Source organism: Berghia stephanieae, chromosome 5 (genome assembly GCF_034508935.2).
Source record: "Berghia stephanieae isolate SIO BIC M18660-M18661 chromosome 5, UCSD_Bste_1.3, whole genome shotgun sequence".
In the NCBI taxonomy this organism is placed as follows: domain Eukaryota; kingdom Metazoa; phylum Mollusca; class Gastropoda; order Nudibranchia; family Aeolidiidae; genus Berghia; species Berghia stephanieae.
This window is the reverse complement of record NC_088364.1, coordinates 48,050,290-48,194,468: the sequence shown is the minus strand read 5'-3', so window position 1 is coordinate 48,194,468 and position 144,179 is coordinate 48,050,290. Positions and strand designations below refer to the sequence as shown.

The window sequence follows — 144,179 nt, the reverse complement described above, 5'->3', positions numbered from 1 at the left end:
TTCAAATTAACAACACAACAAAGACATTCCATGCAAACATGCTAAAAAATATTTCGATAGAGACAGATTATCACAACCAATATTTAACCATGTTGAAGCTGCAAATGTAGGATTAATCATCGAAACTCACAGCGATGATGTCGAACTACAACACACCCCACAACACGGTAACTCTAAAAATAGTACAATTAATGACGTCACAATCAATCCTCAACTAAACGAATGTCAGAAACGAGAAATCAGGTCATTATTAGAAAAGTACCAGTCAGTCTTTACAGACGCACCCGGACATACAACATTAGTGGAACACGACATAAAGTTAACCACATCTACCCCTATCAACGTGAAAAACTATCCTATTCCATTTCACGCACGAGAACAAGTTGAAAAGGAAGTTAAGGATATGCTAGATACAGGAATAGTTAGATATTCTTCAAGCCCATACTCATCACCAATAGTAGTAGTGAAAAAGAAAGACGGATCGATAAGGCTATGTATCGACTTTTGCAAATTAAATGAAGCAACAGTGTTTGATGCAGAACCAATACCAAATCAAGAGAATTTATTTGCTGCCTTATCTCAAGCAAAATACATGACTAAATGTGATCTTTCTAGAGGATGCTGGCAGATTCCACTGAAAGAATCATGTAAGAAATACACAGCATTTCAATCACCATTAGGATTGTTAGAATTTAACTATATGCCATTTGGATTATCGACAGCCGCATCGACATTCCAAAGAATGATGCGTATGTTATTAAAAGACATCCCGTCTACACTCTCATACTTCGACGACGCATGTATTTTCTCAACCTCATGGACTGATCACATGACAACCTTAGAATTAGTGCATGAAGCATTAAAACGTAATTCTTTAACAACAAAACCGTCAAAAACAAGCATTGCATTTTACGAAATTGATTTTCTCGGTCATACCGTTGGTCTTGGGACACAGACACCCGAGACAGAAAAACAAACAAAAATCGCACAATTGCAACCACCTAAGACAAAAAAAGAAGTACGCAAAGTACTTGGGCTCCTAAATTTTTACAGTAAATACATTTACAACTTCGCGCACATCGCGACACCGCTAACAAATCTGACAAAGAATGGGTCACCGAACAAAATTGTTTGGACAGAAGCGTGTCAGAATAGCTTTAACCAATTAAAGGCATTACTCTGTTCAGAACCAATTCTTAAATTACCCGACATGTCTAAAGAATTTGTTGTAAGAACTGACGCGTCTGATAAGGGCATCGCAGGTGTACTATTACAGGAGCATGAGGGAACTCTAATGCCTTGCTTATATGCAAGCAGAAAACTATTGGACAGAGAATCATGATACTCTGTAATAGAGCGTGAAGGACTGGCCATCGTCTTTGCTTTAAAGACATTCAGCAGATATCTACTGCTAAAAGAGTTTGTGGTCGAAACGGACCATAAACCACTCACGTACATAAGAAATAACAAACTGAATAATAGTAGAGTACTAAGGTGGAGTCTATTTTTGCAAAATTACACTTTCAGTATCTCTCACATACCAGGCTGTGAAAATATTCACGCCGACCTACTTTCTCGATTAGTGAAATGACGTGAGAAGGGTATAACTTAACCTCTCATGCATACTGTTAGTTACCTCGAAAATTATGCCAAATCAGAACGCACAATTTCGATAATTTTATTTGTAAACATGATGACCCAACTTAATGTAACATTGAGTATTGTTTGGATATATACCATACCCATTCATGATTTGGGAAATCTTCTCTTTATCTATTATTGTTATGAATTTTCACTCATTTATGATTGATAATTGAAATGTCAATATTCCATTTACATTTTCATTCATTTCATTCAGTAAATTACCTTCATATCATCGACTTAAATCATGCTTCATTGCCATCACTATTGTTTATCAGAATGATTTGTAATCACATTGCCATCATGTTGTTCATCACAATGATTTGTAATCACAATCTTTCATTGTTATTGTCACCCATTCATATACCTACGTTAATATAAACATTTCCATGTCTAGTTAATAAATAATTTAATTGTAGCACAAATCATAACAATGGATTAATGCTAGAGTATCATGATAGTAAATTTACTTCCGTTTGTAAAATCTATCTTTCCCATAATGGTTAAAGAGTATATTTCAAACGTGGGTGGGGGTGTCACAGTAAAGGTTGTTCACAATTATCTTATTAAATTTTATTTTATTAAGAACTGAATTCATCTCACTCCAGTTATATTTCGGTAGGCTTAGATAAACTTTACCTTCTAATATTAGATCGTCTTTCCTTTTATAGCCTTCCCTCGAATTAATTCCTAATTAGTGAATACTTTTCGTTCTACATTCTGTCACGTAGCCACATATTATAAAAGCTGATAGGTCTAACATTCGACACTCACTTCTCTCCACAATCTATGCCGGACGGCCAGTCGCTCTATTCCTTATATATACTGGAAGATTTTTATCTTTTGGGACTTTGTAGATATTATATCTACACCATTAAGACGCCGGAGCTTTTAACTTTGATTGTATAATCTTCAAGGATCAAACCCGAGCCCGCTGTCAAGGAATTACACAATAACCCCTTACCAATTGCCTGGATGTGGAATTTTACGAGCCCGAGCCTATTATCAGACGAATATATCATCCAAGCCTGTCAACTGCCTGGAAACGTAAACTTACGAACCTGACATATTATCATAAGTTACGTAATATATTCACATCTCTATTAGTAACTGCCACGATCACTGTTTATCTCTTTTAATTAAATTTCATCATTATTTTTATTTCATTGTAAACAAATCGTTGTTTTTCATTTATAGTAACTAGTAAATTCTGGGGCCTCATTCTACATATATCTTTATGCATAGTCGAGTAGCTCTTTACTCACTTGAGACCATGACAGTGTGTGTGCTTGTATCTAACCCCCCTTCATTTACTCTTCCATACATAGAGACGCTCTAAGAAACACACACACAAACACACACAAACACTCACACACACACACACACACACACACACACATATATATATATATATATATATTTATATATATATATATATATATATATATATATATATATATATATATATATATATATATATATATATAGACACACACGCACACATTTACTTCCCCTCTTTCCATCTCTCTTCTTCTTCTCCTTATCTTATGCCTTTATATCTGGAGTCCCGTTTCGAAGTTGAAGGTACTTGTCTTTTTGGAATTCTTTTAGTGGCTGAAAAGTTTTTTATGTAGAAAAGTTGCAGAGGACCATATGCCATATCTCTTCTCTGTGGGTTGATTATTTTCTGCATCGCTTCAATAATATATGCCGAAAAGTGAGTGGAACAGGCACTTATGCTGATAACAACAAAAGATGAAGTTAGTAGGAAAGTGGCAGAAGACATAGAGAATAAAAATCTCGCGGCGGCGATGGGGGTTCGAACCCTTGACCTTACTGATACGACAACTCCGTCTGGCCGGGGAGAGCGTGACTCTACCGTATGAGCTATCCACGATCCCAAAAAGATCGTCTAGAGGCCTCTCTTCCCGACTACTTGAGGTCACGGGTCCAACACACATAACCGCCGCGAAGTTAATTGGATTCACTAGTCAGCAACGGCGAGCAGCCTGTTTTTAAACAAAGAAAATGTGTACTTTTTTTTTATTCAAGTCATCCTTAATGGTCGGCTCTCAGAGGATTTTGATATTACCTCTGGCAAGGCTGTTTGCTGTCCCCACTTCTATTTCTTGTGGTATTGGACTGGGTGACAAAGACCGCATATGGCAATTCCAACAATGGCATTCAACATTTTCAAAAAGACTTGAAGACCTTGAATTTGCAGACGACCTAGCCCTCCTCTCACACCGCTTTCAATACATGCAAAATAAAGTCACGACCCTGGAAGAAACAACTCAGCGAGTTGGTCTCAAGATTAGTGAAGAGAAGATAAAACTACTGCGCTTAACTGCCAAACAAATCACCATCTCTGGTACAGCAATAGAAGATGTCGGGGAAGTTACATACCTTCGCAGCAACACCAGTCAGTAGGGTGGAACTGATGAAGACGTATCGCTGGAATCAAGAGAGCACGCCAGGCCTTTGCAATGTTGAGACCAATATGGAAAGCGTCTAGCATATCCACATACACCAAGCTTAAAATATTTAACACTTATGTTACAGCCGTCCTGCTCTATGGGTCAGAGACTTAGCGAACAACCTTAACCACATCAGGAAGAAACAAACTTTGTCAATCGCTGTCTTCGACAAATCCTCAGGTTGAAATGGTTTGACAAAGTTCCAACTGCTGACCTTGGGACAAGAATAAACCAAGAGCAAATGGATGTCCAGGTCAGACGCAGAAACTGGCGATAGGTTGGCCATACCCTGCGGAAAGAGCCCTGTACTATAACCAAGCAGGCTCTAGAATGGAACCCACAGAGAAAAAGGGGTCGTCTAAAATTGCCTTGGAGGAGAAGCCTTCACCAAGATTTGTGCGTCTCCAATCTTACCTGGAGTGAGGCAAAGGTCTGTACCAAGGACAGAAGAAGCTGGAAGAGCGCTGTTGAGGCCCTATGCTTCGCCAAGGTCTTGCTCCGAGAGGCGCAGAGTTAATAGACGAGTCAGTGGAAAAGGCTCTTTACTCACATTCTCCCACCGTACTCAGGTTTAAAATGAGTACCTGGCTGTTAACAGCGTTGTCGGTGTCTGAAAAAAAGTGCATTATCGCCTAACAGGCGTAATGTGTCGTCCTAATTTTGAGAGTGTTGTTAACTTGGGACCCCTTGCAATGCACTTTGAGCACATTTAGTGGAAACTGATCCATATAAACGCTCAAGTTATTTTGGATTTGTTTGTTGTTGTTCACACATCCAGAATTTTTTCATTCTCCTATGTAAACCCAGATCAATTAGCCTAAGTCTCATATTTTTGGCAATAAGTTCAATATTCAGAATTCAAACCTCTCCAACACAATACCGGTTTGATACAATGGGTCACATTTGCAAGATAAAGACAACAATTTTGAGAATAAATAATTGATAATGGTTATAACAGCAAACGGGTTTAGCGGTCAATGTGATGGATTATCTACCAGTTAGCTGACGTAATCTGGAGAGACACTATTTTAATCTTTGGCCAGAATACTCGTCCTTCAAATATCGATCGATTTACATGACGCTCATCTTGGCATAACAAAATAAATCCCCCCCCCCCCAAAAAAAAAAAAAAAAAGAAAAAAACTCTCCTCGTGAGATCCCAAATTTGAAAGTTTTTGTCAAGATGAGGATCAATTAAATCGATCGATATTTGTGGGACGAGTTTTCTGGCTAAATTTTTAAATATTATGAGTCTTTCCATAGAAGACAGTTAACTGGTTAACAAGCATTGGACCAAATTGTGTCGTTGCTTGTCAAAAAAGAATCAAAATAATATGGTGAAAAATTCTAAGTTAGTGCAATTGTACAGAGAAATCGAAATTTGAGAAAAAAATGCAGTTAAAATTTTCAGAATTTATTAATAAGAGACAAAGTCACTTGCCCTGTCATCTAGTATCTCATAATTGGAAAAAAATATGCATGTTAGGTTTCGGGAAAAGTATTTTACATTTGACTAGCGTGTTGTACTAAATTCTATCTAGTATTAATCGGCTCATTCTTAAGTTTCACAATATAGGCCAATCATGTCGAAGTTTCACTCGGTTTAAAATTATGGCACTAACTATAATTCTAATAAGAAAACATATTAAATATATTTTATCCAGAAAAACTCGTCCTTCAAATACTGGTCGATTAAAATGAGCCTCATCTTGTCAAAAACTCTCATACGTTCAAAGTAAATATAATATTTGAGAGTTTTCAACAAGAAGAGGGTAATTTAATTAATCGATATTTGAAGGTTGAATTTTCTGGCCAAAAAGTTTTTGTTTTTTTCTTTCAAAGTATGATTGAGACATTGAGTTTGAGTAGTATAGGGTGATCCGGGGTAATTCCACCCCGGGGAAATTCCACCCCCTTTGTACCATAATCGTTTTGACCAAAATTGGGAAAAACTGCTGAGACTGTTATCAGTACCATCTCAAACTTTAGACTTTTATCCACTTCCTGTCAACGGCCAATGCTTGACTAAGCACAACAAAGCTACTACAAGACTATTTGAACATCTCTATCACACAACATCCATTCGGTAAGTTGCTTTGTCAATTTCAATATTGTGTTATAATTGTTACTGGTCACTTGTAACTGGAATGTCAACAAGTTCTACCGGAAAAATAACAATGTTTAGCCATTTCAGAACATTGTGATGCTAGGCTATGATGCTCATTTTTATTATGTAGAGAGCCTCGCCTTTGGCCTACCAACCTCCGCTGCACGTCCAACTCGCCTTGAGCATGCATTCACGTAAAATATAAAGATTTTTTTAAAAAACCTACCTCTGTTTCAAAAACTAGCATCTTTCACCTTTCTAAGAAACATTTTGATTTTTCAGAACTTTAGTTCGTTAAAAAATACCGGCCAATCTGACCCGTTGAGTCGAATGAAAACGAAATTTTGTTGTTTACACGGTTCAAAGGAAATGCCGTAAATAAGCTTTCATGGACTTCCTGTGTTGTTTTTACAGTGTCACGTGACCGTTTTAAGAAATTTGTCGTCTGCTACAAATAATTAGACCGGTAGGGGGTAGATATTTTCGTTGGAGCAGAGAAAAAGTATTATTTCTTGGACTTGTAGAGAGGCCTAGGGTCCACCAGCAGTCAAGTTGATTGAATAAAAGAAAAAAAGGCCTTTTTTATCCGCCGCCACCACCACCATGAGAGTGGAGGGGGAGGGGGGGGGTGTTGCATGAAGACGAAAGGGAGACGTGGTGACCTTGGGTGACGTAGAGCATCTCAAGGATGCTGGCAGCAGTTGCAGGTGTTCTTAACCCCTTAACGGCGAAGCTAATTTTTTTGCTTTTAGATAATAGTTTGCTTTTATCTTTATTATTGTTAACGGGGAATACAGCGTTTCCACCAAGAGAGCAGTCAGACTATCGCAACTCGGACTTCAATTGTCTATAATCGTTTTGCCGTTACTTGTCTTTTGATGATAGAAGATTTGGTGTTAGGTCAAAGATCGAATTTCGCCGCTAAAAGGTTGCATTGCTACTGGATTTGCTCCCCCCCCCCCCCCTCCCCCCACCTTTTTTTTTTCTTCTTTTTTTTTCACCTTAGTATTGTTGATTGCTATTTCCTTTTTATGATTAGCAAGTGCCGTAGGAGTCTCACAGGATGCAGGAGTACTGCAATTAACCCTTTGCCAGTGACACTGATTTTTTTTGTTTTCAAATAATAGTCTTCATTTATATTATTTTTTAACGCAGAAAAACAAAAACGTTTCCACCATAAGAGCAGTAAGAATATTGATAAAAAGCGCTTTGAGCACGTTGGGTGGATATTGCCCTATATAAAAGCTCATGTTTTTAAATTGTATTTTGTTTTTTGTCTTTTGATGAAAACGGTAAGATTTTATTTTTGGTCCAAGTAAGATTGATATTCGCCTTTAAAAGGTTAAGTTGTTTTTTTTTTTTTTTCGGGTTTTTTTTTTTTCAAATGCCTAGTGAGAGAGGAAAAACAAAACAATCATACATGTATCTGCAAACAGCAGAACGTTTTCATTTTACAATGAGATGGGAAGGGGAAGGGATAACATTATGACAAGAGAGAGAGAGAGAGAGAGAGAGAGAGAGAGAGAGAGAGAGAGAGAGAGAGAGAGAGAGAGAGAGAGAGAGAGAGAGAGAGAGAGATGGGGGGGGGGGGGGGGGGGGGGGGGGGGGGGGATAGTAAGGGGAATGGGAAAAGATGAAAGAAACAATGGGTTGCCTGATGATGTAGATCAAAGGAATGTTACAGCGGTGTTCACGGAGCGTACTTCGTGAAACTTTAAACTTTTACAGTGACAGTTTTTTTTTCTGCAGATTGCTAATGCAGAATAAATCGTTTCCACCAAGAGAGCAGTAGTAAGAGTATATTTCGATTCGGGCTTCAATTAAACTATAAATCGCAAAGCTTGTCTTTTAATGATAACATTAAGACTAAGATCTGGAGTTTGGGGAGTGTAAGATGGAATCTCGCCAATAATGGTTAAAATTGTTTTGATTTTTAAAAATATAACACACACACACACACGAGCGCGCGCGGTCACGACAGCGAGGACCATCTATTGCATGTGTTGCAACGGTAAATCAGTTTACGTGTACGTAGATCCTGAGGCGAGATGCCCCGTTACCGTGTACGCACCCCCCCCCCCCCCCAAAAAAAAAAAAAAAAAAAAAAAAAGAGACACACACACGCACATACACACACACACACACACACACACACACACACGCACGCAGTCTCGCATCCGCTACGAACTAATTTTGCGCACCAATTTTTACTGCACTAATGAACCAAATTGCATTTGGTTTGGCCACTTGGCCTCCTGTAACCAACTTTTTGGCTTCCTCTGACTTTCCCCGTTATATCGTTTTACTCTGGTACCGGTAAAACTTATTTTATTTGGCAATCTAAATATCTAAATGCAACACGTGCTAACGCCACAGATTGCATTTGCTAATGCTTCTATATATACGAATTTTCCTTATCCTATCTAAATTGTTTAACAAATCTAAAGAGTTTTCGCGAGGCTAAGGTGGGTTTGGTGGTATTTGGGCTCCTGCCGAGGAATCTGGCCTCTTGCTATAGCTAGTTTGGTCTCTTACTCAAAAATGATCTGGCAACCCTGGCTGGCTAGGCGGAACCTTGATAACAGAAACGGGACCCACACGATTTCGCGAGGAATTAATCATGAAAACAATTAGGATATAATTTCAACACAACTTTTGAAATTCATCAAGGATTGTCCATTACCGAATGTTTTTTGATAGAAAACAAATGCATCTTCAAATCTAAACTGCTTTTGACGGTAAGCGGTAAGTTTTTATTTATTTTTCTGTCCAAACGAATGATTTGTCCTGGTTATAGAAGCTAAGTATTGGTAACACCGGCTCAGCTCTCTAGTGCCTTCAAATCATCATTGTTTTTTATCTATGAGGCTCCAAATATGGGTCCCTGGGCCTATATTTCCCATTTTTTAATATTTTGATGCTGTTTCTGTCATATTTGAGGATGGTTTCATTTAAGTATCATTGTTTTTTCATCTTAATATCTGCTTTTATTTTGTTTTATGATTGCATGTTTATGCAAAAAATGTTTATTTTAAATGTTATATAACCAACTTTTTTGTTTACGGCGTCATAAAGTCGGCAAAAAATGCGTAACCGGAATATGTGGGAAAAAATTGTAAGTTCAATAAAATTCATTTTATCATATTTCATTTATTTGTTGACGGATTTTCATAATTCTTTTTGTGTTGTTCATTAATTTCAAAGCACTTTACAGTGGTTTAACTCTTTTTATGATAGCTCAATTTTGAAATTTTCGCTTGTGGTACCTAAAAATTGTTATTCTCTATAATACAAATACATTCATTTAGGTTTTTCTCAGCATTTTATCATGATGGTCTATAGAATACTTGTTGAGAAATATATAGGGTATGGAGAAGTGCCAGATGAAAATTGAAAATACAAATACCCCTGTGTCCGGCACCCTTCGCTTGGCTAAGAGAGAAAGATCAGCGAGCAGTCACACTATTCAGTGAACCATCCAGCTGGATATTTTTATTCTCTGTTTTCATCTGGCATTTCTCCCTCCATACCCTGTATTTCTCATCATTATTGATACAAGTGCTCCACACTTTGAGACATTATTTTATGTCACCGTAAAAGACATGTAAAATAATTCTAAAACTAGCAAATGAAGAAGCATATCAACAAGATCAGGTTATATGAGACTGTACTGCCGCGTACTCTGAACCCCCCCCCCCCCCCAAAAAAAAAAAAAAACAAACAAAAAAAAAACAAACAAACAAAACACACGAAAAAACAAAACAAAACAAAACAAAAAAAAATCCAACCCCCCCCCCCCCCCCCCCCCCCCCCCAAAATAAAAAAAAACAACAAAAAAACTCAAAACAAACATACTAAAAAAAAAAAAAAAAACAAACAAAAAGAAACTCCAAAACATTTAAATAAGCTTTTTGACGATCGTTTTAATCAGTCAATGTTTGAAGGACGAGTTTTCTGGACAGGATTTTAAAAATACATTTCTTTTTTTTCCAGGATAAAATACGGGAAAATATGAATTTATCTTAAATATATGGCAATCGTCCATAATGTGACCAATCACCTCAAAATGGTGTTAAGTCCGAGTGAACCAAATGCCAATAATTGGATTTTAAAGATGAAATGACGAGAAAGATGAAATCTTTTTTTTTTTTTGTCTCCCTTTAAGAAACTAAAATTATCATTCTCCTTTGCTAGTTAACTGACATACTTTGGAAAAACAAAGTATTGAATACATTTGGCTAAAAAAGTAGTTCTTCAAATATCGAATGATTTAAATGACCCACGTCTTGGTAAAAGCTCTCCTACCTGGGACTTTGCGAAGTCCCAGATTTGAAAGTTTTTGCCAAGATGATGGCCATTTAAATCGATCGATATTTGAAGGACTAGTTTTGTAACCAACGTTATAAATATCGACGAGCCGTTTTTTCCAGAGTTCGGCCGTTACATGGTTAATGAAGCATTTAAAATGAACCAAGGTCTCATATTGGACTAGAAATTCAATTTTCATCTTGACATTTTACCGTATGGCAGTGGTTGTTCGCAAATTATTATTACTATTACAATTATTATTATCATTGTTATTATTATTATTATTATTATTATTATTATTATTATTATTATTATTATTATTATTATTATTATTATTATTATTATTATTATCATCATCATTATTATTATTATCATTATTATTATTATTATCATTATTATTATTATTATTATTATTATTATTATTATTATTATTATTATTATTATTTTTATTATTATTATTATTATCATTATTACTATTCTTCTTCTTCTTCTTCTTTTTCTTCTTCTTCTTCTTCTTCTTCTTCTTCTTCTTCTTCTTCTTCTTCTTCTTCTTCTTCTTCTTTATTATCATTATTATTATTATTATTATTATTATTATTTATTATTATTATTATTATTATTATTATTATTATTATTATTAAATTATATATTATTATTATTATTATTATTATTATTATTATTATTAATAATATTATTATGGAAGTAAAATGACAAATATTGTGTTTTGTCAGAAAATATTAGAATTGTGATGATGTATGTCTATATGTTGTTGAACATCTGTGAAATTTACATTAACTTCCTATACAAACGAGTTAGCTACGCGTGTCCATTCATGTGACAATCGTAGTGGCATGAATGGGTAATCGAGCAAATTTGTTCAGTTTTCATTCATGTTGAACAGGATGGAGTTGACGCGTGAATTAATTATGCCACATACGTCAACAATTAGCAAATAAAGTTAAAGCAAAAATCAATCCCGTAACCAGTAAGCTACAGTACTCTGGAAAAAGATATTTTAAAATTTGACCATAAATTCGTACTTCAAATATCGATTGATTGAGACGACCTTTATCTTGGCAAAAACTCTCAAACCGATGTCTGAGACTTTTGCCAAGATGAGGGTTTTATTTTTAGATCGATTGAGATAATTGAAGGACGGATTTTCTGGACAAATTTGTTAATGCCGGTTTTTTCCAAATTACGGCAGTTAACTGGTTAAACTGGGCACGCCAAGCTTGTTTTCACATGTTTATATATACATTTTGATGAAGTAGTTCTCCAGAGCTATTAGGCCTGTGGAGCCGGAGTTTATTCCGGTTTCTATAGCGTGAAGAGGATAATAGTAATTGCTTGGTATCCTTTGGATATTACGCTAATCTTTTTGCAGCAAACAGTCACACGGAAGGCTTGGCACTTAGAAGGGTGGAATTTCATTTGCCATTTTCCCACACATTGTGATAAAGAGGCAATGTCTCGTTGATTTTGAATCTGCACAGTTAGATATTGTTCGGAAGTTGAGGCTATCGTCTGAGAAGAGTATTAGATGGGTTTCATGCAAAAGTAGAGCTGTGGCGGGACACCGGAACCACTTGCTGTCCGCAGGACCCTTGTCGTAAAGCAATTCTTCGAGCATTGAATCGGAACTCGGAACTGTCTCGCTTTCAAACCAATTCACATCCAATTGTAAACAAGGTACCGATATCTTGGTTTTAATTGAACGAGAGAGAGAGAGATATAACAATTAATTCACATCCAGCAGGAAATTCCGAGATCGGAGTGATAAGGGAGAGGGGTGGGGACATGGGGGACGGTGAAACAGAGACGGGTCGCCTGATGTCGAAGTACATGGGCATGGACGTGTGTCGTACAGGTGCTAAAACCCCTTAACAGCGAAACTGAATTTTTGTTTTCAGATAATAGTTTCTTTCTATCTTTACCAATGTTAATGGAGAATAAAGCGTTTCCACAAAAAGAGCTGTCAGAGCTTCGATATTCAGACTTCATTTATCAAAGCGTTACTTGTCTTTTAATGAAAACGGGATGATCTGGTGTTGGGTCGAAATAAGATCGAATTTCGCCTTTTAAGGGTTACAGTGCTATTGGGTTTTGCTCTCCCTCCCCCTCCCCTATTTCTTCTTTTTTTTTCAACTCATTGTTGCTGATTGCTATTTACTTTTTTTATGATTAACAAGTGAGGTAGGAGTGTCACAGGATGCTGGACGGTGAGTGCAATTAACCCTATGCCAGTGACACTGATTTTTTGTTTTCAAATAATCGTTTCCCTTTATATTTTTTTAATGCAGAATATACCGTTTCCGCCATTGCGATACAGGCTTCAATTGAACTATAACTATAATTGCATTGCCGTTATTTGTGTTTTGATGGAAACAGAAAGATCGTCTTTTAAGTCCAAGTAAGATTGAACTTCACATTTGAAAGTTTAAGTTGTTAGGGTTATTGTTCGTTTTGCTTTTCAAACGCAGCTTCTCTGTACTTTTTAAAATTGACTTGCAAGGGCCATACATACCCGCATGGTTTGCGACACACAAAACGAGTCATTTAGGTTTCGTTTGTACCATGACAGAAACCAAACCGAGCGACTCGGAGTTCGAAATACCTTTCTGCAAAAGACGTGAAATTCGTAAGACCCTTTTAAACCCCCCCCCCCCCCCCCCAGCTATATGCGAAATGATTTCCATGGTGTCATTGATATAGTTGAGGAAGCATAGTGGGCCATAAACAGTACCATGTAGCACTCCAGATGTCACGTGGCAGACGTCACTAGACCGCCCCTTCCACATAACGAATTTTGAAACCACTTGAAAAGTTGTTGCTCACATTCTCCTTGACAGTTACAGGTTTCGCAAGAATCAAGATGACAGTCTATATCTTATGTCCAACCAGAAGTGAACAGTTAATTAAAGATCTTCTTTTAAGACCAAGTAAGATTGAACTTCACATTTGAAAGATTAAGTTGTTAGGGTTATTGTTAGTTTTCTTTCTTTCAAATGCAGCTTCTCTGTACTTTTTAAAACTGACTTGCAAGGGCCATACATACCCGCATGGTTTGGATACACAAAACGATCATTTAGGTTTCGTTTGTACCATGACAGAAACCAACCCGTGCGACTTGGAGTTCGAAATACATTTCTATAAAAGACGTGGTATTCGTAGCATCCTTTTAAATCACCCCCCCCCCCCCCCCACCTTCCCAGCTCTATGCGAAATGATTTCCATGGTGTCATTGATATAGTTGAGGAAGCATAGTGGGCCCAAAACAGTGCCATGTAACACTCCAGATGTCACGTGGCAGACGTCACTAGACCGCCCCTCAAATTATACCCGTTGCGTTCTTCCACATTACCAATTTTGAAACCACTTCAAAAGTTGTTGCTCACATTCTCCTTGACAGTCACAGGTTTCGCAAGAATCAAGATGACTGTCTATATCTTATGTCCAACCAGAAGTGAACTGTTAACTAAGTATAAAGTTTAAAATATCACAGAGAGTATTTTGCCACAGATTATTATCTAATATAAAAGTTATAAAAAAAGAATCATTTCTATAGGCTTTAGGTAGCTAATGTATATTTCAGTTCCATGTTTCTCAAATATAATGGACAAAATTGACCGCAGTTCTCTAATATTATATCTATCTAATTTGTTGAAGGTAAGTAGATCTATGTAATAATCTTTTATTTACTTATTTGGTTTACACATCATATATTAATATTATTAACTTCACATTCATTTTCCTATTTATATTTTGTTTTTAATCAACTTTGCCAGTTTCTAACGTGAGCTAAATATCACAAACGATCAATCGGAATTTTTAATATTATATTTTTAAATGGTCATCATGTTGACGACGGCAAATACATAAATCAAGTTCAAGTTATTGTATTCACTCAACCATAAGTATTCAAACAGCAATCTAAATTATAGTTTATATTGATTAGAAGACGGACAATTTAAAGATTAAAGCCGCCTCCTGTGACAAAACACAATTTGACATTTTGACCAGAAAAAATGTAGTCCTTCAGAGCCATTAGCTCATGGAGAGCCGGAGTTTATCAAGATTTCTATATCGTGAAACGGAAAATAGCAATTGTTTGCTACCCGTTGAACAGGACACGAGTATATTGCTAAGAACTTTCCGTCAAATCTACAATAACAAGGTACCCAATCATTCTGGGTGGACAAGGGAATCTGAAAAAGATCTCGACTTCACCTGATATCAATCTGGAGTGCTCTACCAACTCGCTATCGGAACCTCCTTGACGAAGGCAGTTTTATTCCAAATATCGATCAATTAACATGATACCAAGCTTCTCAAAAATCTCAAACCTTACACTCCATAGAAGTCTCAGGTTATAGATGCGTTTTTTTTTTTTTTGATGTCTTGATTACAATCAATACCTGAAATAAAAGTTTTCTGTCCAAAATTTAAAAAGCGTTTTGTCAGATTATGATACTATGCAAACTCCATTAACGTGTAAAACGGTGGCGGGAAAAGAATGAATATTAAAAACAAAACAAATACAAAACAAAAGAAAAAATACCCAAGAAAATATATAAAAACCAAACAAACTTGCAACAGACACATTTATGCTCATGTTACACTTGAGTGCGGTGAGATGAGACAAAGAAAGAGTCTTTTCCATGGACTCATCTTTGCACCGCTCAGAGCGGGATTCAATCTCAGAACCTAGCGGTCCGAAAGTGAGTGTCATACCATAAGACCACAAAGTCGAAAAAAGCTGTCGTCAGTGCTATTTTTGTCATATTTTGTCCTTTGAGCAGTGATAAAGACATAATACAATGTCACCATTTCACCAAAGAGGTATTAGAATTCTTTCATAAATGTAAATGAGAATAAATTACTGGGTGTTTAATGTATAAATCAATTTTGAATCTTTAGCTACCTTCACAGATTTGTCAGGGCGAGATAGCAAATTGGTTAAGTCATTGCATTGAAACCCAAGGGCTTAGAACCCAGACGCATTTCTGTGGTGTAAGTGAGTTTATATTAAACGGGGTGAACTCGGTCCCGGTTTCAAAAATATGTTTCTCACAGCCGATTAACGAGTATCTTTATATTTGGCAAAAGTAAAGGTTACGTAAAATAAATACATTTTTTAAAAGGCTGACCACCTTATCACAAAATGTGAACGTCTGTTTTAGATATGGGACTTCTATCTCTTTGCTTTCATAATTTAATCTGAATAGCGAAAGTGAAACGACATCAAGTCACTATTATGTATGGTTTGATCATACACGCCCAGAGCCTTTTTCTTATAGCAGGATAAGTTGTGCTTTACAATTTATTATTATTATTATTATTATTATTATTATTGTCTGATATTCGTTCAGAAAAAATAACGGAATTGGACAGTAAGATGTTGATTGTAATATCATTATTCAAAACGTATTTTTGAAATTGGTAAGAGGAATTAGCGTGTTTATTAGCGAGACATTATGCGGGTTAGTATAAATTCACAAATAACACATTTTGTTTCATGTCTTAAGTGTGCTTATAACCGAATAGTGCTTAAAACCAAAATGTTTATAAATAGAGACGTCTGTAGCTGCTGGGTTATAATTGTTGTTAAGAAGAAACCAGAAAATCAATGATGACGTTTATATATGTTGACATCGATGGATTTGTAAAACGCGCCGAGCGCCCTCAAAATCGACTTGATCATTTTTAGAATCTGGGAGAACAAAGACAAAACACAAATGCGTAATAATCCCATTTAAGTAATAGTGCTTAGGCCACTGGGACCCCCCCCCCTCCCCCCCCCCTTTGGGAGTTTATGCCACTATGTTTTTCAAATAATAGAACTTATTGGCCATACAAATTCCACTGTTACCGTAAAAATAAGTGTCATTTAAGAGAGTTATGGCCCTTTGAAAAAAGTGAGTTGTGTCCCCTTGCAAAAAAGAGACAATATTTCTTTCAGAGGCTCTGGAGACTACAATATTAATTCAAATATATGCAAATTGGGTATCAAACTGAAGGAAATTGAATATACTATCAAACTATGTGCACAAGCTTTCAATTTGTAAATATTATATAGATTCACAGAAAGTTGAAACAATTTGTCAGTAATCTCATGAAGTGTCATATCTAAACTTATGGGCTATTTCAGTGTTTTACACAAAAATTATTTTAAATATGGCCAAAAACAGCATGTTCATTAAAAATTTAGCACTGAAGAAAGCTATGGCCCAAGCCTCAACAACAACCTTCATATTTCTCCGTCACAGGAAAAACTAAAAGTGTACGCAACCCTTAAAATGTTCTCCACTTTGTGGGATGCCAAATTCATCATAATTTTCATTCTTTTTAAACATGGTATTGATGTCCAGTTGTCACATTTAAAAGTAAGTTGAAGGTGTGGTAAATACAATAGATATATCATGAAAAAAGACTAATTTGTTCACAACCCAAGTGAAGCATCATTACCGAAGACTTTTGAACGAAATCGCATTCTTATATTATGAAGAATAATTGATACTCAAAAGGGATTCTTGATTCAAAATGCAGTAAGTACATAAAAACAATATCCTTATGTGTTTTGCAAACATGCTTTACTCCTTAACAGTTTGCACTGCTCACCAATTTATTACATATCCTCATCATCAGTCGTAAAATCCTCTTCGTCCTCTAAAGTGTCGTCAAGGAAATCACTGTCAAAGCTATCACTACCATCCTCGGCATATGTATCTTCGTCAGTACTGGTGCAGCTTTCTTCATACACAATTTCCTGCAACTCATCTGGAATGAAAGCATCTTTGAACCACTGTACTTCCAATTCATTTGCAGAATTTCTCTGCCAACCGTTATCCTCTGGTTTTGGAATGCTAGGATTCTGGCACACTGCATTCCTCCAAATGAGAGTTTGAAAGTTGGCTCTTGATATGTGCAGTGACAATACTTGACTACAAGGAGGCATCTGACACAGATCAATTCCACCACTGCATGAGATGGTACCTTTCTTTCCTTTGAAACGCTGGCTAACTATGTCATACCTCACTTTGTTGACACTTGTGCATGAGGTTTTGCCATACAGCTTGCACAGAAATGACTCTAACATGAGACAGTCATTACTCGAAACAGCTGCTGATGTTCCAAATCTGGAGAACAGAATTCTAAGATCTTCCTCCTTTTGAAGAAATTTTAGAGCTTTCAGCTTTCCTTGCCCAGCAAAGCAACTTGTTGTGTCACAGCCTGTGAATGACTGGACACCAAGTAATGCATCACACATCTGTTTAGACAAAGTCTTTGCTATCTGAGAGACATTGATTTGTCGCCTGTTGTTGCCACAGCCAGTATCAAAAATCAGGGTCTTTCCAATTGTCTCTGAGAATGAAAGGAGAAGTAAGAAGACATCCGTGTCTGGTGATCTGACAACAATTGTTTCACAGTTTGGTTGGCGGGAAGCATATTGACAGTGCAGTATAATTCGTGTGTCTGCCTCTTCCTGTGATGAGTAGATATCTAGACAAGGTACAGCTGTGGTAAATTCATCCGTGTCACTGTAAAGTAAGGTGCATCTCTCTTCACAGACAAAGAAGATTTCCCTGTTTCTCAGTTTCTTTGCATATTCGTTACTTTCCCATTCCTTGAGGAGAAACCTGATAAGGGATCTTTTGTTATCAACGCAGCTGAGAAATGATTTCCAACGTCTGGGCACTGTTGTTGCAGATCCTCTTAACAAGTATGCATTATCTTCAGAAGATCCTCTCCTCAATCTCTCACAACCTTTGATTGAATCTTCTATGTAAGTATCAGTCACAAAGTGTACACAAGCTGCTTGTGGTAAGGAGGAAAATGTAAGTTTGGCTACTTCACCAAATGTATTTGGGATTGCTGACAGAGTTTGTAACAGTGCATTGCCATCAACAATGTAAACGGTGTTTGTTTTTTTGCATAATCCTCGAACATTAATGAATTGTCAGGCGTGAGCTTGTGCAACAGAGTTGCTTTGTTGGTCTTCAGAGGTAAACCATCTGATGAAGCCAGCGACCATGGAGTAGATGTTAGAGGATATTGAAGAACTTTTTGAAGATCAACACTGTGCTCTTGGGACAAAACAAGAAGCTGGCCAAATAAATTTCTTTGTGCCTTGATTTTGACCACGTTCATGTCTTTTTTCACTGTTACCACTTTCCTCAATGATGCAAATGTCTTGGTCTTGTTCCTATCTAATGGCTTGTGAAATTCTACAGTCTTTTCCTTCAGTCTGTTTTCAACAAAACTTTCAAACAATCTTTTTCCTGTTTTTTTCCACGGCTAGCAGGTCATCAGCAACATCCTCTTGCACTTTCATTCCTGAAGCTAGACTGACCAGACCATCTTCAACTTCAAAGGGATTGATAAATACTGAAAATGCCTGGATGATCTTTTGCACTCGCTTTTCACTTTGTCTTTTTTCTGCAAGGCTCAATTCTTTGTGGGTGTCTATATCCATACAGTTGTTGTTGCTGATCATTCTTTGGGTTGCTGATACATAGTCTGCTCGATTGTGTCTTGTTACACTCCAACGGTAATAGCTTGGAAGACTCTTGCTGAACCCAACAATACCTCCTTTTGTCTTTGCATGTTTGTTTATTGTTTGTTCAATGGTTATATCAACTGCTATTCTTCCAGCAGGCGTCCTTGATCTGGAGACACTAAATCCATTATCGTGTAACATTTCTTCTGCCCCTGGGTGGGAATGAATCAGGTTGGCTAGTGACACAAAATATACACTGAGATACTTGGCATAATTGTGGTGATTCATGGTAAAAAGCAGTGGGCACAGTTCTTTTAAACAAGATATATGAAGAAGAAAGTTGTTTGTCTTTGTAGCTCGCAGAAACTGGAGGAGAAGCCAAACTCTGTCCATGTATTGGATCCAGTATTGTGCAGTTTTTCCGTACTTTCCTGAGCGGACACTCTCTTTGAAGGCTTCATACTGGGAAAATAACTCAGCATACACAGTTGACTGGAGAATTTTATTAGCTGTATGGCTTGAAATTCCTTCGGTAAATTCCTTTATGTAAGACATGAGGTCTTTACTGAGTTTTGAATCTGTGTCCTGCTCAAATTTTGCAAGCAGAAGCCTCTCTAGAGCCTCCAAAACAGACACATGCACTCGTATAGCCCTGTTGTAGTTCTTTCCACTCATAACCCTATCCATAGAACCATGTGCACATAGCCCAGCTTCAGTCACAATTTCTTCAAAACCAGATCCTCTTTGGAGCTTTCCCAGGGCACCAAGATATGACATTATGGTGTGAAAGACACCCAGGTGAATAATGACTGTTTTGTAAAGCTGTGGGTTTTGCCAGACAATATCGTAAGCTTTCTTTGCTACAGCAAGGTCAAATGTTACAAATGTATATGGCTGACCAAGCTCTTGTGTTGCCTCCAAAGATAGTTGTAGCACCTTCTGTACTGTAGCTGCTTCAGTTATGGGAGCATTGATGACAGGCATATATTCAACAATTGAAGGCATGTTGGTTTCATTTTCATTTTGGGTGTTTGGAGTTGTTGATGGAAGCCAACCTTTCCAGCCAGGGAAACGTTCTCCGTCTGAATTCAACTTCATCCTACAGAACACCCACAGAAAATTATCTTGGTGCAGCTGTCTTGATTGTTTTCTACTGTTGTTGTGGAAACAGTCAGAGAAGGTTCTGCTCTTCCAGTTGCAAAGCAAGGCTGAATTTGGATGGGTTTGAAAGTTGCTGACCTTTTCTTTGTTTTTCCAGTCGTGACATTTTGTTGGTGTGAAATAGGGTTAAGTCTAAAAATCACAAAATTACGCTTACACCAAAGGATACACTTTCAGAAATATGTGTTATATGCCCATTGATCATGCCTGAATTGTGCTAGTACAAAATTCCTCTTGTTTATTTATCACTGAAAGGAAGCAAATACACTGTAATATATATTTTTTTCATATTATAGAGAAAATGGCTATCAAAGATTTAAAAACCCTATATAGCTTTGTAAAATATTTTATGATATGAGGCAAAAAATGAAAAATGACAATAAAATTCCACCATTTATTGCATTTGAAGCAATTTTAGGGTGATAAACAATCATTTTATGCACAAAAATGAGTTCACGAAAAATTGCACCCGATGACCTTTCAAGGGCCATAACTCCTGTAAATGATACTTGAAAAAACTGTAACACCCGGATTAATTTGTGTTGTATGTCCCTGAAGCATGCCTGAATTGTGCTAGTGCAAAATCCCTCTTGTTTATTCATCCTGAAAGGAAACAAGTACACTGTAATATATTTTTTTTTCAAATTATAGAGAAAATGGCTATCAAAGATTTAAAAACACTATATGGCTTTGTAAAATATTTTATGATATGAGGCAAAAAATGAGAAATTACAATAAAATTCCATTATTGATTTTTGTGAAACCATTTTAAGGTGATAAACAACCATTTTATGCACAAAAAAGATTTCACAAAAAATTGCACCTAATGACCTTTCAAGGGCCGTAACTCTCGTAAATGACACTTGAAAAAAACGGTAACACCCGGATTAATACTCAAGATATATTGCTGTTTCAGAAAAAACATGTGGCGAAAACTCCCCCAGGGGGGGGGGGGGGGGGGGGTTTCGCCCACTGGCCCATGCACTAACAGAACACCCACAGAAAATTATCTTGGTGCAGCTGTCTTTCTTGATTGTTTTCTACTGTTGTTGTGGAAACAGTCAGAGAAGGTTCTGCTCTTCCAGTTGCAAAGCAAGGCTGAATTTGGATGGGTTTGAAAGTTGCTGACCTTTTCTTTGTTTTTCCAGTCGTGACATTTTGTTGCTCTATTTTTCTTTCCAAGTTTCCTTCTTTTATTTCTTGGATCATGATGCCATGAGTAGAGTGTGTGGTGCCAGACCCATCAGTGGTCTCCTCTGTGAGATCGAAATTATCCCAGCAAAAATGGGTGATTTTTGGATGTGCCAATGCGGCAGAAGGAAGATTTGTGGAGCATTCAACAACACTGTCGCACATTGCAGTCTCCAGTTCCAAAAGAGTAGAGTGGGATGCGCAATGTCCAAAGCGGTTAAGGATGTTTATAATCTGAAAAATTCCAGTCAAATGCCTCACAGTCATCCCCAGAAGTAAATGTTTAGGCATTTTCCATTGTCCACAAGTGACATTATATCAAACATCTTTGGCCATGGAACGTACAAGTCTTTCAGACCTACTACTCATATGTCCTGCACCTTGCTTGGATAGGAGTGTAGTAAAAAATTTGATCAGAGCAGAAGGAAGTTGGTCTTGAGCAGATAGCAAATACTCTGATGTGGGGGGGGGGGGGGGGCAAGGCATTTGTGAATGATCTTTGAAAGAATCCAGAATCAAATGTCCCAAGGTTAACGCCGCTTTTTGCAGTTTTTTTTCCTCTGATGAGGCACTCTCAAATGCAGCTTCAATTGCACAGCCTTTGGGGACTTCATTATTATAGAGAAAATGGCTATCAAAGATTTAAAAACCCTATATAGCTTTGTAAAATATTTTATGATATGAGGCAAATAATGAGATATGACAATAAAATTCCACTATTTATTGCATTTGAAGCAATTTTAGGGTGATAAACAATCATTTTATGCGCAAAAATGAGTTCACGAAAAATTGCACCCGATGACCTTTCAAGGGCCATAACTCCTGTAAATGATACTTGAAAAAACTGTAACACCCGGATTAATTTGTGTTATATGTCCCTGAAGCATGCCTGAATTGTGCTAGTGCAAAATCCCTCTTGTTTATTCATCCTGAAGGGAAACAAGTACACTGTAATAGATTTTTTTTTCAAATTATAGAGAAAATGGCTATCAAAGATTTAAAAACGCTATATGGCTTTGTAAAATATTTTATGATATGAGGCAAAAAATGAGAAATTACAATAAAATTCCATTATTGATTGTATGTGAAACAATTTTAAGGTGATAAACAACCATTTTATGCACAAAAACGATTTCACAAAAAATTGCACCCAATGACCTTTCAGGGGCCGTAACTCTCGTAAATGACACTTGAAAAAACGGTAACACCCGGATTAATACTCAAGATAAATTGCTGTTTCAGAAAAACCATGTGGCAAAAACTCCCCCAGGGGGGGGGGGAGGGTTTCGCCCACTGGCCCATGCACTATAAGCATTACACAATGAAGTTAGAAACAAAATACTGTGTCGGCAGTCTGGGTCCTGGAGATTTATAATTGTAAAATTCACGCAACGTAACTGACTCTTTCAACTACGTAGTCATTATCGAAATAAAAGAGGGTTTATTTTATTTAACATTCAAAATCCTAACCAAAAAGAAATGTATCCATTGTGACGTCTATGTGGGAGGGTGGCAAAGGATTAGAGATATAGGAGTCAAATAGTTTCCCCATGAACTAGTGTCTGGTCCCGCTTCTATTTTTCCCTTTTATTGTCGGGTAAAGCTCCTGACACTTGACTGATAGTAAGAGATTGTTTTATGTTTAAAGAAATAGGTAATAAAAGTAGTGGTAGAGTATTGGCACGTTGTATAGGGATAGGTAGGTTCAGAAAGTAAGTATTACTCCCCGTTAAGAAAAAGTATTTTAATATAAATCAACAGAATTGCCTCATTCAATACGAGTTAACACAAAATTAGCCAAAGAATAATAGTGCTGGTTTTAATCAATTAAATTTATGCTATGGGTAATTAATCTTCATCCCGTATCACAAACTATTCATTTTGTTTTTGAGTGGGCTTATCTTCAAGGTGTCTGGGCGGCGCGAAGGCTTTTCCGTTATATCAGACAGTAGCCGTTCTGGTTCAGTAGTTTCAGTCGACTGCTTTCCAGATTTCATTCTGTCAAATTTTGTAGTCAAGTCCTGGATGGTTAGTAGGTGACCTGTTGCATGGTTCGACTTGGTCCATCAGAGTATGTAGGGTAAGTCAGTATCCCCGATGTAGCTTTGGTTAATAACCGCTGCAGGTTTCGTTAAGAGCCGATCTGTGAAAATACCGGAGCAAATCTTTGACTAGGTTGCAACATTCTAATAATCATATGAATAGTGGGGTCGTGAGGGATTTCAATTAATACCCTTGACATCACAACTGTCTACATGTGTTAATCAGTAATTTAATTAACGGGACACATCGAGTTAGTGGGATGGGGAAAGATATCAATCATGAGAACATAATAATCATTGCATATAAATACTAAACAGAACCATCGTGTATTTGCGATAGCACATTGGTAAATGTAGTTCGCGCAAGGTAATTCATTCATTTGGAGAGCAGACATATTATATATATATATATATATATATATATATATATATATATATATATATATATATATATATATATATATATATATATATATATATATATACTATATATATATATATATACAGATAGTGAATGAATATTTTTATAAAACACGAGTAATCAATTACTGTTAATAACATGAGTTATTGATTTCTGTTATTTTTGGTTGTCTACTTATGGTCAGGCAAAACACAATATTAAATATCACTCCTACATATACTAGTTTTATTGGCATTAATTAATGTTTGTTTTTGTTGTTTTTAAGGGTTTTACGGCGCTTGCAACACATTTAGGTTATACCTGCGCCAGTTAAAAGGAAGAAAATGGGATAGTAAAAAGTTGTAGAATTACAATTAAAGCACCCAAATAAAAGTAAGACATAGGGGAACTGGGAACAAATAGGGATCAGGTGTAGATTCCAATAGCATACCATCAATGTACTTAGTTTGAGATCACCTGTAAGTCTCATCCAGACACAAGCACAAAATCCAACAAAGAGGAATACACTCAAATGCTTACATTATACATTCAAATGAACAAATATAATCATACATAACAGAGGATTTACAAGGAAAAAATATCATCTCCCAAAACAATACCTATGCATTTGACTGTTTCCCTCTCAGCTAGGACTCCGGCAAGGGTCAGGACAAAACCAAGTTATCTCATTCCAAGACAAGACATCACGCATGTTGGAAAACATATATAAGGGGATAGAAGACACAGTATGTACCCCCCTGCACACGATGGGAGGTCATTTTGTTTGTTTGTTTGTTTGTTGCTTTAGGTCTCTTCCAACACAATTGAGGTTATATGAGAGACCGCTGAAACAAAAAAAAACAAAAACAAGCAATCTAACAAAAATAGTACAAATGTAAATCAAAATCATAACCTAAAGATATCATAAGTTAAATTATAAATAACCAAGGACAAACAGGCAGAAGATTTACAGAAAAAAAATATCCCCTGTCAAAAATACAATCACAAACCAAAGAAGCAGGATAGGCTAGTAAAGAGAAGAAGAAACGACATCACTATCGGATCGTACACCCATGCGAACATCATAGGTATATGATTCAAGGGTGATGCTCCCATCCAACCACCCGCGATGGGAGGTCAGGAACCCCACCCAGGCATCAATTAATGGTACACAATGTAAATCTATTACAGACCCTCGTTCACACTTGTTCTCGCTAGTAGAATTCTCGAGTTCCTGTGAGCAGTGAGCTCTAAGTAGATACAATGGGAGAGAGAGAGAGAGAGAGAGCGAGTTTTATCACCGTCCTAGCGTATAAGCGTTTCTCTCGGTAGTTGGAGAATCGTAAGGAACCAACAATATTCCAGGATTTGACTTTGCCTGGTTTACTATTGGTTGTTTTCTGTAGATCAATCGTGTTCTGGGTGTCATAACTATAGCGTCTGGACTCTGGTGAATTTCTAATTAGATCGGTTATGTGCTCGTTACCATTGACGATCTAAGATTGCTCGCACCTAGGTGAGGATTGGAGCAGTCTCAATACAGTTGACATAACACATGGCCCTTTTAATTGTGCCCAGGGCGATAACGATTATCAGCTGGTGATGCGTGAGATGTATGGAGATTTTTTTGTTTGTTTGTTTGTTGCTTTAGGTCTCTTCCAACACAATTGAGGTTATATGAGAGACCGCTGAAACAAAAAAACAAGCAATCTAACAAAAATAGTACAAATGTCAATCAAAAGCATAACCTAAAGATATCATAAGCTAAATTATAAATAACCAAGAACAAACAGGCAGAGGATTTACAGGAAAAAAAATATCCCCTGTCAAAAATACAATCACAAACCAAAGAAGCAGGATAGGCTAGTAAAGAGAAGAAGAAACGACATCACTATCGGATCGTACACCCATGCGAACATCATAGGTATATGATTCAAGGGTGATGCTCCCATCCAACCACCCGCGATGGAGATTATGTATTGATTTATTTACAATCCCGGGAAAGTAGAGGCGATTGAAATAATCACTACATCCATGACGGAGACAAAGCTCGAATTATTTTGTTTCGTTTTATAATGAAAGATACGACGGTTCAAAAGATCACACAAAGCTTATTTGCGAGAACTTTAAAATGCTTTAATACTTTATATGCTTTAAAATGCGTTTAATGAATGTATAAAGATCTGAAAAAGTGTTATGAAATGCATAGAACAATACAGTGACTCAGTTGGATCCGATGCAATATTTCTAGAACATTTACAACGATAAGAATGTAGCTGGTATGAAAGAACTTATGAAACACATCAATGATGAAAAGTGAAAACTATGCACAAAATGATATGTTCTAGATTTTTAAAAAATGAAATATATGACTTCAATGTAGTAGAAAAGGGTAAAAAGCAAACTACAAAAGTGATTGTACTGATATAAAAACATCAGTCATTCTTTTAATTCTAACATTTGATGAAAGACTGTTTCAAATACAGTCAAGACTTTCGGTTTTATATTCAATGACAATGCCATCTTCGTCTCTATGACTATGACGAATTTCAAGGTATTTACGAACTTGTGATTATTTGCTCAAGTTCAGTCGTTCAATTTTCTAGGATTTTTGTTTCACTTTTTTCCCTAATCCATTTTAATCATCAGATCTATTTTTAGAACAAAGCTATTAGACATTCTCGACAAAAAACCTATTTGGAGAATTGTTTATGAAACAGCGCCAGACTAAGCAGAACAGAAAAAATACAAGAAAAAAAACATCGCCAAAAATCTGGCTGCCCCGACTGGTTTGTCTGACAGTTTCATAAAAAAAAATTTCAGACTGAAAAAATAGTCTAAGATTTGATGTTTTTCAGTGATTTTAATCGATTGATATTTGAAGTAAATATAAATTGGCCCAACTGAAAAAAATTAATTAAGTCATAATTTGACAACTTTGTTATCAAATCAAATGAATTTCTATTTTTACTATTAATATCCACGAGACAACTCAACATAGAGCTTATCCAAAATTTTGTTTAAAAAATAAAACCTAGTGATTATCAAGGTAGGTGACTTTCATGATTTGACGGACAAATAATCGTAAGACAATAACAGCTTGACACTGCATATCAATGAGGTAACTGCTCGATCACATTCATCTGATGATTATAAATTTTATACGTTTCATACAAGATCATAACACATTTATTATATATAAGATAAGAAGTCAAAACAAAAATGTGTGGTGGTATATGTTACATAACATCATTACAATACAATATATTCTAAGTAGAAATATTGCCACACTCTAATTTCGTCTAATTTCCTATGGTCTCAAATTCTTTTTCTGTGCTATGTGATCGCTTAGTGTGCATAGTGTACTACGGACTACGCCGTGCAGACAGATATGTGTAACTGTGCTCTTCCTGTTTTTGTGAAGCTTTGTGATTTAAACCATTTAACATCTATTTCTACATTGGATATTTATTCCACTCTGTGGGACATGTTTCAGTGAATCTTGTGAAATATTTTTTACAGCTTTTCAAAAGATCGAAATATTTTAACCAACAAGTTTTAAAATGGGTTTTATTCAACTTGATAATTTTTATCTTCCTTGTCATTTGATATTCTGGTACCGAAATTTGTTCACATCCTTGTTTATGCTTATGTCATCATCTGAATACAATACAAGTAAGTATACATCATTACTGTTTTCGTCGAGGCAGAGGTGGCTGTCGCAAACAACGACCGAATGAGGTGTTTCGACAATCGGACAAGACGCCGCTCTGCAGAATCACGACCCCCGATGTTAACAACAATAAACTGTGTGAGAAGTGAGAAGTGTTAAAATCAATCTCTTTGGAGCGGTGTCAAAACAAATAAATAGCCTTTCGAAAAATAACAACACTGTACATTAATAACGATCATAGTGAACTCATTTCAAGACAAAGACCAACTGAAAATGACATGGGAGTTAATAAAAAATGAAACCGTTAAAAAGATCAACATTAAAAAGATCACCAGTGTGTAATAATAGCAGCTGGGGTTGTTTTCAAACAAACAACAAACAAAATATAATCACCGATGCTGTTGGCATTTCACATAGCAGACACGAATTGAGAAATGTAAATAAAACAACCTGTGGGGGAAAATGTATTAAGAGAGATAACATAATAGTGAAACGAAACTGAGGACACCCACCAACAATCTGTGTCAATGTGTGAGAACCACTTAAAAATTAAAGTTCCAAACATTTTGAAATGTGGCTTATTTAACTCAAGATCAGTATGTAATAAAAATACAACTCTAGTTTATGAACACATTTTGGAGAACGACAATGACATCTTATTATAGTCAGATTTTTTATTAATGGCGCGTGTTTTTCTGATTTTTCTCAGCTGTCCCTCTATCAAAAGTTGTAAAAATTTGTGTCATCCTTTGACTCAATTTGACTTAACTGAATCTAGATTTTGGACCGCATTGATGCCATGTTTAAAAAAAAAACGTTTTCTTCTTTAAGACCTATAGAAAACTACTTTAAAACAGCTGACATAAACAAGTTACGAAACCACAAAGTATGAATGAATTCATAATATTTCCAAAAAAAATTTGTGCTGACGTAGTGATCATGAGTTTACGTCATACTTCGTTCCAAATAATAACAATTCGCTTTAAGTGCTATAAACATACCACTTATGTAGTTTGTATTAAATTTTGAATTTATTATTTATGGCATATTATCTACACCATGTCGCAATTACCAAAGACTGATTTGAAATATCTTGCTTTAAATCGTTTGAAATAGTGATTGTAAACTGAATATTGTCAAATTTTAACAAACACTGTTAATATAACTGACACATTTTTGTCTATGTATGAACGTTTCACAGGGCGTTTAAAGGTTTTAAAAACATATTAGGCTCTTAAACAACACGATACGGTACGGAATCTCTATCGGTTTTACTCTCGTAAAGCTGCGAAAAGAAGTCTTCTTGTATCTATCGATAAGTCATTAAAGAGGACGGCAATGGTTTTGGAATTTCACAATCAACCATGAGAAGATCGTTATCGAAATATGACACGAGAGATCACTAGTGTAGAACGACGTAGCAGGAAAAGGGTCATAGATAACTTTGATATGGATATCATCCAGAGATGTATGGGTGGGCGTAAATATACATCCGAAAAAAATATTAGACGTCTGATTATTCAAGCAGAAAAAGGACAATGGGTTCTGGACAGAGCATCATTGTTATTCTTGCAGGTGGTGATGATATTGGATATTTAAAAGGATGCCATGCGATTTATTCTTCTCTGCATCATCTGGAATATTATTCTGGGGTCAATGCAAAGGCGCTTTAAGACTGACTAAATATCGTTTGTTGCCCTCCATCATTGAAGCACTCAGCTGCTGTATTGTATTGGACAACGCTACCATTTGTTGGCCCATGGTCACTTTAAGGCTCCAACTTTGGCAAATATAAAAGCTGACATAATTTCATGGTTTCAATCAGACAGTACTACATATTCTATACTCCTTAGTAAAAAAAAAAAAAGAAATGAACCAGAAACTGCTTTCAACGCAGACTGTCTAATCAGGGAGTTCTGACACGAGGTTGCGCGACTTCCCCCATATCACTGTGAGCGCAATCCAATCGAGGTCATTGGGCCTAAGTAGAGGGAAAGATTGAGAAGAAGAACACCAAATTTACTCTCACCGACGAGGCAATAAATGATAAAGAGTAGACTGAGAAAATTCATGCCCCAACCTTCACAAACTAGAGAAAAATTACACTTCATTGGATAGAGTGATGCTCGGAATCTTTCTGTAGTCGTTTCATTTCTCCTTTTCATCATCCTCGTCATCAGACTGTGCTGATTGATGTGTCCAAAACTTCTTGGTTGTTGTTGTTGTTATTGTTGTCGTTGCTGTTGTTGTTATTGTTTAACACATATTTGTTGAGACACTGTCTCATAATTGAGGAATTTTTGCTTTGACCAGTCTACATAAATTTAAATAATCCTCTTTGACATAAACACAAGCTGTTTCTCAAACTTTTGCAATCAAATTTATATTGGAAGCGCGTTATGTTCATTTTCGTTTGTAATCATCAGTAATGTGTATTGATAGTTATAAAATGAAGATTGATAGTTAATAATTGCCATTCGTTGTTCCATATTCAAATACTGCACGCATATCGTTTAAGCTTCAATGAACCGAACCCTCCAGTATAACGAATTCCTTCAAAATGGAAATGAGGAAAATTCATAATTTTGATAATGTAAATCTTCTATGAGTTCTGATCCTCACCTGTTATCGATTTTAATATAGCTGTAATAAACGAAATCTTTTTCTATTGTTTTAAAATTCATGAAAAAATGTTTTTTATTAAGACAAATTGATTCAGAGGTTCATACAAATTTTTGTAGCTATGCGTTGGGGGTGGGGGGGGGGGGGGCGCGAGGCAGCTGAGAAAAAGAAGAAAAACACGCGCCATTTTTTAAAAATCTGACTATAATAACAGTGAAATGGCTAAAAAAGGAAAATTGTGATGACATCATTAGTAAAATAAAACCTGCTGGGTACAATGTGATCAAGAAAAGCCAGAAAGGTCGACAAGGTGGTGGATTAATGATAGTTCACAAGGAAAACATTGCCTAACAGAAAATAAAAGTAAAAAATAAGCCAACGACCTCCGAAACCATCGAATGTCAACTAAAAGACAAAAACATGAAACTTAACATTGCTCTTATTTTTCAATCCGCCTAAAAGCGATCACACAGCTCAGAAACAGCACGTTTGCGTGTCCACAATGATATTGTCGACCTACTTGAAAACGATTATGCAATACTATGCTGGAGCGAAGTGCCGCGTTCGACACTGTAGATCACGAAATACTAATAGATCGAATGCAGATGCTCTTTCGAATCGGAATATTTAACAAATCAAAATGGCGACTGAAAATCAAAACAATGGTCGAATTAAGAAATTTTAAACTTTCACAAATCTATCAAGGTTTGTTCTAGAGTTTTTAAAATACTTCTAGATATAATGACAAATTGAATAAATAAATGCATGACAAAATATCAACGGTGAAAATACAAATTTAAAGAATACTGGGGATGTAGGAGCTTTCGGAATGTCTCCCCTTTACTTAACTTATGGAAAAACAAACATCCTAGCACCTTTACTAAGACTTATGACTAACCTTAATAGAAAAAGAAATATCCTCGATCTCGAGCTAACCCTAATAGTAAAAAAAAAAGAAAGGTAGTGCAAAGCAGTCCGAGAGTTGTTTATTTTTTCTATAAGGGTTAGCTCGAGGGTTTAGTCATAAGTCTTTTGTCAGGCGTTTATTTATTCAATTTGTCATGATTTTTTCTATTAGGGTTAGCTCGAGATCGGATGATTTTTTTTTCCTATTAGGGTTAGTCACAAGTATTATTAAAGTGCTAGGGTGTTTGTTTTTCCTATTGGGGTTAATTAAAGGTACTAGGTTTAATTTTTTCTTGGGGTTAGTTGAGGGAATACATTATTAAATATATTATTGGGCCACACAGAAAAATCAACCGAAGATATACCAAATTACACAGACAACGTTGATTACCAATCTGCCCTCATTAAATGATGGTGAGTACAGTATCGAATGAAAATAGTTCTTTCCCCGCGAAATTGCGGTCTTTTTACTAGAATGGTTTTCATGCTATCTACGAGACAGGTCACAGCGCGTTCGCATAAATGATCCCCTTTTATCACCAACAAAGCTGCAATTTGGTGTTCCACAGGGTTCAGTGCTTGGCCCTTATATTTTCACAATATACACAAACACTTAAGCAACATCATTGCGACCTTCTGTCTCAGTCATCATTTCTACGCTGATAATACCCAGTTATACACTCCCATTTCATTAAAAAATATCGAAGAAACAAAAGAGCCACTTGCAGCATGTCTACATAACGTTAAAGCGTGGATGACAAACAACAAGCTGAAATTCAAGGAGGACAAAACTTAGCTGATTGCATTAAAAAAGACAGGAAAGGATATACTCATTTACCAACAGTCATTCGGCGAATCTGTTATTAAAAATTCCAATGCCGTTCGCAATTTTGACACTCACCTAGACATGCGCTCATATATAACAAAGTGCTGTCAGGCGGTTCATAACGCTCTCCAAATGATATGCAGAATACGAAAGTTTATAGATAACGAAACATGCAAAACACTCATCTGTGCCCTTGTTAATAGCCGATTGGATTATTGTAACTCTCTACTGTGCGGCCTACTTAAAACATCGCTGAACAGACCACAGTTGGTGCAAATCAAAGCTGATCGTATAGTTACAAGGACAAAGCATTGGGACCATATAACACCGGCCCTTAAGTCCTGGCTTCCTATATAGAAAAGAATAATATACAAAATCGAATGCTTTGCTTACATGCCTTCACCACACATCGCATGAATACCTTGAATTCCTTGTGAGGGAATATAGAGCAATTCGATCTTTGCGATCCGCCAGTTCTTCGCTAATAGAGAAAAACTTCCCAAGAACAAAGTTTGCTGGGCGTGGTTTTGCATTTTTGGCTTCAATCATATAGAATTCTTTACCACCTAAAACCCGAGAATGTTAAAGTTTACCAGTCATCAAACGGCATTTAAAAAACAATCTTTTTCATTCTGCTTTCCGTGATTCTATGTGAACTTCGAACAAGATATGTGCTGATTTTGTAGTCGAATGAATGAAGTTGTGTGATACCAAATAAACTATTGTAAAGCACCTCTGAGCTCTATTTGTGGATACTGGGGCTATATCAAATAATAATAATAATAATAATAATAATAATAATAATAATAATAATAATAATAATAATAATAATAATAATAATAATAATAATAATAATAATAATAATAATAATAATAATAATAATAAATTATTTCAAAACGCACTGTCAAGTAAAACAGCTTGCAGTAATGAAAAGAAAATCGAAATAATTGTTAAGAAAATATTAAAAACATCGCTTTTCTTTACTTAGGGCGTTTCACAAAGACATATTAGTCAGTCCTTGCACGTTAAAAAACAAATCCCTTTTAAAATCAAGGAGTTTTATGAGACTTCGTTAACATCAGCCATGTCATTCAATGGTTTTTCACTCTCAGGTTGTTTGCGGGTGGTGTCATTAGTGTTGTCTGATAATTTGCTTTCCGTTTTTTGTCCATCGGAATTCTTATCGTTTTGAACCATGTCATTTTCCACAACATTCGACATTTCAAAATCGGTGTTCGTCTTTTCTGGAACTGAAGTTTCCTGATTTCCTTTCCTCTTGTAGAGACGTCTGAAGACGCGTAAAAGAACCTGTCTGAATTTTCGTCCAAACGCCGTATAAATGAGAAAGTTGACAGAGGAATTCGTTATCAACAGAAGATTGGAAGCAGCAAGAAACTCATGATGTTCAAGTTGTGTTGAATTGACTTTAAACTGTGATATAATTGCAGGGGTTTTAGATAGGATATAAACAATGATGATCAGAACGAGGGCAAGACTAAGATCCGCCTCGTCGTCGTCGTTAACATTGGTACCCGCGTGTCTCATTTGCATGACCATCAGCTCCTTAATCAACAATGAATTGAGGATGAATAGAGTTAAAAATGGTATAGCTTGGATTATGACTGTATAGAGAACTGGCTGAAATTTGTCGTAATACCAAGATTTACCAAAAGGTGTCATAGCATTCGTATAGCAAGGTTTGTTATTCATAGCGGAAACAGGAGTAGACAAATTATCAAACTCAAACTGTGATTTGGGCGTCACAGAAGAGATAGGAAATACAGTTACATTGCTTGAATTTGTATTGCTGGAAGTAGAGTTTGAATCTAAGGAAACGTCTGTACTATTCGTATCCTTGCATTCCACCACCTCAAAAGCGAAAAAATGTGGTAAATTGAATAACATCGAAATCGTCGCAATGGTTATAATGACGATTTTGTTTTTTTCCTTTGTAATAAATGTTTCAGCTAGGAAGGGGTGACAGATGGAGATGTACCGTTCCGTGGCAACGGAGACGGTTATTAACACGTTGAATTGTTCAAGTGTCATCATTGCGTAGAAACAAGGAGAGTAGATATTCGGGTACACATGTTCTTTGAAATAGATCAGGGCTTGTCCACCAAAATAATCGGCATAACTGGAAATAGAAAATGAAACTTTTTATTAACTTTTAAAAAAAAAATCAAATGTGTCAGACTTATAAGGTACCTGATATGACCATGTGTTGCCTTAAGCAAGACAGCTCGCCTTAGCCCACTTTGAGGAGCTGAACTACGGCTGACGCCTGGGTTATTTCAGTCTTCCTTTAGAATGGGTGCTACGTACTACGGGGAGCAACCGGAAACGACTCGAAACGGTTAGAAACGAGCGGAAACGACGAAACAACGACGGTTATGGAAAGTTGGCAACAGTTGGGAGTGAACCAGGGAATCCGGGAAGTGTGCACCAGTGGGGAGTGAACCTGGAACGATGGGAGGAGGATATGAGAGGGAAATGAACCTGAGAATATGGGAGATGGATACCAGTGGGAATCTAGCGGAAATGACCAGAAACGACTGGAAAGAAGATTGTGTATTGATGCTATGCGCTGAGGTAAAATGCTCACAACATCCGCTAGTCGGATATCATGCACCAACACACAAAATTAGTTTTTATACGAAACTCGCCAAAACCCGACGAAACCGACCAAAGTTATGGGAAGTTGGCAGCAGTGGGGAGTGAACCATGGACTCAGGAAAGTGTATACCATTGGGGCGTGAACCTGGGATAATTATCCAAATCTGCCAAATTGGTTTTTTTTAAATTTTAAGTAGTTCCTGTCAACATGGAGGGTTGAATTTCACCGTCAAAAATAGTTTTATTCCCCAGCAAAATGCGCTATGTCAATGTCAACGCTCTTTTTTCACATTGATATTGCTCTGCATCTTTATTATTCACTTTTATAGGAATAGTTACCAAAAAACCGGATGTCTAAGTTTTCATCCCGTCCAACCACGGTGCGTACTTCCGTCCAGTGACTTGTATTTGTTTTTGGTTTATACGATAATTGGATGGGGCTAGTCCGGGTCGGAAAATATTTATATAGTTTTTGTATGTGACTAGACTGACCATTATGTGGTTCTTGGATGTTCTTAAGTGATCATAAGTACAGGAAGATTTTACTGCTTTTAAAATGCAAAACTCTTTTTTCTTGAAAACTTATTCCTGATACATCGAACAATTAAACAGACATTTTTCTTTGGTGCTTGTTGCCAATGATACTAGCGCCGAAATGACCTAAAAGTTGCATTAATTAGCGACGTAGAGCCTTTAAACAAATGAAACAGTAAAAACTGATTCTGTCGAAATTCACCGTACGGGATCATGTATCAATAATTTGAAATACAAAACGTCTTTTTTTTTATTAATAGGTAAGTCCCGGGTTCCAGAATCGATCTGAGCAACGCAAATTGAGTCGTTGGAAATGTCTCTCTCCTCACTTTTCAGCTGTTTAATGAGTATTTGGCCGTTTTCTTTTCCGACGGAGACAACATTGTTAACAGCCCGGTATTCATTATACCCACTAGTACGGTGAAACAATGTGAGTTAATAGTCTTTTACGAGTGTCATGCCACAAGATCACACAACCGCACATAAAGATATAGCTCCACGTAAAATATTGTCCAACACATTCACAATGGCGGGAACAGTTTCAAATTTCAAAGAAATTGAGAGATACTAAGTTTTTCGTAAACGTAATTGGATTCAGTAGTCTGATGTCACGCTGCCCGGCAACGGCGGCCATCTTGGTTCTAAACAAAGAAAATTATTACTTTTTATTCTTCATGCTGGCTAGAACTTTTCATATGCCTTGTGATCATAATGTGTAAAAGTCAAAACATGATCAAATTTATGTCTTTTTCCCCTCTGGATACGCTTTTATGCTCGCCGGGGAAATATTTCATACGGGCGTCCGCCATTGTTCCGATAGTTTAGACCCAGTGTTACTAAGTTACCATGCGTCATTAGGAAGGAAGTGACGTTACGACTGTTGAAGAGTATTAGTGTATTAAAGACGGAAATCAAAGCACTCGTCCAAAGTTGCTCTTTTTATCATTTATCTGTGCGGTTCGTGGTCTTGTGATATGACACTCTCTGTTTACTCACAATATCACCGTAGTCAGGTGTGAAATGAGTACCTGGCCATTAACAGTGTTTTCCCTGTCAGAAAAATTGTAACATCACCTAACAGGCATCATGTCTTGTAAAGTGTTGCTGTTGGCCAACCCCCCCCCCCCCCCCCCCCCCCAATGTGAAGCGCTTTAAGAACGATGAGTGGAAATTGCGCCATATAAAACCTCGAGTTTTTTGAAAGCTTAAATTCATGTTACGGAGAATGTGTTAGTTTTAGAAAACAAATTACAAATGATTAATTATTATATCATATTATATTCCTGTTGCATAAGGGCCTAGCATCATTGATTAGTATTTGCGTCAAATTAATCAATTGTCGAGTATCTGTAGACAAGATAATATGTACAAGGGCTGGTTCTAAAGCTCAAATGCGCGATAATTGCCCAATATGTCATAAACCGATAGATAGATTTATATGTAAATTTAACATAACATATCATATAATAATAAAGGTTGCTTTGGACAAAGGCTTTTAAAATGAAAAACATGTAAGGTTCAGGCCTAAAATTCGCAGATATGATCATATACATTTAGTAAATGGGAATTAAGTACCTCTTACTGTCATTCCGCAATAAGAAATCGTTGATATCCGTAGCGTTTTTATGTTAGCACTCTGGAATATTATGTTTTTTTTTAAAATCAGTGGCACACAACAAAACACTATGGTTTTTCTATTCTCTACTTTTAAAAATAAATTAAAAAAAAAAACAAATCACTGCCACAAATCATTCCAGGAGTCGCGTATAAATAAAAAAAAAATTGAGCTTTATATAGCGCAATATCCACTAAATGTACTCAAAGCGCTTTACAAGGGCTCCCTGGACAACAGCAACATTTAAAAGGCTCCATACACGCACGGTTTTGATAGGCGTCCGAACCACGATCAGGCAAACCGGGGTGAAAACGCAATGTGTGTGGCCAAATACCTGGCCGATAAACCTAGGTACGGTCCATCGCTCGCAAAGCCCATTTTTCGAGGCGATCGGCGATCGGGGGCGTGGCAGTATAAAAAATTGGACAATTTTTTTTCGGATTTTCGCTGTTTTGACGTCAGATCTATGATCAGCGTCGAATTTACAATAGGTTTGATACCAAGAACTATGTTTTTACTCCAAAAATTGATGAAATTAGAAATAAATTTTAATTAATATTGAGGCTATTTGGCCGACAGAACAGGGCCCCTCCCTGTTTTGTGATGGATCAAGTGGTATGACTCTCGCTTTCGGATCGGAAGGTTCAGGTTTCGAGACCCGCTCTGAGTGGTGCAGAGTTGAGTCCTTGGAAAATGCTCTTAATTCACATTCTCTCACCGTACTCAGGTGTGAAATGAGTACATGACCGTTCGTTGTCTTTGTTGGGAAAAAAATGTCCCATCGCCTGACAGGCGTCATGTCTTGTCTTTCAAGTTTAATATTGCTGTTGCCTTGGGACCCATTGTAAAGCGATTTGAGCACGTGGATATTGCGCCAAATAAATGCTGTGTTATTATTTTTTTTAAATAATATTTTTTATAAATATTGCGCCAGGAAGAGGTAGATGGCAAAAGTTTCGTTCATACAAAATAAAAAATAGTTTTCATGATTTTCAATGTAATGATATAATAATAACCCAGTTCTTTTTTTTTTTCCTCCTCACCCGTTGTCGCGACATGACGGTCGACCTTGACACAGACATTTGGGATTGGCAGATGCCAAAAAGCCTTGACTACGTGATGACAGGGGTGGGCATTGTACAAACAACGCGCCCACCCCCCCCCCCCCCCCAACTCCCCCCCCCTAAAAAAAAAAAAAAAAGAGCTGTGTGCGTGTGTGGGGTGGCGGTGGTGGTTGGGGGGGGGGGGGGGGGGTGCGAATGCGAGTAGTCCCGAGGAGTACCCGTTTAACCTGCCACGGGAACACTGTCGATTTGTTTTATAAATAATAATAATAATAATAATAATAAAAATAATAATAATAATAATAATAATAATAATAATAATAATAATAATAATAATAATAATAATAATAATAATAATAATAATAATAATGACGATAAATAACAAATCTTTATTGTCCACAAAATGGAAAAATTTCCGTGGTCTACGTTGCTTTTAAACTTAAATCGGATTGTAAATGTATGGATGTTATGCGTATTGGAAAAATACTCACGACATCTCCATCGGGGTATAACATATTAACACACAAAACTGCAAACGCGAACGTTCATTGTCTGATTGATATAACTTAGTGATAAGTTAATTATAAAATGCTGTCTAAAAGCAATAACAACGGGTTGACTAACGTCAAATTCATTCCTTCTATTGATGCTCTGTGTTAAATTAAAATACTCACAAAGTCCGCCAGCCAGAAATATCACTCCAGCCCAAAGATCTACATGGAACCTTGAACGTTATAGTCTGATATATTTTAATGAGAACTAATCATAAAAATGGGTGTCTAAAAACAATAACAATGAGATGAGTGACGTCAATTTGGTTCCTTTTATAAATATCCAAGAACTTTACTCACTCCATCCGCTCTCTCCTCCTTCAATACATATGAATCTATTCTCTCATCACTTTTTTGTGCGGCTATGCATGTGATCTTGTGAAATGACACTCGCCTTTGGATCGGACGGTACTGGATTCGAGTCCCGCTCTGAGTGGCGCATAATTGAGTCCTTGGAAAAGGCTCTTTACTCGCATTCTCTCACCTTGTTCACTATTAAAATGAGTACCTCGCTGTTTACAGCGTCGTCTCTGTCGGAAAACAATTGCAATTTAACAGTCATGTCTCGTCTAACATGTTTTTATGTTGGCCAAAGACCCTTATAAAGTGATTTGAGCACCTTTATTAAATATAGCGGTATATATAGCGCAAGTAAATTTTTCTCTCTTTCTCTTTCTTTGTCTCCCTCTCTCTCTCTCTCTCTCTCTCTCTCTCTCTCTCTCTCTCTCTCTCTCTCTCTCTCTCTCTCTCTCGACATGTTAGATTATTATAGCTATTGCTACATATGATGCGAATATCTTGGACGGTTATTGATGCTATGAGTTTAGGTAAAATGCTCACAACATCCACCAGTCGGAAATAACGTACCGTCACACAAAACTACGAGTAACCTTGAACGTTAAAAGTCTGATTGATATAATTTAGTGAGAACTAATTACCAAAATGACAGATGACTTCAAAATTTGCGAGTTGCAAGGAATGGGCCGAACGTCCCGCTTGCTGAACGGAAACCGATGTGCATTTCGAACCCAACACCTCTCATTTCCAGGTGCATTGATCGCCGCGTAATCCTGTCTGACAGAGATTATTGCATATGGCCTCTCGTGTATTATTGTGTCCATAACAGCACCTTCCCGCGGTGTTCTCTGTTTCTACCGAGTTTGTTATGGGCGCGACCAGAGTCCCCGGCGGTATAACCGGGCTAGGGAGTAGGTGGGACCCCTTCCTCTTAAGGTGCAGGAGACAGAACCCACCGGTGAGTGGTACACGCTCTGCTCCTCACACTCATTCTGTAGTCTGGTGTTTTCTGTATGTCCTTACTTTTCTTAATCTACCCCTAGAGATTTTTAAGGGAAAGGGCTGGTAACCCTTTGTTTAAGGCCCACAGAATCTCTCATCGACACAAATGACCCAGGACGTGACGATCAACTGTTTATGAAATATGGCCCTTTAAGCGGAAAGAATAACTTAAATAGAGTACTGCAAGCCAGGAAACAGTAGGTGTCGGGGAATGGGCGACCGTCAATCATGAAAGAGACTGTGGGAAAGACAGAATGAAGGCTACTAGGCTAAACCCTATAAAAATTCATAATATGAGGAACATGCATCTGCAGCTCAACTCCTGATGTTATGCAGCTGACAAGCAATACAGGTTAGGCTGGAAGACAGACTAGAGACTCCCCAGCATGCCATGACAAACAAAAGGAAATTTGAGAGTTACGTCTTCTGAAATCTTCGATTTTATCTAATATGCGATGCATTTATTAAAACAATCATCGAATTGAAATTTTCCACCTTATTCTCTTTAAAATTTGTGTACTAAATGTAAAATTCAATAAGTAGGTCTAGGTTCGATTGTTCCAAAATTTCAGACATACATCATTTATAATATAATATAGTGTTGAGGCTGCATACTTCTAAATTTTCGTAAGTTTTTTTTTTTTCTTGCACCCAATATATTCTAACTTCTAAATGACACAAACAAATGTTGGCAGAAGTAATACCTCTTTGAGTATAGATTCAATTTTCATTATCTAAACCGTCCTGATATAATACCGCCTTGAAGCGGTTACATAGTTAGGATGCTTTTCATTCACGAAATAACGATTGGTGTTAGTGTTAGCCTTTATTGTACCCCTATTTTTATTTTTGGAATGAATATATTTTTTCGATTTTATCTCAGAAAATTTATTAGCAATGATTTTATTCAAAACATCGCTTTTTACTTGAATAAATTACGATGAAATAATGTTCCCTTTTCTTATTGTCTTATAATGGAAACAAATTTGTAAGTAGCTTTATTTTAGAACTTATATTAATTTGTCACGTGTTTTAAACATTTGTCGTCTCTTCGAACGATATTAATTTGAATAACTGAATCTAATTAAATCTGTTACGGAACACATCACATGTTTCTAGAAACGAACCAAGCGCACATCGAATCCCGGTGACGTTTGGTTCACACGTCCTTGTCAAGTAACTTTTGTTGTTTGCTCACAAGGCGGCAACAGCTTCTAATGGTGCTCACACCACTATGTTATGACGATGCACCCAATCCGAAAATTCCTTACCGCACTCGTGCACTGTCGCAAACCCGCCCGGAAGCTTCGTCACAACACACCGTTCAGCAAGATGTTCTGCGGTTTTGGGTTCTTTCCCACATCGGGTACATGTTGGACAGATGGAAAGTCCCCACTGATGAAGCGATTTTGCCATCAGGCAGGTTCTCGATCGAAGCCGATTCGCTACCACCCAGTGTCTCCTCTTACCCGTGGAGAAGCCTGGCAACTTCTAACCTAGTTTTGATGAGTGTATGTCCCGGCCCCCTTTGATGGATTGAATTCGTCCAAACCGACTTCCATCTCGTATATGCATCTTTGTTCGTAGTCAGCGAACAGCGTAAAAGGGTTGCCGGGACTTATTTCGGCTCGAAACGGGGGCACCGTCAATTATGATCTTGAGAGGGGTTTCCAATTCCCTCTCTCTTTGATTTTATTAAGTCAGCTCTTCGTAATCGTCTCACTCCGGACATCTGGGGGGGGGGGGGGGGGGGGGGGGGGGGGGGGGGGGGGGGGGGGGGGGGGGTGGATTGCTGCTATTAACGGGCCCCATTCTCTAGGCGTTATTGCCAGCGTTCCTGACACTATGTGCATCGACTTGCGAAGTTTAACATCTATCTTCTCAACGTTCCTGCTTCTAGCCCACACTGGAGCGCAAAACTCCGCGGTGAAATAGCATAGTGCCAAGGCGGACGTCCTCAGGATTGCTTGGTTAGCATCCCAAGTTGATCCCGCCAGGTTCCTCGGAAGACTGTTGCGTTTATCTATCCTCCGGGCAACCCGAGATGCACCCAGTAAGTAAGGCTGCGGTCCAGCGTCACCCTACGGTATTTTGGATGCGGCTCATAAAAGAGTAGTTGGTCCCCGATTTTACGGGTGTGTCAGCCACTGCATAAGTGGCCATGGTTTTCGAAGTGTTCATTTTCAGGTACCACTTGTCGAAGTAGGATTTGCGTCTGGTGACGTCCTCGCTGAGTAAGCTCTCGAGACGGGTCCACACCTTACTTTGAGTAACGAGTGCCCAGTCGTCCGCGTATCCCAGCCTCAGGGAGGAAATGTTCGGTATGTCGCTAATGTAGACATTAAACAACAAGGCTGTCAATATCCATTACGTAACGTCCAATGGTTGACTGCGCTGCAGGTAGAGGGCGCCACCCTTTACCGTACATGTAGAAAAGTTCGTTTTCAGACCTAATGTGCTTAGACTACTCGTTTCACTGACTGCAGGCACGTGCCATACCAGAGCGCAGGTAAAGAGATAGAGAGTAGCGTGACCTCTTGACCTAGCATCTCAACTGAGTGATCTGCTGGTAAACCACAGTGAGTGGTGTGATATTCATTAATAATGGATATCAATCCCTTCCTAGTACGGACATAGGAAGAGTTGTCCAACAGCAGCATTACATTTAAGGGCACCCTTACAATCAAGACCTGAAAGATGGCCAGTTCGGCTAAGTACTTCAGCTGCCACCAGCTGAGAATTACAATAAAAAGATATGTTTATTTTTGTTATTTTGTTTTTGTTTTAGTGCGCATGACTTAACATTAAAAACATGTAAATACGTACCATACTATTTAAAATATAATAAATCCGACTTACTTTTATTGTCAATTATAAGTGGGACTGGAACTTGTTTTATTCATTACTTATTGTACTTTTTCGTTGTCCTTAGACCGTTAGACGAGCCATTAATTATTACTGTTTAATAATTTCAATAATATGTAGCGGGGAAATAATAGGATTTGCAGACCTCTATAATTTAATTTTGAACAGGGCGATTCTGTGAGTGCAGGAGTTGACAACCTATGTAAAACGCTCGCGTGGTGTGGAGAATTGTTACATAAAAGTTTCTTAAATTAATAAATTACATCCACCTTAAATACCACATTACAACACCCCAAGACGGTTTAGTAGATGCTGATAATTGAACATGCTATCCAAGATTGGAAACTTCGTCAAACCTAATACTTTTTTTATTGAAGAAAATAAAAACAAAAATTCCTAAATTGAAAAAAAAACGACATAAAAAAACCAAAACCAAAAGCAAAACAAGCAAGCCCCCCCCCCCCCCCCCCCCAAAAAAAAAAAAAAACAAAAACAAAAACAAACAAACAAACAAAAAAAAACCCCCCAAAAAACCCAAAAAACAACAAACAACAAACAAACAAACAAAAAAAAAAAAACAAGAAACAAAAGCAAAACAGAATTTTTAAAAACAGAGACAAACAACCAAGTAAACACAAAATGTCTTATACCAGGTTGTGTTGACTGTAAATTAACTTTATGTTTCAAAATACTAAAATACGACTATCGACGGAAGGTCGTGTTTTACAAAGGAAGGTCGTGTTTTACAAAGGAAATCCAATAATCCTGACGAGGGTCAAGCACCGAAACATTGTTTGTTTTGTGTTGCCCCCGAGTCACTTTTACTCACTTTATTTTTCTTCTCCAAAATCAATACCTAATATTCAGAAATGTTTATGTCTAATACGATATTCCTCCTATTAAGCTAGTTCAACTCAGGTTTAAAGTACAAGATTTATCAAAAATTAGATAGAGATGGGTCTGAAGATTAAAGATAGATAAATAACTAGATTGATAAGATGGAGAGAGAGGCACGCCTCGTAATGATGTTGGGGTATCGTGGTTTCACACTCGCTTTCGGATAGACAGTCCTGGGTCATTAGCGCATAGCCGAGTCCTTGGAAAAGGATCTTTTCTCACATTCTCTCATCTTACTCAGGTGTAAAATAAGAACTAAACCGTTAAAAGCGTCGTCCATGTCGGAAAAAGTGTAATATCGCCTGATAATAGGCGTCATGTCTCGTTCTACATGTTATGTGTTGCTGTTCGTCAGGGATTCTCTCTAAAACGCTTTAAGCACGATTAGTGGATATAGCCCGATGCAAAAGCTCAAGTATATTAGGGTAAATTAAAATCATGTTTTCCCCAAAAATCACTATTGTATAATTATTAATCATATCACCTTACATGATGATTGTTAGGGTAAGAACTCCACCAATCAGAATCCCAGTGTCGCTGATCACAAGTGCCTTCAGGAACAAGATGGTGGTTGATCGCATCTCTTTCCGCCACAACACCATCATTGTCAGGATGTTACCGATCAACCCTAAGCCAGCAACTATCGGGAGAAGTATTCCCCAAGCGATGAAAAGGATTAGAAGGGGAAACCCTTTTAGTCCGTCGCCAGCCGCCCCATGAGGAAGCGTGTTTTTCCCCTCTGTCCTTGGATATAGGTGAAACATCGAACTTGATATAATCGGCACCGGGTTTAAAAGGTCCAACGTCGGTCCAGCAATTATGTTATTTCAATGATTATTGTAATTTTTGCAAAATGTGAAATGAAAAATCCAATATTTTATAAGCCATGTTGAATGAATTCTATTCTTCGTTTGATGAAACTCTTAGCCTCCTTACAATGGAGTGAAATTAAATACTCTTGCCCATCAAACAATATAAATTACAAATAAAATTAGTTTTTATCAGGTTCTTAAAATGCATCACAAAAATCCTATATAAAATCATGTTGTCCAAATACATGAACTCAGATTGATTGGCTGGTTTCAATAGGAGAACACAAAGACGTTTCATAATTATTAGCTCACGTTATCTTAGCTTTTCACAGCTTTCATATACTTTTAAAGTACTTGGTAATAATTACTGAGACTTTAAATAATCCACAGAACTATTGGAAATATTTTAATATTTTAACTTATTGGACTGCATTACATGGAGTATCCTGTTTCAGGTTTTCTCTTTGAATGTCGTTGTCCTTGGTAGGATAAAATTACATTTCCTGAAATGAAAATATAAAAAGATATATATACGCTCAAATAAACGTAACAACAATAAGTGACGTGACGTTACATCTTCTTCTGGTTCCAAACTCATTGATTGTGTATGTAACCAGTGCTTGGGAGAACTTGTACTGAATAAGTTACATATTGAATCATGATGTGGCATAACTATTTTAATAGCAGATGTATAGGCAGACTTTTTGAATACGGACCATAAAAGAGCAAGGACGGATGTTCTTTAATGACGACCAGAATATATTTAGACTAGAAAATATGATGCTACCAGAATATCAAATACACCAAGTATACATCCAGTCTTCCGGAAGAGTGGTTTACACTTCTAATGAAATAGGAACCAGATTTTTTCACATTACTGTTTTGCTCCCTATTACTTGGCGATTTTATTTTTTAACCTTATTAAAGAAACGGAGTGTCTACGTACACGGTAGCCTTGCACCTAGCACCAGAATCTACGTACAAGGTAACCGGGCACCTAGCCCCAGAATCTACGTACAAGGTAAGTGGAAGTGGAAGTGGGCACCGGTAAGGTAAGGGGTCAGGAAGTCAGCACGAGTTTTGAAAAGAAGTATCGTCTTGAGTGACTCGTATTGTAGTCAAGGATAATGATTTACAGTATCCATTTATGTAGAGAGCTGCGCCGGGGTTACCAATACTTACCTTCTTTATCCTTACCAATCATTCGTTGGGACAGAAAATAAAAAAAACAACGAACTTAACGCTTACCGCTAAAAGCAGTTTAGATTTGAAGATGCATTTGTTTTCTATCAAAAAACATTCGGTACTAGACAATACTTGATGAATTTTAAAAGTTGTGTTTGAAATTATATCGTAATTTTTTTCATGATTCATTCCTCGCGAAATCGTGGAGGCTTACGTCTGTTTTCAAGGTGCCGTCGCAAAACAAAAAAAAAACAAAGGTTTTTAAACAAAGTTTATTGAGAAAAAGATACGGAAAAAAAGTGTCCCTTGATAGGTATGCAATTTGGTGCATAAGTGCAGTAAAAATTGGTGTGCAAAATTGGTTCGTAGCGGATGCGAGATAGTGTCGAGCGGAAGTCTCGATGATACCTCAAGTCATCGGCCACCAACACTCAAAACTTCCCGAACTCGATGCCCAAGGAAAAGTCGGGAATTCCCGAGAAGTAGCACTTCAACTGAGCTTTGGATGGCTTTTTTGTATTAAAACTTAAAATACATTAAATAAATTCACTTTGTATAATAATAAAACATTGATACCTATAACCATTTTGATCTATTTACGACGTTTGTGTTTTGTTAGCTGTTTAAAATATGATATAACGTCAATACCCAATACCAATGACTAGGTATTGAATGAAAGCACCGATGACTAGAGCGATGCTCGAGACTTTTTTGAGTCTCGAGACTCAAAAAAGCATCGAGACGCAAAAAAGTCTCGAGCTTCGCTGGAATCATCGCCGACGAGAGAGGGGTGAACAATGCAGATAGTACACATTGTTAGTAACGCGTGCGTCGCTCGCGCAGTATAGTCTCGAGACTCGGGACTCGGGACTCAATACGAGAAGCATCGACGACCAAGATTCTCGAGACGAGAAAAGCATCGAGAACTAAGTGGAGGTCGGGAAGTTCTCAGTCGTCGATGACCTGACTTCTCAAAACCTAAAGCATCGATGACCTTTTGGTGACCCGGATGCCCTCCCCTAAACTGTGTGTGTGTGTGTGTGTGTGGTAGCTCCTCTTTCTAGGGTGTGTGTGTGTGTGTGCCTCCTTTTTTTTTTCTTATTTTTTTTTTTGGAGTGCCTACGTACACGGTAACGGGGCATCTAGCCTCAGGATCTACGTACACGTAAACTGGTTACCGTTGCAACACAAGCAATAGATGGTCCTCGCTGTCGTGACCGCTCGAGCTCGTGTGTGTGTGTGTGTTGTGTGTGTGTGTGTGTTATATTTTTTAAAAATCAAAACATTTTAACCATTAATGGCGAGATTCCATCTTACACTCCCCAAACTCCAGATCTTAGTCTTAATGTTATCACTAAAAGACAAAACTTGCGATTTATAGTTTAATTGAAGCCCGAGTCGAAATATACTCTTACTACTGCTCTCTTGGTGGAAACGATTTATTCTGCATAAGCAATCTGGAGAAAAAAATCAGTGTCACTGTAAAAGGTTAAAATTTCACGAAGTACGCTCCGTGAACACCGCTGTAACAATCCTTTGTCATCAGGCAACCCATTGTTTCTTTCATCTTTTCCCATTCCCCCTTACTATCCCCTCATCCCCCCGCCCATCTCTCTCTCTCTCTCTTGTCATAGTGTTATCCCTTCCCCTTCCCATCTCATTGTAAAATGAAAACGTTCTGCTGTTCGCAGATACATGTATGATTGTTTTTTTTTTCTCTCTCTCACTAGGCTAGGATTAAAAACCAAGACATCGGGTAATAGGTAGTGTCGAACGGAAGTCTCGATGATACCTCAAGTCATCGGCCACCAACACTCAAAACTTCCCGATATCGATGACCAAGGAAAAGTCGGGAATTCCCGAGAAGTAGCACTTCAACTGAGCTTTGGATGGCTTTTTTGTATTAAAACTTAAAATACATTAAATAAATTCACTTTGTATAATAATAAAACATTGATACCTATAACCATTTTGATCTATTTACGACGTTTGTGTTTTGTTAGCTGTTTAAAATATGATATAACGTCAATACCCAATACCAATGACTAGGTATTGAATGAAAGCACCGATGACTAGAGCGATGCTCAAGACTTTTTTGAGTCTCGAGACTCAAAAAAGCATCGAGACGCAAAAAAGTCTCGAGCTTCGCTGGAATCATCGCCGACGAGAGAGGGGTGAACAATGCAGATAGTACACATTGTTAGTAACGCGTGCGTCGCTCGCGCAGTATAGAACAGTAAAGTTGGTGCAATAAAATAAACAATATCACGTGACCGGACATTTGACATCAAACGCGACCCAGATTTTTTTATAAATGACCCGAACTATGCTGCAATTGACCTTTAGTAATGTCATGCGCATCCAACCAACTTTTTGTTTACATGTTGCTAAGGCAGCAAACTGAAGTTGGCGCGAATAAATTCAAGCTGTTTACTCCGAGTCTGAGATGGCTAGGGAGGCCACGATCATATTTTTTATCGCCTAAATGCCCCTTCTTTTATTTTATAGGAAAACCATAATCATGGTTCCCCCTCCTCCCGTAAACAAAACCATATCTATGTCCAGGGAAACGAAGATGGTTGCTTGTTTTTGGTTAAGGCGGACCATACTTTTTTTTTTTTTTACAGCGTATCAAATGATCAAAGTCAAAGCATACGGTCAATGTAATGAAGAGAGTAAATTCGAATCTATCTCCCATCTCTTCGCTCAGATGACCCTTTTGACAGAAGACAACTACTACTTCTACACTATAACTATAACTGCACTACCACTACTGTATTATAACCACGGATACCACAAAAATATAGACTTTTATACTATCTAGAACTAATGGACCGTATGGCTTAGCGGTACGGTTTTCGTCTTGTCACAAAAGTCGAGCAATGCCAATGCTAAGTGTGATCAGTAATAGGATGGGTGACTAATCTTGAAAAATTATACACACATTACCCCACTCGATTGAATGAGTATCTGGCTACAGAAATGGCGGTTAGTGTAGTGACAGTTTAAGTACACAAGGGTCGCCTAACAGGCTGTATGACAAAGAAATATGGTTCCACACGGCTTGTTGAAGTGGGGGGATAAATATGAAACATTGTGATGCGCATTGCTCACGTCTATCTGTAGAAATGCGCTGTATAAATATTCATATTTATGTACTTGGTCCAACTGTTACTTATTACTATTTCTACTACAAGACCTCTACTACTACTACTACTACTACTACTACTACTACTACTACTACCACTATTACTAATAGTAATAATAATAATAATAATAATAATAATAATAATAATAATAATAATAATAATAATAATAATAATAATAATAATATAATAATAATAATAATAACAATAACAATTATTATTGTTGTTGTCCGTATCACCGTTTATTAATGATTTTAAAAAGTGTTAAAGATACTTGCAAAATGTTGGTGTTGTGTGTGTTGTAGTAATCCAGCGACGCAACTCTGTACTGTCTACAACTACAAGAGACGCACAAGACCGTGGCACTAAACATCCCTGGCATGCATTTAGTCAAACAACATGAAAGCAACATTCACGGTAGCGTTAACTACGTCAAAGTCAAAGACAAAACAATAGTGACATACAACCCAGGACATGACATTAAGTGAGGTGGAAATTCTCAGAATTGAAAGCAGACACTTCAATGTGATATTACTGTCAACAAACCTCCACCAACGTCATTCAAGTGGCAAGTTACTACATCCACCATTAGTGAGAAACCAATGATTGTGATAGGTGACTTTAACTGCCACAGCACCAAATGGGGATACAATGAGAACAACAAAGATGGAGATACTGTTGAGGAATGGGCTGACCAATATAATCTGACACTGACACTCTTCTATGACGCATGAAGCATCCTTTCCAAGAGCTTGCTGGAGAACAGGCTACAACCCAGACCTTGCATTTGTGTCTTCTAGATATGTCAAAAACTGTCGGCAACCCCATTCCAAAATCAGTATACAGACCTATCGCCATTGAGGTAGGATCAGTCATCTCTACGAGAACAAACAAATTATATGAACTGTGTTCGTGGACCTGGCAGCTGCCTATGACACAGTCAATCATAGGAAACTGCTCCTAAAGGTTGCAAGGGTAACTCGTAATACAAAAATAGTTGCAATAATAAAATTCCTTATGTCAAACCGTCACTTTCTTGTGGAAATGGATGGGAAGAAAAGCAGATCACAAAAGAACGGACTCCCTCAAGGATCGGTACTTGCACATATCCTTTTCAACGTTTATACCAACGACCAACCTCATTTTGAGAACATCAGGGGTTTCTATATGATCTGTGTCTTGTGTCCCAGGCCTCTGATTTCAAGACCATTGGGGAGAGACTAACGGGTGTCCTGGAGCCACTCTCTGAGGCCACATTTAAAGAACTCACTTGCCAACCCAGGAAAAACTCAAGTGTGTGCTTTCCATTTAAAGAACCGCCAAGCCTAAAGAAAACAGGAAACTGAACATCTGGAATGGGAACATATTGGATAAAAACACATTTCCCATGTACTTTGGTGTTACCGTAGACCGCACAATGTCCTTTTCTCAGAACACAAAGAAAACAAAAGCAAAGGTGTCCACAAGAAACAACTTCCTAAGAAAAGAGGCAAAAACTTACACGCCATGGGAGCAGATCCGAAAACAGTCAGGACAACCATAGTAGCCCTCTGCTATTCATCAGCCGAATAGGTCTCACCAGTCTGAGTAAGATCCTGCCATGTCAAAAAAACACCTGCCGGATCATTAGAGTAACTTGAAACCGACTGCAGTTCCAGTCCTCCATCGGCTGGCTGGCATTGCACCTCCCTACATTCAAAGAGCCACTGATTCCAAAGCCCAGAAATATGAATAGAAAATGGACCCAAGGCACCCAAGGCACAGCCCAATGACAAGTAGACTGAAGTTGAGAAAGAGCTTCACGATGGAAGAAAGCATGAACCCTGACCATGCAGCTGTATACAGGCGTTCCACGTGGAGAGAGTGGAACAATCATGCAAATGAAGCTGTTGGAGATCTGAGAGAAGAACTGTCCTACGGAACTGAGCTCCCCAGGAATGAATTGGTAACACTGAACAGAGCACAGGCAAAACTTGTGAGAACAACTGGAAGCATGAAAAAGTGGGGGCTGGCTGAGAGTAGCTTGTGTACATGTGGGTGCCCAGAGCAGACATCCTTAGAGAATGCCAGGATGCGCTCAGCTGCACTGACCATGACCCAAGGGTCTGCTCCCCAGATGCTGTGGAGTGGGTTCGGTGTTGGTGCGAAACTGTGACGATGATGACTTGCAAAATGAATAAGTCTTACACCTGCCAATATATAAGTAAGATGACAGGATGCTGATCTTTTTAACATCAAAGTACTTTTGTAACCCGGCAGTGCTAACTTTTATGTGTAACCCAGAATGAAAAGTTATAACAAAAGACGATTGCAAGATATTTAGATAAATTGCTAGTTTATCATTGTGGTAGACGTACATATATGTATTAAAGTTACATATCCAATAACCTGTAGGTTAACAGAGAAGGAAGGGCGCACAAGTTCATTGTAATTTGAAGTTGAGGAGTTGGAACAAAGTTGATTTGCATTGAGTCAGAATTCAATCAAGTCATAGACTTAGATTGAAAGAAAAAAGCCCAAAGAATCATTTTTAAAACAAGAAACAAAAAAAAAACCCTACAGCGTTCACCAGAATGAATAAAAACAGGACAGTCTTTAAACTGTATCAATGGAAATCACATCTTGCATATACAAGACCTCTAGTGCTATTGTGAGGATTGGTTCTCAGTCTCACCCGTCCTGCTGTATCTGAGTGCCATAACACAACTTGTGAAATCCAAATAAATTAAAAACAGATTATAAATTTATATCATATTTATTGTCATTTCATTCATATTCATGTTATTCACACTGAAATCATTTAAAAAAATATAGATATGATGTTTCTCCATTAAAGGTATGCTTGTATTCTCATCCTGTGAAAGACAAAGAAAAAAAAAAGAAAAAAATTGATAATTATTACTGAAACTGTGTAGTTCCATTTTTAAAAATCTGTGATGTAAGAGCCTCAGCAAAAGCTTTGGTTAAAAAAGGTTCTGATTCAAGAAATGCACTTCTTAGGCAGAACATGCGATTAACCTGTGTAGACTTTAGTATTATGGTCTTGCATATAATTATCAAGTGCAGAAAGTTTGCCATTAAAATGATTATTTAATAGAATTTAATATAATTTGATTCGAGAAATGGAACACAAAGGAAGAATTTGCGATTAACCTGTCCAGTCATAAGCATCATGTTCTTGTTTATAAAGTGCAGAAACTTTGCAAATAAATAGAATAAATAGAAAAGAATTTTATTCGAGAAATGGAATACAACGGCAGAATTTGCGACTAAACAGTTAAGACAAAAGCGACATGGTCTTATTTACAAAATACAGAAACTTTGTGAATATTTCGAGAAATGTAGCACAAAAGCATCACTGTCTTGCATATGAATTGCAGAAAGTTTGTGATTAAGCCACTGCATTATTTAATATGATGTTGCTGATAAATGAAACAATGCAATACAATTTATTAAAATATGTTCTGCAACATCACATGGTCCCATCTATCAAATTCTACTACCATTACAAATCAGCTACATAGATGGTTTCGTCAGTACTCTTATCTTGCTGATAAATTAAATTATAAATATAGAAAAGGATATAATAAACTTTAAAAAATAATTATAACGTTAAATGGTAGACAAGATAAAGAGGTCATTGCCTATTTCTTTTTAAATTTCTTATTCATAACCAAGGAAGCAGGTTTCTTTTGCTATATTCTTCTTGACTTCCCTATGTAAATGTTTCTTTCAAGTGTATAACAAGCTCACAGGGCATTTTTATAAAGAAACAGGAGCCAATACCATTAAAATGGAGAGATCACTGCCAAAAATTACATAGGGATAGATATGCATTGGTTTTAACGTGTATTAGACACTGCCGTTAGAAAAAAGTTTTTAAAAATCTGTACAAACTACAGTAAGCTGCTTTTAAAATTAAGAAACGCTCGAAAGCAAAATATGGTCCTGTTCTCTTAATCACCGCTCTCTAGTCTCTAGATTAGGTCAATAAAGCTGAGAGGTTTTATAAAGAATATAGAATATAGAAGAAAAACATTAATTCCAATAAAAAAAACAACAAAGAAGTGTCCATAATGATATATGAGGAATTCTATAAGATACAGTAACATGAAAGCCATTTTGATAATCTTGAAGGCAAGACTCAATGATGATGATGATGATGATAATAATAATAATTATGATACTTCTTCCTGAATGTAATTTGATTAATTCCCATGGTATAGGCAGGCCAATGCTTCCAGAACAATTAAAGGAATGCAGAGACTCATTCTTGTTGTAATGTTATTTAGATCTGAAAAAAATGATAAGCATGGCATTCAAAACCATTTTCCCATGGTCCCATAAAAAGCAATATCATCTCACACAAAATCATAAAGTAAAATTCATATGGACCAAACAATGAATAAAAGTTATAATTACCTTATTTTATCAATTATTATCATTGGATTTATTTAACTTTATATGTATTAATTAAATGACAATTCGAAATTAAGATACCAATGTTTGAATGAATAACTGGATCTAACTCTACAAGTAAAATGTAAATGTGCAACTTATTCAGATTTTAGCAAGCACTTGTTACAGTCTGTCGCTTCATGTTATAGGAAAAACTCCAGTTCCATGAGCCTTATGACTCTAAAGGACCAATTATTTCAAAGTAAAATGAAATACCATTTATTTTTTAAGAAAGTTATCAAGCACTATTTAAGGTCTGTTGCTTCATGTTACAGAAACAGGAAAAACTCCAGTTCCATGAGCCTTATTACTCTAAAGAACCACTTATTTCAATGTAAGAAGAAATATCATTCAATGTTGAATATATAGACATGACCTATTTCTTAATGGTTTGCTTTCAATAAAAACATTAGAAAACCTAATGGACCTGGAACTCAGATACCACAAGGTTGTTAAAACCGTTGGGTCAGGTCTAATTTTATCAGAGGTTTATGATCATGAAGGCAAGATTACATAACCAATGTCGATTAGCTTTTTTAAAAATGGGCTTTTATTTACCTTCCGGTGAACTCATTTGATCAATATTTCCTGTATTTAATTTTCTGATCACATAAGAAAAGTCTTATAAACATTGAATATATTTTAATGCCTCTAGATTTCATTTTAAAGTCAAATAAAATATCTGATCACAAATAAAATTTTTGATAATTCGATCAACAGAGAGAGCTTTTCAAAATTGTTCGCTTATTATTCCTGAGGCAAAATTTAGATAAGACATCATTTCACATATCATGGTGATTCCTATGAATTACAAAATCCTAAAAAGCTTCTTCTTCATAAAACAACGTATGAAATAAAATTAGGTAATCTAAAGTAATCAGAGAGGTTTAGTTTTCATTTCAATCCAAGGTAAATCCGTAAAGAGTTGTAGGACCAGGCCCCTCTTGATCATTACCCACAAAATTGATTGAACTAACAGGGATGTGTATAAAACTGTAACAAAACCCCCAACGACCCCCCCCCCCCCCCCCCCCCCCCCAACACTCATACAAAAACTTAAGCGCAGTTTTTTTCATTTTCACTTCTCTTGAGCCAAGGGAAACTCGTTGCTCATTTTAGCTGCACAGATTCGAATTCAATCGCTTTCCTTCCCCCCCCCCCCCCCTCCTACCCCCTTTTTTTTATTTTTTTTTTTTTGAGCGAGTCTATTCTTTTCTCCTTTTTTGTTTGGCCTTGTTCCGTTTCTGAGCATGAATTTCTTAAAATTGTTTTTTTTTTTTTTTTATACAAAAATATTGGGTTTTTTTCTCCCTTTATCTGTCTGGGAATAACCAATTTTCGTTATTGGCAGACCCTGTCTGGAAATAATCATAGCGATGACGAAAATATCAGACCGCACTCTCTGCATTTTACAATAAAATATGTTTTCTTTCACACAGCTACCGACCAAATAAGGCGAATAGGCTTGGAAGATCCAAAACGTCATACATGTAGTTTGACACCTGCCAAATATCAAAGATGCGATAAGGGGTTGAGTGGGACATTTTCTTTTCCCAGACATTCTCATTTTTTCACCACCCCTTCCTCCCTCTCTGCCATTCCTTCTCCCATCGACTCTCAGCAAAAACAATAACAAAAAGTCTTATGTGGCAAAAACGGCTACCAACTTAAATCCCTCAAACAACACAAGATATTGAAAATCGGTGGCAGAGACCCTTTGCCTTTGTCTTGTTCCTTTTCCAGTTCCAGTCATGAACAGATAATGAGAGAATGAAGACCTAAAGATTGTTTCGAAATCTATTATCAGGTTAGGAAAGAGCGAGAGTCAAGAAAATATGACAAGCGATGAAAGCTTCGCACCACGAAAGATAAGGATTTTAAAAATACAACTTTTGTTGAGATTCCACCTGCTGAGGAGGGGGTTTTCTGCTTTTTTTTTTTTTTTTGTTCCTTTCTGTTTTCTTTTTCGGTCAAGTTATGACTGACACACGTTCTAGACTGTAAACGTTACCCATAAAATGTCATAAATTACGAAAAGTGTTTTCTCTCACACAGTATTCGAATCACTCACTGAATATGAGCATGAAGCAGACATACGTGAAGGAAACGTAAAATCTGTAAGTGAGAATCGGCGAGTGAAGCTGTACTGTAATGACTGACACTGACAGTGACAGTCAAATTGCGAAGTGAAATGAAAACAAATAAACAACGCATTCTAAAATTAGGCCGGTGAGACACCCAAAGTTAAATACCCGAACGCTTTTATGGATTAACATTGAACTAAATCGTTTCCTGCTCTCAAAACCAATCGATACAAATTACAAACTCAAACACTGAAATTGGAATCTTACCTTTGCATGAGTTGGACTGCCATTCTTTGCTGGTGATTAGGAACTTTAGCAGCCGGACGACGTTGCGCACAAAACAGGTCTCCCGTTTTTGTCGTTCAAATTGTCGGTAATACACATTCAGTTAAAAACAAACACGTACAAATAAAATTGTTATTTAGTTAAATTCTTTGTATATGGCTAAATTATTCCGAAAACCAGATTTCAAATAGTTCTTGTTTTGTTCACACAAGCGCATTGATTTTGGAGAATAATGTTGACCGTGGTCTAAAAATAGACCGACAGTAATTTTTGATAAATTTTACCATTTGTTTAATAAAAAATCAATATTTAGATATTATTTGACGCGTGATCGAGTATTTATGAATATGTGTTTCTTTTTCCACCTAACAGACATTTTTTAATGGTTATTTTTTTCTATAATTTACATTGGAAGGTGAGCTGTCAAAGCCAGGAACATGTGTTTTGCCAAGTGCTTCTAAAATGGTCACGTGATATTGTTTATTTTATTGCACCAACTTTACTGTTCTATAGTCTCGAGACTCGGGACTCAATACGAGAAGCATCGACGACCAAGATTCTCGAGACGAGAAAAGCATCGAGAACTAAGTGGAGGTCGGTACCTTCTCGGTACTCGATGACCTGACTTCTCAAAACCTAAAGCATCGTTGACCTTTTGGTGATCCGGATGCCCTCCCCTAGTAATAGAACAGTAAAGGAAGGTGCCCCAAACGTAAACAAGGTCTAGAAGCACGTGGCAGACCACATGTTCCTGTCTTGACAGCTCACGTTCCAATGTAAATTATAGAAAAAAATAACCTTTAAAATTTGGCTGTTATGTGGCAAAAGAAACACATATTCATAAATACTCGATCACGCGTCAAATAATATCTAAATATTGATTTTTTATTAAACAAATCGTAAAATTTATCAAAAATTACTGTCGGTCTATTTTTAGACCACGGTCAATCTCATTCTCCAAAATCAATGCGCTTGTGTGAACAAAACAAGAACTATTTGAAATCTGGTTTTCGGAATAATTTAGCCATATACAAAGAATTTAAATAAATAACTATTTTATTTGTACGTATTTGTTTTTAACTGACTGAGTATTATCTACAATTTGAACGACAAAAACGGGAGACCTGTTTTGTGCGCAACGTTGTCCGGCTGCTAAAGTTCCTAATCACCAGAAAAGAATGGCAGTCCAACTCATGCAAAGGTAAGATGCCAATTTCAGTGTTTGAGTTTGTAATTTGTATCGATTGGTTTTGAGAGAAGGAAACGATTTAGTTCAATGTTAATCCATAATAGCGTTCGGGTATTTAACTTTGGATGTCTCACCGGCATAATTTTAGAATGCTTTGTTTATTTGTTTTCATTTCACTTCGCAATTTGACTGCTGTCAGTCATTACAAATTACAGTTACAGTTACAGTACAGCTTCACTCGCCGATTCTCACTTACAGAGTTTACGTTTCCTTCACTCATGTCTGCTTCATGCTCATTCAGTGAGTGATTCGAATACTACTCTGTGAGAGAACACACTTTTCGTAATTTATGACATTTTATGGGTAACGTTTACAGTCTAGAACGTGTGTCAGTGTCAGCGTCAGTCATAACTTGACCGAAAAACAAAACAGAAAGGAACAAAAAAAAGAGCAGACACCCCCCTCCTCAGTAGTTGAAATCTCAACAAAAGTTGTTTTTTTAAATCCTCATCTTTCGTGGCGCGTAGCTTTCACCGCTTGTCATATTTTATTGACTCTCGCTCTTTCCTGACCTGATAATAATAATAGATTTCGAAACAGTCTTCATTCTCTCATTATCTATTCATGACTGGAACTGGAAAAGGAACAAGACAAAGGGTCTCTGCCACCGATTTTCAATATCTTGTGTTGTTTGAGGGATTTAAGTTGGTAGCCGTTTTTGCCACATAAGACTTGTTGTTATTGTTTTTGCTGAGAGTCGATGGGATAAGGAATGGCAGAGAGGGAGGAAGGGGTGAAAAAATGAGAATGTCTGGGAAAAGAAAATGTCCCACTCAACCCCTTCTCGCATCTTTGATATTTGGCAGGTGTCAAACTACATGTATGACGTTTTGGATCTTCCAAGCCGTTTCGCCTTATTTGGTCGGTAGCTCTGTGAAAGAAAACATACAATTGTAAAATGCAGGGAGTGCGGTCTGATATTTTCGTCGTCGCTATGATTATTCCCAGACAGGGTCTGCCAATAACGAAAATTGGTTATTCCCAGACCGATAGAGGAAAAAAAAAAAACAATATTTTTTTATTTAAAAAAAAAATAAAAACAATTTTAAGAAATTCATGCTCAGAAACGGAACAAGGCCAAACAAAAAAGGATAAAAGAATAGACTCGCTCCAAAAAAAAAAAAAGATTTTAAAAAAAAAGGGGGGGGGGGGGGGGGGGGAGAGCGATTGAATGAATCTGTGCAGCTAAAATGAGCAACGAGTTTCCCTTGGCTCAAGAGGAATGAAAATGAAAAAAACTGTGTTTAAGTTTTTGTATGAGTGTTGTGGGGGGTCGTGGGGTTTTGTTACAGTTTTATACTTATAGATAGAATGCGGTTGGCCAAGGAGTTCACAACATTGCCATCCGGAAGTATAACGGACCAACACACAAACTCTGTGTAACCATGAACTTTTATAGTCTGGTTAATACAGTTTAGTGAGAACAACTCACAAACGCGGATGGCAAAAACAATAACAAAGGCCTGAGTGACGTCATCTGCATACTATCTATACACATCCCTGTTAGTTCAATCTATTTTGGGGGTAATGATCAAGTGGGGCCTGGTCCCACAACTCTTTACGGATTTACCTTGGATTGAAATGAAAACTAAACCTCTCTGATTACTTTAGATTACCTAATTTTATTTCATACGTTTTTTTATGAAGAAGAAGCTTTTTAGGATTTTGTAATTCATAGGAAACACCATGATATGTGACATGATGTCTTATCTAAATTTTGCCTGAGGAATGATAAGCCAACAATTTTGAAAAGCTCTCTCTATTGATCGAATTATCAAAAATTTTATTTGTGATCAGATATTTTATTTGACTTTAAAGTGAAATCTAGAGGCATTAAAAAATATTCAATGTTTATTAGACTTTTCTTATGTGATCAAAAAGTTAAATACAGGAAATACTGATCAAATGAGTTCACCAGAAGGTAAATAAAAGCCCATTTTTTAAAAGCTAATCGACATTGGTTATGTAATCTTGCCTTCATGATCATAAATCTCTGATAAAATTAGACCTGACACAACGGTTTTAGTTTTAACAACCTAGTGGTATCTGAGTTCCAGGTCCATTATGTTTTCTAATGTTTTTATTGAATATAAGCAAACCATTAAGAAATAGGTCATGTCTATATATTCAACATTGAATGGTATTTCTTCTTACATTGAAATAAGTGGTTCTTTAGAGTAATAAGGCTCATGGAACTGGAGTTATTCCTGTTTCTGTAACATGAAGCAACAGACCTTAAATAGTGCTTGATAACTTTCTTTAAACAATAAATGGTATTTCATCTTACTTTGAAATAATTGGTCCTTTAGAGTCATAAGGCTCATGGAACTGGAGTTTTTCCTGTAACATGAAGCAACAGACTGTAACAAGTGCTTGATGAACTCTGAATAAGTTGCACATTTACATTTTACTTGTAGAGTTAGATCCAGTTATTCATTCAAACATTGCTATCTTAATTTCAAATTGGCATTTAATTAATAATAATAAATATAAAGTTAAATAAATCCAATGATAATAATTGATAAAATAAGATAATTATAACTTTTATTCATTGGTTGGTCCATATGAATTTTACTTTATGATTTTGTGTGAGATGATATTGCTTTTTATGGACCATGGGAAAATGGTTTAGGATGCCATGCTTATCTTTTTTTTTCAGATCTAAATAACATTACAACAAGAATGAGTCTCTGCATTCCTTTAATTGTTCTGGAAGCATTGGCCTGCCTATACCATGGGAATTAAACAATTTATATTCAGGAAGAAGTATCATTATTATTATTATTATCATCATCATCATCATTGAGTCATATCCTTCAAGATTATCAAAATGGCTTTCATTTGTTACTGTATCTTATAGAGTTCCTCATATATCATTATGGACCCTTCTATGTTTTTTTAATGGAATTAATGTTTTTATTCTATATTCTTCATAAAACCTCTCAGCTTTATTGACCTACCAAGTATAATCTAGAGACTAGAGAGCGGTGATTGAGAGAACAGGACCATATTTTGCTTTCGAGCGTTTCTTAATTTTAAAAGCAGCTTACTGTAGTTTGTAAAGATTTTAAAAAACTTTTTTCTAATGACAGCGTCTAATACACGTTAAAACCAATGCATTTCTATCCCGTTGTAATTTTTGGCAGTGGTATCTCCATTTTAATGGTATTGGCTCCTGTTTCTTTATACAAATGCCCTGTGAGCTTGTTATACACTCGAAAGAAACATTTACATAGGGAAGTCAAGAAGAATATAGCAAAAGAAACCTGCTTCCTTGGTTATGAATAAGAAATTTAAAAAGAAATAGGCAAATATCTCTTTATCTTGTCTACCATTTAACTTTCTAATTATTTTTAAAAGTTTATTATATCCTTTTCTATATTTATAATTTAATTTATCAACAAGATAAGAGTACTGATGAATCTATTTATGTAGCTGATTTGTAATGGTAGTAGAATTTGATAGATGGGACCATGTGATGTTGCATATCAGAACCTTTCTTAATCAAAGCTTTTGCTAAGGCTCTTAAATCACAGATTTAAAAAAATGGAACTACACAGTTTCAGTAATAATTATCAATTTTCTTTATTTTTTTTCTTTCTCTTTCACAGGATGAGAATACAAGCATACCTTTATAATGGAGAAACATCTTATCTATATTTTTAAAAATGATTTTCAGTTTGAATAACATGAATATGAATGAAATGACAATAAAAGTGATATAAATTTATAATCTGCTTTTAATTTATTTCGATTTCACAAGTTGTGTTATGGCCCTCAGATACGGCAGGACGGGTGAGACTGAGAACCAGTCCTCACAATAGCACTAGAGGTCTTGTATGCAAGATGTGATTTCCATTGATGCAGTTTAAAGACTGTCCTGTTTTATTCATTCTGGTGCACGCTGTAGGTTTTTTGGGGTTTTTTTTTTTGTTTCTTGTTTTAAAGAAAGATTCTTTGGGCTTTTTTCTTCAATCTAAGACTTGATTGAATTCTGACTCAATGCAAATCAACTTTGTTCCAACTCCAACTCCTCAATTTCAAATTACAATGAACTTGTGCGCCCTTCCTTCTCTGTTAACCTACAGGTTATTGGATATGTAAGTTTAATACATTTACGTCTACCACAATGATAGACTAGCAATTTATCTAAATATCTTGCATTCGTCTTTTGTAATAACTTTTCATTCTGGGTTACACATGAAAGTTAGCAATGCCGGGTTACAAAAGTATTTTGATATTAAAAAGATCATCATCCTAACATTCTAATCTTAATCTTTGTCATCTTACTTTTTTTTTATATGTTGCCAGGTGTAAGACTTATTAATTTTGCAAGTCATCATCATCATAGCTTGTCGCACCAACACCAAACTCACTCCACAGCATTGGGGAGCAGACTCTTAGGTCATGGTCAGTGCAGCTGAGCCCATCCTGGCATTCTCTAAGGATGTCTGCTCTGGGCATTCACATGTACACAAGCTAGTCTCAGCCAGCCCCCACTTTTTCATGCCACCAGTTGTTCTCACAAGTTTTGCCCGTGCTGTGTTCAGTGTTACCAATTCATTCCTGGGGAGCTCGGTTCCGTAGGACAGTTCTTCTCTCGGATCTCCAACAGCTTCATTTGCATGATTGTCCCACTCTGTGTGGAAATCCTGTATACAGCTGCATGGTCAGGGTTGATGCTTTCTTCCGTCATGAAGCTCTTTCTCGACTTCAGTCTACTTTTTATTGGGCTGTGGTCATGTTGGGGGTGCCTTGGGTCCATTTTCTGTTTATATTTCTGGGCTTTGGAAGCAGTGGCTCTTCGAATGTGGGGAGGTGCAATGCCAGCCAGCCGATGGAGGACTGGAACTGCAGTCGGTTTCAAGTTACTCTAATGATCCGGCAGGTGTTATTTTGACATGGCAGGATCTTACTCAGACTGGTGAGACCTTTTCGGCTGTTGAATAGCAGAGGGCTAGTATGGTTGTCCTGACTGTTTTCTGATCTGCTCCCCGTGTAAGTTTTTCTTCTCTTTTCTTAGGAAGTTGTTTCTTTTGGCCACCTTTGCTTTTGTTTTCTTTGCGTTCTGAGAAAAGGACATTGTGCGGTTTACGGTAACACCGAGGTACACGGGGAATGTGTTGTTCTCCAATATGTCCCCATTCCAGGAGATGTTCAGTTTCCTGTTTTCTTTAGACTTGGCGGCTCTTTATATGGAAAGCACACTCTTGAGTTTTTCCTGGGTTAGCATTTTGTGAGTTCTTTAAATGTGGGCTCAGAGAGTGGCTCCAGGACATCCGTTAGTCTCTCCTCAATGGTCTTGAAATCAGAGGCCTGGGACGCGAGACACAGATCATCAGCATATAGAAACCCCTGGATGTTCTCGAACTGAGGTTGGTCATTGGTATAAACGTTGAAAAGGATAGGTGCAATTACCGATCCTTGAGGGAGTCCGTTCTTTTGTGATCTGCTTTTCTTCCCATCCATTTCCACAAAAAAGTGATGGTTTGACATAAGGGATTTTATTATTGCAACTATTTTTGTGTTACGAGTTACCCTTGCAACCTTTAGGAGCAGTTTCCTGTGATTTACTGTGTCATAGGCAGCTGCCAGGTCCACGAACACAGTTCATGTAATTTGTTTGTTCTCGTAGAGATGACTGATCCTACCTCAATGGCGATTGGTCCGGATTGTGATTTTGGTATGGGGTTGCCGACAGTTTTTGACATGGCTGGAAGACACAAATGCAGGGTCTGGGTTGTAACCTGTTCTCCAGCGAGCGCTTGAAAAGGATGATTCATGCGTCATAGAAGAGTGTCAGATTATATTGGTCAGCCCATTCCTCAACAGTATCTACATCTTCGTTGTTCTCATTGTATCCCCATTTGGTGCTGTGGCTGTTAAAGTCACCTATCACAATCATTGGTTTCTCACTAGTGGTGGATGTAACTGGCCACTTGAATGGCGTTGGTGGAGGTTTGTTGACAGATATCACATTGAAGTGTCTGCCTTCAATTCTGAGAATTTCCACCTCACTTACTGTCATGTCCTGGTTGTATGTCACTATTGATTTGTCTTTGACTTTGATGTAGTTAACGCTACCGTGAATGTTGCTTTCATGTTGTATGACTAAATGCATGCCAGGGATGTTTAGTGCCACGGTCTTGTGCGTCTCTTGTAGACAGAGTTGCGTCGCTGGAGGCCGATTGCTACAACACACACAACACCAACATTTTGCAAGTATCTTTAACACTTTTACCATTAAACGATGATATTGACAACAACAATAATAATAACTATTATTATTATTATTATTATTATTATTATTATTATTATTATTATTATTATTATTATTATTATTATTATTATTGTTATTAATAATTATATTAGTAGTAGAGGTCTAGTAGTAGAAATAGTAACAGTTGGACCAAGTACATAAATATGAATATTTATACAGCGCATTTCAACAGATTCAGATAGCCGTGAGCAATGCGCTTCACAATGTTTCATATTTATCCCCCCCCCCCCCCCCACTTCAACAAGCCGTATGGAACCATATTTCTTTGTCATACAGCCTGTTAAGCGACCCTTGTGTACTAAACCTGTCACTACCCGTCATTTCTGTAGCCAGATACTCATTCAATCGAGTGGGGTAAGCGGTAAAGTGCCTTAGCCAGGGAAACAACGCGGGGACCACAATTTTTCACGATTAGTCATCCATCCTATTACTGATCACACTTAGCATTGGCATTGCTCGACTTTTGTGACAAGACGAAAACCGTACCGCTGAGCCATACGGTCCGTTAGTTCAGTCTAGTTTTGTGGTATCAGTGGTTATAATACAGTAGTGGTAGTGCAGTTATAGTAGAAGTACGTAGTAGTAGTCTTCTGTTCAAAATGGTCATCTGAGCGAAGAGATAGGAGATAGATTCGAATTTACTCTCTTCATTGCATTGACCGTATGCTTTGACTTTGATCATTTGATACGCTGTAAAAAAAAAAAAAAAAGTACGGTCCACCTTAACCAAAAACAAGCAACAATCTTAGTTTCCCTGAACATAGATATGGTTTTGTTTACGGGAAGAGGGGGAACCATGATTATGGTTTTCCTACAAAATAAAAGGAGCATTTGGGCTATAAATAATATGATCGTGGCCTCCCTAGCTATCTCAGGCTCGGAGTAAACAGCTGGAATTTATTCACGACCAGCTTCAGTTTGCTGCCTTAGCAACATGTAAACAAAAAGTTGGTTGGATGCGCATGACATTACTAAAGGTCAACTGCAGCATAGTTCGGGTCATTTATAAAAAAAATCTGGGTCACGTTTGACGTCAAATGTTATTGTTTACATATGGGGCACCTTCCTTTACTCTTCTATAGGTGTCTAATGCCAAAGTATAGATTCTCTCTTTGACCAATTTAGTCACGCATTTGGCAGCCCAGCCCGGGAACCGTGTACGTAGATTCTGGGGCTAGGTGCAAGGCTACCGTGTACGTAGATTCTGGGGCTAGGTGCAAGGCTACCGTGTACGTAGATTCTGGGGCTAGGTGCAAGGCTACCGTGTACGTAGACACTGCCTTAAAGAAAAGCGCCAAGATTGTCATATTTCAATGTCACACATTACACCAGAAAATTGCTCTTCTTCTCGTAGTCGAACTTTAGACTACCTTGTGTTCAATGGAGAAATGTGTGACTATGACGCCACAAAGGATATCTGATCAACAGAACAAGAAATCTTGATTAGATTGACTGTTATCTTTGTAAAAAATTACGTCTATGATGCTGTGAATTAAACTAGATTTTTCCCTTATGACAGAGACAACAAAGTGGAATCTCAAAATGCACCATCTAAATATAAACGTTTGTAAAGGATGCAGTCGTTTAATTGAAACAAATTGACAGTAAAAAAAAAAAAACAACAATAATTTCCATACGTCCTTTACAACAATGTTAAATCAAGCCCATAATTGCGTTCGGTTACCAGATCTGCAATTTACATACACCCAGTTGTATTATAATACTATTCAAAACAAATACGATCTATCTTTCTACTTTCTATCTAATTGTCTATATCACAACTACCTAACCAAGATGGCATAATATCTATCGTTTTTACACCTACCTATTGCATCCACGGGAGGCATTCCGAAAGCTCCTCGTCCTACCATTTCTTTCAATTTGTATTTTCACCGTGGATCTTTTGCCATGCGTATATTTATTCAATTTTTCAATAATATAGTAGCATTTTAAAAACTCTAGAACAAACCTCGATAGATTAGTGAATATTTGAACTTTCCTTATACGGCCATTGCTTTGGTTTTCCGTCGCCATTTTGTTTTGTGAAGAATTGAAATTAGACTATTCCTAGATTTCTTTTCCTATTGGGTTAGCTCGAGGTCGGAGGATTTTTATTTTCTATTAGGGTTAGATAGATCTAGTCAGTCAGTAAAGGTGCTAGGGTGTTTGTTGTTCCTATTAGGGTTGGTTAAAGGTACTAGGTTTTTTTTTAATAGGGTTAGTTGTGGGAATATTTGAGGGGGAGGCCTTCCGTAAGCAACTACATCCCGCCCCAGTATATAAAGAGGGATTATTTTGATGGGGTATATTAAAAAAGTTGGGGCTAGGTTTTTGTGAGGGAAATGAAAGAAAGGAAGAAAGTTCTGGAAAAAATTGGAATTATTGTTTTTGTCTGTTTTCTGTTTTTCACTCCTCTCATCTCTGCTTTTCTTTCATTTTCTTGTGTCACGCCGCAATTCAAGCTTCAGATCTGTAAGAGAATGTGTATTATAGCAGAGGGAATTAAGGGCAAAAAATAGCTCAATTGTGCAAACGAATGATGAAAGCGTGAAACTTCCAGGGATTGTAAAGCACGTCAAGGGCTACAAAATGTGATAGAGAAGCACTTCCAGCGATGTCTGTGAGCCAAGAAATTAAGTAAATAAAAGTTGATATTTTTAAATCGGCAACAATATTTATCATGGCGTCCGATGTGTGAATGCGACATATCATTGTGACAAACACGAAGCGGCGCGAAGGTAGAAGCCGGGTGGAGGGCGGAGGGGTGCGGAATCGGCTGACAGTTTCCAAAAAGTTATTTTTAGAATGGGCCAATATTGGGGCTGGCGCAGGGCCTTCTAAAAATAGTATCTCTTTTGGTCGCCTCGGGCTGGCGGTATAAAGCGTAAACCGGTGTTGACTCATTTTATAACTCTTTGTTAGCATGGATTGGTATTGATATAATCATATTACTATACACAGTTACATATAATTATTTCATTGATTGAAATGTAATGGTGGGGATGTTCTCTCTCTCTCTCTCTCTCTCTCTCTCTCTCTCTCTCTCTCTCTCTCTCTCTCTCTCTCTCTCTCTCTCTCTCTCTCCTCTCTCTTTCTCTCTCTTTCTCCTCTTCTCTCTCTCTCCCCCCCTCCTCTCTCTCTCTCTCTCCTCTCTCTCTCTCTCTCTCTCTCTCTCTCTCTCTCTCTCTCTCTCTCTCTCTTTCTGTCTTTCTTTCTTTCTCTCTCTCTTGGAAATGGAAGATAAGATACTTACTACAGCAACTTTGATAAAAGATATTACAATGATCAGCTACATCGATGGTGGTGATTTAGTAGCGAAAGAGGCACACTAATATAAACTCTGCCACATCAAATACGCGAATAAGGGTAGAAAATCGAAGACTAATCATATGAAGGGAAAACATTCAGGTCCTGATGAAAGTTTCGCTTTCGCAGCAGTCGTGTCTTATGTAGAGGAGAACCATAATGCAACCCACCAGTTATGTCAAAACTTATTAAGAAGTTTAAAAGTGAGTGCACCAATAGAGGCTGTGGAAATAACTATGCACACCTCATCCTGTTCAAAGAGCGGCTTATGAGAGTCTTTCCAAGCATATAATTCTATTCTTCTGGACGAAATACATATGTAGCACACGATAGCAAAGTTGCTGCGTTATTAGTAAAGAATCAAAAGGAACAAGCAGATGATAATGCAATGTCTTTGTGGCGTGCAGCAAAAACTATCCGACAAGACATCATTCGCAAATGTCCGCAAACACCAACACAATGGGATATCGGGATTGGAAGTCAAGAAGGCGCAGTGCCTAACTCCCTGTTGACATTAATCAAAATGATTTTGGTTGGATCGTCTCCTTCAGAAAAGTCCGATTCGAGGCATCAAGAAAGCCTATCTATATCACAACTTATTGTGTCAAATACCAAAAATAAAAATAAAACCGGGCCGACTTTTCAAAAAAAGACAATCGCAGATCAAAGAGACGCCATTACCGTTGTATGTAAGTCTTTACACACATACAAGATCAAAGAAGACAATTGACACATTATTTTCTCTAGGGTTGTGTTCCTCATAAACGTATGTTGTCATTGTCATCGGATATCGCATCAGCAGCTGAAAATAGATTCGAAGAGGAAGGAATTCTTTGCCCAATCAATCTGAAGAAAGAACTTTTTACTGTTGCTGCTGTTGATAACATTGATTATAACCCAAGCTCAACAACTCACAAAAACTCTGTCCACGGATCAAGTATCCCCATGTTTCAGCAACCTACAAATGATGAGTCCGGTGTTGATCGAGAAAAGTTGAATATGAATACTTCTGACGTCATTCACACTGACAGCAATATTTTGTCGGATTTTCTAAAGGTCGCCCAAGAAATTGCATTTGGAGTTAAACCAAATATACCTGCAATAAACACTGCTCCATCGAACATTATTTCAAACATGACAAATGACCCTTATATGACAGAAGAAACGGACTGGCTACAACATGTTTCATCAAATTACTTGGAACAGGATGTAAAAACATGGGCTGGATTTCATTCTGAACGCTCTTTGTCTCATAATATGCCGAAATTCATCAATACAATGCTTCCGTTGTTGGAAGAACAAACAAACAAAGAAAACCAAACGTCATTACGGATCATCACGTCACCCAGCTCGAGGCCTTTACTGTCACTGTGTACGACAAAGCATTAGATTGCACAGGTGTTAATGCAGCAAGAAAATATTAATTTTGCCAAAAAGGTCGTGCAATAGAGAGACTTCCTCCCCACAAGAAGTGCATTACAGCAACACATTAAACGGGCGGCATATCAAGCTGGCTATGTTTTGAGCTCTGCAACAGAAAAAGATCCTGTACTACCATCACCTCTGGAATGGGGCTGGAAAATGGACGGAGGAAAGCTCTTACCATACTGGTCATCACAGCCGGAAGTATCCAAAGTGTGCCAACAACTTGTCAAATGTGGCTGCAAGAAAGGATGCACGTCCCGATGCAAATGATTGCGAGCCCGCTTGCCATTACCATGCACAGACTTATGTCGATGTAGAGGATGTCATATCATAAACAATTAGGTAGGTTGAAAATGTAATTTGATTATAAAGGACTATAAGGAAAAGCCAAACAAATAAAAGCCAAGCAACTTTGGTCAGGCTTAACTCTTGACTTTAAACAGTCAATATCAGGTCTCAAGGTAGTTAGCATTAGCTTGGAAGCTTACCCCGTCCGGGAATCATTGTAAAGTGCTTTGAACAGTTTGGTGGATAATGCGCTATATAAAAGCTCACAGTGTTTTTTTTTCATTGTAAAGCCACATGAATATGGAGTTGGTCGTGGATTTTGTACTGTGTAATATAATTTTCATGATTTTATTCATTTTCAAATAATATTTAATTTCGCCCTGTTTGACGCTGTTAACATATGCCCCGTTGAAAACCAACAGCCCTAAAGCTTTCAAAATGAAAGCTATAAGATAGGGAATATGTCTATGGTTGATATACAACAAAAAGTACGAGAGAAAATATGGTAATTTCGCAACATAATTAATATATTCAGTACTAATCACTAAGAGGGCGAATAGAATTTCCTCGATTACTCCCCCTGAATTTACTAATGTTTATATAGTAAAATATAAAATGCTTTAAAACCAACTTTTGTAAAATGTCAGAATGCTTCTCTATCAGATTGTGTTCTTGGTGGTATAAGGTACCTGTGTGCCAATTTTCATGCTTTCATCAACTATTTGCACAATTATACCTTAATTCCCCCTGCTATTAGTGTAATCTAAAAGAGAAGCATCGACATTAGTAGCTGCAAGAGAAGGCATAATACGACCAGTAACATAATATATACATACATATACATATATGAACAATGATGATTGAAAGTAAACTTGTAAGTGAACGGTCTTCAGTTGTATATAGAAGCAACTTTTTTGCGTAAATTATTCTTAAAAGTTTTAAAATCTCCATTACACTGGCATGAATGGTCTGGATATAGTTGAAAAGCATTGTAGATGCGTTGAAATAATTTTTTGTCATAGAAGAAATATATTGAAATACGGAAAAAAAAAAGAATTCTTTGCGTCGTAATTATCGTATCTTAGAAATAATGATAATTTTCAAATGATGTAGACATATTTGGATTGATTTCCCTTTAATTACTCCCAAAGGGGAATAAATATTTTAAGAATATTGGAAAAATTCCAGTTTTTTAAATAGTTGGGGATGGTGTCTTAGTTGAAATAAGTTAAATGACATCATAGATGGTATCGAATGCCACCAATTTCCTTGTTTTTATTTCCTGTGTCTTACTTCCTATAAATCCTAATGGTTGCCACGAAAAATTTAAAACTTGTCTATTATTTTCGATCAACTTTCTCAACTCCTCAACACTCATCATGTCTGGACCATCTGGACCGTCAACGAGCCGTGAGGAATCCTCAGCTAAACGGCCTCGCCTAGAGAAAGGAGCTAGCATTGTACCCCTGAGTCTGTGGAAGCTGGCTACACTCATGTTTTCCCCCCTTCAAAATTTAAAAAAAAAGGTCCCCCCCCCCCTCCCAAGCCCCCAACTATTATAGAAAAAAGTTCCCCCCCCCCCCCTCCGCTCAAACCCATTTAACACATATAAAAAAAATTTCCCCTTCCCAAATCCCCAACCCCCCTCCAAAAATTAAAAAAAAAAAGTTTCCCCCCTCCCAAAACCCCAACTATTATAGAAAATGTTTCCACCCTCCCAAATCCATCTAAAACTATTATTTAAAAAAGTTTTTCTCCTCCCAAACCCCCAACTTTTATGTAAAAAAGGTTTCCCCCCTCCCAAACCCCCAACTTAAAAAAAAAAAGTTCCCCCCTCCCAAACCCCCAACTTTTATATAATAATATAAATAAAAGTTTCCCCCCTCCCAAACCCCCAACTATTATAGAAATCGGGACCGAAACCTTCATAAAAAAAGTTTACCCCCTCTCAAACCCCCAACTTTAATAATTTAAAACTATTATACAAAAATAGTTTCCCTCCTCCCAAATCCCCATCTATTATAGAAAAAAAGTTTCCCCCCTCCCAAACCCCCAATTGTAAAAAACAATCGCAAACCCGTACTACAATATTAACAATTTTTTCTCTCCTTCCCAAACTTTTTTTTTTCGTGCTGAAAGAGGGGTTCGGGACTGAAACCTTCATTTTTTAGTTACAATCTTCATTTTTTATTTAGTTATTTTTTTTATTAAATCTGAAAAAATAAAATATTTGTTTTTCTATACATTTTTTTCCTGATTTAGGACCGAAACGTTCATGCTTTTGTTTTAAACGAAACGTTAAGTAAACGTTTATGTACTTAGAGAATTATAAAAGCCTTACGATATCAGTTATCGTTACGTTTCACTGTTATGTATTTGTTCACAGATGATGCAATTGTCTTTCTTCGATATTCTGTATCTCTGAAATAAAATTGAGATTGAAAAAGGACAAGGCCTTATTCATTTATATCGAAGATACTAAAAGTATGACGGACGCTAGAGATCTCGCGGAGATCACCGCAATAAGATGTCCTGCCCCAGGCTGTCTAGAATCATGGACATCAAACATCCCTTCAGACGTCCTGCTCAGACTCCTCGACATCCACGAGAGGACTGCTCATCCGACTACATCCCCTGCAACAGCGCCCACGGCCACAGGGGTTAAAGCTGAAAAAGTCAAGCGACCGATCATCTCTGTGTCAGGAACAAGCGAGGAATGGACATACTTCAAGCAGAGGTGGTCGGAATATAAGCTCGCCACGCGACTTAGCGGCCAGGACATCATTTTTCAACTCCTTGAATGCTGCGACGAGGCCCTCCGCAGAGACTTATCAAGGAGTTTCACTAACCTCACGTCATGTGATGAAAATACTCTCCTCGATAATATTAAAAAACTCGCAATCCGCCAAGAAAACGTCATGGTGGCTAGGTTACAACTCCAGCAGATGCGACAAGACAGAGATGAACCAGCCCGGACCTTTGCCGCACGCATCAAAGGTCAAGCTAGTGTCTGTCAGTACGATTTGAAGTGCACATGTGGAGTCAATGTCTCATACAGTGATCAGATGATTCGGGACACTTTGATAATCGGCTTAGCAGACGACGACATTCGCCTCGATGTGCTGGGACAGGCTGACCAAGACATGTCACTCGACAACACCATCCGTTTTATCGAGGCTAAGGAAAGCGGGAAGCGCTCGGCTGGCAGGATTAACCCCCTTCCTCTAACGCTCACCCCTACATCAGTCAACGCAGCAAGTAGCACGTATAGACAAATGGAAAGAAAACGTCTCACTGGCAAAACCGACCCCCTGAAAGGAAATGCGGCTATTGTGGTAGAGATGGACATGGCACTAAGAAACAAGACAGAGTCAACCATTGCCCTGCATACGGTCATATATGCACCAATTGCGACATTCCGCACCACTTTGAAAATGTCTGCCGAAAACCAAAACAGAAAAGGCAAGGCAACTCTGCAACAGCTGTGATTGAAGCACTATGCTCGATTGATCGTCTTGACCACCATGTGTACAATTCTGCACGCGAGTCATGGGAAAAGCGCCCATCTGCACAACAGCCGACAGTCCAAATTGAGATCCAAGCCCTCCCGTCAGATGCTAACGACCTTGGAATCGATTCCACCCTGTGCAACCCAACCAATACGGCAAAAGCCCTGGCCATTGCAGACACCGGCTGCCAATCATGTCTTGCTGGAACCTCACTCCTTACACAGCTAGGCTTAACCACTGCCCACCTCACTCCTACTTCAATGAAGATGAGAGCTGCAAATCAAAACCCCATCGAGATCGTGGGTGCCCTAGCCCTTCGAATAACAGGCTTCACACATTCCATGCAACGGAAAACAACGCGTCAAATTGTTTACATCTCGCAAGCAACTGACAATTTTTTCTTATCCATGGAAGCCTGCAAAGACCTTGGTATCATACACCACTCATTCCCTTCAATAGAATCAGCCATAATAACAGACTCTATGAAGACCATCCAATCTGTCCTACATAGTGAATCTAATAATACTGCTGACAAAGACCCTTGCGATTGTCCCCCTCGCCAGAAACCACCACCCCTCCCAACAATCCTGCCCTTCCCAGGCATAGAAGAAAACAGAGAAAAGCTTGAACAATGGCTCTTAGACTACTACAAAAGTAGCACTTTTAATGTCTGCGAGCACCAAGGGCTACCAATGATGTCTGGACCCCCAATGAGACTCCTTATCGACGATGAGGCCACGCCTGTTGCACACCACACCCCTATCCCAGTACCCATCTACTGGCAGGAACAGGTTAAGGCTGGCCTTGATCAGGACAATCAACTTGGCGTACTGGAACCAGTTCCAATCGGGACCCCAGTGTCATGGTGTCATCGGATGGTTGTCTGCGCTAAGAAATCGGGAAAACCTCGCCGAACCGTGGACTTCCAAGCCCTTAATCGCTATGCCAATAGAGAGACGCACCACACTCAGTCGCCATTCCACCAGGCCCGCATGGTTCCACACAACACGAGAAAGAGTACTTTCGATGCCTGGAATGGCTATCACAGTATAGCACTAGACCCCGAGGACAGACACCTGACTACCTTCATAACCCCTTGGGGCCGATACAGATATCGCGTGTGCCCTCAAGGGTACATTTCATCTGGCGATGCCTACACAAGACGATTTGACGAGATTATACGTGACATCGGCAACAAGACAAAAGTAATTGATGACACTATCATGTGGTCCCAATCCATAGAAGACAGTTTCTTCCAAACAGCCAAGTTCCTTGATACATGTGGCAGGAATGGGGTCATTCTTAACCCATCAAAGTTCTCCTTTGCAAAAGAAACAGTCCAGTTTGCAGGGTTTGAAATTACGCCAACAACTGTTCGTCCATGCCCACAAGTCTTAGAAGCAATTCAGAAATTTCCCAAACCCCGCACAATCACCGACATGAGAAGCTGGTTTGGCCTTGTAAACCAGGTCGCATATGCCTTTGCGTCAGCAGAAAGAATGCAACCATTCCGCACACTGCTTCAACCCAAGACACCATTCATGTGGACTGAAGATCTAGACAAGCTGTTTGAAGAAACTAAGTCCACCATCGTCCAAGAAATTCAGAGAGGCGTGGAAATATTTGACAAAAACAAACCGACATGTCTGGCCACTGATTTCAGCAAAGATGGCATTGGATTCTGGCTACTACAAAAGCATTGCACATGCGCATCAAACAAACCATTCTGCTGCCGAACAGGGTGGAAAGTGACATTAGTGGGCAGCCGCTTTACATCACCAGCAGAGGCAAGATACGCCCCGATTGAAGGAGAGGCCCTGGCTGTGGTAGATGCCCTCAACAAAACTCGTCATTTCGTGCTAGGCTGTCCCAACCTGATTATCGCAGTTGATCACAAACCCCTCCTTAAGGTGTTCAGTGACAGGAACTTGGATGCCATCCCAAACCCACGACTCAGGAACTTAAAAGAAAAGACACTGAAATATCGGTTCCAGATTACTCATATCCCTGGTGTCCATCATGTTGCTGCAGACACCATCTCACGCAAACCAGTGGGCGAAGCCGAACACCTCCATCTACCCGACGATGCAACCCCCATCTCCACTGACCTCAGCCTCCCTACTCTGCCTCATGACTTCCTCATGGCCATCAGAGCACAACCTACAAACCCCAATTTACACGCAGATGAAGAAATACCCATTGGAGGTATCAGCTCAATAACTTGGAACGATGTTCGTGTTGCCACCAGCAGTGACCACTCAATGATTGAAATAATTGACCTGATAGAAAATGGGTTCCCTGATGCAAAAGACAATTTGCTTACAGAACTTAGACCTTACTTTCAATTCAGAGACAAACTTACAAGTTTCGACGGTGTGGCTTTGTACAATGACCGCATAATTATTCCTCCTAGTCTGCGCGACAAAGCCCTTCGAGCCCTCCACTCAGCTCATCAAGGTGTGTCCCAAATGTTCTCCCGCGCTGACGCCTCATTTTTCTGGCCTGGGATGACCGCTGCAATAAGTGAAATGCGAACGAAGTGCCAATCTTGCAACCACATAGCCCCAACTCAACCAAGTGCTCCCCCTACCCCGCCAATGCAACCCCAATACCCCTTCCAGTGTATCTGTGCAGACTTTTTCCAATATGCAGGACATAACTACTTAGTAATTGTCGACAGATATAGCAATTGGCCCATCGTGGAAAGAGCACATGGTGGATCCACAGGCCTCATTACCAGCCTAAGACGCACTTTCACTACTTACGGCATCAGTGATGAACTCTCATCTGACGGTGGCCCAGAATTCACCTCTACAGCCACAACAACGTTCCTGCGCAACTGGGGGGTCCAACACCGTCTCTCCTCAGTGGCATTCCCCCACAGCAACAGCAGGGCAGAGATTGGCGTCAAGACCATCAAACGAATGATCATGGACAACACCGGTCGTGACGGGAACCTTGACACAGACTCCTTCCAATGCGCCATCCTTCAGTATCGTAACACGCCAGACAGGGACACTCGGCTATCCCCTGCGATGTGCATATTTGGAAGGCCAATCAGGGACTTTATTCCGATACACCCAGGAAAATATATCCCCCATAAAACCTGGCAAGAGACCTTGGCCAACAGGGAAGATGCCTTAAGAAACAGGCACATGAAGGATGCAGAAAGACTATCTGCCCATACTCGCATTCTAACCCCCCCCCCCCCCCCCCCCCCCCCCTTACTGTTGGAGACTGCGTCAGGATACAAAATCAGACAGGGCCATTTCCCACGAAATGGGACAAAACAGGAATCGTTATTGAAGTCCGTCAGTTCGACCAGTATGTCGTCAGAGTTGATGGATCGGGCAGAATAACACTAAGAAACAGAAAATTCCTGCGCCTATATCACCTAGTGATTACCAGGGCCCCTCTAGCCACACTGCCTACACCCACCACAATTCAACGCCTGCAACACCCAAGATGGTCTCCAACTCAGCAGGCCAGAAAGCAACTCCAGAGACAGTACAGCCCGATGCTCCACCGCTCGAAGAGCCACCCAGCAACGGTCCTGCTGACGAAATTATCGTCCCAACAAAACAACCTAACAAACCGATTGCTCCAGCCGGTGATGCCGAAGGAACTCCACCTCCTAGGACAGCTCGCTTGCCCCGCGCTTTGATGTCCCTCCAGCCATACAACAAGCCTGGTCTGAAGGAAACAGACCAGCTACCCGAGAGGCGCTCAAGAATTAAATGACTTTCATTTTACGTTACTTAAAACTCGAAAATCATTTAGTACGAGTCTAACCTATATCCCTGTCCTCTATCTGCGAAGAAAGCACCATATTATTGCAACTGATCATCATTTTTCTAATTTAATATCAGTCTTTGTCCCCTACTTGTCAAGAAAGTACTATCCAAAGACTTGGGGGGGCATAGAGAATTATAAAAGCCTTACGATATCAGTTATTGTTACGTTTCACTGTTATGTATTTGTTCACAGATGATGCAATTGTCTTTCTTCGATATTCTGTATCTCTGAAATAAAATTGAGATTGAAAAAGGACAAGGCCTTATTCATTTAGTACTGTTCTTTTTTTTTCTACTTAGCCACCCAAGTACTGTTATAAATACGCTACTCGATACTGCTCTTGCACAAAATACAATAGCGGCCGAGGATGATCAAAACAATGGTCGTATTAGGAAAGTTTAAACTTTGACTAATCTATAAAGGTTTGTACTATAGACTTTAAAAGGCTTCTATATGATGACAAATTGAATGAATAAACACACGAGAAAAGATCAACGGTGAAAATACAAATCGGAAGAAGACTTGGGATGTAGCAGCTTATTACGGGAGGCCTTCCGAAAGCTCCTACATCCCCAGTATATAATGTTCTAGTAGAGGGTTTGGGAGGGGGGAAACTTTTTTTTTAAAAAGCCCTTTTTAAAAAGGATGTAGGAACTTTCGGAAGGCCTCCCAAAGGTCCTACAAAGGGAAACAACTCAACAATGTTCCCTCAACCAACCCCAAGAAAAAATAAAACCTAGAGAGCCTCGCCTTTGGCCTACCAACCTCCGCTGCACGTCCAACGTCCTCTTTCTTTTTTTTTTCTTTTTTTTTTTGGGGGGGGGGGGGGGGGGGGTGCGTACACGGTAACGGGGCATCTCGCCTCAGGATCTACGTACACGTAAACTGATTTACCGTTGCAACACATGCAATAGATGGTCCTCGCTGTCGTGACCGCGCGCGCTCGTGTGTGTGTGTGTGTGTGTGTGTGTGTGTGTGTGTGTGTGTGTTATATTTTTAAAAATCAAAACAATTTTAACCATTATTGGCGAGATTCCATCTTACACTCCCCAAACTCCAGATCTTAGTCTTAATGTTATCATTAAAAGACAAGCTTTGCGATTTATAGTTTAATTGAAGCCCGAGTGGAAATATACTCTTACTACTGCTCTCTTGGTGGAAACGATTTATTCTGCATAAGCAATCTGCAGAAAAAAAACTGTCACTGTAAAAGGTTAAAGTTTCACGAAGTACGCTCCGTGAACACCGCTGTAACATTCCTTTGATCTACATCATCAGGCAACCCATTGTTTCTTTCATCTTTTCCCCTTCCCCCTTACTATCCCCCCCCCCCCCCCCCCATTCCCCCGCCCATCTCTCTCTCCTCTCTCTCTCTCTCTCTCTCTCTCTCTCTTCTCTCTCTCTCTCTCCTCTCTCTCCTCTCTCTCTCTCTCTCTCTTTTTGTCATAATGTTATCCCTTCCCCTTCCCATCTCATTGTAAAATGAAAACGTTCTGCTGTTTGCAGATACATGTATGATTGTTTTGTTTTTTCTCTCTCACTAGGCATTTGAAAAAAAAAAAACAACCTGAAAAAAAAACAAAACAACTTAACCTTTTAAAGGCGAATATCAATCTTACTTGGACCAAAAATAAAATCTTACCGTTTTCATCAAAAGACAAAAAACAAAATACAATTTAAAAACATGAGCTTTTATATAGGGCAATATCAACCCAACGTGCTCAAAGCGCTTTTTATCAATATTCTTACTGCTCTTATGGTGGAAACGTTTTTGTTTTTCTGCGTTAAAAAATAATATAAATGAAGACTATTATTTGAAAACAAAAAAAATCAGTGTCACTGGCAAAGGGTTAATTGCAGTACTCCTGCATCCTGTGAGACTCCTACGGCACTTGCTAATCATAAAAAGGAAATAGCAATCAACAATACTAAGGTGAAAAAAAAAGAAGAAAAAAAAAAGGTGGGGGGGGGGGGGGGGGAGCAAATCCAGTAGCAATGCAACCTTTTAGCGGCGAAATTCGATCTTTGACCTAACACCAAATCTTCTATCATCAAAAGACAAGTAACGGCAAAACGATTATAGACAATTGAAGTCCGAGTTGCGATAGTCTGACTGCTCTCTTGGTGGAAACGCTGTATTCCCCGTTAACAATAATAAAGATAAAAGCAAACTATTATCTAAAAGCAAAAAATTAGCTTCGCCGTTAAGGGGTTAAGAACACCTGCAACTGCTGCCAGCATCCTTGAGATGCTCTACGTCACCCAAGGTCACCACGTCTCCCTTTCGTCTTCATGCAACACCCCCACCTCACCCTCCACTCTCATGGTGGTGGTGGCGGCGGATAAACAAGGCCTTTTTTTCTTTTATTCAATCAACTTGACTGCTGGTGGACCCTAGGCCTCTCTACAAGTCCAAGAAATAATACTCACTTTTTCTCTGCTCCAACGAAAATATCTACCCCCTACCGGTCTAATTATTTGTAGCAGACGTCAAATTTCTCAAAACGGTCACGTGACACTGTAAAAACAACACAGGAAGTCCATGAAAGCTTATTTACGGCATTTCCTTTGAACCGTGTAAACAACAAAATTTCGTTTTCATTCGACTCAACGGGTCAGATTGGCCGGTATTTTTTAACGAACTAAAGTTCTGAAAAATCAAAATGTTTCTTAGAAAGGTGAAAGATGCTAGTTTTTGAAACAGAGGTAGGTTTTTAAAAAAAATCTTTATATTTTACGTGAATGCATGCTCAAGGCGAGTTGGACGTGCAGCGGAGGTTGGTAGGCCAAAGGCCCACCTCTCTAGGAGCTTTTGGAATGTCTCCCCATATTACGGTTACGTTATTATAGCGTTTATGTCCGCAATCAATTACGATGAATTAACATAAAGAGAACATAATGTAATACAGACCGTGATGATTGTACTTGTCATGTTAGCATACATGAGGACAAGGAAATGAATACATTTTATGGATAGAATATATCAACACTATTAACAATGATATACGATTCTTAAATTTTTGCTTTTTGAAATTCCAGACGTGTAACCAACGGCTTCACAACCTAGAGATTGCGCAAGGGAACAAAGTTCGAATTCCAAAAAGCAAGAGTGTAAGAAATCTTTTATTCTGCCCCTTAAATGAATTTTGATTTCATCATCTTTGAATACAAGACACGTTTAAATATACTTAAATGATACTTCTTTTCAAAGAATCTAATTTTTAGTGAAATTTAACGATTTATAAACCGACGTCACAATTTTTATTGTAAACATATTATCATTACGCGTTACAAGAGAGCAGTAAAGTTGGTGCAATAAAATAAACAATATCACGTGACCATTTTAGAAGCACGTGGCAAAACACATGTTCCTGGCTTTGACAGCTCACCTTCCAATGTAAATTATAGAAAAAAAATAACCATTAAAAAATGTCTGTTAGGTGGAAAAAGAAACACATATTCATAAATACTCGATCATGCGTCAAATAATATCTAAATATGGATTTTTTATTAAACAAATGGTAAAATTTACCAAAAATTACTGTCGGTCTATTTTTAGACAACGGTCAAGATTATTCTCCAAAATCAATGCGCTTGTGTGAACAAATCAAGAACTATTTAAAATATGGTTTTCGGAATAATTTAGCCATATACAAAGAATTTAACTAAATAACAATTTTATTTGTACGTGTTTGTTTTTAACTGAATGTGTAGGGTAAAATCGGGTAATTTCGCCGTTTTTTCACTGTCTCACTTCTGGCCTGCCGTGGGAGGCCAATTTGCCAATTGGGCAATCCAAACACTGACAATAAGTTTACCTGGCCAATCAATTATTTTTTTGTGAAGTGTTAACGTAGATTTATATTGTATTTTATTCACAAAAGTCCTTTTAAAACTGCCACTGTTGTCGGGTACATTCGCCGCACGTCGGGGAACTTCGCCGCCACTGGCGGGTAACTTCGCCGCGAGATTTTGTACTTAGTTTTTCTCCCTACAAGACAATATGAGGAACAATTTCCATTTCTTAAACTCTTCTTGTCCTCAAATCTCTCTACATTATCCAATACTGCAATATTAACACATATTTATTGGCACTTGAATCGAGTGTGATGATGTATGTAAAGTGCCTTCCTGTGGATACATTACAATGCCAATCACAAGATCAGAGCCTGCTGCCCATCCATACCCGAGTCGACTGATTTGTGGTTATTAAACCCACTTACATATTTATTATTTACTTTTCTTAACTTAGTTATATTTTAGTGCTAACGCACAGCGTCTATTGCACACTAAAATCGTCTTTGGAATAATTATAGTATGATGATAGTGATGTGCGGCGAATTTACCCGAGAGTACCGGTGAATTTACCCGAAATTATAGATTTTTGAAATATTGTATTACAATTTTTAGAAATATTTTTCTGATGATAATATACACTGATAATGAAAATAAAATGGATATGGATGACCACAAAGTCAATACAACATTGATTTTGTGACCAGGGCCTTCACATTCAACTGCACAAACTAGGGGAACGTTAGTGTAGGGTTGCCGTTACAATCAAAAAGTCAAGGATGTCACAGCATCTTGATTACTACATGTCATTTTGAAGTGCTATAACTCTTAAAGATTTCTCATTTGCTTCCTTCAAACTGAAGCAATACGTACATTCACATCTTGTCTTTTGAATACGGACTATTCCAACGTGAGGGGTGTAAGGATAAATGTTCACCAAGCATTATTTCTTGGGGGTGGAGGGTCGCGGCGAATTTCCCCGTCGGCGAACTTACCCGATTCTACCCTATTATCTACAATTTGAACGACAAAAACGGGAGACCTGTTTTGTGCGCAACGTTGTCCGGCTGCTAAAGTTCCTAATCACCAGCAAAGAATGGCAGTCCAACTCATGCAAAGGTAAGATTCCAATTTCAGTGTTTGAGTTTGTAATTTGTATCGATTGGTTTTGAGAGCAGGAAACGAGTTAGTTCAATATTAATCCACAATAGCGTTCGGGTATTTAACTTTGGATGTCTCACCGGCATAATGCGTTGTTTAATTGTTTTCATTTCACTTCGCAATTTGACTGTCACTGTCAGTGTCAGTCATTACAGTACAGCTTAACTCGCCGATTCTCACTTACAGAGTTTACGTTTCCTTCACTTATGTCTGCTTCATGCTCATTCAGTGAGTGATTCGAATACTGTGTGAGAGAAAACACTTTTCGTAATTTATGACATTTTATGGGTAACGTTTACAGTCTAGAACGTGTGTCAGTCATAACTTGACCGAAAAAGAAAACAGAAAGGAACAAAAAAAAAAGCAGGCACCCCCCTACTCAGCAGGTGGAATCTCAACAAAAGTTGTATTTTTTAAATCCTCATCTTTCGTGGTGCGAAGCTTTCATCGCTTGTCATATTTTATTGACTCTCTCTTTCCTAACCTGATACGCTGTGATTATCCCCAGACACCTGTCTGGGGATAATAAAAATTCGTTATCCCCAGACACCTGTCTGGGGATAACGAATTTTCATTATCCCCAGACGCATATTTGAAACTCCGCTCTTTTAAACAATAATTCACATTCCAGAATATGGAATGTTTCCAGATGTACATAGAAATAAGGAAAGTTAATAAAATATCTATAAAAACATAAAATTAACCAAGATTAAAATCAGTTGTTACTACATATACACAATATGCGTCGACTTTGAAGTGGGTGTCATGGCCGAATGGTTTAGTCGTCTGCCCTGCAAGTTTGACCAGAATCGACGTTGTGGGTTCGAATCCTGGTAACGTCACTTTTAAAAAAAAATAAAAAAATTCCGTCTTCTTTTTACAGAACGTTGAAAGGGATAAATGTCCCATCCATCCTCCCCCCCCCCCCCCCACCCTCTTTTTTTAATTTTTTATTAATAATAAAAATAATATTATTATTGATAATAATATAATGATGATTATGATGGTAATAGTAATGATAATAACAATTATTACAATTATTTTTATTATTACAATTATTATTATTATTATTATTATTATTATTATTATTATTATTATTATTATTATTATTATTATTATTATTATTATTATTATTTGACCAAAACAAAAAAAAAAAACAATAATAGATCTAGAGCAAATTAAATAATGAAATAATATTATCGGAGAAATAAAAAATTCAACTGATTAAAAAAAAACTCTTGCTCAGAACACGGAACAAAAGTGAAAACAACGAAAATCAATTGGGAAGAAAGAAAGAAAAAGGAAAAAAAAAAGTGTCGCGACTGGTTCGAATAGGAGTAAAATGAAAGGTGGCCTAACCCACTGAGCTGTCTACCCACATCGCTATCGGAATATCTTAAAATTCATATATGAGCTAAACATATTTCCACCATTTTTGCTTCCTTGTTTTGGTAGTTATTTTCATCTCTGATTCGAATCAAATTATGTTGTTGGATCTAGTTTTGTGGACGTGTGATACTAAATTGTATTGTTTTGTGCGCAGAAGTCAGGAAAATAACAGGTGTCGGTTTTGGGCTTTGGGGCGAACAATACCATGGCCTAGGAATTCGTCCGCGAAATAAAAAATAATTCCCGGTCATCCCCAAAATTGTGGCCAGAATGAGCAAATTATAGAAACAAGAGATGATCAATAAAGTTAACAGGTAGGTAGGTAGTGAAAATTTAAATGGTTGGTGGACTATGAACAGATTTGATGATTAACAACTTTCTTCCTGGTTGAAAATAAAAAGTCGAATTGCCAGTTTGACGTTTTCAGATCAAAGTAACAAAAGAAATTTCATTGATCCATTTGCTTTAAAATATTTTTTTAAAAAGAGCTGGATTTGACATTTGATCACTATTTACTTTCATCTTGTGTTAAATATCTTTTGATATATTAACTGTTTTGGGACACAACCACTCGTATTTTTTCCAGAATATTTGGTATTTTTCACGCCTAGTTTGGAATTTTGCATAAAATCTTTCTGCCCACTTGCTACATGCGTCTGGGGATAGTATCCCCAGACAGTAGTCACTATCAGACAGGTGTCTGGGGATAACAAACATTGGTTATCCCCAGACACCTGTCTGGGGATAACGAATTTTTATTATCCCCAGACAGGCGTCTGGGAATAATGACAGCCAACCTGATAATAGATTTCGAAACAATCTTTAGGTCTTCATTCTCTCATTATCTGTTCATGACTGGAACTGGAAAAGGAACAAGACACAAAGGCAAAGGGTCTCTGCCACCTATTTTCAATATCTTGTGTTGTTTGAGGGATTTAGTTGGTAGCCGTTTTTGCCACATAAGACTTTTTGTTATTGTTTTTGCTGAGAGTCGATGGGAGAAGGAATGGCAGAGACGGAGGAAGGGGTGGTGAAAAAATGAGAATGTCTGGGAAAAGAAAATGTCCCTCTCAACCCCTTATCGCATCTTTGATATTTGGCAGGTGTCAAACTACATGTATGACGTTTTGGATCTTCCAAGCCTATTCGCCTTATTTGGTCGGTAGCTGTGTGAAAGAAAACATATTTTATTGTAAAATGCAGAGAGTGCGGTCTGATATTTTCGTCATCGCTATGATTATTCCCAGACAGGGTCTGCCAATAACGAAAATTGGTTATTCCCAGACCCAATATTTTTGTATTAAAAAAAAAAGAAAACAAAAAAACAATTTTAAGAAATTCATGCTCAGAAACGGAACAAGGCCAAACAAAAAAGGAGAAAAGAATAGACTCGCTCAAAAAAAAAAAATAAGAAAAAAAAAAGGGGGGGGGGGGGGGGGGGGGAGGGGGAAGGAAAGCGATTGAGTTCGAATCTGTGCAGCTAAAATGAGCAACGAGTTTCCTTGGCTCAAGAGAAGTGAAAATGAAAAAAACTGTGTTTAAGTTTTTGTATGAGTGTTGGGGGGGGGGGGGGGGGGGGGGGGGGGAGGGGAGGGGGAGAGGGGGTCGTGAGGTTTTGTTACAGTTTTATACACATCCCTGTTAGTTTAATCAATTTTGTGGGTAATGATTAAGAGGGGCCTGGTCCTACAACTCTTTACGGATTTACCTTGGATTGAAATGAAAACTAAACCTCTCTGATTACTTTAGATTACCTAATTTTATTTCATACGTTTTTTTATAAAGAAGAAGCTTTTTAGGATTTTGTAATTCATAGGAAACACCATGATATGTGAAATGATGTCTTATCTAAATTTTGCCTCAGGAATAATAAGCGAACAATTTTGAAAAGCTCTCTCTGTTGATTGAATTATCAAAAATTTTATTTGTGATCAGATATTTTATTTGACTTTAAAGTGAAATCTCGAGGCATTAAAATATATTCAATGTTTATTAGACTTTTCTTATGTGATCAGAAAGTTAAATACAGGAAATATTGATCAAATGAGTTCACCGGAAGGTAAATAAAAGCCCATTTTTAAAAAAGCTAATTGACATTGGTTATGTAATCTTGCCTTCATGATCATAAACCTCTGATAAAATTAGACCCGACCCAACGGTTTTAACAACCTTGTGGTATCTGAGTTCCAGGTCCAATATGTTTTCTAATGTTTTTATTGAATATAAGCAAACCATTAAGAAATAGGTCATGTCTATATATTCAACATTGAATGATATTTCTTCTTACATTTTACATTGAAATAAGTGGTTCTTTAGAGTAATAAGGCTCATGGAACTAGAGTTTTTCCTGTTTCTGTAACATGAAGCAACAGACCTTAAATAGTGCTTGATAACTTTCTTAAAAAATAAATAGTATTTCATTTTACTTTGAAATAATTGGTCCTTTAGAGTCATAAGGTTCATGGAACTGGAGTTTTTCCTGTAACATGAAGCGACAGACTGTAACAAGTGCTTCCTGAAACCTGAATAAGTTGCACATTTACATTTTACTTGTAGAGTTAGATCCAGTTATTCATTCAAACATTGGTATCTTAATTTCGAATTGTCATTTAATTAATACATATAAAATTAAATAAATCCAATGATAATAATTGATAAAATAAGGTAATTATAACTTTTATTCATTGTTTGGTCCATATGAATTTTACTTTATGATTTTGTGTGAGATGATATTGCTTTTTATGGGACCATGGGAAAATGGTTTAGAATGCCAAGCTTCTCTTTTTTTTTTTTCAGATCTAAATAACATTACAACAAGAATGAGTCTCTGCATTCCTTTAATTGTTCTGGAAGCATTGGCCTGCCTATACCATGGGAATTACTCAATTTATATTCAGGAAGAAGTATCATAATTATTATTATTATCATCATCATCATCATTGAGTCTTATCCTTCAAGATTATCAAAATGGCTTTCATGTTACTGTATCTTATAGAATTCCTTGAGAATTCCTAATATATCATGATGGACCCTTCTTTGTTTTTTGTTTTTTTTTGGAATTAATGTTTTTCTTCTATATTCTATATTCTTCATAAAACCTCTCAGCTTTATTGACCTAATCTAGAGACTAGAGAGCGGTGATTAAGAGAACAGGACCATATTTTGCTTTCGAGCGTTTCTTAATTTTAAAAGCAGCTTACTGTAGTTTGTAAAGATTTTTTAAAACTTTTTTCTAATGACAGTGTCTAATACACGTTAAAACCAATGCATATCTATCCCTATGTAATTTTTGGCAGTGATCTCTCCATTTTAATGGTATTGTCTCCTGTTTCTTTATAAAAATGCCCTGTGAGCTTGTTATACACCTGAAAGAAACATTTACATAGGGAAGTCAAGAAGAATATAGCAAAAGAAACCTGCTTCCTTGGTTATGAATAAGAATAGGCATGACCTCTTTATCTTGTCTACCATTTAACTTTATAATTATTTTTTAAAGTTTATGATATCCTTTTCTATATTTATAATTTAATTTATCAACAAGATAAGAGTACTGATGAATCCATCTATGTAGCTGATTTGTAATGGTAGTAGAATTTGATAGATGGGACCATGTGATGTTGCAGAACATATTTTTAAAAATTGTATTGCATTGTTTCATTTATCAGCAACATCATATTAAATAATGCAGTGGCTTAATCACAAATTTTCTGCACTTCATATGCAAGACAGTGATGCTTTTGTGCTACATTTCTCGAAATATTCACAAAGTTTCTGTATTTTGTAAATAAGACCATGGTGCTTTTGTCTTAACTAGTTAGTCGCAAATTCTGCCGTTGTATTCCATTTCTCGAATAAAATTCTTTTCTATTTATTCTATTTATTTGCAAAGTTTCTGCACTTTATAAACAAGAACATGATGCTTATGACTGGACAGAGTATCGCAAATTCTTCCTTTGTGTTCCATTTCTCGAATCAAATTATATTGAATTTTATTAAATAATCATTTTAATGGCTAACTTTCTGCACTTGATAATTATAAGCAAGACCATAATACTAAAGTCTACACATGTTAATCGCATGTTCTGCCTAAGAAGTACATTTCTTGAATCAGAACCTTTCTTAACCAAAGCTTTTGCTGAGGCTCTTACATCACAGATTTAAAAAAATGGAACTACACAGTTTCAGTAATAATTATCAATTTGTTTTCTTTTTTTTTCTTTCTCTTTCACAGGATGAGAATACAAGCATACTTTTAATGGAGAAACATCATATCTATATTTTTTTAATGATTTCAGTGTGAATAACATGAATATGAATGAAATGACAATAAAAGTGATATAAATTTATAATCTGTTTTTAATTTATTTGGATTTCACAAGTTGTGTTATGGCACTCAGATACAGCAGGACGGGTGAGACTGAGAACCAATCCTCACAATAGCACTAGAGGTCTTGTATATGCAAGATGTGATTTCCATTGATACAGTTTAAAGACTGTCCTGTTTTTATTCATTCCGGTGCACGCTGTAGGTTTTTTTTTTGTTTCTTGTTTTAAAAAAGATTCTTTGGGCTTTTTTCTTTCAATCTAAGTCTAAGACTTGATTGAATTCTGACTCAATGCAAATCAACTTTGTTCCAACTCCTCAACTTCAAATTACAATGAACTTGTGCGCCCTTCCTTCTCTGTTAACCTACAGGTTATTGGATATGTAACTTTAATATATAGCTATATATGTACGTCTACCACAATGATAAACTAGCTATTTATCTAAATATCTTGCAATCGTCTTTTGTAATAACTTTTCATTCTGGGTTACACATAAAAGTTAGCAGTGCCGGGTTACAAAAGTACTTTGATGTTAAAAAGATCAGCATCCTGTCATCTTACTTATATATTGGCAGGTGTAAGACTTATTCATTTTGCAAGTCATCATCGTCACAGTTTCGCACCAACACCGAACCCACTCAACAGCATCTGGGGACTCTTGGGTCATGGTCAGTGCAGCTGAGCGCATCCTGGCATTCTCTAAGGATGTCTGCTCTGGGCACCCACATGTACACAAGCTACTCTCAGCCAGCCCCACTTTTTCATGCTTCCAGTTGTTCTCACAAGTTTTGCCTGTACTCTGTTCAGTGTTACCAATTCATTCCTGGGGAGCACAGTTCCGTAGGACAGTTCTTCTCTCAGATCTCCAACAGCTTTATTTGCATGATTGTTCCACTCTCTCCACGTGGAACGCCTGTATACAGCTGCATGGTCAGGGTTCATGCTTTCTTCCATCGTGAAGCTCTTTCTCAACTTCAGTCTACTTGTCATTGGGCTGTGCCTTGGGTCAATTTTCTATTTATATTTCTGGGATTTGGAATCAGTGGCTTTTTGAATGTGGGGAGGTGCAATGCCAGCCAGCCGATGGAGGACTGGAACTGCAGTCGGTTTCAATTTACTCTAATGATCCGGCAGGTGTTTTTTTGACATGGCAGGATCTTACTCAGACTGGTGAGACCTATTCGGCTGATGAATAGCAGAGGGCTACAATGGTTGTCCTGACTGTTTTCAGATCTGCTCCCCATGGCGTGTAAGTTTTTGCCTCTTTTCTTATGAAGTTGTTTCTTGTGGCCACCTTTGCTGTTGTTTTCTTTGTGTTCTGAGAAAAGGACATTGTGCGGTCTACGGTAACACCGAGGTACATGGGGAATGTGTTTTTATCCAATATGTTCCCATTCCAGATGTTCAGTTTCCTGTTTTCTTTAGGCTTGGCGGTTCTTTAAAAGGAAAGCACACACTTTGAGTTTTTCCTGGGTTGGCAAGTGAGTTCTTTAAATGTGGCCTCAGAGAGTGGCTCCAGGACATCCGTTAGTCTCTCCTCAATGGTCTTGAAATCAGAGGCCTGGGACGCAAGACACAGATCATATAGAAACCCCCTGATGTTCTCAAAATGAGGTTGGTCATTGGTATAAACGTTGAAAAGGATAGATGCAAGTACCGATCCTTGAGGGAGTCCGTTCTTTTGTAATCTGCTTTTCTTCCCATTCATTTCCACAAAAAAGTGACGGTTTGACATAAGGAATTTTATTATTGCAACTATTTTTGTGTTACGAGTTACCCTTGCAACCTTTAGGAGCAGTTTCCTATGATTGACTGTGTCATAGGTAGCTGCCAGGTCCACAAACACAGTTCATATAATTTGTTTGTTCTCGTAGAGATGACTGATCCTACCTCAATGGCGATAGGTCTGTATACAGTAGAACATGAAAGTAACGTACTCGGAAATAGCGAGTAAAATCTAAATCCCCGTTTTTTTCCCTTATTTGAGTCAATAAAATTAGCATGAAAGTAGCGAGTATGAAAAAGAGGTCAACTCGGAAATAACGAGCATTTCCTGCCCCAGTTTTGCTTCTTGCGACGAAGTAAAGCAAAACAAGAGACAATGGCAATTTAAATATTTTTAGCCTAGCCGGCTCTTTTCTTTGCTTATTTTTCGTTACGAGTAATATTACATAGTAGCCAAGTCTGTAGTAGTACATAATAGGCGACACAAATTTGGGTGGGGGTTGGGTTTGTGTGCGTGTGTGTGTATTGGGGGTGGGGGTCAATTATTCACCTAATGTGGTGCCACGCGACGCGCGAGGTAAGCACATGTCAACATGCCTCACTTCGCAGCATCGGTCAGCGAGTAGCATCGTTAACGAACGACACGATCAGCGAGAGAGGGGAGTGTGGAACCATTATTTCAATGGGTCAGTGATTTAGTGATGCGCTTGCTTACCTCATCAAACATGCCGAGTGCATACAAACACTCGTGCGCACACACACACACACACACACACACACACTTCTATGTTCTTGTTTTTTTTTCTAGTCATGATTTTACTTGAAAAAAACAACAAAAAAACAAAAACCAAGCAATCTGCCACTTCTGTGAAGAAATTGAAATAGGGGCAACGGCTTTTACTCGAATTACACACTGAGGGGAATAACCAGCAATATTATTATAACCTTTCCTGGCAACTCGGGAATAGCGAGAACTCGGAAATAGCGAGTAATCAGGAGTGGACCCGTCGAACTCGCTATTTCCGAGTTCTACTGTACTGATTTTGGTATGGGGTTGCCGACAGTTTTTGACATGTCTGGAAGACACAAATGCAAGGTCTGTTCTCCAGCGAGCGCTTGGAAAGGATGCTTCATGCGTCATAGAAGAGTGTCAGTGTCAGATTATATTGGTCAGCCCATTCCTCAACAGTATCTCCATCTTTGTTGTTCTCATTGTATCCTCATTTGGTGCTGTGGCAGTTAAAGTCACCTATCACAATCATTGGTTTCTCACTAGTGGTGGATGTAACTGGCCACTTGAATGGCATTGGTGGAGGTTTGTTGACAGTAATATCACATTGAAGTGTCTGCTTTCAATTCTGAGAATTTCCACCTCACTTACTGTCATGTCCTGGTTGTATGTCACTTTTGTTTTGTCTTTGACTTTGACGTAGTTAACGCTACCGTGAATGTTGCTTTCATGTTGTTTGACTAAATGCATGCCAGGGATGTTTAGTGCCACGGTCTTGTGCGTCTCTTGTAGTTGTAGACAGAGTTGCGTCGCTGGATTGCTACAACACACACAACACCAACATTTTGCAAGTATCTTTAACACTTTTTAAAATCATTAATAAACGGTGATACTGACAACAACAACAATAATAATTGTTATTGTTATTATATTATTATTATTATTATTATTATTATTATTATTATTATTATTATTATTATTATTATTATTATTATTAGTAGTAGTAGTAGTAGTAGTAATAGTAGTAGTAGTAGTACGGTAGTATTAGTAGAGGTCTTGTAGTAGAAATAGTAATAGTAACAGTTGGACCAAGTACATAAATATGAATATTTATACAGCGCATTTCTACAGATAGCCGTGAGCAATGCGCTTCACAATGTTTCATATTTATCCCCCCACTTCAACAAGCCGTATGGAACCATATTTCTTTGTCATACAGCCTGTTAGGCGACCCTTGTGTACTAAAACTGTCACTACACTATCCGCCATTTCTGTAGCCAGATACTCATTCATTGAATGATTCAATCGAATGGGGTAATGTGTGTATAATTTTTCACGATAAGTCACCCATCCTATTACTGATCACACTTAGCATTGGCATTGCTCGACTTTTTGTGACAAGACGAAAACCGTACCGCTAAGCCATACGGTCCATTAGTTCTCGATAGTATAAAAGTCTATAGTTTTGTGGTATCAGTGGTTATAATACTGTAGTGGTAGTGCAGTTATAGTTAGAGTGTAGAAGTAGTAGTTGTCTTCTGTCAAAAGGGTCATCTGAGCGAAGAGATAGGAGATAGATTCGAATTTACTCTCTTCATTACATTGACCGTATGCTTTGACTTTGATCATTTGATACGCTGTAAAAAAAAAAAGAAGTATGGTCCGCCTTAACCAAAAACAAGCAACCATCCTCGTTTCCCTGGACATAGATATGGTTTTGTTTACGGGAGGAGGGGGAACCATGATTATGGTTTTCCTATAAAATAAAAGAAGGGGCATTTTGGCGATAAAAAAAATATGATCGTGGCCTCCCTAGCTATCTCACTGAGTCTCAGACTTGGAGTAAACAGCTTGAATTTATTCGCGCCAACTTCAGTTTGCTGCCTTAGCAACATGTAAACAAAAAGTTGGTTGGATGCGCATGACATTACTAAAGGTCAATTGCAGCACAGTTCGGGTCATTTATAAAAAAAAATCTGGGTCACGTCTGACGTCAAATGTCTGGTCACGTGATATTGTTTATTTTATTGCACCAACTTTACTGCTCTTTTGACTATGATGGCGCCGTCAAAACATAACCCATATAATTAGATGCAAATGACCCGAAGTCTGCTACAATTGTCCATTACGTATGTCATACAGATCCATTCAACATTTTTGTTTACACATTGATTAGCAGCAGACTGTCAACTATCAAAGGACATGGGTCCTTTGTCTTGTTCCTATCCCAGCCGTGAGCAGGTATCTTGAGACCTAAAGTTTCAAACTCGGAACAAACTTTTATTAGGAAATGGTGAGAGTCAATTATATTATGAATAGGCTAGACATTTGCCGGTTGAAAGTGGTGTGCATGGCACTACGAATGATCATGGTTCTTTGTTTTATTTATTTTTTTTTTTTTGGTTGTTTAACTTTGTTGACATTCCAACTACTGGTGGTGGTGGTAGGGGGGGGGGGGGTATGTTTTTTTATGATTGACCAACGTTCCATGTTGTTACTATGTGATCAAATCTACACGAAATAACAATCAAACTCAATTCACAAACAAAATCTATCATCTCTTCTGAAACCCAGAGTTGAAACCACCCTTCGACAGAACTTTTTTACACAGAGAGTTATTGAACGTTGGAACTCATTGCCAGCAAATGTCGTTGAAGCGCAAGCGTCAATACTTTCAAGAATATATTAGATGCTGTGTTGGAAAGTTATATGCATAGTGTAGAAGTGCCTCCCACTCAAAATAGCTATGATCAAAAGATCGGTAGAGAAAGTGCAGTGTAGACTAGTGCGGGGCGGTCCTTGGCAAGCTTAAGGACCACGGTCCTACGGTCCTTGGGAAATGAAGACCGCAAGGACCGGTGACCGGTCCTTTTCGACATTGAACATTCCTGAGAGACTGTTGGAAATTCGAACCGTTTTGACCTTTGAGACCATGGGATCGTTCATTCTTGAACCGTTAAAGACCGCTACACGATGAAAACCGTGGTCTACAGGAGTAAAACACACGGAGTAGTCACACTCATTTCAAATTGTAACCTAATTAGAGAAGAGGGGTGATGCCTTCTTTATTTGCTCACCGTACTTCATTGTTACTTCGATAATTTAATAAAATTTGAAATTTATCCCCATTAACGGAGATAATGGCATCGCCCAAGGCGTTGATCGAGTTGTTCGTGGCGTTGATACACACACGCAACTCCTACTACCCCCCCCCCCCCCCCCCCCCCCACACACACACACACAATTAGAGGGCAGCGAGCATTGAAGAGTAAGAGAGAGACGTGAAGTTATAATAAGAGGGGGTGGATGAGGTAATAAGAGGGGTCGATGGTGACTTTTCGCCAGATCTAACAAACTCAGCTACCCATTCATTGCTGAGTAGACAGGGATTCAGAAAAAAATCGACTGCACCCGGGATCGATCTCTGGCCCTTTGCGTATAAAGAGAGTGCTCTATCAACTGAGCTATCGGGGTCCCCAAATATTCTATTGGACTTTTTTAAAATTCAGACGTTATAACTGGGTTTTTTGGAAGGAAGAAACTAATGAAACTCATATTATTTGATTAGTAAAAACACCAACGAAATTTTAATATTATTGTATTATTTTAAATGACAACACTGCGATAGAAAGGAGTGGTGACAAGAGATGGACAAAAGAAAACAAAAAATCGGATTTGCTACTTGCTAGGTTCGACACACACACACACACACACAAACACACACATCTTTAGTAGTCACATACATTTCAAACAATAACCCATTAGAGAAGAGGGGTCATGCCTTCACCATAGATCATTGTCATTGCGATCATTATGGTGTAGTAAATTTTGAAATTTACCCCGTATAATGGAATCGTCCAAGGCGTGCGCCTCCTGTTCCCCCCATCTCACACACGAAAGGGCGGTTTGCGGAGTGGAGGTTGGTGGTCGTCTGCCTGTATGGTCGTCTGTGTCGTTTAGTGTATGGCAAAGGGGGGTGGGTGCGATTAATTAAGTGGGATGGGTGGTGATTGGTGGAAGATAGGCAACCGAAGCAACGAATCGCTGGGGCAGGGTTGCCAGTTTGGCATTTTAAATGCCAGATTCCAAAAATCTGGCATTTTTGAAAACCGTTTGGCATTAGAAAAATCATTTGGCATTTGGCATTTTCATTTGGCATTTTCTTTTCTTGTATATTATACTTCAAATGACACCTTTTCTTAATTATTTCTAAACGCGTAAAAACAAACATCTTCACATTTCTTTTTCATTCTTAAAATCCAACCGTGGTGTAGTGGTTTACCACTCCACTTAGTAGTCAGTAGGTAAATAATTACCCCAACAGGAAATTTAGTATAATTCAAAAAAAAAAAAAAAAAGAAAAGAAAAAGAAAGGAAAACACGCAAGCCACCAGGATATGATAGTAAATTGTCTATCAAAAGTGAGTAGTTTTCTTAGTGGGGGTGGGAGTCAACAGACTTTGGCATCTTTTTGAGTGTTTTGGCATTTTTTGAGTCTTCCCCTGGCATTTTGTTGAAAAATAATCTGGCAACCCTGCGCTGGGGAAGTAGTAGGCTATGGCGCGAGACCGTAGGACCGTGGTCCTTGCAAGGACCGCCCCGCACTAGTTGAAAGGTGATAAGAAGTGAGGACCGCCGCCGATCTTCCCCTATGGACCGGTCTTCGGTTCACAGCTAAAAGACCGTCGGACCGCGGTCTAGACCGGTCTTCAGCGCGGCACTAGTGTAGACTAGTCCCTGATCACAAGATCAGGTAGGAAAATGCACTAGATCTGGGCCCGTTCTAATGAACGCGGACTTACTTTAGTAATTTACTAGTCTAGTAAATGACTAGCTAGTCTTTAGCCCAAGCTTAGTAAGTGTCTTAAAAAATCGGATTCAATGAGCATTATTTAGTCTCGGACTAGCTGGGCTTAAGCCTAGAAATGGGCGTGGCAAGTCCTGACCTAGTCCTGACCTAGCCCTTGACTCTATCGGTTGTTTTGTGCTGCAGTTTGGGTTCTTCTGACGCAAAAGATTTAATCAGCGCCACATCCGCTTTCGTTTTGTTTAGATTCTATTTCCTTTTGAAATTCATTGACGAAAATGGAGCTCAACAAGAGAAAAACTATAACTTTTCAAACCCTGAAACTGCAGCCCTCCTGGAAAATACAATTATGTCGAGATTGCAGCACTCCGTGACAGTGCAAAAAAAAAGAGAAGTACATATATTTTATCTTTGTCACTAATGAAATAAAATAAAAATAGGCTATAGCACGGTCACTGACACTGGGCATCTGTAGGACTGTAGACTGTAGGCTAATACACCACCTCAAACATTTGTCAGTCCATATCTTTGCTTTTATGAGGTCTATTTTCATTTTGAAAAGTTCAAAGTGAACAACTAAATGACGCCAATTCAGTGGTGTATTTGGTCTATCATGAAATGAAATAAAAATAGGCTACAGCACGGTCACTGACACTGGGCATCTGTAGGCTAATACACCACCTCAAACATTTGTCAGTTCATATCTTTGCTTTTATGAGGTCTATTTTCATTTTGAAAAGTTCAAAGTAAACCACTAAATGACGCCGATTCAGTGGTGTATTTGGTCTATTTTCATGTGAATAAATATTTTATTATTGACTTTTCCAAAATTCCAATAGGTCATTCATTTGTATGTCGTGATCTATTTTTCCTTGATTTCAGCTGTCTCAGCTCTAAACTATACTTTTCTTTTTCAATAAATAATTCATTTTCTGTTTGCAATGTATTACAGAGATGTTGATTTACCACATGTAAAAATTTCAAAGTTGTATCTGAAGCTGTTTCTGAATTATACTTGATTATCCATTGGGATGCAGTGCTTTGGTCACATTTTTTCCTATTAAGCTATATAGAGATTTTCCACCACATAAACGGTCATAACTTTTTAACCAGTTGAGATAGAGCGATATTTTTTCACTCTAGTTAATATTTCACTCCCCTTTATTTTTCTACGCTAAATTAATACCCATAGCCACTATTTTGAAAAATTCTTGCAAGTGCCTACTGTAGGTCAATGCCACTCACAATGGTGCTTTGTATTTGTATAACTCTAGACTACTTTGGATTGTGCTTATCTCCCTGCTCTGCTCTCTAATCCACCTTTTTACTACTTGGCAAGAACAGGCAAGGTGGCAACCCGGTCTCGGATTTCTAAAAAAAAAAAGAAAGAAAATTAATGAAAAAAAAAAAAAAAAAAAAGCAGGTTGGCATGTTCAATGAAAATTTTGTACTACTTCCACCCGTCCATAGAGTACACTTATGAGATTTCAACCTCTGAGGTGAACTTTTTGGACATCAAGGCTGTATTGACCAGCACGGGAGTACGGACCACTGAACACTACAAGGAAACAGACAGTCACAGCTACCTGCTCTATCGGTCATCCCATCCGGTGAAGTGCAAAGACTCCATCCCATTCAGTCAGATACTCCGCTTGCAGAGACTCTGTCTGGAAGATGATGAATTTGCGCTTCAACGTGATCGAATGCTCGATTTTTTTAGGGCACGGGAATATCCCGAAAGGGTTTTGCTTAAGGCTGTCCGGAAAGCCAGCCTCGTGTCGAGAGAAGCAGCAATGAGGCCTCGCAATGGCAGGAAGCAGGCGACACAGCGCCCCATTTTAGTCCTCACGCATCACCCCCATGCCGATCAAGTGAGGAACATCCTATTGCAGAACTATGGGATCCTCCAGGCGGGCGAAGACACCCACAGAGTTTTCTCAGAACCCCCGTTGGTAGCATATCGACGGGATCGTAACCTGAGGGATCTCCTTGTCAGAAGCCGCCTGGAACCCATACCCAGGGATGGACCTAAAGCCAGATCGTGTATGCGACCCCGATGCAAGACTTGTGGGCACCTGTGTGAGTACGACAGAGTCAGCTTTCCAGACAAGATTTGGGACATCAGGCGGCCGTTTACTTGCACTGACCGTAATCTAGTCTATGCGATTATGTGCTCCCTGTGTGGGATTGCTTACGTTGGTGAGACCGGAAAGAGGCTGGGTGACAGATTCGTGCAGCACTTGCGTGACATATCGAACTGTGCAGACACAGCAGTTGCCAGACACTTCAATCTGCCAGACCACTGCGATGAACAGTTTGTGCGTGTGTGTGTGCTAAGTTTTTGCCATTCGGACACTTCCGCCCGTCGACGTAGGGAAACTCACCTGATCAAGTTGTTGGGAACGCTGACTCCACGCGGACTCAACACCAGGATTGACCACCACTAGATGTCAACGTCACCCATATTGGTACTACCGCAAACTCGGGGACCCGAGTCTCTCTTGCTTAGTTTACCCTAGATACGGTCTGCCGCCTGGAATGATGACACCGGATGTTGCTTATCGTTGTATGCCAGATTCTTATCGTTGTATGCCAGACTGGCATTTTCTTTTTTATGTGTTTTATTATTATGTGCGAATTTAATGTATAATGTTTTTATACGTTTTGAACCCGTTTTTGAACAAATAAACGTATATTTGAAAATGGGTAATAAAAACAGTAAAACATTTTTTTGACGTGTTCAATCATTTGGATTTCACGTGGGGTTCTTTGCCGTTTTTTTTTTGTCTGGTGTGTTTGTGTTTTTCACGCCGCGGCATTTCGATTCTCATCGTTGTATGCCAGATTGGCATTTTCTTTTTTTCGTGACCAGCATTTTCTACAAAATTATGTGTTTTATTATTATTATGTATGTACATGAACATAATATGTATTATATGCGAATTTAATGTCTAATGTTTTTATACGTTTTTGAACCCGTTTTTGAACCCGTTTTTGAACAAATAAACGTATATTTGAAAATGGGTAATAAAAAAAGTAAAACATTTTTTGACGTGTTCAATCATTTGGATTTCACGTGGGGTTTTTTGCCGTTTTTTTTTTTGTCTGGTGTGTTTGTGTTTTTCGCGCCGCGGCATTTCGATTCTCGTAATGGCGTTACAATTATTATATGCTCATGCGAGGACAGAAGAAGACGCTATTCTCTTTCTCCAGACTAACGGGTTATTAACAAGAAATCCACCAAATTGTGCGACTTGCAACCGAGTCACCACTCTTATAAAGAAAAGTGCCACAAGTGACAACAGGTACTGGCGTTGCCCTACCCACAAGAGTGTCAAAGTTCCCTTAAGGAGAGGATCGTTCTTTGAACATCAGTGTCTTCCTCTGAGGAAAATTGTTGAGCTGCTCCTTTTGTGGGCTTTCAAGGAGCCGATTCTAAACAGTACAGGGCTCACTGGAGTGAGTGAAATTCTGTTTTACAGTGGTATGGTTTTTTTCGAGACATTTGTTCGTGGTGGCTTTTGAACAACCCGTACCAAATAGGTGGTCCAGGCCTCACAGTCGAGATCGACGAAAGTCTAGTGGCCAAAAGAAAAAACAACGTGGGCCGAGTTGCTGAGCAACGGTGGGTGTTTGGTGGTGTGTGTAGGGAGACGGGACAGGGATTTTTAGTGGTCGTGGATAACGACAGATCAGCGGCTAGACTGTTGCCACTTATTCAGGAGCACATCGCCCCTGGTTCCACTATACACAGTGACGGCTGGGCTGCATACAACGGGATAGCCAACCTCCCAGTCCAACCTCCAGATCAACACCTGGTGGTGAACCACACAGCTAACTTTGTTGACCCCCAGACAGGCGCATGCACCAACACTATTGAGTGCTATTGGAAGAACTGCAAACGCAGGTTCAAATCTATGCTGGGTGTCCACAGTAGTCAACTGGAATCTCATTTGGATGAATTTATGTGGAGGGAGCTATACGGGAAGACTCACCAAGAAGCCCTTCGACATATTATTCTCCATCTTTCGCAGTGGTATCCAGTATAGGGTGAGTTATAAATACTGTTTACTACTAGTATATGAAAAAAAAAAACCCAACAAAACAAAACAAAATCCAGTCCAGATCTAATTATCTACTATGAATCTAGAAATAGATATATTTAGATCTCGAAGCGATCTAAATTTTATATTTTAAAAGATATTAGATCTAAAAAAAAATTAATTAAAAAAATAAAAATTTTGGCCAAAAAATAATTTGGATCTAGATTTTATATTTTAAAAGATATTAGATCTAAAAAAAAATTAATTAAAAAAATAAAAATTTCGGCAAAAAAATAATTTGGATCTAGATTTTATATTTTAAAAGATATTAGATCTAAAAAAAAAATTAATTAAAAAAATGAAAATTTTGGCCAAAAAATAATTTGGATCTAGATTTTATATGTTAAAAGATATTAGATCTAAAAAAAAAAATAATTAAAAAAATAAAAATTTTGGCCAAAAAATAATTTGGCCAGAAATTATTTGGGGTCCCCGAGTTTGCGTAAAAAATAAAAAAGATTTAGCCAGCAATTTTTTACGTAAAAAATATAAAAAATTTGGCCAGAAATTATTGGGGAAATTTTTGGGTCCCCGAGTTTGCGGTAGTACCCCCATATTCATCACCACTGTTGCTCTCACTACTGCCACTACAGCTACTGCTGCTGCTGCTACTACTACTACTACTACTACTACTACTACTACTACTACTACTACTACTACTACTACTACTATTATTATTATTATTATTATTATTATTACTACTACTACTGCTACTACTACTACTACTACTACTACTACTACTACTACTACTACTACTACTACTACTACTACTACTACTACTGTTCATACTACTAAAACTACAACTCTACCTATCTATCTATCTATCTATCTATCTATCTATCTATCTATCTATCTACTGATTATCCACCAATTCATAGTCATCTACCTTCCTAGCTATCTCTCATTGTGTCCACTCATGCACTTTATTATCCATCAATATACATATAGACCCAGCTATCACTCGGCTGTTTACTCGCCCTCTCTCACCTCCCCCCCCCCCCTTTTTTTTTAAATTTATTTATTTATTTATTTATTTATTTATTTATTTATTTTTATTTTCTCTCTCTCTCTCTCTCTCTCTCTCTCTCTCTCTCTCTCTCTCTCTCTCTCTCTCTCTCTCTCTCTCTCTCTCTCTCTCTCTCTCTTTCTTTCTTTGTCCCCCCCTCTCTCTCTCTTTCTCCCTTCCTCTCTCTCTCTCTCTCTCTCTCTCTCTCTCTCTCTCTCTAATTCCCCCTCTCTACCGGTCCGCCTCAAACAACCCCCCCCCCCCCCTGCCCCTCCCTGCCCCCCCCCCCCCCCTTTTTAAAATTTTTTTTTCGCTCTCTCTCTCTCTCTCTCTCTCTCTCTCTCTCTCTCTCTCTCTCTCTCTCTCTCTCTCTCTCTCTCTCTCTCTCTCTCTTCTCTCCCCTCTTTTCTATCTATCTACCTATCTATCTGTCTATCCATCTATTTATCTATCTATCTATATATCGGTGTATTCCACTTTACTATCGCATCGCCACCCGTATTTCCTTCGCGAAGATTCGACCTTCGCTCATCCAACAACCCCCCCCCCCCACCCCCCACCTCCGCCGTGACCCTTTCACCTCGCCCCCTCCACCGCCCCCTACTGTTTCACTATAACTTTCTACTACATACTACACTACTACTACTACTACTACTACTACTACTACTACTACTACTACCACTACTACTACTACCACTACTACTACTACTACTACTACTACTACTACTACTACTACTACTACTACTACTACTACTACTACTACTACTACACAATATGTCTTTTATCTTCCATTATAGTCTGGAACGTTCTGTTCCCTGACGCTGACCTTTGCTTATCAATTAGATCACCCCCCCCCCCCCCCCCTTGGGGCACCCTATCCGCTACCCACGCCACGCTAACATTTCATTCATACTGCAACCACCATTGAGTACAGACGATACAAGTTATTTTTCATTATATTTTATTTGTTTTCCACGTTTATTTGTGTATTGTTGTGCTGACGAAGGGTTTGTACCCGAAACGTCCATTGTCTGTTTTGTTCCCATACGAAGCCTTTCCATTTTCACTCTTTCGTTAGTATTTTACGATCACCGGCTTCAGGCAGCCCTTACCGTTTTCTACTTAGCCAATAAGAGCACCGTACGGTTTCCATTGGGTAAATTCCTTGGAACGCACATTATATTGTCGTGGTTATTTCCTCGGATAAGTAATGCTATATAGGAAAAAATAAAAGTGCTAAAAACGCACTGTTCTGAGAAATTGCCAGAGTGGTTCTATATCAGGTGTTAATTATACGGGTCATAGCTACCTATATGCCAATTTTCAGGATTTCAACCCCAATGTGCACGGTTTTAGCCTCATTTTCCCTAATACATTGCATATGAAGAAAATATATATTTTTACGCAGTTATTTCCCTTGTTTAATATAGCTGTAATAGGTAAAATCTAAGGCCTTAAACCGATACGTTATGATTGATTGCCAGAGTGGTTCTATATCAGATGTTTTTTCTATGGGTCTTAGCAAACTGAATGCAAATTTTCATGCTTTCAACCCGAATTTGCACGGTTTTAGCCTAATTCCCCCTACTACATAATCAATCACTGCATGAGCATGAAGCAGACTTGAGTGAAGGAAGCGTCAACGTGAGAATCATTGAGTGAAGCTATTGACTGTTTGTCAAATTACCAAGTGAATCCTAAAGATGAAAACAACTCTACAAAGCATTCTAGATTATGGGAGTGAAATATACAAAGACAAAGACCAAATAAATGACAGTGTGACATTGAATGTAAGTTTCAATTTAATATGCGAAAACAGATAAAATGGACGTTTCGGGTTTCCCCTTTATCAACAAAACAGGAAGAATGAAACACTACAGACGAATGAGATAATGTGGTAGTGGCGTTGTTAAGATGAATAAACAAAAAACATTGATGGGCAGGAAATAGTATGCTACTTTGTAAGGAAGCACGAATTAAAATAGAGCAATATATATTTATAAAAGGTGCGCAATTAATTAAGTGAAAAGGGGGGAGGCGGGAAGGAAAAGTGTAATGTAATTAAAAAGTGAAATATAATCACGTGTAGACTATTGTTGGAAAATAAATACAATGGAATTGGAAATAAATACAAAATATAAGGGATGTAGGTATTAGTATAAGCATCAGTGGCAGTAGCAGCAGCAGAAAAGTAGTAGTAGTAGTAGTAGTAGTAGTCGTAGTAGTAGTAGTGGTAATAGTAGTAGTTCGTAGTAGTAGTAGTAGTAGTAGTAGTAGTAGTCGTAGTAGTAGTAGTAGTAGTAGTAGTAGTAGTAGTAGTAGTAGTAGTAGTAGTAGTAGTAGTAGTAGTAGTAGTAGTAGTATGTATGTATGCATATATGTATTTAAAGGAAAAGACGATGGGTCGCCGGGGGAGTCGGAAGGAGGGGGGGGGGGGGTGGATAAAGGTAAATAGTATAATATTTAAATGAGGTCCAGTTTCGAGTTCATGCAATGAGGTGAAGGGGTGTTCAGTTTAAGTATCAGTTCTGCCTCCCCGTATTTCCTATGTTGTTTAGTGGTGTGGCAGAACTGAAGGACAGAGATTTGGATGTCGTACAATCCTCGATGACTGGACCCATTGAAGTGGTAAGCGACAGGTTTGTCCTCGTCGTTTTCAATAGACCGCAGATGTCCAAACCTGTCGCTTAATCTCTTGCCAGTTTCCTCCACGTAGGTCTTGTGGCAACGTTTGCAGATTATAGCGTAAAATAGGTTACGATCCGTGCAGGTGAATGAGTGTCGGATGTACCACACTTTATCCGGGAAATTGATGAAATTTTCCACGAATTAGTGTGGGCACGTCCTGTAACTGCAACATCCACAAGGTTCCGTCTTACATTGGTTGCCTACCATATCCATCGTCAAGCGGCTCCTAACTAGTATGTCCTTCAAATTTCGGTCCCGTCTGGAGACGATTAGAGGCGGTTTGTTGAATGCATTCCAGGTTTCTACATGCTCATGAAGAATCTGATGGTAGTTAGATTTTAAAATGTTGAGGACTTCCTTGTTGTGTGGATCTTAAAGATAAAGACCGGAAATGTATTACGGGTTAATATTGAACTGAATCGATTACAATCGATGCAAATTATAAACTCGTACACTGAAATTGAAACCGTTCGTATCGTTTGGTTTCGCGTTTGAGGCTGGTGATTAGGACCCAGAACACGTATTTAGCCTCGTTTTTATTAACGGCCTAAGATTTCTACTTTCTCTTTCTCCTGTGTTATCTAGCGTGGCATATGTTGATGATAGTCTGCTAAAATAAATTTTAATTAATTTACTTTTGCTTTTTAGAGTGTTTTTTTTTTTATGAAATGATTATTATTTCAACAGCATTCTAACAATCCAGGATTAATTGCTTTGTGATTTCCAACAGGATTTAGCATAAAATGGGAAGGAAGTGCTCAGTCGTAAATTGTCGAAGTGGATATCGTCCCACTCGAGATAATCCACCATCGGCACCGGATGAAACGATTATTGTTTTCGTTTTCCATCTGACGATGAACCAAAAAGGCTTTGGATTACATGTCTGCCCAATTTATTGTAATTTGAGGATGTGACTGATAACATGAGCGTGTGTTCCTTACATTGGCTGAAAGACGCTGAAATGATTCGAACTGTTGGAAGAGCCTTCCGATCTGCTAATCTACCTTCTATTTTCCCTAACGTTCCACAATCTTGTATCCCTCTACAGGCTGGCAGAAATAATTCTCGCACTACAGACAGATCAACAGCACAGTCAAGAACTATTATTATTGATGGAATGGTTGCATTTCCGTGCAAGAGAGTTGTTTGATGAAAAGGACTTTCATGAACGCTTTACTAACATATTTCTTTGCCATCCTACAGGAGGTGTTGTTTGATTTAAGAAGCCAAGAGGGCTATACACTTCGTGTAGTATAAGCAGAAATGGCTCGATTTGTGTTTTTTCTATGTTTTTTAAAAATATTTTATCTTCCTCAGGTGCTCTGGCTTTATAATTTGAATGTTACAAGGATGCCATAAAATAAAGAATTATCCAGACTTTACTTCTAGTGACACGCAAGTGAAGTGTTGGAGTGTTGATGCATTGATAAACTATGTTATTTCAAACGGTGAAGATGATCCACATGTGAAATTTCTACAGCGCAATGTTTATGTTATAAATGCTTTAAAATAAACGCATTTACTCCACAGAGGACCTTTGTAATGCTTTTACTTGGTATTCATTGTCTCGTTCTCCCTAGTCCCAGCTTAGGAATTAGTTACTATTACCATCCATTTCTACTTTCAGAAAATTACCTCTGCAGCAAAAGTATGAGTAATGCAGCTTTATTTACCTCTATTTTCAGGAGCCTCAGTGAGAGCAACCGGGGATCTGTATAGATTGTTGATGAGATTCACATCAAAGCCGTATCGTGGTGGTGAAGACTTTGGTTTTGCTCGTGATTATCCTGACAGAGCAGCTACAACAATGCTTGGTATTATGGTGAAATGTTTTTTGGTTCAAGATCTTTCCTTGCTAGACTCGTTTCCTAATATTCACTAACTTCTGAATTTCAATTTCAACAGGTTGCTGAAGTAATGACACCTCTGGAGGAATGTGGAGGAAATGTTGTTACCATGTATTTGATAATAAGAGAGTAAATCAATTTGACACACGATGAGCAAAAGCCGTGGGTTGCTAAATCCCCTGAAGCAACTAATCACAAACCTCTTTTTTTATTTATGACCCAGTTCACCTGTGCAAGAACATACGTAATATTTGGATTTCAGAAAGAATTGGTACCATTGCTTTTTCACATTTAGATAGTCTTGATCCCACAGACAAGAAGATGGCATCACCAGCTGGATATTCTAAACTCATGGGCAGATATCGCAAGGTCCATTAGGTCTTATTCCACTTTCTAATCCTCGCATGCATTCTCTTACCGCAAATATAGTAAAGTATCTCTTCTGAACCTGCAAGTGCTTTGTTGATTTGGCAAACTTAATTTTTTCTTACCTCAGATAACAGTCTCCATCATGATTATGTTGCTCATGGGTTTTTTTCAACAAGACGATATTGAAAGCCATGTTTGTCACTTACGCAGATCAGCAGAGTGTAACTATTGCATTGCAATAAAGAATGCCTCACACACCAATAGCATTGATCGTGCCAAGCTCATGCCAACATGACAACATATATTGATTAAAGTGGAGCACCGCATGCTTCTAATTTATGTGACCTTCCATTTTCTGACAATGATATTTTGCTTTCGAACCTTCCTTGTAAACAGTCAACTGATTAGACAAGGTCTCTTTTTATATTGCATCAAAACACCCGGATCTACAAGGTCATCGTTAACCTTAATGCGGCCACATTTTGAATTGTGACGGTCACAAGTTCGTTAAATACAGAGTGAGGTACAAATTGTGTCATGAAATGGAATCATTTGGATTATTCTTCCAGTGGATTAAGTTGTGTTTCTTATTTGAATAAATATTTCCGAGGATTAATTTGTGGTTGTGATATTCATGACCTGTAAGTAGACAATGGTGATGGCTCTGAAAGACTACTTATGATTGGACACTGGACAATCACAAAATATTTGATGTCTGATTTGAAAGATCCATATACCTAATGAACTGTAGGATGAAAAGAAGGAACTCAACATACTTTATTATTAATTTTTATATTTTTATATTTCATTACTATTATTTTTAATTTAATTTCCTTTTGATGCGTTGATTTTATAGACTCGCTCCTTAAACACACTGTTCATGTTTATTGAATGATCATCAGATTTATCACGTATCTATCGACATAAGAGTTTTCTGATAGCCTAGTACATCCGATATTGCACAGACGCAAATTCATAGGCAATCTCTGCTATGTCCTGATAAACTTGCCTATTGGATAATAAAAAAAATGCTTATTCAAACATTCAGTCAGTGTGAATAACATTATCCGGAAAGGGTTAGATCTAGGAAATTTTTTTGTTTGTTTGTTGCTTTAGGTCTCTTCCAACACAATTGAGGTTATATGAGAGACCGCTGAAACAAAAAAAAACAAGCAATCTAACAAAAATAGTACAAATGTAAATCAAAATCATAACCTAAAGATATCATAAGCTAAATTATAAATAACCAAGAACAAACAGGCAGAAGATTTACAGAAAAAAAAATATCCCCTGTCAAAAATACAATCACAAACTAAAGAAGCAGGATAGGCTAGTAAAGAGAAGAAGAAACGACATCACTATCGGATCGTACACCCATGCGAACATCATAGGTATATGATTCAAGGGTGATGCTCCCATCCAACCACCCGCAGATCTAGGAAAAGCATGAACCAATTACGGGAGGTCGAAAGTCACTATGGAGAGAATGATGAAGTGACAAATGTGACTCATATAATATAAGGGAACAGCACAAAACAAACGACGTTTCGGCCTTTGGTCTTCTTCAAACGCCGAAACATCGTTTTTTTTTTTTTGGTTGTCTTGTTCCATTATATATGAGTCATATTTACCCACTTTATCTTTCTCTCTATCTTATTGGCTCATTTAGGCACCTCTAGATTTTCGAAAGTCACTACAATAATGATTCAGAACAAATTTGGCGCGGGTATTTATATCAATAATGAAATATAGGGTATGGAGAAGTATCAGTTGAAAACAGAGAATGAAAACTATCACGGCGTCTGAGAGTCAAACCCGGGATTCAACTAACACGACACCTTCCGCCTGACTGAGTGAGACAGAGAGGGAGTGAAAAAGAGAGAGAGAGAGAGAGAGAGAGAGAGAGAGAGAGAGAGAGAGAGAGAGAGAGAGAGAGAGAGAGAGAGAGAGAGAGAGAGAGAGAGAGAGAGAGAGAGAGAGAGAGAGATCAATTGCACTAGCCATTTAGCCATCCAGCCACACGAAAATATGGCTTTCAAACTTTGTATCTATATCAATGCTCTCTATATACAGAGGTTGCTATGATATATATGAACCTGTGTCATGTCACGTTTTATTTTATTTTTGTTTAAGTTTTTATTTATTTATTTATTTGGGGGGGGGGGGGGGGTCTTCGTCGGGTCTTCTTTTTCTTGATTAGTTGTAGCATGATGCAGCTTAGCTGCCAGGCATTCCCTTGTAGACATTTTTTTCTCCAAGTTTCTGACTCATGAAATGAAGAATATTACACACGTAAGTGGGTACATGCATATCCCAGCACCCCTTGCCCAACCCATTTATAACTTGGAACTGCTTGTCGAGTAGTTGTCGTCATCAATCCAGTATCGTCTGGTACCTGGCGGGCATCTAATTACCTATCACTCTTATGGGTACCTGGTCTCTACGAAGTTATTATAAAGAGGATGCTCTGGCGTACCCTTAAACATTATATTAAAAAAAAGTAATTTGGCCAGAAAACTCTTCCTTCAAATATCAATGGAATAAAATGACTCTCATATTAAAAAAAAAAACGAAAAAAAAAATCAAAACAAAAAAGAACAAATAAACCCAAAGTAACTCTTACCTGGGACTTCAACAACAGAAAAAGAGAAGTTCCAGGTTTGGGCGCTTTTGACAATATTAGTGTCATTTTAATTGGTCGATATTTGACGGACAAGTTTTCTGACCAAATTTCTCAAGATATTTTGTTTCTTTTTAAGAGTAAGGCAGTTAAGTAGCAGCCAACTGGTGTGTCGTTTGTCTTTGGAGATAAAGATAAAGGGAGTAAATCTGACTCATGAATGAACAACACAAAACAAACGACGTTTTGGGCTTTGGGCTTTCAAGTAAACACAAAATACATATATATTTATATTAGAATGTCATAATAATATATGCGAACATGTGTAAATGTGTGTATGTGTGTGTGTGTGTGTGTGTGTGTGTTTGTTTTTGTTTATTTTTAAGGGTTTTACGGAGCTTGCAACACATTTAGATTATATCAGCGCCAGTAAAAAGGAAGATAATGGGATGGTAAAAAGTTCTAGAATTACAATTAAAGTACCCCAAAAAAAAGTAAGACATAGGGGAACTGAGAACAAATAGGGATCAGATGTAGATTCAAAGAGCATAACACTAATGTCCTTAGTTTGAGATCGCCTACAAGTCTCAACCGAACACAAGCACAAAATCCAACAAAGAGGAATACACTCAAATGCTTACATTATATTTTCAAAATAACAAATATAATAATGCATAACAGAGAGATGATTTACAAGGAAAAAAATATCATCTCCCAAAACAATAACTATGCATTTGACTGTTTCCCTCCCAGCCAGGGCCAGGACAAAACCAAGTAATCTCGTTCCAAGACAAAGACAGAAAGCATGTTGGAAAACAGATATAAGTGGATAGAAGGTAAGTATCTCCCTGCCCACTTTGGGGGGAGTGAGTGTGTGTGTGTGTGTGTGTGTGTGCGCGCGCGCGCGTGTGTGCGTGCGTGCAATGGAAGAAAGAGAGAGAGAGAGAGAGAGAGAGAGAGAGAAAGAAATAAGTTAGGGGGATGGGGGGGGGGGGGCGTTATTGAAGTATACTAGACGGCAATAGTGCTATTAGTGGTCCCCTACCTCATGTTAAGATAATGAAAAGGAAAAAAAAACATAGACAGAGAGAGAGAGAGAGAGAGAGAGAGAGAGAGAATGAAAGTGGGAGAACGGGAGTGGAAGGATGCGTTTTAAAGTTATATTTAAAATAAGGGAGAGAGATAAATAAAATACAATTTTAAAATATATGATAATTAAAAAAACACAAAACAAACTATATTATTCTAAAATAAAGAAAAAAAAGAAATCTTAGCTTAACATTTCTCATAGAATCATTTGATTCAAGTGGTTCTATGACAAATTTAAGCTAAGTTTTCTGGCTAATAGACAACGCTTTATCCAAATAACTCATGTCATAACCTTATTCATTCAGAAAAGTGAGTGGAGCAGGCACTTATGTTGGTAACAACAAGAGATGAAGTGAGTAGGAAAGTGCCAGAAGACAATAGAGATAAATTTTCGCGGCGGTGATGGGGGTTTGAACCCGCGACCTTACTGGTACGACAACTCCGCCCGGCCGGTGAGATCATGACTCTACCGTATGATCTATCCAACCCCCCCCCCCCCCCCCCCATCACCGCCGCGAAAATTGTTTATTCTCTATTGTCTTCTGGCGCTTTCTTACTCACTTCATCTCTTGTTGTTAACCTTATTCATTGATGCATACAAAAATCAAAAGCAAAAACAAATAGATAAAAGACTAAATGCCTTTCAATTCTCCATTAGATTGAGTATGTGGACTTGATCTGGTATTATTTCGGGGTTAATCGGCTGTCGTAAAGTGAATATAGATATAAAATCTGGCCCACCGACTCAAAACCGTATTATGTCGGGGTGGTTTTAGTAGTCCTTCAGAACCATTAGGCCCTTGGAACCGGAGTTCATCCCGTTTCTATAGCGTGAAACGGATAAAAGTGATTGCTCGTTATGACGAAAATCTATAGCAAAGTACTTTCCTCCAGGTCTACAAAAATCTCGACTGCATTCGGGATCGATCACGGTCCCTTTGTGTGTGAAGCGAGTGCTCTACCAACTGCGCTATCGGGACCCCATCAGGGCGGTTTAAGCCATAAATAATATTAATATGGTTCTTTTGCTACAAGTGTGTATTCTTTTTAGATAAAAGACTATAAATTCTTCAAGACCCGACAAGCAAAATGTCATTTTATCTCAGATCATTTTCACTTTTAACCCGAATTCATCATCCGGTCCATCACATTACACCGTTTTGAGTCGATTGGTCGCATATGTTTAGAACTGTGACGGCTGAATTAGATCACGTGAAGCTCATAAGATACCTATTATCAAATACCACATTACAATTTGAATCCGGCAGAGAATTAACAATATCAACCTCAATTGGATCCCCTCAAGGAGACAGCTTGAGTCCAAATCCATTCACGATATACCTCGAATCGGCCATGAAAGATCTAAGGCCAAAATTACCAACAATAAAGAAGATCACCCGTGAATTGATATACGCAGATGATACAGACCTAATCTTTGAATCAGAACATCAAGCGAAAATATACTTGCCAATAATATCAACTACCCTAAAAGCATGGAATATGAAAGTGAATCAATCCAAAACAGAATATACAAAAATCAACAGAAATTTCCATGAATAGAGAAGTGTACGTAAACTAGGCAATTTGTTCAACGAAAATAAAGACATCAGAAAACGAAAGCAGCTGGCCACCAATGCATTAAACCAACTCCAGAATTTGTGGAATAGAAATAGCAATCAGTGAGAATAAACGAATACAGATTTACAAGGCACTGATTATTCCGATATTGACATACAATTGTGGACTTGGGGCCTCACAAAAAAGAACTTAAAAAGTCTCGATTCATACCACCCCAAACAATTACGTCGCGTAATCGGAATCTATTGGCCAGGAGACAATTACAAATATTGGTTTCTATGAAAAAAAACAGGGCCCAACGCCTGAGTACAATAATAAAAGAACAGCGATGGAGGCTATTTGGTCACATCTTACGACGAGAAGATAACATCCCAGCCCAAACTGCAATGCCAGAGTATTTCCTTCATGGCAACAAATGTGTAGGGAGACCACCAACATCAATAGTAACTGCCCTGAACAAGGATCTCTCTATATATCAGAAATTTCTGGATTCAGATGAGGCCGAATTTATTTCTGAAGAACTAAGAAATACTGCAGTGCCCTCCGTACTAAAGTCACAACCAGTACCAGATCTTGACAGCCTCAAAACTCTGGCCCAGGATGATGACCAATGGAAACAATTAACAACATGGATGGAGAGAGCAGATATCTATACTAATCGACCATGAGTGAATCACACAATTCCCAGCAAGCGTCATTCGGACTGCGAAGCTTACCACTACTACTACTACTACTACTACAACTACTACTACAACTACTACAATTACAACTACTACAACTACTACAATTACAACTACTACAACTACTACTACTACTACTACTACTACTACTACTACTACTACTACTACTACTACTACCTTCGTCAAATCTACTTATGTGTGTAAATTGAATTACCCACAGACTATCATGAACTTGGGACAGACTCTAATAAGGACTGTCACTAATCCGGCTACTGACTACGCTGAAATGTGCGATGATTATTAAAGTACTGTAGTACGTTAACGATTGCGTTCCAAACCTATAACGATGGACGAACGACGTGGAAGATAACGAAGATCTGTCCTCATTTTCGAGATAAACCAAAAGAATAAATTTCACCTTGGTGCGATTATAGGGAATTTATTTCCATGTTTTAAAAAAATTGGGAGACAGCACATGATCTTAAAATTGTGCCAATGTGATTTATTGCAAAAACAACTTTCATTAATAATTAAGCCATTAATTAAAACTTTAATTAAAACATCATGATCAAATTGTCAACTGTAACAATGGGAAAGTCGTCAAAATTGTGACCAGGTCGATAAAAGCGTTGTCACTCTCTGGAAAAAATTCAATATCGCTTAACGGGCGTCATGTCTCGTCCTAATTTTTTAGTGTGCGGTTAACTTGGGACCTCTTGTAAAGCACTTTGAGAACGTTTAGTGGATACTGCTCCATATAAACGCTCAAGGTTCCCCCTTTTTTTTTGGTTGTTCACACCTTAAGAATTTTTTTCCTTTCTCCTGTATAAACCCTGAATAATGAGCCTCAGTGTCAGATTTTTGGAAATAAGTTCAATTTTCTGTATCCAAACCTGTCCAACACAATACCGGTTTGAGATGATGGGTCACACTTCAAAGATAAAGACAATAATTATGAGAATAAAAAAGTGATAACGGTAAAAATAGTAAAAGGGTTTAGCGGTCACTGTGATTGGATTATCAGACGTCATCCAGTTAGCGGACGTAATCTGGAGAGGCACGTATTTTAATCTTTGGCCAGAAAACGCGTCCTTCAAATATCGATCGATTTACATGACGCTCGTCTTGGCAACAACAATAAACATTCCAAAAAAACCCTCTTACCTCGAGATTTCCCAAAGTTTTGGCCAAGATGAGGATCGATTAAATCGATCGATATTTGAAGGACGAGTTTCCTGGCTAGATTTTATAATATTTTTTGTCTTTCCATAGTAGACAGTTAACAGGTTAAGAAGCATTGGACCAAATTGTGTCGTTGTTTGACATAAAGAACCATAATCATATGGTGAAAAAATCTAAGTTAGTGCAAATGTACAGAGCATTCTTTTTTTGAGAAAAAAATGCGGTTTAAATTTTCAATACATATTAATCAGCGACAAAGTCAGTTGCTCTGTCACCAAGTATCTCGTGATCGGAGAAGCTAAGCATGTTAGGTTTGTGGAAAAGTACTTTACAATTGACTAGGATGCTGTACATTATAATTGGCAAAAGTAAAGGTTACGTAATAAAATAGAATTTTAAAAAGCTGGCCACCTTATCACAAAAGGTCGTTAATAAAGAATATATCGCCTCCCTCTCAGAGACTTTTTCTTAAAGCGGGATAATTTGCGCTTTACAATTTATTATTATTATTATTATTATTATTATTATTATTATTATTATTATTATTATATTATTATTATTATTATTATTATCATTATCATTATCATTATCATTATCATTATCATTATCATTATCATATTATTATTATTATTATTATTATTATTATTATTATTATTATTATCATTATGTTGTCTGAAATTCGTTCAGAAAAAATATAATGGAAGGGGACAGTTAGATAGTTTTTAAGGGTTTGCGGCGCTTGCAACACATTTAGGTCATATCAGCGCCAGTAAAAAGGATGAAAATTGAATAGTAAAAACATTCTAGATCTACAATTAAAAGGACTTGAGGAAAAAGTAAGACAAAGGGGAATGGTTCAAATAGGGAACAAATGTAGATTCCAAAAACACACGATCAGTGTACTTAGTTTGAGATTACCTAAAATTTTCACCAAGACAACAGCACAAGATCCCACTAAGAGGAATACACTCAAATGTTTCAAATTATATGTCCAAAAAAAAATAACAATACGTAACAGAGAGATGATTTACAATGAAAAAAATATCATCTCCGAAAACAATAACTATACATTTGATTGTCTCCCTCCCAGCCAAGGACCCCGACCAAGGTCAGGACAAAACCAAGTAATCTCATCCCAAGACAAAGCCAGAAAGCAAATTGGAAAAATAGCTCTAGGGGGATAGAAGACACAGAAAGTACCTCCCTGCCCACTATGGGAGGTCGGGAACCCCACCCAAATGTAAGATATTGAGTGCAATATCATTATTCAAAACGTATGTTTTAAATTGGTGAGAAAAATGAACATTATGCGGGGTAGAATAATATCACAAATTATTTTTCATGAATTAAGTGTTCTCATAACCTAATCGTGCTTAAAACCAAATTATTTATATATAGAGACGTAGCTACTGTGTCATAATTGTTGTTAAGAGGAAACCACAAAACGATCAATGATGACGTTTATATTTTATATGTTGACATCGATAGATTTGTAAAACGCATCTAGCGCTATCAAGAAATGCGTAATAATCACACGTAAGCATTACACAATGAAGTTAAAAACAATATATTTTGTTGGCAGCCTGGGTCCTGGAGATTTATAATTGTAAAATTCACGCAGCGTAACTGATCCTTTCAACTACGTTGTCATTATCGAAATAAAAGAGGGTTTTAAATTATTTGACATTCAAAATCCTATTTAAAAAAAAAAATGGAACAGAAAAAGAAATGTATCCAACGGGGACAAAGCCAGTATTATTTTTGTTTCGTCTTATAATGAAAGATACTCCGGTTTAAAAGATCGCAAAAAGCTTGTTTACGAGAACTGTAAATAATTAGATTCCAACAGAAATGCAATGCTTTAAAATGCGTTTAATGAATGTATAAAGACCTGGAAAAACTGTGTATGAAATGAATAGAGCAACACAGTGACTCAGTTGGATGGGCTATCGTGCCACATATAACTGTATCCGATGAAATATTTCTTGAACATTTGTAAATTATAGTAGTTTAGCTGGAATCAAAGAACTTATGAAACACATCAATGATGAAAAGTGAAAACTAGGCACAAAATGATACATTCTCGACCAGAAAAAAATGAAATATACGACTTCAATGAAAAAGAAAAGGGTATAAAGCAAACTCCAAAAATGATTTTACCGATAGCAAAAACATCAATCGTTCTTTTAATTATAACATTTGATGATAAACTTTTTCAATACAACCAAGACTTTCGGTTTTATAATCAATGACAATGTCATCTTCCTTAATCTCTATGACGGATTTCATGGGATTTACGAACTTGTGATTATTTGCTAAAATTCAGTCGTTCAATTGTCCATAATTTTTGTTTCAATTTTTTCCTTATCCATTTTAATCTTCAAATCTATTTTGTAACAAAGTTGTTAGAAATTATTCTCGACAAAAAACTTATTTGGAAAATTGTGTATGAAACAGCGCCAGACTAAGCAGAACAGAAAAATACAAACAAAAATTCATCGCCAAATATCAGGCTGCCCCGGCTGGTTTGTCTGACAGTTTCATAAACATCTTTTTTCAGAAAACAGTCTAAGACTTGATGTTTTTCAGTGATTTCAATCGATTGATATTTGAAGTAAATATTTATTGGCCAAACTGAGAAATTATATTAAGTCATAAATTGACAACTTTGTTGTCAAATCAAATGTATTTCTATTTTTACTATTAATATCCACGAGACAACTCAACATAGAGCTTATCCAAAATTTTGTTTAAAAGATAAGACCTAGTGATTACCAAGGTAGGTGACTTTCATGATTTGACGGACAAAAAATCGTAAGACAATAACAGCTTGACACTGCATATCAATGAGGTAACTGCTCGATCACTTTTATCTGATGATTATAAATTTTATACAATTCATAAAAGATCATAACACATTTATTCTATCTAAGATAAGAAGTCAAAACCAAAATGTGTGGTGGTATGTGTTACATAATATCATTACAATACAATATATTCTAAGTAGAAATATTGCCACACTCGTCGATGATAAAGTTAAGGTTTTGAGCCATTTTTGATTCCCATTGTTGTTATGAATTTGCTATGGTCTCAAATTCTTTCAAAACGCACTGTCAATTAAAACAGTTTGCAGTAATGAAACTCCAAAGAATTGTCAAGAGAATAATAATAACATTGCTTTTTTAACTTTGGGCGTTTAACAAAGGCAAATTAGTCCTTGTACGTTATAAAACAAATCGCTTTTAAAACGAAGGATTTTTATTACACTTCACTGTCATTCGCCATGCCATTCAATGGTTTTTCAGAAGCGGATTGTTTGCGGGTGCTATCATTAGTGATGTATGATAATTTGTTTTCCCTTTCGTGTCCATTGGAATACTTCTCGTTTTGGACAATGTCACTTTTCTCAACAGTCGACATTTCACAATCGTTCTTCGAATACTGAAGTCTGAGGATCTGTAAAAGAACGTTTCTGAATTTTCGCCAACACGCCGTATAAATGAGAAATTTGACAGCAGAATTCGTTACAAACATTAAATTGCCAACCGCAAGCCACGAATAATACGGACTTGATGGTAGGATTTCAAACTGTAAAATAAGTGAAGGGGTTTGAAATATGATTAAAACAATGTCAATCAGAACGAGGACCAGACTAAGATTAGCCTCGTTCTCGTCGTTAATATTGGTACCCGAGCGGCTGACCATCAGATCCCTAATCAAAAAAGAATCGAGGATGACTAGACCTAAAAGTGGCATAGAATAGATTATGACTGCATAAAAGATTGTCCGAAACTTCTTGTAAAACTCAGATTTACCAAAAGCTGTCTCAACAGGCGCAAGGCAAGGTTTGTAGTCAGTATTCACAACGGAATCAGGAGTAGACATAATATCAAACTGTGATTTGGGCATCACAGAAGAGATAGAAAATACACCTCCATTGCTTAAATTTGTCTTAATGGAAGCAGATTTTGAATCTAAGGAAACATCTGTACTATTTTGTGAATAGTCTGTGCAATCCACCGCTTCAGTAGCGAGTAAATGTGGTATATTGTATAACATCGAAATTGTCACAATGGCTATTATGACGATTATGTTTTTTTTCATTGTAATAAGTCTGGCAGCTCTGAAGGGGTGGCAGATGGCGATGTACCGTTCCATGGAAAGTGAGACGGTTATCCAAACGTTGCATTGTTGGAGTGTCATCATTGAGTAATAACCAGGAGCGTAGATAATCGCGTACACTTGGTCTTTGAAATAGTTTAGGGTTTCTCCACCAAGATAATCGGCACAACTGGAAATAGAAAATGAAACAAATGTTTACTAAAATATGTGAGACTTATTGTCTGAAAACAAAATAAGGTACCTGATAGCAGTTCGACAACCGCCACTCTGTGTCGCCTTGAGCAAGGCAGCTCGCCCTTGCTCACTTTGAGGAACTGCACTACGGCTAACGCCTGGGTTATTTAAGCCTTCTTTTAGAATGGACTCTAAAGAAAAATTTCCCCTTGGCGATGAATAAAAGGAATTTTATCTATTTTAATATTCTCATCATTATGAATTATTTTCCTCTATCTATTCAGCATAATGGTTCTTATAAAACATTTTAGTTTTTGAGGCCTTTGCCTTGTTTACGACTCCAGTAATCAGATATAAACGATCAAAGTACTTCCTCAATCCCACTCCGGCAATGATTGTAAAATTAAAATAAAGTCATTTGGCAGGGTCAATTTGTCTCAGTGGGATGGCTACATTTTGATTTACACGGAGTACTACATAAGCAACGAATACATATGGGGCAGCATGGCTCAGTCGTATAGTATTTGCTTCAGAGCCGAAAATTACCGAGTTCGGGTACCCGCTGCGCTGTTGTGGCCTTGAGCAATTCACCTCGCCCTAGCTAAGTTTGCAGCGTTGCACTGCTAACGCCTGGGTTATTCAATTCAGTCTATGGACTAGACCCTAAAATAATTTTCCCCTGTGGGCTGAATGAAGGGAACTTTAATTTCAGTTAGTTTTTTTATATAGTAAATTGATGATAATTTTACAAAATAAAATTTCACGTTGTTTGCGACATTTACAACCTGACTACTCGTGTACGACTCGAGTGACACTATGATTAGCGAGCGTACTTCCTTCTCTCCGCACATGACTTTGAAAAACATGAGTTTAAAGTTATTTTCCTGGGCCAGTTTGACTTGGCGCATTGGCTACATTTGTTTAGAATGTGTAGTTTGACTTTGAATGTGATAAGCAACCCAAAAGGAAAGGGAGACATTTTTACACAACAAAATTCCACGTTGCAACATTTTCAACCTGGCTTTCGTGTACGGCTTGAACAACCATATAATAATTTGACTAACGCACTTCTACTTCCTATCTCCGCCCATGATGTTAAAAACCTGGGTTTAAAGATATTTGACTGGGGTAATTTGCCTTTGAAGGCTCCCTCGTTTATCTCCGACCTTGACGCGGTGGGGGAGCTTGAGGCATATCAGGGGCAAAGAAGTAAATCCCGATTGACCGTCACTAGACCATCCCGGGTATCGAGCCTCTAGCAAGCCACCTTGGTGCTATGTGACTTATGGAGACCCATCCCGGGCCCACACTACTATGTTCCATGAAATGCACACCAGACAGGATATTCAATGGTGAAGCGGTCGCCCACCTAACCAAATACTACTGTGTTCGTGTCGCCAGGGTCGTCGGCATGGTCGAGAAATAAGCGAACGTCCCAATACATCTTCAACTGGAAAATGCTATACCGGGAATAGCGAACTGACGCTTATCTATCCCTCAATATGAGAGCCAGAGTATGGCAAAAAATGAGCTTTTGTCAAAGCTACTGGCCGCCCATAGCGTCGATATTGTCCTATTACAGGAGACCCATCTTTACTCAGGCGCGCAATCTTCTCGATTCCAGATCCCAGGCTATACGGTGCTCCAACGAGAGGACCATTCGAGGCTCAAAGGAAGGGTTAGCGTTCACGCTAAAGAGCCATCGAAGGTAAGAGTCATTGAGAGCACAACGGACAGCGACGGGGTGAAAAGAATTTCCGTAGAGGTAGGTGGGCTGTGTTTGCAAAACATCTACAAACCACCTAGAGCGACTTGGACTACACCGCCGGTACCGGTGGTTAGCCATCCTTCCATCTGTCTGGGAGACTTTAATAGGCACCATCAGGAATGGGGCTACCGAGACTGCAACGAGGCAGGTAGACAACTTCACTCATTGATGGACTGTAACGATCTATACCTAGTGTACGATCCTACAGCCAATGGTACCTTCGGGGGTACCCGCCATATGACGGATTATACTCCTGACCTCACCCTCGTCACGACAGTCCTCGGAGAGTTTTGCATAGCCAGCACAGGCCTGTTCTTGTCACAGCGGGGGTGACACTACCGAGGGTGCAGTCTCTCCAACTCTGCATATGGAACTTTATGAAGGCTAACAGTGAGGAATTCAGTTCCTAAATCGAGCAGGTCTGCCCTGCCATCCCTCCCAAGTCCGAAAATATAATCAGATTTAAGAGCGCTAACCGCTCCATTCCACAGAGCAAACGGGAATATTACACCCCCTACTGGACGGAAAAGTCGGAAAAGCTGTACAAAGAGTACCAGCAGACCCAGTCCCAGGACGTAGCCAATAGAATACTTCAGTCTCTGGCATGAGGAAAGAAGCAAGTTGCTGCAACGGTAGAAAGTCTCGACTATACTCACTTTAGCCGCCACGCTTGGCGACTGATAAAAGAAATTGGATCCGGGCCGGAATTACGCGAAGGCTGCAGCAGAGTGTGAGGCAGATACAATTGCCAGCAATATGAAGAACCGTAGCAAACGGGTCCCTAATCAGGATTTTGAGCGCGGTGTCCATCTATGGTAGATACGATTCTGTTCTCGCTACCCGCGGAGGAATCGGACTGGACATCCCCGTTCAGTCCCCGAGAGGTGGGTGCAGCCATTATCGATGTAAAGAACGGCACGCCAGCAGTGGTAGACGGCGTAAATCCCTATATCTGCCCCCCCCCCCCCAGGGCACCGGCCTGGCGGGTAGAGACAATGTCTGATGTCCTTGAAAAAAAAAGAAAGCTCCCAAAAGTGTGGAAGCACGCAAAGATAATTGCCATCTTGAAGCCAGAGAAACCGGCGAAGGAGGCCGACAGTTAAAGACCCATATCACTACTGAGCTGTCTATACAAATTGCTGGAGCGAGTTTTATTAAACCGATGGGGGCCGGTCCTAGACGCTGCCCTGCCACCCGAGCAGGCGGGCATCAGGGAAGGGAGGTGCACCACGGAACAGTTCATTGCACTTACAGAATATATTGAGGCAGAGTTCGAGAGAAAACAGCAATGGTGCTGTATTTATATATCTATCGGCGGCGTTCGATACGGTCTGGTGCGAAGGATTAATGCTTCAACTTGCAAAGATCATAGGGTGCAAAAATACCTGGAAGTTGTTCTACTCAATCTTAGGGGAAAGACAATTCCACGTCGCGCTTGGAGACGCAACGAGTAAAGTAACGAAATTGAAGAATAGGTTTCCTCAGGGTTCGGTCCTAGCGCCAATGTCGTTTAATGTCTACATTGTTGACATGCCGAACACTTCTCCGTGAGTCGGATACGCGGACGACTGGGCACTCGTTACTCAAGGTAAAGTGTGGACCCGTCTCAAGAGCGTACTCAGCGAGGACGTCACCAGACTCAAATCCTACTTCGATAAGTGGTACCTGAAGATGAACACCTCGAAAACCGTGTCCATTGCATTCCACCTATGCAGTGGCTGACACACCCGTAAACTGAACGTCCTCATCGGGGACCAGCTACTCCCATATGAGCCATATCCAAAATAACTAGGGATGACACTGGATCGCAGCTTTACTTATCAGCTGCATCTCAAAGGCGTTGCCCGGAAGATAGAGAAACACAACAGTCTTCTGAGGAACCTGGCGGGATAAACTTGGGCGCTAACCAAGCGCTCATGAGGATGTCCGCCTTGGCACTTTGCTATTCCACCGATGAGTATTGCGCTCCAGTGTGGGGCAGAAGCGGGAACGTTGAGAGGATAGATATTAAGGTTCACAAGTTTATGCACATAGTGTCAGGAAAGCAGGGGACAACGCCTAGAGAATGGGGCCCAATAATGACAGCAATCCAGCCCCCACCCATCCCCGCTCCCGATGTCCGGAAGGAGACGATTACAAAGAGCTGGTTTAATAAGATCAAAGAGAGAGGAAATAGGGATACCTCTCTCAAACGCATAATGGACGGTGTCCCTGTTTTGAGCCGAAATAAGTCCCAGCAACCCTTGTACGCAGATTCCCTGACTACGGATAGAGATGCATATACGAGATGGAAGTCGGTTTGGACGTATTCAATACCTCGAGGGGGCGGGGACATACACTCCTCGAAACTAGATGAGAAGTTGCCAGGCTTCTCCACCAGTAAGAGGAGACACTGGGTAATAGCGAATAGGCTTCGGTCGAGAACCTGCCTTACGGCAAAATCGCTTGTACCCAATGTGGGAAAGAACCCAAAACCGCAGAGCATCTAGTTTAACGGTGTGGTGACGGGTTTGCGACGGTGCGACGGTGCACGAGTGAATAATAATAATAATAATAATAATAATAATAATAATAATAATAATAATAATAATAATAATAATAATAATAATAATAATAATAATAATAACAATAACAATAATTTAAATGATACTTCATGGGCGCTTTTCATGAACCAAACATCTCAAAGCGCTTTACACATAATGTATTACTTTACGAACACAGGTTGTCAAGTTAAAAGGAAAATTTTCGATTTTGAGTTTTGCTTTTCATTTGATGGCAACTATTGGACAATATCAAAAACATTTCATCGTTAAAAATAGTTTTATTCCCCAGTAAAATGCTCTATTTCGATATCAACGCACTTTTTCACATTGATATTGCTTTGCATCTTTACTATTCACTTTTATAGGAATAGTTACCAAAAAGTCGGATGTCTAAGTTTTTATCCCGTCCAACCACGGCTGGCGTACTTCCGTCCAGTGACTTGTATTTGTTTTTGGTTTATACGGTAATTGGCTGGGGCTAGTCCGGGTCGGAAAATATTTATATACTTTTTGTATGTGACTAGACTGACCATCATGTGGTTCTTGGATGTTCTAAAGTGGTCATAAGTACAGGAAGATTTTACTGCTTTTAAAATGCAAAACTCTTTTTTTAGAATTTTACCAGAAAACTGTTTCCTGATACATCGAAAGATTAAAATGACATTTTTCTTTGGTGCTTTTAATTCCAGATCTACAACTTTTCGCCAAAGATACTAGCACCGAAATGACTTAAAAGTTGTATAAGCGACGTAAAGCCTTTAAACAAATAAACAATTTATTAATTCGAAATTCATCATTATGGGATCATCTGTCAATAATTTAATATACAAAACGTTTTTTTAATATTAATAGGTATGTCCGGAGTCCGAGTCTCGCTTTGAGCAGCGTAAGTTGAGTCCTTGGAAAAGTCTCTTCATTCACATTTCAGCTGTTTAATTAGTATATGGGCGTTAACAGCATAGTCTCTGTCAACAAGAAAAAAATTGTAATATACAGGTGCCATGTTTCGTCCCACATGTTGAACGTTTCTGTTAGCTAATAAACCCCTGTAAAGCTCTTTGAGAGCTTTTAGTAGATATTATGTTATGCTCAAGTCACTTTTAAGTGATAGAAATAAGTAGTTTGAAGCTCTAATCCAAGTACAAACGTTTTGAAGATACTTAAGATACAATAAACATATTCATCTGTCTTATATTATTTGTTAAAGACTTACAATTCTTGAAATTTGCTTTCCAAATTAAGGAGTTGCAGGTTTGAGAGATAAAGGTCATTTTAATCAATCAATAGTTGAAGGACGAGTTTTCTAGTCAAAATATTTTTCATGTGTTTTTGTCTGAGTATGGTAGAATATTCATTCAAATCAGACAAATCGTGCTTGTAAAGGAGGTACTTTGAGGATAATGATGAGAACTAAAGCGAAAAGTGAAGCGCGAGATGAAGACAGAGATTTTAAAATATTACGATGTCTTGAAGACAAATCTGTGATCTAACTCATACTCTTTGTCTGGCTGAAAGAGAGAGAGAGAGAGAGAGAGAGAGAGGGAGGGAAGGGGGAAGAGGAGGAAGAGGGGTACGGTTATATTAAATTGGGTTTTTGATTCGAAGGATAAATTGGACAGCTTAGTTTGGTCCATTAGAATCGCAAAGTCAGTCATGGACTTTACATGTACACAATGGGTAACTAAACATTAGATAGTTTTTTTCTTTCCTCTACAAGATGATACCACTATCGGCCTGAACATTTTTCAAAAGTTATATCTGCATAATCTGTAATATTCATCTGGATAGAATGCGACCTTTCATTTACTAAATCCATTATCCTCCTCCTCATCATCATCACCATCATCATCATCATCATCATCATCATCATCATCATCATCATCTTCTTCTTCTCCTTCGTCTTCTCCTTCTCCTTCTCCTTCTCCTTCTCCTTCTCCTCCTTCTCCTTCTCCTTCTCCTCCTTCTCCTCCTCCTTCTTCTTCTCCTTCTCCTTCTCCTCCTCCTTCTCCTTCTTCTTCTCCTTCTCCTCCTCCTTCTCCTCCTCCTTCTCCTTCTTCTTCTCCTCCTCCTCCTTCTCCTCCTCCTTCTCCTCCTCCTCCTTCTCCTCCTCCTTCCTCTCTCCTCCTCTTCTTCCTCCTCCTTCCTCCTCCTCCTTCTTCCTTCTCTTCTTCTCCTTCTTCTTCTTCTCTCTTCTTCTTCTCTCTTCTTCTCCTTCTTCTCTTCTTCTCCTTCTTCTCCTTCTTCTCCTTCTTCTCCTCTCTTCTCCTTCTTCTCCTTCTTCTCCTTCTTCTCCTTCTTCTCCTTCTTCTCCTCTCTTCTCCTCTTCTCTCTCCTTCTTCTCTCTTCTCTCCTTCTTCTCCTCTTCTCCTTCTTCTCCTTCTTCTCTCTTCTTCTTCTCCTTCTCCTCTCATCTCTCCTCTCTCCTCCTCTCCTCCTCCTCTCCTCCTCCTCCTCCTCTCCTCCCTTTCCTCCTCTCATCCTCCTCTCCTCCTCCTCCTCTCCTCTCCTCCTCCTCCTCCTCCTCCTCCTCCTCCTCTCTCTCTCCTTCTCTCTCTCTCTCTTCTTCTCTCTTCTTCTTCTTCTTCTTTTCTTCTTCTTCTTCTTCACATCATCATCATCTTCTATCATCATCATCATCATCTTCTTCTTCTTCTTCTTCTTCTTCTTCTCCAGCATCATCATCATCATCATCATCATCATCATCATCATCATCATCATCTTCTTCTTCTTCTTCTTCTTCTTCTTCTTCTTCTTCTTCTTCTTCTTCTCCAGCATCAACAACAATACTAACAGCAACAACAAAATCAAAATGCAGCAACAAGCCGCAAGACTGACTGCTTTGTTTCCCCTAATCAATGCTTACTGATGTGGTCAAGCCAATTACTTGACCTGTCATCTAAAGAACCAGATATGGTGTCAAAGTGAACATGGTGCATAAAATTGAATTCCGAGCTTAATAAAATTCGAGTTAAAATCAATACATTCATTGAAAAGAATAAGTTTGGTTTTCTCAACTTCAAATTCAGACTAAACGTTTAAGTAAAATTTACACAACATCCGCCAGTCAGATTAAACGTACCAACATACAAAATGATTTATGTAACCTTAAACATTTACAATCTGATTGATTTTTTAAGGAAGAAGCAATCACCAAATGGCTGTCTAAAATAATAAACAGCTGATGACGTCAAATTCGTTCATTTATATACACCCACCCCCGCCCGAAACTCGAATTGTCTCCCTATTTCGTCTTCGGAGCGACAAACAAATACCGCGACCAAATAAAAAAAATAAATTCTGAAGGTTCAAGCAGCGCCGATGAGAAAATAATAGGGGACTTGATTTATATCAAAACTTGTTGATATCAACACCTTGTTATCAAAATTTGTTGTTATCAAATCCTTGTCTTCAAAACTTGTTGATATCAACACCTTGTTATTATACTCCTCACTCCCACACACGTTTCGCAAAATATGAAAGAAATAAAAAGGAAAAAGTAATCTTTCAGGGCCATAATTTGGCCCATGGAGCTGGAATTTATCACGGTTTCTATAGCGTGAAACAGACATTAGCGATTGCTTGCAACTCCTTGGATAGGACGCTAGCCGATCACAAAGTACTTTCCGCCAGATCTAACAGTTACCCAATCATTGCTGGATGGACAGGGGGATCAGAAAAAGAAATGTTATATGAATAGATAAATTATAAGTGAATAAATAAATGGGGAAAAAAATCAACCAGCAATCGACATAAACACAAGAATATAAACCCGTTGCAATGCATTGCGCGATTTAAAGAAGATAATGCATTGCGCGATTTAAAGAAGTGAAAATGAAATCCAAGCTTACAAAACAACGAGAAACTATTTATTCCGATATAATACAATGAACCAAGAGCAAATTAAACAATACAACACTGCCACTTCGCTGAGTTAAGGAAAAGATTGACAGTACACCGTAGGTATTATTAAAAGAATTCTCAGAGATTCTAGATCAGCTTTTTTGCTGTTGTTGTTGTAAATGTAATTGTATTGAAGACAAGAGTGCAAACATGTCGTCCAAGGCTGTGCTTATTTATCATTATTTTATCTGTGAGGATATGAGGTCTTGTGGTATGACACTCACCTTTGGGTCGGGAGGTCAAGGGTTCGAAATGCACAAACCATAACAGCGAAGAATGGAGTTTTGACCACATAGACATAAATAGTATTCGAGGCTGTGGTGTCTGACGATTATGCAGCGTGAAGCAATGAGTTAGATTAGTCACACATAAAAAGATCGAGCTTGTATAAAGAGCAGTATCCAATAAACGTGCTCAAGCGCTTTATAAGCGCTCCCTAGCCAACAGCAATACTTAACATGTAGGACTAGACATGACGCATGTTAGACGATATTACAATTCTCTTTTCGCGACGGAAATAACATTGTCAACGGCCTTGTACTCATTATACCCCTAAATACGGTGAGTTAATAGCCTTTTCCAAGGACTCAACTATATGCCGCTCAGAGCGGGACTCGATCCCAGCACCTTTCAATCCGAAGGCGAGTGTCAATGCCAAAAATCACACAGCCGCACATAAACCGCACGTAAACTATTGTCCAAAAAATCATCACAATGGACAGCCTTTAAAATAAAAATAAAAATATCCAGAGATAATCGTACTACAATTTTCGTAAACGTAATTAGTGCATTAAAGACGGAATTCAGAGCACTCGCCAAGGCTGTGCTTATTTCTTATCATTTATCTGTTCGGCTTTGTGGTCTTGTGGTATGACACTTGCCATCAGATCGGAAGGACCATGGTTAAAGTCCCCCTTTCTGCAGTGCATAGATCAGTCCTTGGAAAAGGCTGTTAACTCACAATATCACCGTACTCAGATGTAAAATGATTACCTGGCCATTAACAGCGTTGTCCCTGTCCGAAAAATTGTATAATCACCTAACAGGCGTCACTTCTTGTCCTACATGTTAAGTGATGCTATTGGCTACCCGGCGCCCCTCTCAATGTAAAGCGTTTTATGCGCGTTGAGTGAAAATTTTAAAAGCTCAGTATTAGTATATATTTTATTTATTTCCTTCTCAAAATGCACCAAAATATCATTAAACATCATAATATGGCTATACTGGCCCAGATCTGAGGGTTTTAATTCCTGTGGGATATAGGCAGACGGTCGCTGCATCTGACAAGCTATTTTAACACAATATAAGTAAATACAAATCCAATTTATCTAATTCGAGCCCATTAATTCCTACAAAAACAAGACAGAAAATGATCAAAACGTTTTTTACAGTTCAATCCAGACAACTATTTCTGGTGAAATATTTGTTCTTTATAAAGCACATCTCATCGTTTCGAGAGCCCTTTTGTCAGATGTTGAGACGGCAGGATTTCAGATGATGAAAATATGTTATTTCTTTACAGTTCATAATAAAATATTGGATTCCAAGATTTTATCAAAATCAAATTCTTATGAAATCAATTGTTGACATTAATTGATATTTCAGCTAAGCATTTGTCTTCTTTTATATTTTCTCCCTTTTCTTCCTCTTTCTCCTCTTCCGTTTCTTCTTCTTCTTCTTCTTCTTCTTCTTCTTCTTCTTCTTCTTCTTCTTCTTCTTCTTCTTCTTCTTCTTCTTCTTCTTCTTCTTCTTCTTCTTCTTACCCTCCTCCTCTTCATCCTTTGCCTCCTTCTCCTCCCCCCATACTCGCCGTCGTCGTTCTTCTCCTCCTCCTTATCATCTTCATTATTTCCATCTTGTACATTTTTTAGTCCTTGTCTTATCCAGCATACATGACGAGAGTCGTTTATAACAAGTGTGAACATAATATAATATAGTGGAACATTTCTATGACCATTTCGTTCATCAATACGCTTCTACGTGCTTCATTTATCATCCTTCTCCCCAGAAGTTAAAAAAAAATGATCATTTTACAATTTAAATAATTTGGTAAGAAACCATTGTTTAGTGACTCGAACAATATCCATTACAAATATACGCAGATACCCTGCCAACGTCATACCCTGATAAAGTGACTGGTTCTGTATTCACGCAGATTTGACTTTTGTCAGATCTAGAGAGACCCAGCTAGTTAACTTTTAATAAAACAAACACATCTTTTAAAAGCAAAAACAAAAACAAAAATAACATGATCAGATTTTAAAGCCCCCCCCCCCCCCCCCACACACACACACACAAATCCCAACAATATAACAATACAAGTACAAATAAACAAATGATCTGGCCCAGCAGAGGACGGAAATAGTCACCTCAACATGTTCGTTTGACGCGCTTGATACGAAGACAATTCTCTACCATTTTTATACTTTATATCTTGATGTATATTACAATATTAATTTACCCACCGTGTCAATCTGGTATGTCAGAATGAACATGGTGGAGAAAACTGAGGTCAAAGTCAAAATAATAAGTAGGAAATCTCTCTCAGAGTTTTCAAGCTTAAGAAACAAAACTCAAATTCTCTACGCATATTTGTAAATGTTACTGCTTGAAGCTCGAAGAAACAAATAACACTCAAATCGAATGGAATCTTCAATTTGATTAACGAAACAGATAATATAAACGTTTCGGATTTCCCTTATGTCGACAAAACATACATTATGTTTTGTTGAAAAAGGGGAAACCGGAAGTGAAACGTCAATATTATCTGCCATCGTTAATTAGATTGACGCTTCCATTCCATTTGAATGTTGTTTATACGCTTATCTGAATATCGGATTTTAAGCATCAGGTTACCCTGACATAATAACGTCTCGAGACGATTGGTAACCTATTGTTTCTTTGTCAAGCATCAAAGTGGTTAACGACACACCCAGACGTTATATGATGTTTTAAAAAGATACCCCGACACGGGCTGTTCAAAGACCTTGGAGTTTGGTGTCTCACTGCAACTATAATTATATCGAACACGTCGGAGACTTCACAACCAATAATCAAATAGAAATCTGTTGTACCCCAATACAACATTACTTCGAAATTTGGTCAGAAAACGTGTCCCTCAAATGTAATATCTATCGATTAAAATGACCCTAGTCTTGTCAAAACTCTCAAACCTGAGAATTCGTTGAAGTCTTTCATTAAATTGCAGGTTTGAAAGGTTGTTTTTCTTTCTTTTTTTTTCAACTTTTTTTTTACAAGTCATTTTAATCGATCACATATCTGAAAGGTTTCTGGTGAAAAGTTTTGTTGAGTTTCCAGATGTCAGATTTGTTCTATTTTATCTCTTTAATTTTGATTACAAATACAGAACTATGGTACAGTGTGGGTGACTTGACTAAATTAAGGCCATTTGTTTCCTAATACTCCGTTTGGGTTGCCACCACTGCCTTTCTTATAGTCTATGTCAATTCCTTCTACAGTTAGTTCGCGGCCGTTTCATGTCTAAATGTAAACGTGGTAATATTTCAATTTCTTACAATGTCTTCATTTCAACATAATGTTTGTCGGAGTTTGAGAAGCTAAAGAAATCATTGTTTTGCTGTTTTCAATCGACTACACTTTTTTTTTTTTAAAAGGCGATGAAATATGTGCCAATTCTCTCACAATTGTATTATGTCGCTGTAATCAATTTTGAAATGAATGGAAGGGGCCAGTTTTATATGACTATTCATAAAAATGTACCTGCATTTTAAAGATAAATTTGTAATGGTAAGACTTTATCTTAAAAATGCAGGCACATTATTATGGATAGTCATATAAAACTGGGCCTTCCATTCATTTTAAAATCTAAGTTTTGAAAAGTTAAATTGCTTAAATGTGAGACAATTGGCACATATTTCATATCCTTTATATTTCCGATAATTCGCCATGACCTAATCTGAATAGACAAAAACAAATCTAGAGAATTTATAGAGCGCAATATCAACGAAAAGTGCGCAAAGCGCTTTACAAGGAATCCCTAGCAACGAGACACGACACTTGTAAGGCGATTGTACATTTTTTTGACAGAGACAACGCTATTATTGGCCAGATACTCATTTTACACGGTGGGAGAATGTGAGTAAACTATGCGCCGCTCAGAGCGGGACTCGACCGATCCGATCGAGTGTCATACCACAAGACTACAGAGCCGCACATTTTCTAAACGTGTTGTTATCCTAATCTCAGAGATAGAATTTCAAAAATTTGTTGTCCTAGCCACAATAAAACAATTGAGATTATTTCACATTTTAATCGAAATGTAAAAAAAAAAAATATTTCGTCGGCATGAGTTAATACTGAGTACTTATTTATTTACTACTACCTCCTAATTTGAAATCTCAAGAGGATGTTTTTTTAATAAATATTAAATGAAGGAAAGTACTCTCTTGAATAGGAGATTCAAAGGACAAAAGCGTCCTTATCGTTTCGACCAATGGGGGAAAGGGGTTAAAATAAAGCTTAGACGTCATCAAATTCGTTTGCACTCCACGTATAGGTTGAATAAAGAAGGCAAGAGACGTGAATAGCACTACTAGCCATATGTTGATACGATTTAATATTACAATGGTTTTAAAGTGTACTGCTGAGTAAAGAATTCGCTTTGCATATTTAATGTTCGGTGCACTTAAAGCAATAGGTTTTAGCCTTCGCAATCTTAAACGATTTTGTGATGAATATGACGTGGAATGGAATCTTTTCGATTGACATCTGCAAAAGTCTAAGAGGGGCTGTCTCTGTGTTATAATTATTTGGCTGCCTTTTTGTGATAGAATGTTTCCACTTCCTTTTTCTTCATATTTGTTGAACTTTACGTCCTTTCCATCAAAACTACGAGTAGCTTTTTTCAGTCATGTAATGGAAAAAGTTCAAACCGTCTCAAAAAAGTATACATTACAACATTCCTTCTTCTTCTTCTTCTTCTTATCATCATCATCATCATCATCATCATCATCATCATCATCATCATCATCATCATCATCATCATCATCATCATTATTATTATTAGCATTATTTATTATTATTATTATTATTATTATTATTATTATTATTATTATTTATTATTATTATTATTATTATTATTATTATTATTATATTATCATTATCATTATATTATCATTATCATATATTATTATTATTATTATTATTATTATTATTATTATTATTATTATCATCATCACTCAGGTGTAAAATAAATACTAAGCCGATAACAGCGACGTCCATGTCGGAAAAAAATTGTAAACTTCACCTAACAGGCGTCATGTCTCGTTCTACATGTTACGTGTTGCTGTTGGTCAGGGATTCTTTGTAAAGCGTTTTGATCACGTTTGGTGGATATTGCTCTATGTAAAATCTCAAGTTTATTAGGCTTAAATAAACTCATGCTTTCCCCAAAATCAATATTGTATAATTATTAATTATATAACCTTACCCGATAAATGTTAGGGTAATAATTGATCCAATGAGAATCCCAGTGTCGGTGACCACAAGTCCCTGCAGGTACACGCTGGTGGTTGAATGCATCTCTTTCCGCCACAACACCAACATAGTCAGGAAGTTACCAATCACCCCTAAGCCAGCAACTATCGGGAGAACTATTCCCCAAACGATGAAAATGACTATAAAGGGGTTGTCTACGGCGCTTGTCGTGTTCATCTCTGTCCTTGTATGTAGGTTACGTCATACATCGAACTTATCGTAGGCACCGGGTTTAAAACGTTGTCCAATGTCAATCCATCCCTTATAGTATTTCAATGATCATTGTAATTTTTGCAAAGTGTACAAAGAAAAATCCAGTATTTTATAAGCTATGTTGAATTAATTCTTTTTCTCCATTTGATGAAACTCTTAGCCTCCTTACAATGGAGTGAAATTATATATTCTTGCACATCAAACAAATATAAATTACACATAAAATTGAAATCTTTGTCGAGATTTGTATTAAATCACATCGTTTTTATCAGGTTCTGAAAAAGCATCACAAAAATCCTATATAAAATCATGTTGTCCAAATACATGAACTCAGATTGATTGGCTGGTTTCAATAGAACACAAAGACGTTTCACAATTATTAGCTCAGGTTATCTTAGCTTTTCACAGCTTTCATATACTTTTAAAGTACTTGGTAATAATTACTGAGACTTTAAATAATCCACAGAACTATTGGAAATATATTCACACGGAGTATCCTGTTTCAGGTTCGACATTTGAATGTCGTTGTCCTTGGTCGGATAAAATTACATTTCCTGAAATGAAAATATAAAAAGATATGAATATGCTCAAATAAACGTAACAACATTATTTTGATAAAATGGCAGATAATTCGTAACGTCACATCTTCTACTCTTCTGGTTCCAAACTCATTGAAAGTGTATATTATGTAAATGTAACCAGTGCTTCGGAGGACTTGTAATGAATATGTTACATATTGAATCATGAGGTGGCATAACTATTTTAATAGGAGATGTATAGGCAGACTTTTAGAATAAGGGCCATAAAAGAGAAAGGACGGATGCTCTTTATTGACAACCAGCATATATTTAGAATAAATAATATGATGCCATCACTCTAAATCCAGAATACCACTTTTACAAAGTATGTATCCAGTCTTCCGGAAGTTTGGTTTTACACTTCCAATGAAATAGTAACCAGTTATTTGTTGTTTTTTTGCACATAACACATTTTCTCCCAATTACATGGCGATTTTATGTTTAATCTTATTAAAGAAAAGCGCCAAGATTGTCATATTTCATTGTCACAAATTACACCAGAAAATGGCTCTTCTTCTCGTAGTCGAACTTTAGACTACCTTGTGTTCAATGGAGAAATGTGTGACTATGACGCCACAAAGCCTAGCTGATAAATAGACTGTTTTCTTTGTAAAAAAGTATATCTGTGATGCTGTGAATTAAACTAGATTTTTCCATTATGACAGAGACAGACCTGGGAAAGAACCGGAATACATGGTTAAAACGGAATTACATCATAGGAACTTGGAACATAAGAAGTATGGCAGCCGGTAAACTCAACACCATCATCAATGAAGCAGAAGAAAACAAAATAGATATTCTGGGACTGTCGGAACACAGATGGGCTGGAAGTGGACATTTCACAACCAGCTGCGGAGGAAGGATAATTTACTCAGGAAGGGAAAAATCTGGACAAAGCGGTGTGGCAATCTATCTCGCAAAAACAACAGTCAACAGCCTCATTGAATACAAACCAGTGCGTGATCGCATTGTTAGCATTCGACTCCAAGGTCAAGCTAAAATCATCACGTTTAGTCAAGTTTACGCACCAACAACTGCTGCAACTGAAGAAGCAATAGAGAATTTCTATGATGCCCTACAAAAGGAAGTGGACAACAAAGATAAACAGGACATATTAATAATCGCTGGTGACTTTAATGCCAAGGTAGGACGAAAAAAGAACGGTGAAGATGGAATCATCGGAATATCTGGACTAGGGGAAAGAAACAAAAGAGGCGAAACACTCATAGATTTTGCACTGGCAAATCAACTTGCAATAAAAAACACCATGTAGTTGAAGTATATCTAAGACTTTGTACGAAAATTTGGGAGAAAGAAATTTGGCCCTCAGATTGGAGGAGAGCAATTTTTATACCATTGCCTAAGAAAGGAGACTTACAACTATGCTCCAACTACCGAACAATATCAGTCATCAGTCATGCAAGCAAAATCCTTCTAAAAATTATCATGAAAAGGATTGAACGTAAACTGGAAGAAGAAGTAACACCCAGGCAGGTTTCTGAAAAAAACAGAGGGACAAGAGACCACATATTCAATTTGCGTCAAATTATTCAGTAGCACCGAGAAGTAAATTCTGGCCTCCACACTTGTTTTATAGACTATTCGAAAGCTTTTGATTGTGTGAATCATGAGAAACTATGGGAAACTCTCCTGGAGATGAACTTTGATCCTAGAATTAGAAACCTGATAAGATCCCTCTATGAGAACCAACAATCAGCGGTGCAACTAGAAAGCGGAACAACAGAATGGTTCAATGTTACAAAAGGAGTAAGACAGGCATGTATTCTATCACCCCATTTGTTCAGCATTTACACTGAAGGTATAATGCGAGATGTGGAAAACGATGTCAGGAGAAGTAATTACAACGAACCTTAAATGCAAGGTCTACCCATAAAAGATCTGAGGTACGCAGACGACACTGCACTATTGTCCACAACACCGGGGGGGGGGGGAACTAGAGAATCTAATAACATCTGTAAAGGAACACAGCGAGACCAAAGGCATTAAGCTGAATATAATGAAGACCAAAATCATGAATACTGACAAGTGCAAAACAGATGCCATCATAAAAATCAATGGAGAAGAAATAGAAAGAGTAAAGAATTTTGAATATCTTGGAGCCAGGATTGGGTACAACAGGAAATCGGCCCCAGAGATCAGGAGGAGACTAGCAATGACAAGATCAAAGCTAGAAAAGATGAATAATATCTGGAAAGGGCAGTGCATTCAAATAAAAATTGTTTTTGTTTTTAAGAGTTTTACGGCTCTTGCAACACATTTAGGTTATATCAGCGCCAGTAAAAAGGAAGAAAATGGGATAGTAAAAAGTTCTAGAATATCAATTAAAGCACCCAAGAAAAAGTAAGACAAGGGGGAACTGAGAACAAATAGGGATCAGATGTAGATTCCAAGAGCATACCACCAATGTACTTAGTTTGAAATCACCTACAAGTCTCATCCAGACACAAGCATAAATCCCAACAAAGAGGAACACACTCAAATGCTTACATTATACATTCAAAATAAAAATAATAATACATAACAGAGAGATGATTTACAAGGAAAAAAATATCATCTCCCAAAACAATAACTATGCATTTGACTGTTTCCCTCCCAGCCAGGACCCCGGCCAGAGCCAGGACAAAACCAAGTTATCTCATTCCGAGACAAAGACAGAAAGCATGTTGGAAAACAGATATAAGGGGGTAGAAGACACAGTATGTACCTCCCTGCCCGCTATGGGAGATCAGGATCCCCACCCAGTCAAAAATCAAAATCCTCAAAAGTGTTGTTTTCCCAACTGCAACATATGGATGCGAAGCGTGGACTATCAGCAAAGCAGAGAGCACAAAGGTCACAGCTTTTGAAATGGCATGCAACAGAAAAATACTCAGAATATCATGGACTGAAAAACAAACAAACAAAGAAGTCCTGAGAAGGATCGGAATAAAATCACCAATTCTTCTTCAAACTGTAAAGAAATTGAAACTGAACTATTTTGGCCATACGACTCGCCACGAATCATTAGAAAAGCACATTCTGCAGACAAGGGTAGACGGCAAGAGAGGAAGAGGTAGACCAACAAGAAGCTGGGAACAAGATATATGTGAATGGCTGGGAATGACAACAACTCAAGCAAGTAGACTGGCAGAAAACCGTAATCTGTTTCGCAAGAAAGTTCGGGAAGCAACGTCCTACGCAGGATCAGCGGACTAGAAGAAGACAGAGACAACAAAGTGGAATCTCAAAATGCACCAGCTAAATATAAACGTTTGTAAATGATGCAGTCGTTTAATTGCACATCGGAAACAAATTGACAGTAAAAAAAACTACAACAACAATAATTTCCATACGCACTTTACAACAATGTTAAATCCAGCCCATAATTGCGTTCGGTTAACAGACCTGCAATTTACGTATACCCAGTTGCATTATAATGCAATGCAATAATAATAATACTATCTCTCTCTGTCTCTCTCTCTCTCTCTCTCTCTCTCTCTCTCTCTCTCTCTCTCTCTCTCTATCTATCTATCTATCTCTCTATCTATCTATCTATTTATCTATCTATCTATATAGTTAACCAAGGGGTGAATTGGTAATGATAATAAATTATTCATAGAATCTAACCCATTACAAAAGATTTAAATCTTTCATTTTTCACTCTTGTTGTAGGTTTTGTTAGAGCATCAGCAATATTGTACCCTGATGGTACATATGCGATTTGAATTTTGCCTTTTTGCACTAAGTTTCTAAGAAAGTGGAACTTAATGTCAACGTGTTTAGTTCTTTGACTTAAAACTGGGTTTTTAGCGAGGGAAATTGCTGATTGATTATAATAATAATAATAAATGGCATTTATATAGCGCTTTACCCCGTTGTCACAGGCTCTAAGCGCTTTACAGTGATATAAAACAAAACATATTACAGTGAGACAAGTGTGAAGGAAACGTGATACGAATTCAATTTAACAACAACAAAATATGAAAATAATATCACACTTTATGTCCAAAACATTCAAGTTCATGGAAGATACGTCATTAAGTAATGCCAAGAGGAATATGCCTTCCTGTAAAGCTGATGATAGTGAGACATATTCAGCCTCACAGGTAGACAAGGCTACTGAGTTTTGTTTCTTTGATTTCCAGGAGATCAGAGGTCCCTCATTTGTCAATTGAAATCCATATCCAGAGACACTTTTCGGTCTTCTGAGTTGGCCCAATCTGAGTCGCAAAAGGCAGTTAATCTGAGAGGTCTCTCTGATTTCCTGAAAATCAGCTGTCTGTCAACTGTCGTTTTTATGTAGCGTAGGGTATGTTTGGCCATAGTCATGTGGCGAGCATTTGGTTTGGATATGTGCTGTGATAGTTTGGTAACTACAAAGCCTAGGTCCGGTCTCGTGCATATCATCGCGTAAATTAGTCCACCAACTATTTCCCTGTACAGTTTTGCATCAGTTTCCTCTGCGGGCTCATTTTCCAATTTATTGATATTCATATCGCAGAGGGTTTACTTTGGTTTACAGTTTTGCATTTCAAATCTGCAAAGTAACTTGTCTAAGTATTTTGTCTGGTGCACTGCGGTACTCTCATTGTTGTGACCAAAGTCTATGCCTAGGAAATTTGAGATTTTACCCAAGTCTTTCATGTTGAACTTTTTATTTAGTTTCATTTTGATGTCAGCCAAGACATTGTCTGAACTTGACATCAAAAGAATGTCGTCAACGTAACATAAAATCACCGTTACAGTATTACTTGAATGCATGGTGTAGACACATGGGTCTACTTGAGATTGGTCGAATCCCTGTTCACTCAAAAAGCCATCTAATAAATTATTCCAATTTCTTCCATTCTGTTTAAGGCCATAGAGTGACTTCTTTAGTTTGAGAACTAATTCTCGTCTTCGATTATATAACCCTCAGGTTGTTGCACATATAATTCGCAATCAATCGGTGCATTCAGGTACGCGGATTTTACATCCATTTGGTAAATTGTAAGATCATTTTGTACAGCGATCTGAATCATGATCCTAACTGATGTGATGCGTGCCGTGGGGGAAAATGTCTCATAATAGTCAATGCCTGGCATCTGAGAATAGCCCTTTGCGACAAATCGAGCTTTATGTTTTGGTTCATCGTTGGGTCCGTTCTTTATGGTATACACCCAGCGACCCCCAATAGCTGATCTATTCTCAGGAAGGCTGGTAAGTTCAAAAGTGTCACTTTCCCTCAAAGTATGCATTTCGTCATCCATAGCTTTCTTCTATTTTAGAGAATCTTTGCTTGTCATTGCTTCATTGTAAGAAATTGGTAATGGTGTATCAGAAACATTATAACAATAATGGACAGTGAAATTCAAATGATCATTAACTTCATCATCAATGTAAAAATCATTCAAATGTTTGGGACGTGAGCGGGTTTGCTTGGATCTCGTACTTTTGTTTGGTATGTCACTATCAATGATAGGGTCAGCGTTAATGTTCGCATTGGGTTCTGATCCATCAATGTCGACATGCTCATCATTTGTACCTGTAGGGTAACTAACGCTCGCTTTGCTCTTCTGAAAGACACTGTCGTCAAACACGACATCTGAACTGACACTCTCATTATTTAGTTTGGAATCATTGTCAATGTCAGACTTTGCGAATTTTACGACTCGTACTTTCTTGATTATTTCCTTTTCCGGAAAATAAACAAGATGGGCAGGACTTCCTTTGTCAAACCCAATGAAGACACATTTTTCGCTTCTATTGCCTAATTTCTTGGGATTTTGGGTTAGAGCAAAACATTTATCTAGTCCCAAAAGGTTGCATAGTTGAAATATTTGGTTTCTTCCATGTAAATAATTGGTAAGGGGTGCATTTGATTCTTTGAATACAACACCTATTTCTGGTGTAAGCAGCAGCCATTATGGCGTATGTCCATATATATTTGGGTTATTTTGACTCCAAGAGCAAACATCGAGACATACCGAAAAGAGTTCGCCAACCGCGTTCCACTGTACCGTGTGGCGAATGTGGCGAAGACACTTCATGTTTGATTTTGTTCGATCGCAGGAGCGTCTTAAATTCCTTTGAGGTAAATTCGCCCCCTTGATCTGTCCTGACATTTAATAGAACCGTATGGTCTCATGTCCGCAATGAAATTTGGCATTGCCTCAACAGCATCGCTTTTATTCCTGAGGAAATAAATCATAGTTAGATTTGAAAAATCATCTATACTACACATAGCATATTTGTGTCCATCAATAGAAACCGGTTCTATCGGACCAGCAAGATCAATGTTCACTCGTTCTAATATTTCACAACATCTTGAATCAGGGTTTCGATTAATAGTCTGAGTCATTTTACCCAGAATACACGTCTCGCATTCAAAGTCCTATGCTCGAAATTTATCAACAAACATCAGAAATCTCCATTCCATCTACGACCTTTTGTAATGCTAACATGTCTCTCACCTTGCAATGTCCCATAGTTTCATGCCACTGTTGCAGCGTACGGACACGAACAGAATTTAAATTGTCCATAATCTTATCACTAACACAATTCAGAAAATATAAATTTCCTTGCTTGTTGATCTCGAATTGGGTATCTGAATTACCCGGTGAAAGAAATCCATTATCTTTAGAAAACTGGACTATGGCCCCTCTGTCCTTTGCAGCTTTCACTGAAAAAATATTCTGCCTAAATGTGGGCACATATAGCACATCCTTCAGTGTAACATTATGATTCGTTCCATTCATGTCACGAATACTGACAATTACATCACCTTTCCCTTTGACAATGTTAGTTGGCCTCGTTCCGTCAGCCAATTCAATAATGTGTTGCGCCGCATTAAAGCTTTTCTCGAATTTGACAAATTTGTCTTCATCTTTCACGATGTGAACTGTAGCGCCACTATCGACGAGAAACGAATTGTCAAGAGAATTCACTGGCAAGTTGCCGCAGGTGAAGAAGAAATCACCTGACGAATTTGGTGAAGGTTGATGTTGACTACCAGTAGTTTTTTAGCCGCCTGCAGAACTGGGTATCGTGTGTTATTTTGCAGACATTGCAGTATCTGCTGGGTCTAGTTGTAGACGAAGAAGGTGTATTTCTTTTTCTGCAAAAAGTAGTGTCGTGTGAGTTACTTTGTAGATATCACACCGCCTACTGTGGTTCTTAGTCCCTTTCCTGTTGAATTTAGAGTGAGAGTAGTGAGAGTGGGATACATTCATCACTGACGAGCTGTTAGGTCGGTATTGTTGGAGGTTTTCAGTGTCCTCATAATTTCTTAAAGCGACTTTAAACTCAGCAAATGTTAGAGACCGATCTTTTTGTGTGATAACCGCTGTGAATGAACTGTAGCTGCTGGGCAAGCCTTTGATCACCATGGCGATAAGAAGGCTATCGCTGATGGTTTCTTTTGTGTCACGAAGGGATGAAGCGGCCGACTCCGCGCGAATAATGTAATCAGTAACGGATTCGTTGTCCCCTTTAACTAATGAGGTGAGCTCAATGTATAACGTAATGACTCGTGGCTTACCTTTTGGCAGGTAGTGCTGTCAATATTTTTAGAGCTTTTCTTCCGTCGTCTCTAGCATCTCTGATGATAAGAGACATTGATCTATCGTCCAGGATTTGAACCAATTCAGCGAAACACTGTGTTTTTATTGTCGTCAACAACGGTAGAATCATCTTCGAGGTTGGTAAAACAGAATGCTAGTCCCCGATTCTCAAAAACCATAGGAATTTTATTTCCCACAACTCATACTTCCTTTCGTCACCGTCAAATAATAGTCTGTACCTGTGACTGGGCCCATAACCTGTTGATGGCTGATGATTATTCATGACGATGGTAATAAAAGAAGATAAAAGTAGATAAAAGAAGTATGGATAATGAACAAACAAACTTAAGTCATGTCTTGGTTGTTGAGGGATGAAAAAACGAAAAACATGTATTCATTAGTAGTGCCGCACGGGTCTTGCACAACTTATAATAAAAAGAGAATAATAGCACATAATAATAAAGTCGAGTTTACGATAATTCTAACAAAACAAACACCCTAGTACCTTTGTTAAGACTAATAGGAAAAAAACTCTCGGACTGCATTGCATTACTTTTCAATACTTCACAAATCAAAATGTCGGCCGAGAATCAAATTAGGAAATTTTAAACTTTTACAAATCTATCAAGGTTTGTTCTAGAGTTTTTAAAATGCTTTTATATGATGACAAATCGAAGAGAATACAAATTGAAAGAAGTGCTAGAACGAGGAGTTTTCGGAAGGCCTGTGGGAGGCCTTCCGAAAGCTCCTAGTGCTAAGGAAAAAAACTCAATTATCCATTCAACTAACCCCCCCCCCCCCCCCAAAAAAAAAAAGATAAGTACCTTTAACTAACCCTAATAAGAAAAACAAACACTATCACCTTTACTAAGACTTATAACTCACCCTAATAGAAAAAAAAATCCTCCGATCTCGAGCTAACCCTAATAGAAAAACAAACCCAAAGACTCCTTTGCACTACTTCACAAGCAATTTCAATATGTCTGCCGAGAATCAAAGCAATGGTCTAATTAGGAGATGTTACTTTCACAAATCTATCAAGGTTTGTTCTATAGTTTTTAAAATGCTTCTATATGATGACAAATTGAATAAATAAACACATGACAAAAGGTCCACGATGAAAATACAAATTGAAAGAAATGCTAGCTCTAGGAGCTTTCGGAAGGTCTCCCTCCCACGCACCCGATGCTACCGTTATCATCTGAAAACCTAGTCACAATTGAATGAATTTAGTTCACAATAAATAATAAAATAAATTGCTAAATTAATACACATTACTATTACATTATTATAACGTTTATATTCGCAATCAATTACGATGAACATATTATATTTTCTTGACTTTTTTCTCAAACATGAAGAGAACATAATATAATACAAACCGTGATGATTGTACTTGTTATGTTAACATAAATGAGGACACGGAAATGAATCCATTTTATGGATAGAATAAATCAACACTATAGATAATACTATACGATGGATGATGATGATACGATTCTAACACTCTTGCTTTTTTGGCATTCCGTACGTGTAACCAACCGCTGCACAAACTTGCGAATGCGCGTTGGGAACAAAGTTCGAATTCCAAAAAGCAAGAGTGTAAGAAATATTTTATTCTGCCCCTCAATGAATTTTGATTTTGTCATTTTTCAATATAAGACACGTTTACATATACTTAAATGATATTTCTTTTTAAAGAATCTAATTTTTAGTTAAATTTAACGATTTATACTCTGACGTCACAAATTATTATTGTAAACATATTATCATTACGCGTTACTATAGAGCTAAGATGATGGCGCGACAAAACACGACCAATAGATAGTAGTATGAAGTTGACATCACTCAGGCCTCTGTTGTTATTTTTTTGCCATCCGCGTTTATGAGTAATTCTCACTAAACTGTATTAACCCGACTATAAATGTTCATGGTAACACACCGTTTTGTGTGTTGGTCCATTATACTTCCGGATGGCAATGTTGTAAGCTTCTGAGCCAAGCGCAAACTACCTATATAATTAGATGCAAATGACTCGGAACTATACTGCAATAGACCATTATACATGCCATACGGATCCATTCAAAATTTTTTTTACACATTGATTAGCAGCAGACTGCCGACTATCAAAGGACAGGGGTCCCTTTTCTTGTCCCTTTCCCAGTCATCGTGAGCAGGTATCTTGAGAACTAAAGCTTGTTTCAAACTAAGAACAATATTTTACCAGGAATGGACAAGAGCCAACAACATTATGAATTGCCGATTGAAAGTGGTGAGTGCAATTCACTACGAAAGATGGTTATTATTTTTTGTTTGTTTATTTTTAAAAACTTTTGTTCACATTACAACTACTTGGGGGGGGGGGGGGTATGTGTTTTTTTTTTATTTATGATTGACCAGCGTTCCAGATTGTAACTGCACGAAATAATAATCAAACTCAATTCACAATCAAGATCTATCCTCTCTGTCGGTTTTTCTTCTCTTGATAACCCATTTTCCTTTGTTTGTTCAACTATATTTTACACGCACACTCTCGCACTGAGTGCCACAATTTCGTGCACATTAATCAACAAATCACAAACTATTACCAATAAAAACCCAAAACCCATCTATTATTATGAAAAGTGTCTTTTTTCTAAAAAGTATCCTAACCAATTACTGCATGAGCATGAAGCAGATTTGAGTGAAGGAAGTGGCAACGTGAGAATCGTTGAGTGAAGCTATTGACTATTTATTGTTTGTCAAATTACCAAGTGAATCGTAAAGATGAAAACAAATCTACAAAGCATTCAAAGCAAAATCCGGAAATAAATTACGGGTTAATATTGAACTGGATCTTTACAATTATGCAAATTACAAACAATGAAATTGAAACCTTTCGTATCGTTTGGTTTGGCGTTCGATTCTAGTGATCAGAAACCATCGAGCTCTTACACACAGTAAGTAGAACACGCATTTAGCCTCGTTTTTATTAACGGGCTAAGATTTCTACTTTCTCTTTCTCATGCTGCGTTATCTAGCATGGCATGTATTGATGAGAGTCTGTTAAATTTGAATTTTTCTCCTTTTTAGGGTGATTTTTATGAAATGATTATTATTTCAACAGCATTCTAACATTCCAGGATTAATTGCTTTGTGATTTCCAACAGGATTTTGCATAAAATGGAGAGGAAGTGCTCAGTCGTAAATAGGATTCGATAGACTGATGTCACATCCGCCCAGCAAGGTGCAGCTTGGTTCTAAACAAAGAAAATTGGTACTTTTTATTATTCATACTGGCTAGAACTTTTTCACATGTCATGTGATCAGAATGTATAAAAGTCAAAACATGATCAGATGTATAATGTTTTCCTCCTCTGGATACACTTTCATGCTCGTCGGAGGAGTATTTCATAAGTCGTCCGCCATTGTTCCGATAGTTTAGAACCAGTTACTAAGTTACTATGCGTCATTAAGAGGGAGGTGATGTCACGACTGTTGAAGCCTATTGTCGAAGTGGATATCGTCCCACTCGAGATAATCCACCATCGGGACTGGATGAAACGATTTCTGTTCATCGTTTTCCATCTGACGATGAACCAAAAAGGCTTTGGACTACACGTCTGTCCAATTAATTGTAATTTGAGGATGTGACTGATAACATGACCGCGTGTTCCTTACATTGGCTGAAAGACGCTGAAATGATTCGAACTGTTGGAAGAGCTTTTCGACCTAATCCACCTTCTATTTTCCCTAACGTTCCACAATCTTGTATCCCTCTGCTCAAAATACTTCTCGTACTACCGATAGAGTCAAGAGCTATTATTATTGATGAAATGGCTGAATTTCGTGGAAGAGATTTGCTTGATGCAAAGGACTTTCATGAACGCTTTACTAACACATTTTTTTGCCATCCTGCAGGAGGTGTTGTTGGATTTGAGAAGGCAAGAGGGCTATACACTTTCTGTAGTATACGCAGAGATGGCCCGATTTGTGATTTTTCAATGTTTTTTATATATTTTATCTTCCTCGGGTTCTGTGGCCCTATCATTTGAATGTTACAATGTTTTTTTTTGGTTCAAAATCTTTCCTTGCCAGACTTGTTCCCTGACATTCACTAACTTCTGAATTTCAATTTCAACAGGTTGTTGAAGTCATTACAACTCTGGAGGAACGAGGAGGAAATGTTGTTGAACTAATAAATAGAGCCTAAATGAGTCAATAAAATGGAGACAAAGTTAAAGGGAGTAAATCTGACTCATGAATGAACAACACAAAACAAACGTTTCGGCCTTTTGCCTTTTTCAAATAAACACAATATATATATATATATATATATATATATATATATATATATGTATATATTTATGTATATAAAAATATATATGTATTTTGTGTTTACTTGAAAGGTCAAAGGGCGAAACTTCGTTTGTTTTGTGTTGTTCATTCATGAGTCAGATCTACTCCCTTTATCTTTATTTCGAAATGTTGTTGCCATTGTATGTGATAATTATAGACAGAGTAAATCAATCTTTTTTTCAGAAATTTGACAAAGATGATGAGCAATAGCCGTGGGTTGCTAAATCCCCAGTCACAACTAATCACAAACCTCTTTTTTTATTTATGACCCAGTTCACCTGTGCAAGAACATACGTAATATTTGGATTTCAGAAAGAATTGGTACCATTGCCTTTTCACATTTAGATAGTCTTGATTCCACAGACAAGATGATGGCATCACCAGCTGGATATTCTAAACTCATGGGCAGATATCGCATTACGTCTTACTCCGCTTTCTAATCCTCGCATGCATTCTCTCACAGCAGATACAGCCAAGACTCTCTTCTGGACCTGCAAGTGCTTTGTTGATTTGGCAAATTTTCTGTTGTCCTCAGATAACAGTCTCCATCATGATTATGTTGCTTTTGATTTTTTGTCAACGGGATGATATTGAAAGCCATTTTGCACAGATCAGCAGGGTTTAACTATTACATTTCAGGAGAGAATGCCTCACACGCCAATACCATTGATCGTGCCAAGCTCGTGCTGGAAAGAATGACAACATAATAATATATTGATTATTGATTGGTGCACCGCATGCTTCTAATTTATGTGTCCTTCCATTTCTGACAATAATATTTTGCTTTTAGATTCACTTCCAGACTTTCCTAGTAAACTGTCAACTGATGAGACAAAGCCTCTTTTTATATTGCATGTTATATTGCACCAAAACTCCCGGATCTCCAAGGTAACATGTCATCGTTAACCTTAATGCGGCCACATTTTGAATTGTGACGGTCACAATTTCGTTAAATGCAGAGTGAGGTACAAATTGTATCATGAAATTGAAACACCTGGATTATCCTTCCAAGGGTTTAAGGTGTATTTCTAATTTGGATAAATATTTCTGAGGAATAATTTGTGGTTGTGATATTCTGACATGTAAGTAGACACCCTTAGATATGATATCCCCTCTCTCTCTCACTCTCTCTCTCTCTCTCTCTCTCTCTCTATATATATATATATATATATATATATATATATATATATATATATAATATAATGTAGTCACTCACTTTTATATGGCCGAAACACAAGTTTCTGTGGTTTCCACCCACGTCGTCAGGCGGCATATATATAGACTAACTTTCCATTTCAGCCACTTTCTAGCCACTTTCTAGAAACACTTTTGTCCTAGCACTCTTACAAGGTCTCCCACTGCCTATACCTAGGTTCTCCTTCGTCAAATGTACTTATGTGTGTAAATTGAATTACTCACAGACTATCATGAACTTGGGACAGACTCTAATAAGGACTGTCACTAATCCGGCTACTGACTACGCTGAAATGTGCGATGATTATTAAAGTGTTGTAGTACGTTAACGATTGCGTTCCAAACCTATAACGATGGAACGAACGACGACGTGGAAGATAACGAAGATCTGTCCTCATTTTCGAGATAAACCAAAAGAATAAATTTCACCTTGGTGCGATTATAGGGAATTTATTTTCATGTTTAAAAATAAAAATAATCAAAGACAACACATGCTCTTAATTGTGTCAATTTGACTTTATTGCAAAACAGCTTTGATTCATAAAACATCAAATAGTCAAATGTGACAATGGGATAGTCGTCAAAATTGTGACCGATTGCCTAAATCTGATATAATTCAGATGTGGAACATGTGGCGAATATACATTTAACATTAAACTAAGTGGCCCTTTATATGAATCTTTATTGGGGCTATGTGGTTTACTGGGATGACACTCGCCTTCAGATCGGTAGGTTCGGGTCTTGCTCCGAGCGCCGCATAGTTAATAGTTGATTCCTTGGAAAAGGCTCTTTACTCACATTCTCTCACGGTACTCAGGTGTAAAATGAGTACCTACCTGGTCATTACATTGTCGCTGTCTGAAATAAATTGCAATATTGCCTAATGGGCGTCATGTCTCGTCTCGTCCTAATTTTTAGTGTGCTGTTAACATGGGATCCCTTGTAAAGCACTTTGAGCACGTTTGTTGGGTACTGCTCCATATAAAGTTATTTTAGTTTTTCTTTTAATTTTTTAGTTGTTTACACCTTCAGAATTTTTTTCATTCTCTCATAAAAACAATAATAATTAGCCTCAGTCACATATTTTTTGGCTAAAAATTTCAACATTCAGAATTCAAACATCTCCAACACAATATCGGTTTGAGACGATGGGTCACATTTGCAAGATAAAGACAATAATTATGAGAATAAATAAGTGATAATGGTTATAATAGTAAACGGGTTTAGCGGTCAATGTGATTGGATTGTTTACCAGTTAGCTGACGTAATCTGGAGAGACAGGTATTGTAATCTTTGTCTAGAAAACTCGTCCTTTAAATATCGATCGATTTACATGACGCTCATATTGGCACAAAAAAAAAAGAAAAAATACCAATAAAACTCTTACCTCGCGAGATCCCAAAGTTTTTGCCAAGACGAGGGTCAATTAAATCGATCGATATTTATTGAAGGACGAGTTTTCTGGCTAAGTTTTATAATATTATGAGTCTTTCCATAGTAGACAGTTAACTGGTTAAGAAGCATTGGACCAAATTGTGTCGTTGCTTTACAAAAAAAAAACAACATAATAATATGGTGAAAAAATCTAAGTTAGTGAAATGGTACAGAGCATTCTTATTTTGAGAAAAAAATGCAGTTTAAATTTTCAAAATATTATTAATTAGCGACAAAGTCAGTTGTCCTGTTGCTAAGTATCTCATGAATGGAGAAACTAAGAATGTTAGGTTTTTAGAAAAGTACTTTACACTTGACTAGCGTGCTGTACTTAAAGTCTATCTATTAGTTATGGCTCATTCTTTGGTTTCACAATATTGGCTAATCGTGTCGAAGTTTCACTCGGTTTAAAATTATGGCACTAACTATAATTCTACTGTACGCTGAAAAAAATTAAGAAAATATTTTTTTATGATTTTAGCCAGAAATCTTGTCTTTCAAATACTGGTCGATTAAAATGATCCTCATCTTGTCAAAAACTCTCAAACTTTCAAATAAAAATCTCAAATTTGAGAGGTTTTAACAAGACGAGGGTACTTTTAATTAAGATATATTTGAAGGGCTAATTTTCTTGCCTAAATAATT

At 37.8% G+C, this 144,179-nt stretch overlaps 3 protein-coding genes and 1 long non-coding RNA gene across 7 annotated transcripts; 2 read left to right on the top strand and 2 right to left on the bottom strand.

The window, feature by feature from the left end:
• Nucleotides 1-25,941: 25,941 nt before the first annotated feature.
• Nucleotides 25,942-78,132, bottom strand: LOC144973073 (FMRFamide receptor-like). 2 transcript variants are annotated; one of them, XM_078915064.1, is made up of 3 exons: nt 78,029-78,132; nt 43,785-44,610; nt 25,942-33,991 (listed from the first exon to the last, which is right to left on the bottom strand). In XM_078915064.1, the coding sequence occupies exons 2-3, from the start codon at nt 44,057-44,059 to the stop codon at nt 32,914-32,916; spliced, it is 1,353 nt and encodes a 450-aa protein (XP_078771190.1). In that variant the 5' UTR covers nt 44,060-44,610; nt 78,029-78,132; the 3' UTR covers nt 25,942-32,913. The 2 variants fall into 2 exon arrangements, with proteins under 2 accessions (XP_078771190.1, XP_078771193.1); XM_078915067.1 differs by lacking the exon at nt 78,029-78,132 and adding an exon at nt 77,548-78,015.
• LOC144973074 (uncharacterized) lies at nt 77,719-104,051 on the top strand. The gene is made up of 3 exons (XR_013645475.1): nt 77,719-77,823; nt 78,157-78,228; nt 103,191-104,051. It is a non-coding gene; the product is annotated as an uncharacterized LOC144973074 (long non-coding RNA).
• LOC144973072 (uncharacterized) lies at nt 79,729-85,811 on the top strand. The gene is made up of 2 exons (XM_078915063.1): nt 79,729-80,031; nt 84,259-85,811. The coding sequence occupies exons 1-2, from the start codon at nt 79,842-79,844 to the stop codon at nt 84,372-84,374; spliced, it is 306 nt and encodes a 101-aa protein (XP_078771189.1). The 5' UTR covers nt 79,729-79,841; the 3' UTR covers nt 84,375-85,811.
• Nucleotides 104,052-112,067: 8,016 nt separating the features above from the next.
• LOC144973071 (FMRFamide receptor-like) lies at nt 112,068-138,113 on the bottom strand. Of its 3 annotated transcripts, XM_078915061.1 has the most exons (4): nt 137,951-138,090; nt 134,994-135,200; nt 128,190-129,003; nt 112,068-114,503 (listed from the first exon to the last, which is right to left on the bottom strand). In XM_078915061.1, exons 3-4 carry the CDS (start codon nt 128,411-128,413, stop codon nt 113,474-113,476), a joined length of 1,254 nt encoding a protein of 417 aa, XP_078771187.1. In that variant the 5' UTR covers nt 128,414-129,003; nt 134,994-135,200; nt 137,951-138,090; the 3' UTR covers nt 112,068-113,473. The 3 variants fall into 3 exon arrangements, with proteins under 3 accessions (XP_078771187.1, XP_078771186.1, XP_078771188.1); XM_078915060.1 differs by lacking the exon at nt 134,994-135,200 and having other exon boundaries at nt 137,951-138,113; XM_078915062.1 differs by lacking the exons at nt 134,994-135,200; nt 137,951-138,090 and adding an exon at nt 136,547-136,924.
• Between the last annotated feature and the right edge of the window lie 6,066 nt (nt 138,114-144,179).

Coding starts and splice junctions, on each gene's coding strand:
- LOC144973073 (XM_078915064.1), bottom strand. CDS start 44,059: ATGTTTCACCTATATCCAAGGACAGAGGGGAAAAACACGCTTCCTCAT. Junction 33,992..43,784: donor CTTACCCTAACAATCATCAT/GTAAGGTGATAT, acceptor TTCTATTTCCAG/TTATGCCGATTATTTTGGTG.
- LOC144973072 (XM_078915063.1), top strand. CDS start 79,842: ATGTTCACCAAGCATTATTTCTTGGGGGTGGAGGGTCGCGGCGAATTT. Junction 80,032..84,258: donor GCAGTCCAACTCATGCAAAG/GTAAGATTCCAA, acceptor TTTTTTTTTCAG/ATCTAAATAACATTACAACA.
- LOC144973071 (XM_078915060.1), bottom strand. CDS start 128,413: ATGAACACGACAAGCGCCGTAGACAACCCCTTTATAGTCATTTTCATC. Junction 114,504..128,189: donor ATTACCCTAACATTTATCGG/GTAAGGTTATAT, acceptor TTCTATTTCCAG/TTGTGCCGATTATCTTGGTG.